At 43.2% G+C, this 139,378-nt stretch overlaps 13 protein-coding genes across 18 annotated transcripts; 7 read left to right on the forward strand and 6 right to left on the reverse strand.

The window, feature by feature from the left end:
* Window positions 1-561: 561 nt before the first annotated feature.
* myct1a (myc target 1a) lies at window positions 562-2,419 on the forward strand. The gene is made up of 2 exons (XM_041861119.2): window positions 562-729; window positions 1,750-2,419. Exons 1-2 carry the CDS (start codon window positions 675-677, stop codon window positions 2,298-2,300), a joined length of 606 nt encoding a protein of 201 aa, XP_041717053.1. The 5' UTR covers window positions 562-674; the 3' UTR covers window positions 2,301-2,419.
* Window positions 2,420-4,128: 1,709 nt separating this feature from the next.
* On the forward strand, window positions 4,129-12,606 carry serac1 (serine active site containing 1). The gene is made up of 17 exons (XM_041860357.2): window positions 4,129-4,233; window positions 4,982-5,082; window positions 5,248-5,284; window positions 5,431-5,573; window positions 6,270-6,359; window positions 7,166-7,297; window positions 7,382-7,503; window positions 7,598-7,726; window positions 7,807-7,920; window positions 8,159-8,321; window positions 9,018-9,168; window positions 10,341-10,479; window positions 10,664-10,764; window positions 10,875-10,972; window positions 11,063-11,245; window positions 11,430-11,573; window positions 11,733-12,606. Exons 2-17 carry the CDS (start codon window positions 4,989-4,991, stop codon window positions 11,867-11,869), a joined length of 1,977 nt encoding a protein of 658 aa, XP_041716291.1. The 5' UTR covers window positions 4,129-4,233; window positions 4,982-4,988; the 3' UTR covers window positions 11,870-12,606.
* Window positions 12,607-13,184: 578 nt separating this feature from the next.
* On the forward strand, window positions 13,185-14,459 carry gtf2h5 (general transcription factor IIH, polypeptide 5). 2 transcript variants are annotated; one of them, XM_041861121.2, is made up of 3 exons: window positions 13,185-13,262; window positions 13,641-13,710; window positions 13,888-14,459. In XM_041861121.2, the coding sequence occupies exons 2-3, from the start codon at window positions 13,676-13,678 to the stop codon at window positions 14,066-14,068; spliced, it is 216 nt and encodes a 71-aa protein (XP_041717055.1). In that variant the 5' UTR covers window positions 13,185-13,262; window positions 13,641-13,675; the 3' UTR covers window positions 14,069-14,459. The 2 variants fall into 2 exon arrangements, with proteins under 2 accessions (XP_041717055.1, XP_041717056.1); XM_041861122.2 differs by lacking the exon at window positions 13,185-13,262 and adding an exon at window positions 13,273-13,357.
* A 250-nt stretch (window positions 14,460-14,709) lies between these two features.
* Window positions 14,710-16,317, forward strand: dynlt1b (dynein light chain Tctex-type 1b). Its single transcript, XM_041861120.1, has 5 exons — window positions 14,710-14,820; window positions 14,995-15,036; window positions 15,328-15,451; window positions 15,853-15,930; window positions 16,034-16,317. The coding sequence occupies exons 1-5, from the start codon at window positions 14,794-14,796 to the stop codon at window positions 16,102-16,104; spliced, it is 342 nt and encodes a 113-aa protein (XP_041717054.1). The 5' UTR covers window positions 14,710-14,793; the 3' UTR covers window positions 16,105-16,317.
* Window positions 16,318-16,560: 243 nt separating this feature from the next.
* Window positions 16,561-26,389, reverse strand: tmem181 (transmembrane protein 181). Of its 2 annotated transcripts, none has more exons than XM_041860358.2 (17): window positions 26,080-26,389; window positions 23,440-23,543; window positions 22,862-22,929; window positions 22,334-22,424; window positions 22,113-22,234; window positions 21,809-21,925; window positions 21,574-21,654; window positions 21,382-21,481; window positions 21,059-21,189; window positions 20,860-20,951; window positions 20,710-20,767; window positions 20,450-20,552; window positions 20,266-20,317; window positions 20,069-20,151; window positions 19,647-19,736; window positions 19,486-19,552; window positions 16,561-19,296 (listed from the first exon to the last, which is right to left on the reverse strand). In XM_041860358.2, exons 1-17 carry the CDS (start codon window positions 26,208-26,210, stop codon window positions 19,212-19,214), a joined length of 1,575 nt encoding a protein of 524 aa, XP_041716292.1. In that variant the 5' UTR covers window positions 26,211-26,389; the 3' UTR covers window positions 16,561-19,211. The 2 variants fall into 2 exon arrangements, with proteins under 2 accessions (XP_041716292.1, XP_041716293.1); XM_041860359.2 differs by lacking the exon at window positions 26,080-26,389 and adding an exon at window positions 24,051-24,135.
* Window positions 26,390-27,400: 1,011 nt separating this feature from the next.
* On the reverse strand, window positions 27,401-79,691 carry tulp4a (TUB like protein 4a). The gene is made up of 15 exons (XM_041860360.2): window positions 79,631-79,691; window positions 77,221-78,575; window positions 52,166-52,294; window positions 51,426-51,587; window positions 45,292-45,472; window positions 38,662-38,769; window positions 36,452-36,618; window positions 36,048-36,272; window positions 35,573-35,807; window positions 34,400-34,544; window positions 33,948-34,092; window positions 33,757-33,850; window positions 33,134-33,605; window positions 30,127-32,566; window positions 27,401-29,891 (listed from the first exon to the last, which is right to left on the reverse strand). The coding sequence occupies exons 2-15, from the start codon at window positions 77,470-77,472 to the stop codon at window positions 29,775-29,777; spliced, it is 4,872 nt and encodes a 1,623-aa protein (XP_041716294.2). The 5' UTR covers window positions 77,473-78,575; window positions 79,631-79,691; the 3' UTR covers window positions 27,401-29,774.
* Window positions 79,692-80,921: 1,230 nt separating this feature from the next.
* mrps10 (mitochondrial ribosomal protein S10) lies at window positions 80,922-84,326 on the forward strand. Its single transcript, XM_041860361.1, has 7 exons — window positions 80,922-81,032; window positions 81,286-81,338; window positions 82,002-82,065; window positions 82,361-82,500; window positions 82,730-82,838; window positions 83,091-83,180; window positions 83,771-84,326. The coding sequence occupies exons 1-7, from the start codon at window positions 80,961-80,963 to the stop codon at window positions 83,849-83,851; spliced, it is 609 nt and encodes a 202-aa protein (XP_041716295.1). The 5' UTR covers window positions 80,922-80,960; the 3' UTR covers window positions 83,852-84,326.
* A 6,022-nt stretch (window positions 84,327-90,348) lies between these two features.
* si:ch211-51e12.7 (uncharacterized protein LOC336335 homolog) lies at window positions 90,349-98,711 on the reverse strand. 3 transcript variants are annotated; one of them, XM_041860364.2, is made up of 6 exons: window positions 98,322-98,404; window positions 95,341-95,426; window positions 95,083-95,241; window positions 94,673-94,894; window positions 94,358-94,480; window positions 90,349-90,887 (listed from the first exon to the last, which is right to left on the reverse strand). In XM_041860364.2, the coding sequence occupies exons 1-6, from the start codon at window positions 98,328-98,330 to the stop codon at window positions 90,836-90,838; spliced, it is 651 nt and encodes a 216-aa protein (XP_041716298.1). In that variant the 5' UTR covers window positions 98,331-98,404; the 3' UTR covers window positions 90,349-90,835. The 3 variants fall into 3 exon arrangements, with proteins under 3 accessions (XP_041716298.1, XP_041716297.1, XP_041716296.1); XM_041860363.2 differs by lacking the exons at window positions 90,349-90,887; window positions 98,322-98,404 and adding exons at window positions 92,703-93,888; window positions 98,495-98,711; XM_041860362.2 differs by lacking the exon at window positions 90,349-90,887 and adding an exon at window positions 92,703-93,888.
* Window positions 98,712-99,466: 755 nt separating this feature from the next.
* Window positions 99,467-100,318, reverse strand: msgn1 (mesogenin 1). The gene has a single exon (XM_041861208.1). It carries the CDS (start codon window positions 100,215-100,217, stop codon window positions 99,738-99,740), a length of 480 nt encoding a protein of 159 aa, XP_041717142.1. The 5' UTR covers window positions 100,218-100,318; the 3' UTR covers window positions 99,467-99,737.
* A 1,782-nt stretch (window positions 100,319-102,100) lies between these two features.
* Window positions 102,101-109,108, reverse strand: LOC121548792 (flap endonuclease GEN homolog 1). Its single transcript, XM_041860365.1, has 13 exons — window positions 108,820-109,108; window positions 108,378-108,579; window positions 107,927-108,103; window positions 107,614-107,724; window positions 107,407-107,480; window positions 106,991-107,076; window positions 106,290-106,440; window positions 106,113-106,149; window positions 105,920-106,000; window positions 105,678-105,808; window positions 105,490-105,551; window positions 104,608-104,754; window positions 102,101-103,998 (listed from the first exon to the last, which is right to left on the reverse strand). The coding sequence occupies exons 1-13, from the start codon at window positions 108,978-108,980 to the stop codon at window positions 102,416-102,418; spliced, it is 3,003 nt and encodes a 1,000-aa protein (XP_041716299.1). The 5' UTR covers window positions 108,981-109,108; the 3' UTR covers window positions 102,101-102,415.
* Window positions 109,109-109,211: 103 nt separating this feature from the next.
* si:dkey-119f1.1 (Structural maintenance of chromosomes protein 6-like) lies at window positions 109,212-122,531 on the forward strand. The gene is made up of 27 exons (XM_041860366.1): window positions 109,212-109,404; window positions 109,863-110,001; window positions 112,295-112,412; window positions 112,635-112,740; window positions 113,136-113,272; window positions 113,650-113,711; window positions 113,821-113,901; window positions 114,150-114,251; window positions 114,449-114,568; window positions 114,736-114,834; window positions 114,998-115,144; window positions 115,381-115,469; window positions 115,581-115,745; window positions 116,244-116,422; window positions 116,583-116,784; window positions 116,916-117,030; window positions 117,367-117,527; window positions 117,659-117,794; window positions 117,961-118,041; window positions 118,240-118,410; window positions 118,624-118,761; window positions 118,908-119,053; window positions 119,334-119,459; window positions 119,734-119,839; window positions 120,067-120,219; window positions 121,298-121,395; window positions 122,007-122,531. The coding sequence occupies exons 2-27, from the start codon at window positions 109,876-109,878 to the stop codon at window positions 122,119-122,121; spliced, it is 3,279 nt and encodes a 1,092-aa protein (XP_041716300.1). The 5' UTR covers window positions 109,212-109,404; window positions 109,863-109,875; the 3' UTR covers window positions 122,122-122,531.
* A 34-nt stretch (window positions 122,532-122,565) lies between these two features.
* Window positions 122,566-129,174, reverse strand: LOC121548794 (cytochrome P450 2K6). Of its 2 annotated transcripts, XM_041860368.2 has the most exons (10): window positions 129,092-129,174; window positions 128,194-128,507; window positions 125,538-125,700; window positions 125,084-125,233; window positions 124,739-124,899; window positions 124,333-124,506; window positions 123,984-124,125; window positions 123,556-123,740; window positions 123,211-123,352; window positions 122,566-123,002 (listed from the first exon to the last, which is right to left on the reverse strand). In XM_041860368.2, exons 2-10 carry the CDS (start codon window positions 128,383-128,385, stop codon window positions 122,806-122,808), a joined length of 1,506 nt encoding a protein of 501 aa, XP_041716302.2. In that variant the 5' UTR covers window positions 128,386-128,507; window positions 129,092-129,174; the 3' UTR covers window positions 122,566-122,805. The 2 variants fall into 2 exon arrangements, with proteins under 2 accessions (XP_041716302.2, XP_041716303.2); XM_041860369.2 differs by lacking the exons at window positions 128,194-128,507; window positions 129,092-129,174 and adding an exon at window positions 127,817-127,833.
* Window positions 129,175-129,586: 412 nt separating this feature from the next.
* On the forward strand, window positions 129,587-133,912 carry si:dkey-126g1.9 (uncharacterized protein C1orf115 homolog). Its single transcript, XM_041861123.1, has 2 exons — window positions 129,587-130,064; window positions 133,594-133,912. Exons 1-2 carry the CDS (start codon window positions 129,744-129,746, stop codon window positions 133,729-133,731), a joined length of 459 nt encoding a protein of 152 aa, XP_041717057.1. The 5' UTR covers window positions 129,587-129,743; the 3' UTR covers window positions 133,732-133,912.
* The last annotated feature ends 5,466 nt before the right edge of the window (window positions 133,913-139,378 follow it).

Raw genomic sequence — 139,378 nt, forward strand, 5'->3', positions numbered from 1 at the left:
TTGCTGTGGTGGACTGGAGAAAATGAGAAAAACTACAATGTTTATCATTTCGGGAAAAAACGTAATCTGAGGTGGTAGCTGACTGTCCCATTACAAAAGCGGGGACAGGGAGATTGAGGGGGGGCTGGTTTGGGTCTTGGAGGGGTGAATTTGTTTATTCTCATTAATCAAACGTAAGGAAATGATGGGACAGGAAGTGATTACGGCAGCCCCCCTCCCGCCCCTCCAGGAGGAACTCTGTCCTGGACAGATAAGAGAGACCCGTTGCTAATTTTACGCAGAAAAGCAGGAAATGTGACAGTGAAGTTTTCCGCTTCCACAAACAAGAGAGCCGCCAGCCCGGCTTTGGAGGGAATCCTGTGTAGCTGAGTTCCTCTGGGCTGATCTCTCTCACTCTGAGAGAGAGAGAGAGAGAGAGAGAGAGAGAGAGAGAGAGAGAGAGAGAGAGAGAGAGAGAGAGAGAGAGAGAGAGAGAGAGAGAGAGAGAGAGAGAGAGAGAGAGAGAGAGAGAGAGAGAGAGAGAGAGAGAGAGAGAGGCAAACAGAGAAAGTGAAGGAGAAAGAGTGAAGGAGGGATAGGCAGGAGGAAGAAAGAGAGAGACGTGAGGAAGCCAAGGAGAGCTACTGGATGCATAACATTCTCTCATCTTCTTCTCTGACAGTGCAGAGAAAGTTATGGCCGAAAACAACACCAATCTCTTTCTGGAAATACTTCAGTCATTTGATGTTGGTGAGTTTTTTCAACTCTCTCTCTCTCTCTCTCTCTCTCTCTCACCTCTCTCTTTCTCAGCTGCTCCTCTGCTCCTCTGTTGTGGTTTCTCTGTCGGCACTTCTCTGTTTTCACTGGAATGTATAGGTTTAATGAGGATGAGAGTACTTGAGTTGAATATTTTGTCAGGAAAATAAATAATGCATTCAAAACTGCATCTATCAGACCTTACAGACTAGTATTTAGACGCAAGACAAGGACAGACCCATAAAATCAGCAATATTGCAAAGCTTCCTCTCTGTTAGTATTTTTTCCTCCATCCTCCCAAATGTCATTTCCAGATGACTTCATGTCTGCTTTTCCCTTTTCCAACAGAGGAAAATGAAAAACTATGTAGAGGTAGCAGAGTACATTTACACTTCGTAAGACCTAACTGTATCCAAAGGCAAGTGATTTGTTTTTGCTGGCAGTGGTCCACTGGGATTTGTCCTCTGTTCCTTTCTCTCTTTTCAGAGAGACACATATGGTGACCATAGCATCTCAGGGAGCAAGTCAAAGACAACAAAATGTTGATCCTTATTTTGTGGGAAGGAGATGTAATCAGTTTTGTGTCTCTGGAGGACTTGGTCTCATAAACACCATAGAGGAAAGACTGCGATTATTTGGTTGTGGTGTGCCATTTTGGCAGAGTTCTATTAGTACATCATCAACAGCATTGTTGATATTAGGATAGTGACTTGTTGTGGGCTTGGCAGTACATATCTGGGCTGGGTCCAGATTGAAAACCGTTCCCTCCACAGACTATAAACCACAACACTTTTACTATGAGAGCTTCAGAGTTGTAGTTTTTAGTGTGACAACATATTTATTTTTTTACGAGCATGAAGGTGTCTATTGAATGTCTAATGATGATGCTAGATAATAGTGAGTTTTCAACAGGTCTTTTGAATATAAACCTCTTCTGTGTCCAAAAACTCTTACTCTATGTCTCCCTCAAACCAAGATATAACAAGTGGCCCCTTCCCTCTCTCTCCTTCCCAGTCTCCCTGATCATAGCTTTCTGTGTGTCCATTGCGGTGGGCATCCTATTGGGGGTGCTGGTCTATGTGGTCCTGACCTGGATGTCCCGTCGCAGGGCCGGCTCGGGCAGCATCACCCGCCGGCCACCTCGCCCGTCCCGCATCTCCCCGCGCGCCCGGCCTGGCTTCAACCGCAACAGCAGCTACGACCGGCGGAGCAACAACAGCCTGGTTAGCGCTGCCTTCAGCTTCCAACGCCAGGCATCCTCCCCAGACCAGGCTGACCCTTTGGGTCGCAAACCCAGCTTCAGGGCCTCCACCTTTCACCCACTCCTTCAGTGCAGCCAGATTGCCCGGGAAGCTGAGGAGGGGAGCCAGACCACGTTGCCTCGCACTCCAACCCTGACCACATCATCTGTGGCAGCCCACCAAACCGCAGCCCAGGCTGCTGCCACCCCACCCAGGCCCGAGTTGTTCTGGAGCAGTAGTAGTCTGAGGGGGTTCCATGCCACACAGACCCCACCTCCTGCTTATGAGAGCATTATAAGGGCCTACCAGGAGACCTGCACCTGAGGAGGTGATGGATGTGTCCAGGCTGATAGTGGACTGACTGAGCCCAGGGTTGTCAATGGGTGTTAGAACAATTGGATATGTTTGACTCGAGGGGAAAATAAAGAGCCCTAATGCTAATATATGTGTCTATGTGTGTTTGCTTGTGTGTGTATGTGTGTGTGTGTCACCTGTTTAAGACTGTGTGTTTGTGAGCAAGAAAGAGATGGCCTTGTATCATGTTTATTTTCAGATAAGACAGAGTGTTTGTTGTACATGTGTGGATGTGTGTGTGTGAATGTGTGTGCGAATGTGTGTGTGTATGTGTCTAATGAGATTTATAAGATTGAGAACTCATGTTGATTTCCATCATGAACCAACCCAATCCACCCATGTAACTGGACTGCTTTCTATTTGTGAGCTTGGACATGCAAAATGATATGGATAGACAATGTTTGCATGAAGAAACACAAACCTCTACTATGATCCAATGAGGGTTACTCTCCAAGGGAATCTGCTAAATATGTGTATGTACAGTATGTATGATTGTCATGGATCTGATTTATAAAATGGTCACAGTTTTGGTTGGAATTTACTGGACATTGATCATAACTTAACACAATAAAATGCTGAAAGAAATTGTAAATATTCTGAATATGAAACGTAATATAATCTGTACCAGAGACTTGGAATCACATAATTGTGCCCTTATTTGGTGCCAATGCTGTCCAGTGTCCAGTCTATAGGCTACCCTTTTCTGGTTGGCAAACTGACATATCTCTGACTGACTCCCTCTCACTGTTTCCTGAGGAAGGAATTATTTCACTGGACTGAAATGTAAGAGGTCAGGGCTTTAGGTGCCCAGTTACACAATGGCCAAAGAGACAGTCTACCACAGAAAAAGCATGGTTACATTTCTTCAGCCCCATCCCTCAGCCATTTACTAAAAAAGTGGCGGGGTGCAGGCTTTGTTGATATTTGAATCCCAGATTGCCCATTTAAAGTAAGTGGATATTGAACAGCCTCAGGAGGTTGGTGGCACCTAAATTGCGGAGAACGGGCTCGTAGTAATGACTGGAGCGGAATCAGTGGAATGGTATCAACTCCATTAAACACATGGTTTCCAGGTGTTTGATGCCATTCCATTTGCTCCGTTCCGGCCATTATTATGAGCCATTCTCCCCTCCGCAGCCTCCACTGTGACAGACCAGCAGAATAATATTTAGGCATTTAGGCATAGGGATCAAAATAAACTAAAGTAAGGGTTAAGGTTAGGTTTATGAACTATGTTTACGATATTGTTTCAGTGTGGTTTGGGAAAGGCATAAAAGTTAACATTGGGTTAGTGTACCGCCGTCATTCTGCCAGTGACCTTCTTAGAACAATTGACCACACCCCCAAACAATTATCTTCAAGACATCATCCTCAAAATGCAGGATGAATCCAAAACCACCGCCTAGCCCCTACCAACTCCCTCGGAGGGCCTGACGAAACTCCGAGGGTGACTTCCAGACTGGCGAGGGGATCAATAAACCCATCAATTTCGGGACACACTCATGACTTGAATGATGCAATTCATGTTACACTTTTAAATAATAAAACGAGCATGAAATTCAAATGAATATATCCCCCCTGTTATTTTACTAAATATAAACCTCAGAAACAGTTGAACATTTAATTTGGGAGGTATTTCATATTTTAGATGCGTCAAGTCTCGACATAAGACAAAAACAAATGCACGTGTCATAGAAATAGGAACGCCTCTCCATTATTTTGTTTAATTCGTGTTTAATGAGCATTACGGTAGTTGGAGTTCTGGAGAAAGAAATCTGCTTTGAGGTACTACGGTAGCGCTGTTTTTTATTTTTTCATAACACAGCTGACAAAGGTTGGGGTTGAGAGAGAGGAAGCTCTCTACTAGCCCTTCAAAATACACAAATTAAATCTTCGAAATAAGGTAAATTGGTATAATATCTAGCAAACTACACCCATCACTTCAAGCCTGGTTACAATCTCATGTTTGTTTGTCTGTTACGCTACCCTAGCTAACTTCAGCTGTATAATTAACGTTACATTTGCCCAAGTTTTTTAGCTAGCTAGCTAGCTACTATGTAACGTTAGGTAAGTTACGCGTGACCCAAGTTGATCCGATTGCTCAATCATGTCACAGACTGGATGTTTGTCTACAACAAGTTAATTGGTTTGATCAAAGAACTACCCATCGGCAAAATAAGTGGCTGCTCTTTTTCTGAAATGGGAACATAGCTAGCTAGCCAGGGCCAGGCACCTTGACTTGTCTATAGAGGTAGCTAAGTTAGCTAGCTAACTAGCCAACCGGTAGCTTGCTGGCTAACCTGTCACATCTCTAGCCGCATTTAAAAAAAAAAACATTTTAGTCATTTAGCAGACGCTCTTATCCAGAGAGACTTACAATTAGTGAATGCATACATTTTCATACTGGCCCCCCGTGGGAAACGAGCCCACAACCCTGGCGTTGCAAGCGCCATGCTCTGACAACTGAGCTACAGGGGACGAGGCTATCACATCTCCTCTGAAACTACGAATAAATAACTTCCCCTTTCACATACATTGATGATGCTCTTCAGGGTACTGTAGTGTAGTTTCTCTCTCAGCCATTTGCGGTAATAGTGCTGTAGCTATGTTTGCTGGTTCATTTGATTTCTTTCTTGGGTGAATGTGTGTAGAGAGAGGATGTCTGTGGCTGCACTCCGTATGATACGCTGCAGGAGGCTGAGCAGCACCACTGGCCCTGGTGTGAAGAAGGTGCTGCCGTGGAGGGACATCAGTATGTTCTGGGACTGAGCTGTCCCCCTTCACAAGCCACACTCAATAAGGAAATATGATCACTTATCAAATAGCCGATACACCCACATAATGTGTGATCATCTGGTTTTCTTTAATATCCTTAGCAATTAAAAAATAACATCTTTGTCTTATGTTTTGATTTCAGGGAAAATTGCAAAGGTGACCGGAGCTGTCATATTGGGGTAGGTAAAGATGATAATAACCACTTCACATATACACTCAGACCTACTAAGTTATTTTAGGTTGGGTTCATTGGGTATGGAGACATTCTATCCCCTATCTGCTCTAACTACTGTATATCTTGTCTATGGCTTCATTCCTCTCTCAGGGGTTGTGTGTTTATAACATACGAGGTGGTTTCCTTGAACCAGGCGGTGAGCATCGACATGCAGGCTATTCAGCAGGAAAAGCTAAAGTCCTACATCTACCTGTCAGCCACGCCCTCTAAAGAGCAGGAGAACATTGGCACAGGTAGAGTATGTCATTTACCTCACCTGGGCTTTGTGACAAGGCGCTGTCATGTGCTCTCTGATAACAATAGTTATCAGTACATACATGATATTCCACATAGGGAATGCTGAGACTTGTTGTTATGTGCTTTTTCTTTCCTCTATCTGGTTTACAACCCAAAATTGAGGGGGTTTTGGAACACGTTTGAATGCCCCAATACTTCCTCAAGAGTCTACTCAACAAAAGGCCTACATGTGGTACATGTTGTCACAAAATATATTGGCTGAGTTTTCATTTACGAGGAAGAGTTGTTGATGGGTTTATGCCAGGTCCAGGTGTCCAGTGACGACAGTCTTCCTTCCTCCCTCTGCACTCCCTCCTGGGTACTGTAGCTCAGCCTGTCTGGTCCCTGCTCTCACTTCCACTGGCCAAGGCTGCTGTGAATGAAAACAGACCATCCAGCCAAGACAGATAGGAAACGGTTTAGAGAAGCAGTAAACAGAAGCAAGCAACAACTGTCATTTTAGAACAAGATTTACAGGCTAAGAGCCTATTGTTTGGTCAATTTTACTAGCAAATGTGCAGGTAGGTCAACCAGAGGTCCAGCCTGGAGAAGTTTACAGATATACCTTGGTACATAGTTCATTTGAGGTGTTAAAATACTGTGTTATAACATGTTAATTACTGATTGTAACCAAACCCATGTATCTGTTTCAGGGCTCACATATAAGGCCAGGAGAGAACTTCATAAAGCAGCAAGGAGGTTTCTGGAAATTTCCTCAAGGATTCTTCTGAGGCCTCTGGATGGTGAGAAAGATCCACTGAAAGTAGTTTCCTCATACACTGCACTAAATTCACAACAGCAGTATTGTTTTTGTAGTTTTAATTTTACTAAAGCTACACACAATACTTTAGTTGTTGTACCACATGCATTTAAACTTCCTATTCTGCTAGTACTGGAAAGCAAAAGTCAGTGTTGTGAATAGAAACATTAGTGTTCATCCTCCAAGCACCGGGTAAAGCTCAGTTGGGGTATTTCAGACGCACGGGTGGACGTCAGTAGGTTTGTTATTGAGACAACGTGTTCACCTCAGGAAATACCTGCCCCTCACTTCCTGGGTTTGAATGCAAACTTTAGTGTGTGTCTTCATGCATGTACTTTTGTGTGTATTCTTACACTTGAGTCATCACCAGTCACAGGTGTGGACTGAACCCCCTCCCCTCTCCTTAATGCTTTAGAATGTGCAGACATTATGTAATTCAATTGTACAATGGGGACTGTACTGCAGATTCTGATTGTACATTAAAAACTGTTCTAACATTAACCTTTTCTGACCTTACTGTTTGGCACTTGATAGCTGCCCCGGCTGCCAGGCCGATGATAACAGCAGGTCTGCAGTCTCATTGCTGTAGTACAGTAGTAGAATAAGGATTGATGGAATTAGGTGGTAGATTGTCTTTGTTTGTACTGTAGATTATATTAGACCCTTGGTCATTTAGATGTAGTTCTTAAATGTATTTCAAATTAAATATATTATTTAAGAACATGCTCGTAAAAATATCCATATTTCCATCATAAAAGTGTAAATTGTAACTGTTTTTGTGAATGCCAGAGCACCTGAGTCGTATGGATGCGGACCCTCATGAGGTGGCGCTGTGGGTCCTGTTGAAGAGGGCTTGTTCAGCCAATAGGACCACCAGACTGTCAGCTGTACAGGAGCTGGCCCAGAACCACCACTGGCAAGGTGAGACATCACCACTTTCAACCTGTAAACATGTGAAATGTGTGCGAATGATAGTGATTGGTCCGTTTCCCCTGTCCATCACAGACTACCAGTACCAGACAGCAGCCCAGGCCATAGACCAGAGGACGGCATTGGGTCTGGCCCGCACCTCTCAGGTGGACCAACGCTTCTTCCTGTCTCCGCCTGTTCTGCCTGGGGTGGAAGATGTAGGTATCTCTCACTGATGGGGATTCAAATGATTGTGTATAAAGGTGCTGTGTGTGTTTTAATGTGAGTGTGTTTGTTTGGCCCTCTCCTTAGGGGTTGTCTGTAGAGGATGGTCTGAGGCAGCTGCTGGCGTCTCTCCCCCAGTCTGAGGTGGACCAGTGTGTCCAGTACTTCACCTCACTGGCCCTGAGGGAGAGTACCCAGTCCCTGGCCGCACAGAGGGTAAGAGATGCTCACACACATATACATACATACATACATACTCACGATTTTAGGTAGATAACTGGATCTCTCTGTTTTAGGGGGGTCTGTGGTGTTTTGGGGGGAATGGATTGCCCTATGCCCAAAGCCTCACTTCTGTCCCTACTGAGAAAGTTGAGTCCTTCTGTCTGCAGGCCCTAGTGCAGCACTCCAAGGTTCTGTAACATTTTGCTTCAACCACTTGTAACTCAAGCAGACATTTTGTCAAGGGACTTTTGCTAAACATTGTTAGCCTTTATTGTCAAGTTGCATGAACATATTTTTCATCAATACCTTGTAACTCACCATAACAGAACCTCAAGGTTCTCATATAATAGGATACAGTCGTTGACACTATCAGGGGATATTAAGAGCGTATAAATGCATTCTAACAACTGTATGTCTGTCCTCTAGGTCCAGAGTCACTGCGACCACATCGTGGCCAACGGGGGCCTGCATCTCCTTCAGAGGGTCTACCAGCTCCGCAGAGACTCCCCGAAGATCCAGAGGAACATTGTACGCATCATCGGCAACCTGGCTCTCAACGATAGTGTGCACCCGGCCATAGTTCAATCAGGTGGGTGCTAGCTCTCCCCTCAGTGTGTCAGGTGGATGCTAGCTCTCCCCTCAGTGTGTCAGGTGGGTGCTAGCTCTCCGCTCAGTGTGTCAGGTGGGTGCTAGCTCTCCCCTCAGTGTGTCAGGTAGGTGCTAGCTCTGCTCAGTGTGTCAGGTGGGTGCTAGCTCTCCCCTCAGTGTGTCAGGTAGGTGCTAGCTCTGCTCAGTGTGTCAGGTGGGTGCTAGCTCTCCGCTCAGTGTGTCAGGTGGGTGCTAGCTCTCCGCTCAGTGTGTCAGGTGGCTGCTAGCTCTCCGCTCAGTGTGTCAGATGGGTGCTAGCTCTCCACTCAGTGTGTCAGATGGGTGCTAGCTCTCCACTCAGTGTGTCAGGTAGGGGCTAGCTCTCTGCTCAGTGTGTCAGATGGGTGATAGCTCTCCACTCAGTGTGTCAGGTAGGTGCTAGCTCTCTGCTCAGTGTGTCAGATGGGTGCTAGCTCTCCACTCAGTGTGTCAGGTAGGTGCTAGCTCTCTGCTCAGTGTCTCAGGTGGGTGCTAGCTCTCCACTCAGTGTGTTAGGTAGGTGCTAGCTCTCTGCTCAGTGTGTCAGGTGGGTGCTAGCTCTCCACTCAGTGTGTCAGGGGTACTGGCTATCGGATTATGTTCTGTTACTAGTGCCATTATTATTGGCTATCGGATGTGATGTTCTGTTACCTTGCAGGTTGGGTGTCAGTGCTAGCGGAGATGATGCAGTCTCCACACATCATGCAGGCGTCTCATGCTGCTCGGGCTCTGGCCAACCTGGACAGGGAGACGGTCAAGGAGAAGTACCAGGATGGAGTCTACGTGTTACATCCCCAGTGCCGAACCAGGTACACATTATTCATTGTGACTAACGACGTTTCCATCCACAGTTTTTATGCAAGTAAAGTCATACCGTATAAATAAAAAAGTCACGACAGCTGTGATGGAAACAGGAAGTTTCGGTACAATTTGATAAATGCAGACAGATAATTTGTTTGTTTGACATGGTAGGATCTTTTTGTGTCTGTAAAATGTATTATGCGAGATGGCGGTGGAAACGCCTTTATGCTCAAATATTGATATAATAACCATCATATCGAAGTCACGCGATGATACACTATATAGACAAAAGTATGTGGACTTCCCTTCAAATTAGTGGATTCGGTTATTTCAGCCACACCCGTTGCTAACTGGTGTATAAAATCGAGCACACCGCCATGCAATCTCCATAGACAAACACTGGCAGTAGAATGGCTTTACTGAAGAGCTCAGTGACTTTCAACGTGGCACCGTCATAGGATGCCACCTTTCCAACAAGTCAGTGAGATGTTCGACGAGCAGTGTCCACATACTTTTGGTCATGTAGTGTATGTTGTGTGGTCCTCCCACTACAACTCGGGGAAATGCAGTTTATCAGGCTACAGATGAAATAAGTTATGATGAACTTCACAGGGTGTTGAAAGTGCACTGTGATCCTGATGCTCCTTTCCAATAAATATTGAGGGTCTTATTCTGGTGACATGATGATCGATGCTTGACTGCTGTTCGACAAATAAAAATATTCTCACTCTTATCTATAATAATCTCATCGTGTTGTTTAACCTAACCGCACAGCCTACCCACACTGTATCTGCTAGCTGTTGGCTAGAGCGCACGTGCCAAGACCAGAGTAAGCACATTTGCTATTTAATGCAACCGTTTTTGTGACAAAATTATCGGTAGAGTTGAAAATCCAATGGAAATCACATTAACATTTTATTATTATTCGGTACATGAAAACTTAAGCGAAAAAAGTACATTTTGTGTGCACTACGTCATCACGCACTGATTTTTAGCCGCAAAAAGAAACTCACCACTGGTGAGAAAAAGTGCATATTTTCTTTATGCAGAATTCTAGAGTATTCGCATAAAAATCTGTCGCCAATTGGATAGAAACCTAGCTACTGTCAAATAATAAAATGTCTTTGTACTTCCCATATTCACACAACCACTCCCCTTTTTTTATGCGTTTTGTCTCCAGCCAGCCAATCAAAGCGGATGTTCTCTTTGTCCACGGGCTCCTGGGGGCGGCCTTTAAGACGTGGCGGCAGCAGGACTGTGACCCTACGGAGGAGAAGGCGGCGGGGGCCAGCGAGGACTACACAGAGTGCTGGCCCAAGGTAACACCTGGTAGAGGGTGATTTATTATGTGTCACTGTAGTACTCATGACTTTACCACCAGATGGGAGAATATGTCACCTTTGCTGATGTAGAATGTATGTTTGAGTCATATGAAGCCAAGCCTGCTCACCGACGTCCTCTCCCTCTTTGACTGGTTCTTTCTCTCCCCTCCCCATTGGTCAGTCGTGGTTGGCTGCGGACTGCCCCAACCTGAGGGTTCTATCTGTGGAGTATGACACTCACCTGAGTGACTGGAGAGCCAAGTGTCCTGTTGAAAACCAGAGGTGTGTGTGTCTTCTCTTTCGTCAACTTCCTTAGTGTGACCATATTACTGTATTGTTCAGACATTCCTGGTGACAACTCTACTGATACTGTTGTATGTCTGTGCCCTTAGGATGTCTCTGGCCTATAGGAGTCGAGAGCTGCTGAAGAAGCTAAAGTCAGCAGGAGTAGGAGACAGGCCTGTGGTCTGGGTTTCACATAGCATGGGAGGTAAGCTATCTTTTACTATTTAGCAAAAAATTGACAATGGACAAACACCTGTTAGTTTCGAATTCTCTAACCTCTAACATTTCCTATCAGGTTTGCTGGTGAAGAAGATGCTGTTGGATGCATCGAGAGACCCAGACATGAGAGAACTGATGAAGAACACCAAGGGCGTCATGTTCTACAGTGTGCCCCACCACGGCACCTTTATGGCAGAGTACTCTGTCAACGTCAGATACCTCCTCTTCCCCTCCGTAGAGGTCCGGGAGCTCTGCAGAGGTATGGACAGAAGTCATTTGTGATTATATTGGAGGTCAGGTTAGAAAGACCGATTCTTAACAGTAGTGTTTTAGATAGTAATAGCCTCCCATTGCATTGCATCCATTTGTGTTACAGATAACGAACATACTCCTGTTTACGATGTTATTTGCATCATCGTCTATACGTATTCCCTCATTCCCAGACTCTCCTGCGTTGCGTGACCTGAATGACAACTTCCTGAACATGGCCAAGGACAGGGAGTTCAATGTGCTGAGTTTTGCAGAGACTATGCCCACCACCATCGGCCCCATGATCAAGATACTGGTGGTGCCAATGCAGTCAGCAGGTAGGCTGCTGTCAATTAATACATTCTGTAGAACATATTCACATGTGCCCTATATCTAAAATGTACCTATGAATTCAGGTTTTTCTTTCAATTCAAATTCTTGAACTTTTGAACTTCTTCCATGTGAATTTCCTAACTCTGAGACTACTCCGGTTTCAGATCTGGGCATTGGGGACCTGGTCCAGGTGGATGTGGATCACCTCAACATCTGCAAGCCTGAGAAGAAAGACTCGTTCCTCTACAAGCGCAGCCTAAAGTTCATCCAGGATGCACTGAAGGGCTACACCAGCCACTGACACCATCACTGACACCAGCCACTGACACCAGCCACTGACACCAGCCACTGACATGTCAACAGCTGCTATGATGCTTGAATTGGAAGAGGAAGGGGTACTGCCTCACAGAAACTGCCTCTCTTTGTTGCACATGTAAAGAAACCATAGATTTGATTATAGTGTTTTACAAAAAAAGATATGTTTTATGTACGTATGGAGGATTTTTGAGAACGTATTCATTGGGTTTATTATAGAAAATGGCGCTCCACCTGTTCTCCAGCTAGATCTCACTTAGCACTTAGCAGATGAGTTTTATTTAAATGATTTTTTAAATGATCTCAACCATGTTTACAGGTAGTTTAAAGCTGTAAAAAAGACATTGGATATTGACTTTGCTTCTTCTTCCCCTTTGTCCTTGATCCTGGTCAAGTAGACATTTTAACATTCATACTTACTGTAATTTAACCAAGAGACACTGTACTACCCTGCACTACAACTCATTCATTGATTACACAGTATGAATTCGTGGCTTGAGTGGTGTATTTTGTATTTGTATTTATTATGGATCCCCAATAGCTGCTGCCAAGGCAGCAGCTACTCTTCCTGGGGGCCAGCAAAATTAAGGCAGTTAAAATTTTTTTTTAAACATTACAATGCATTCGCAACAGATTTCACAATATAATAAGTGTGTGCCCTCAGGCCCCTATTCTACTCTACTACCACATATCCACAACACAAAAGCCATGTGTATGTGTGTATAGTGCGTATGTTATCGTGTGTTTGTATGCATGTTTCTGTGCCTATGTTTGTGTTGCTTGGTGTGCTTAAGGTCTACTTATTTTATTTCATTTTAGTTCACCTAAGAGCTGTATGTATATATATTAACAGACTTAAAGCATTGCCTTGTTACTGTATGTACCATACTGTATTATTTCCTCAAGCCTTACCTCAGATACACATGAAATATTTTAAAGACTGGTTGATATATTTATTTTGTTGAACAGGAACCTGACCACGTGATGCTCACTAACTCCATTGTATTGCTAATTAAGGCATTTAACTTTATTTGTCAATGTAACAAGAAGCCATGCTTATGGCTCAGTTACATTTGAACCTTTATTTGACTTGAAATGTAATGTAAACAAATCCTGAGCATTGACAGACATTACCATGTCAAATAAACTAGATGTACAAAATAAAAAGCTATATTGTATTTGCTGTATTGGTCATAAAATGTATGTTAAGCCATTGATGGCAGGTTTTGAACAATTGATTTGAATTATAGCTTTGAACTTTCAGTCCACCTAACCTTTGTACCTCATCGGACACCATACATCCCACAATGCCTTTCGCGCTAAGGCATTTTGTATTTGTTGACAACGCAGCCAGCCAGCCAGCCAGACTTTCAAGCTCTGTAAGTACAGAATAGTACACCGATTAGCTATTTATCGCCACAAAAGGACAATCAGCAGAGAGCTGATCTACTCCAGATTGAATTTTCGCAAGTCGGCAAGTTTTGAGATTGTGAAGGAAGCATGTCAAAGACTGAGCATTTCAAAGTGTAGCAAACTAGGCTAGCTAGCTATTCAACAATGATGCTAATAACGCCTGCTAACGTTACCTAGTCCTCAATTCGCTCCTCCTTGTCTCACTTTAACATGAGTAAATTACCTCTGCAGTGAGAAGCAACAGTTCAGTTAATTACTTTTATAATTTGTCATAGTTCAAGGTACATGCATGTCACATTGTGTTGGTGTTTACGCCTTCATTTTGGTTGCAATCTTTTTTCCAGGTTTTGGAGACTGGTGTTTGGAAGCTAACAGCATCATGGTCAACGTACTAAAGGGTGTTCTTGTCGAATGGTATGCTTGCACAAAGCCTATCATATTTTATGATTATCAAACAGAAATCAATCAAGCTAATCACATGAAACATGCAGAAAATCCGGCTTGTCTGCTTTACTGTACCAGCTATGAGAATCAGATGTTTCAGGATAAAATCACAGGTCTCATCTCTTCTTTCCCCACAATTTGAAACAGTGACCCTGCCATGAAGCAGTTCCTACTGTACCTAGATGAGACGTCTGCCCTGGGAAAGAAGTTTATCATACAGGACCTTGACGAGACCCATGTTTTCATTCTGGCCGAGGTGGTCCACATACTCCAGGAGAGAGTTGGGGAGCTGATGGATCAGAACTCCTTCCCCATCACTCAGAAATAAAGAAGGAAGAAGGTGCTTAAGCAATCGAACAAGTGATGTTCTTTACAAACATTGAACTGTCTGTCTGGGGATTTTTGTTCAGTGAAATATTTGTATTTATAGGTGTGATCCTTTATTCTGCATGCCAGCAGCCCACGTTTCCTCAAGGAATTTATCATTAGTTTTTCATCCAAACTGGTGCAAATATGTTTTGTTAAATGTGTTGTCTTTTGATCATGCTTTAAAATGAGACCGGTGGCTATTAGCCTACACTGCAAACTTGCGAATGACCGATGTTTCAGCCCACTTTAATACACCTGTTTCTATGGTGTATAAATAATTAAATTTCATGTATATTCATAACTTTTAGATGGCTTAAATTACATGTAATAAACTTTTGTATCTGTCTCAATTAGCTTTAAAACGTGTTTTTTTGTTGATACATTTCCTGCACTCTTTTCTTATCCATGATTAGGTTTCTTGGGTTTTTAAGGTAAAGCCAGCCAATTATGTGATATTCATGTTATAATATTGCACAGTAAGCTTTGAAGATGTAATCAGCGAGGATGGAAATATACCCAGTCTCTTTGTTTTTATTTTGAACAGTGAAGAATTATACATTATTTGTACATGCAACAGCCAGTACAGAAACAACGATCATAATCAACCATGCGCATGCGCCGCAAACGCACCCAAACTTGGGCGACAGCTGAGCTAGCTGGATAGCGGTAACCGTCGTTCACATCATGGATGAGTTTCAGACTGGAGAAGAGGTTAGCTAGATGTTTAAAATGGCTAACTAATATATCTAGCTAATTAATGTAACATTTGTTTAAATGTAATGCTATTTGAAGACGCATTCTAGCTATGTTTGCTAGGCAGCTAGCGCCTGTTGTTCCCCAGCTACTATAACTGTTCTGCATCCCTTTGTCTTTTTATCCTGCCAGACTGCCTTTGTCGTTGACGAAGTGAGCACTATCATCAAAGAGGTACTTTTAGCTAAGTGAAAAGTTAGCTAATGGTTGCATTGGTAGGAGACATTCATGTTCAGCAAAGTAGCCTAGCTATTTTCTACCTTGCGACAACTCTCATCTCCTGCTGCCCGTTGCTAAGGACATCATGCAGGGACTAAATTGGTTGCTAGCCAGTGACCAATATGAGAATTACACTAATGTGGTCTGTGACACTGCCGTTTATTCATTGGTATTTTCTCTGGATAGTCAGTAATTTCAGAAACTAAGCCTGTTCCTCTTTTTTTTATGTCTTTACTGTCTTTTCAGTCAGTAGAAGGAGCCATAGGAGGAAATGCCTACCAACATAGCAGAGTGAACCAATGGACCACCAATATAGTGGAGCAGTCCCTGAGTCAACTAAGCAAGCTGGGCAAGCCTTTCAAGTACATTGGTATGTAGCCCTGAATGCAATGAAAGGAAAAGTGTTTGGCTGGGCTATATCAAGCCACATCAGTTGTGGGGGGAGGCACATATAATAATAATAATAATATGCCATTTAGCAGACGCTTTTATCCAAAGCTACTTACAGTCATGCGTGCATACATTTTTTTGTGTATGGGTGGTCCCGGGGATCGAACCCACTACCTTGGCGTTACAAGCGCCGTGCTCTACCAGCTGAGCTACAGAGGAGCACAATTGAATTGTTACTTTATTTCCTTCACTAAAATATACCATCACCACTTTCATTGATGGATCATCCTATACAATGATCATACTTACAAATCCAGCTCAATGTGGAATGTGTATTATTGCTGAAAGGGTCGTTTCACAGTTGTTTCTCTTTCTCCACAGTGACCTGTGTTATCATGCAGAAGAACGGGGCAGGTCTACAGACAGCCAGCTCGTGCTTCTGGGATAACACCACTGATGGTGAGAATCTCTCTCACAGACACACAATCTCTACAACCAGATTATATGAGATAGTCTAGAGATGGAGATTCTGTCATTGATCCCGCCTAACCTTCTCTTCCAGGAAGCTGTACAGTGAGGTGGGAGAATAAATCCATGTACTGCATCGTCAGTGTCTTCGGCCTGGCCATCTGAAACTACTGCCTGCACTCAATTACACTACATTAATGAAAGTTCGTGTTTTTCCATTCCGTCCAAACTGATTGTTGGCATAAAGTCCACCATACCAAAGTATTTCTACTGCTTCTAAAGACTGTGTTGTGCATCTTGTTTATGTTTTACAAGGACCAATTTGTCATGTGTTATGATTTGTTAGTGATGTTTGAATAAATTATTTCATGTTTTCAATTGTTGCTTGTTTGCCAGCTTCCAATATAAGCCCCAATTATAATTAATTCTACCACCACAACACCTATAGGCCAGTGAAATGCTGAGTAAAGAGATCACCCCAGAGACACATTGTCTTATCGTCAGATAGCGTGACAACTCCATCTGCACTGATCGGCTGAGGACTGTCGTGTAGGAATGACGCCACCTGTCGGAAGACAATGCCCAGCGACATGCATGTTTTATAAATTAAGTTAATTAATATTTGCCGTATACACAAATGCTTTATTTACATGTGATAAAGTATTTACAGAGTGCTGCTCAGTCATTAAACATAGGGATGCTTTTCTAATTTAGTCAAAAGAAAGTCACTGCCATAAAGAAAACCACAGCTCTTACTCAAACCTCAAAATAACCACCACAATCATCTCCCTATAAGCCACAAGTATATATTATTATTCAAAGATGCGCCATCACAAACACAAAAATATTTTTACAAGATTTAAGACTGCAGTCAAGGTTTTGGAGGAAACCCCTGACCCTGGTACAAAGTGAAAACAAGGCACCATCTTTATTAGAATAAATGTTTAGAGGATCAGGGGATCAGTGGTAATTATTTCCTTCAACACAAAACAGTTCATTCGTTTGGTTCAGAGAGAAAATGACAAATGGTTAGTGTTGATGATGAAAACTAACTTGCCTCCTAGAACCTGTATCCATAAAATCATCCATTGAGTATAGAATAACAAAATAAAGAGGTACAAAGTAATAATCCAGAATGTTATTATTTGGTTCATATGTATGGATGATGAAATGTACATATAGCCAAAGTACCTTTGTGAAGTAAACAAAACAAAAAAAAGCTTTTCTATGAAAGGCAAGCTAGGATGAAAGATGGAAGGGCCATGATATGACAAACATGCTAAATGCTACTTGAGTGTTCCTTTAACATACAGGTGTCAAACTCATTCCAGTGAGGGCTGAGTGGCTGCGGGTTTTCGCTCCTCCCTTGTACTTAATTGATGTATTAAAGGTCACTAATTAGTAAGGAACTACCCACACATGGTTGTCTAGGTCTTAATTGCAAGGAAAAACCAAAAACCTGCAGACCCTAGGCCTTCCATGGAATGAGTTTGACACCCCTGCCTTAATATTTCACAATACACATTTCAAATTATAAAGCATTAGAAGTGTTCGAATGAACTTAAACGATATGAAGATTCCTGAAGTCTAGACTATTGCTTCGGGAATGTGAAAACTGAAGAAAACGTACATTCTACATAGCTATTAAACAATAACAATAGTGCCGTAATTTTTTGGCAAAAATACATTAAATTCGGACACCAGGAGTACAAGGAATGCTTCACTTAAGAATGGATTGGCAAAGGAGTGGGTCAACCGTTAGCTACACCTACTCAACTTAAGGTTCTCCCTGCTGGTTATTATAACGCATGGTGGTAGTCAGGTAAATATTCAGAAAACTTCACTTCTATGGGTATTAGATTGATGGATATGCATGCTTCTACTCTGGATGTTAACAGAGTATACGACAAGCATACAACAGTAAATTGTTGCTGTATACTGGTTTTACAACCATTTGAGATAAAGGTCTTGGATGAAAACAGTGTCAGCATGGTATGTTTTCTGAATAACTCCCCCTCAATAAACCCAGAATATCAGAGAGCTTAGTAGGAATGGCTAAAAACAACACATTTCAAGCACAAAAAGAGACAGTAGTGGTTTAACTCTAGATACATTGTGATTTTTCTGTATAAATAATAAATCCCATGATCAATAGTCACGCTTTCCTTTTACTTCAAAGTTAATCTATATATCCAGGAATTAAGAAATGCGGCTCATGATAACCAAACGATACTACAGTGTACAGAACAGAATGTTTGTTTTTATGTGGCTAGTTAACAACTAAAATGCTACAAAACATTTTCTGACCATACCTACACGCCTTCCTTTCTTTGGATTTCCATTCAGAATACACAATTTTTCAGTTAAAAAATATATTTATGTACTAGGGCTGGCACAATTACCGTATAACCGACGGTTATGGATGAAAACCGTCAAGACGGGACGGCCGGGCATTTGAGTCCGTTTCTGTGGTAACATGTACTCTTAACGTGATTAAACTTGTTGCTCCTTGCTGAAATAAGAAACTAGCAAACAAGTCTTCGGTTCCCTAAGCAACTCCCCCCACAATGCAGCAGAATAATAATTAATTATATTTCTATGGCAGCACATGCAGTCAGGAGCGAAGGAGGAGAAAATGTGTGTTAAAAAAACGATTATTACGGAGACCGCAGTCATTTGGCTGGCCAATTACCATCATTCAAAATTCCATGACCTTCACAACCCTAACATTTACAGTATATTACCATTTGCATTATTTATGCAAACGTTCCTTATTTACAAATGGTGGTTCGTTCGTTGTATGTGCTGTCCAATGAGGGGATTCGATTAGGCTAGCCCGGGCAGGCGTAATTTGCACCGGGTGAAAAGTGATTGCAATCGTTTTGTGATCGGGGTGCCTCCCGGGCATGAGCCGTGTGCCCCGTTCTGGCTGACAGCAAAGTCGGCTCAAAACAAAAGTGACATAGTTTAAGCACATGGAGAAATGAGTAAGACTCTGTTTTCACATGTAAAAGCGATTGATTTTGATTTTTAAAAAGCTTTATCTGCCTTCCCAATGAAAACGAGTAAAAAAAAAAAAAAAAAAAGAGAAAGAGATGCATCATGCTGCCTGTCTTATTGTTCGATTTGAGAAGGGTGCGCCTCCCTCATAGTCTTCGCCCGGTCACGTGACGGGCCATTGCCTGATGCAACCAGGGCCAGTTTAATAGAACCCCCTCAAGGATTCGATCAGGACAACAGGGGAGTGAGTGACGCACCAATCAGGAATGAGATCAGTCGCTGTCACTCTCATTCTGGTACTTCGCTGTTGCTTTGATGGCACGGCCATTTTGCAAAGGCATCTCCTCGTAATCGCTCCTTCATAGAAAAGAAAGACAAATATCTATTAGTCTGAGCAGAAACACATTTAGACATTCAAAGCAGGCATATGCAGAATCCAATATCTAGAATTGAATTGATCTCAAGACAGTGACTCCTACATCTTTGAAGTAGAATGATGTATAACATAAAGGTAATGAGAGACAGTGAATTAACATGATTACTTACCCGTATATAACTTCATCATCGGAGTCATTGAGCATGGAGAATGCAGGATTATCCTTCAACTGGGAGTCTAATACACAAGATAATGAGATTGGTTACTTATTGCCGTTTCAGTCTCATCTTTCAATTCTCATTGCATGTTTTTTTCCTCAATAATCACTTACCATAAATGGCGTCTTTTGAGGGGGAATACACAAATGCTAATGTGTACAAGTAAAAGTTGAGTAAGCCATAGAAAGATAAAAATTCAGCTGGTAAGTCTGGAGTTAAGGATCACATCTAAGTAAACTAGTTAACATCATATCTAACGCATGCAAAGCTCGTCAAGATGACAATGTTTTGAACCCTATGCTACTGACCACAGAATTCACAATAGAAGAGAAGACATTAGATGGCAGGTAGCCTAGCGATTACGAGCGTTGGGCCAGTAACCTAAAGGTTGCTGGTTCGAACCCCAAAGCTGACTAAGTGAAAAATCTGTCCATATGCCCTTGAGCAAGGCACTTAACCCTGATTGCTCCTGTAAGTCGCTCTGGATAAGAGCATCTGCTAAATGACAAAAAAAGACATTGACAAGAAAGGATATAGTTCTGGTAATGGGTTGACAACTCAGCCACAAAGTTGTCTTGCAAAGCCTTGGCACCGAACCTCAGATAGAGTATGGCCATGCTAGAGAGAAAGGATGGGATAAGACAATATTATTATGTTTGATCCATCCAGTTTAGATACCATGACCAGGCTCAATGGAAGTCAACCCAAGGCAACAGGTGACAGTGACCGTACCTTATTACCAGGACCACGAACGTCAGCGCAGTCAGAAACTTCAGCCGGAGATCTGATGACCAAGATGAGACCACAGATCAATATAAAGAATATTAGGAAAAGCTAAATGAGAGTGAATGTATCAAAGGCAAAGGGAACCCATAACTCTATTGGCATTAAAATATGACAACTGCATCATTGTTACCGGTATAGGGCATGTTCTTGAGCTCAGAACAAGCTCTGACGATGAGGAAGATGAGATACAGGATGTACAGGGTCACCACCACCAGGAAGAAGATCTTCATGCCCTGGAAGTACAACAATAACTTTTATCAACATGATGGACGTTGCACTACCTCCACCGTTAATGTCCCAAATTCTACCAGGTTGAAAAAAATAATGGATGTGTGCTTTTGGAATTTTACATAAAAATAATCTCACAGAAGGTAAATGTGTTCCACTCACCTGGAAGTTAGCAATGTCCACTTTGTACTGGTAGGTGGGGTCCTGTAGTTCATTGACCCTGTGGATGTAAAGGAAATTAGAGCTCATCACATCCTTTTCCAAACAGAGTCTGTTATACAGTGTTAGTTTGACAGAGTTCTTCAGACTTACGTTTGCCATATCCCCAAGGTAACTGCTGAGAGCCACAGGAGGCCGACGATGACCAGCTTAGGAAGATAGAACGTCAGACACTTCCTCTCTCCCTGAGACAGGAACCAGAACAATCTGGGATTAGACAATGGACACCAGACTGGTTTTGGGTTCCAATACTAAAATATAGAGTTTGGTTAAAGATGAATGTGAGACCCACCTGGACCCGGATGCCGTGGTAAACACAGAGCCAGAAGAGCAGCAGGGAACACAGGAAGAGGGCCTGGAAGAACGCATCCAGAGTCCTCGGAAACCAGCTGTTAACCAGGAATGACAGCGGGAAAAATGGATCTGAAACAAGAACCCCAACCATCAAAACAGATAAAAAACCTCAAAGACCTAAAGACTGTAGTGTATATGGGTTTTAACATCAAGGTTAGGCCTTCATATGGGTACATTCAAACATATTACAGTTTAAATATCAAGGCCTGGTGCACAGTGGAAGGCACAAAGGAAAGAGTGGTAAACAACTCAGTGACTCACCGTTATACAGCAGTAGTAGAGGCAGCAGGATGGACATCCACTTCTGCTCAATGCCCCAGTCTCTCATGGAGAACTTCCTCAGAGAGTGAGCAAACATGCACTGCAATACACAACAGCAAAGACTAACATACAAAGACAAACATACACTGCAGAAACACAATAAATATGGATTAAATTGCATAGATCTCTTACCGTCACCATGAAGGTCAAAACCACAAAGACAAAACGGAACCAGATCTCCACTTGAGAGAACGAGGGATTATACATCTTCCACTGTGAGAGTGAAAGAGAGCGAGAGTGTGAAAGAGAGAGAGGGGAGAGAAACGTGTCATTGAACTGCAGTTCAAAGCCAATATGTGTCAGTAGGAAGAGATGCATCTTCAGAAACAGCCAGCTGACAGTTTAAACAGGTTTTCCAGCTTCTCACCATGAAGTTGACCTTGACTTCGTAGGTGATGTTCTCCAGGCCTTTGAAGCTGACATTGATCTGGTACTGTGTGTAATTCAGATAGCCCAGGTGCACCACGATAATCTCATCACACTTCTGCAGGAGGAAACAGTGGGACAGACACCTTGTTGGAATACGGATCTATATCACATAGCTTTCTAAATGTTCAGTTCATTGACCAATTGGTTGGTTGATAACTGATTGATGACTGACTCGTCAATTGGCTGACAAACTGGTTAACTGATTGATTAATGGACAGACTGATGTATTGATTGCCACTCACAGCACCACAGTGCAGCGTGCGTGATTTCTGGTGCACGTTGCTGCGGATGTGCATGACGCTGGCATCCTGCATAACTCCCTTCAGCTCCACATTGATCTCAAAGTGCTGCTGGAAGTCCACCACTGAACAGAGACAAAGACAAAAAAACGTAATAAGACTTTCATATGTCGTATGGATCTTTAAAGTAAAACGACCATAATTTCTAAGGGAGTAGATCTCACCAGTGCTGTGTTCCACTTGCATCATACAGGTGAGCCATAGCTGTTGGTTATAGGTGGAGAGGGGCGGGGACTGCAGGATGAAGGGACCAGTCTGAAACCATATTAGATCCATATCAGAACCATACTGGCCCCCCGTGTAGCTCAGTTGGTAGAGCATGGCGTTTGCAACGCCAGGGTTGTGGGTTCGATTCCCACTGGGTCCAGCATGAAAAAATGTATGCACTCACTAACTAAGTCGCTCTGGATAAGAGAGTCTGCTAAATGACTAAAATGTAAAATGTAATACTCAGAACATCACAATGTCAAAGAGTGTACATCAAGGTGTGTCCAGGACTCGTGGGAGCTAAGTGTTGATTTTGGACTGTGCACTCTTTCTCCCATTTACTACCCCAGTCTCACAAATGTGTAAGCATCAGGGTGGTGCAGGTTTGTGCACTCATAAAAGCCATTTCTGACATAAAGCAAACAGTTCAAGCACATTCCCTGTGATCCTGGCAAGACATGTATTTATACCTTTGCTTGTCTTACCTTTATGGATTGATTTTTGGCCAGCAGTTCATCTCCACTGTATTTAGTCTCCGCAAGGATTTTAGGACCTGCAGAAGAATGAACGAGGTAAGCAAAAGGATTCTGCAACATCATTCTCCAGGCCTTCAGGACCAGGTCAGGACCAGACCAAGTTCCTGCACAAATAGTAATTCCTGCACAAACAGGCTAGTCACGCCTATAGGCAAAACTAAGTCCTTAGTCTTCTCGACTAGATCCCTTTCCTACAGCAAATCCATCATTGTGCAGACACAGCATTTACTACATTCTTTTCACTTTAGGGAAATGGTGTAATATTACCAATAAGGATCTTTCTAGTAAGGCTTTGAGAGAGAGAGAGAGCGAAGAGGGTGGACTTATCAGGATTTCCTTGCAGATAAAACTTCAGCCATTAGACGCCAGTCATCATCACCCTCTGATTATGTTGGCTGGCTGCTGCATTCCTCATTCACCCTAGCTAGCCTTTCTGGCTCACTGTTTCCTAGTAGTAATATAGACTTGGGCCAACTGCGGATATACTAAGAGTGTGCACATTGATAGACTATATGAAAACTACATACCTGCTATACCAATGAAGACGGTGAGGCCAAAACAGATCAAGAACACCACAAAGACCAAAACAAAGTGTCTTTTGGAGAGTGTGTATAGCCGCATGGGGGCTAGCCTGAAATTGAGAGAGAATACCATGTTACAATCAGTTTCCTGCAAACACAATCTCAGAGTCCTATCTATGGGATGAACATTTCTTGATTTGAAGACCATTGCTCAAGACATTTTAAGAAACTGTCATAATAAGATGCTAACATAATGCAACTCAGTAATTTAGGCTAGTTTAGGTAGCGTGAGAGGCTTATTATTTGGCCCGTTATAAGTTACACAACATCAGCTTTTGGTAACGTTAGATAAGAAATTAGTCACATTAGATATGTGTTAATATATTGCTTAGTAACACACACCGGTACCAGAATGTAAGACAGACGAAAAAACACCTGCCAACAAAAATACGGTGGCGTGCAAACTAGTTAGTTAACGTGTAAAGTAGGTGTATCTGTCGGTGGAACCCGTTGCAAGCAGACGACTGGCACAAACTAACGTTTCGAGATTAAAATGTACGATATGAAGGAGAAACAATAAAACTAAATTGTAGATAGTCTTAAACATGTGAACTTACACATCCATTTCGGTAGATTCTCACTCTAGAATCGAGATAAAATCAAAATGTCCAGGTAAAATCCACATCCGTATACATCAGTCTGTATGCGACAACCGGAATGCTACGTCACCACTGGATGTCGCGGGACTGAAGTCACGTGGGGACAGGGGAGTAGGAGGAGCATTTTATTGTAGCTCAGTGAGAGGGAGTGGGTTTGGTTGTTGCAAGCGCATCTGTCAGATTTTCATCCCCATTTCAACTCTAATGAAAAACGTGATTTCAATTGTGCCTGTATACAACAAGACCCATCATGCATTCAAACCAACGATGTATATAAATCCTGGATTGCTGATGCTATGTTTTGGCCATTGAGAGCTTTGAAGCCATGGCCAGCCATATTGGCACTCCCCAGTAGAAGCAGTCCTCCATAGGAATGAATGGAATTCTACAGTATTTCAATAAAATGTTTCAAGGACAAAATTACCTGTATTTAAAAATGACAGAAACATTAGTAATGTCAAAAAAGTATACTTTAAGGAAAATGTTTTTATATATTTTGTCTTTTTTTTTATGTATAATTTAAAAATATACATGAAGGTGTCTGTAATATAATACATGTGGCAAAAACGAATGTAGACATTAATAAATGCATTTCTATAACGTCCTCAATCTTTTTTACAATGGTGGGGGAGTGCCAAGATGGAGGCACAGTGGCTTCAACACAGCGCACTCTATTAGTGATCTAGTGTATATATAAATAATGTATCCAAATTGACTGTGCTAATCTGCAGAGATGAAATATGATGATTGCACCCTGTATGGTAGCAGAGATACTTTTCAGGAGATGGGAAACTCCATTAAAATCGTATTAACACCGTGTACGTTGCCCACGCGTCGCAATGGGCCGCGCGGTGCATTCTGGGCTGTTTTGGACAAGGATAGCTCTCCTTCAAGGAGTGAATGAGAGTCAATTGGGCGCTAGCTCAAAAACCCAACATTAGCATGAATTTCGTGAAGAAGTACAATATTACAAATCTTTTCTGAGATGTAAGATAACTAACATTTTCTCTGTAATATCGTATAGCTTTGGAATCGTGACATTACGTACTTTCGAGGAAAATAGTCAGGTTTCTCGACTCATACCCTGACTTTGAGAAGGGATTGCGTGACGATTATTTTAGCAACCGCGTGACACACCATGACAACGTGAACGCGATTGGTCGACAGTCTGCTGGGTGGGGCGTTAAACAGTCCTCCGTTCATAGCCCAATGGGATTCCTATCTCCTCCTTTCTCTAATATCTCTGTTGGTAGGCTATTTTGCCAAACCTCTGATTTGGGTTGTAATCCTTACTCAAAACAGTTGCAAAACGTTCTGTTTTGCAATGAAAACTAGCGTTTCTATTGGAAAGATTAATGTAGGTCCCGCCCTGTTTGCTGAATTTGTCCAATAGAAACGCTAGTTTTCGTTCCATTTTGCAACTGTTTGGAGTAATGATTACACCCCAACACTTGTTGCCTTCACTCAGTGGCCTCTGCCTATAGCATATAGGCTTCTGCCATAATGACCTGAAAATGATTAAGGTAATTTATTAAGAATGTTTTAGTTTTATTGTATTCTCAGCAGAAATAACACAGCATTTTTGAGACGAAGAAGGTAGCCTATAGGAACACATTCTATTTGACTTAAGATCCTATAAAACCGAAAGATAAATGAAAAGCTTATCTAAACCTGCAAAACACGGAACTGTCCAAAGAAAACCAGTGGATGCTTTATAGCGCACCTAAACCACAATGCGCCATGTTGAGGGTGGTGCATGGCTGCAGCTGTATATTCTGTACAGAAGGCTACATCCATATTGTAAATACACATTGACAAACGTTATTAATCGTATCATTCTTTTAATACCTACATGAAAATCATAAATGCACTCAATAGGCCTAATGTATGCTCACAAATGCTTGTTCATTGTAGAGTAATGATTTAATTAACACAAAGATCCAGCAATTGGATAATTTAATATTGGTGTAGTGACCTTATAATTTACCTGTAAAAACGATCGTCGCGGTAAGGTGTCAGGTCTTCCTTTAGTTCGTTATAGGCCTCCTGTATCTTCTTACAGAAATATTTCAGTTCGCTGTACAGTGGGTTTTCGAAGGCAGAGTAGTCGGTGTCCATCGTGCCGGTGTCCGAGGGTCTGAAAATGGCGATGGGAAATAATCCGCAGCCTTTACAAAACAACGCCGGTGTCTCTCTTTTGTGTTCCCTCTGTTAATTGAAACTGCAGGCAAAGCTTTTTTGTTTGTGCAGGTCTAAAGAAAAAACACAAAAAAAGAGGGGGCGGAAGCGCACATACACACACAAATACAACGGTGAGAATCACGGTGAGAATCACGTGACATAATTCAGCACCTTGGATAGAGGCAAGCGACAGTGATTGAAGATCTGCACGGATACCAGGTTTACTACATTCAGAGGAAACAATTATTTTTACAATTTTAGCTTTATAACACATAGTAAAGTTGATCATTGTTAAATAGAATTCGTAGGCTTATAGAAGAAACCTGTGCAAGGATATAAAGACGTCGTACATTTTTCATTATGAAACACTTAGGGTTCCCACAGGGTTCCAAGGCACTCCGAAGTGCTTGAACGATAAAATATCTGACTAGACACAACTTTTTTTCTGAAACAATTACATTTTATTCAAAAGATGCGTGACATATACAATTGTAAAATAATTAACATGGCATGCCTTACTACCGTTCACTATAAACATTCAGTCACCAAATCACTCAGATTTTTTCAAGTTTTTTTCTCATATATGTCTACAACTACATGTACAAAGCACATTTCTGATCAAACACAAAGCCAAATCCTACAATGTCTACTACAGGTTCACCAAATTAATTAATTGAGAATCCTAAACCAGTGTCCACGGGAGATTTGATCATGTTTTCAGTGGCTTACCCAAATGTTCATGTCGTGGACTGATGTGTGAGTTGTATTGAGATAATACGCAATCAAAATTGACCAGTCAGTCAACAACATGAACATGTAGATTTATATTGCATGGTGAGAATAAAATAAAAATAAACGCTTAACGGAGTGAAAAAGGTTTAGCTTTCTCGAGGGGGAGAATTGGTGGAAATACACACACTGAAGAAGTTAACATAGATAACACTTATGGGATCGGTTGACCTCACAATTGAACACAGACATACTTGACAGATACTTCCTTAATGACTACTACCAACTACACTCAAGGACAGGGCACTTATTCAGATCTTCTCCCATCCAATGCAAACTTCACAGAACAGACTGAAAAGTTGCCTCTGCCCAGCTTGCCCCCCTCCCCCTCCCCCTCCCCCTCCCCTCCCATGATCTGACAAATAGGCTACACCAGTAACAAACCCCTTTCAACAGAAAGAAATATTCAGCAAAGTCAACAAGTTATGTACAGCCTTCAGCTTAATAAAAACAATCTCAAATAAAATGTACAGACCAGCAAAAAGAAATTTAATTTCATAGTTTCCCCACACTACTAGTGTGAAAGTGAAGGGTTGTCAAACAGTGTTGGTGAGGGGAGAACCTTTCTTTAGAAAATATTGCACAACAAAATTGTCTGTTAACACAAAATGAACATTGATGGATATTTTTAAGTAATGCTATTTTCTTTAAATCAAGTCTATCTTAATCCCACCCCAACCAACAACTATCACATACAGCTCAGAGGAAGAAAGAAAAATCTAATCAAATCTAATAATCTCATTGCTGTCAAGACCATGATGTGTGTGTGGATCTGCTTTGGAGTGATCGCTCTCTCTGTCACACACATGTGCACACACGTGATCTAGGCCCCTTTGTATTAATCTTCCAAATGTAGTAATTCCATCTTTTGGCACGCACGTTTTGAAGTGATCCTAACCATCCATCAATTAGATATTTTTCCAATGATACGTTTGAAAATGAGTAGTGTGGATGATGTTAACAGGTATCTTACCACACTTAAGTCCGCAAACACTTGAAGTGTCTATCTGCTTTTGCTCCAGCATCCTTCCCCTGCAGACTGTTCACAGGTCAGAGACCCCAAGCCTGGCTGTCTAAAAAAAACTAGTCCGCTTAAAAGATTGCAGGTTCAGCTTGCCAAGTTCTAACAAGTTAAGATAGCTTTCTCCTTAATTGAGGTTGACTTCAAAGACTGAAAGAATAGAAACATGTCAGGTTCCTCAGTGATTGTAGTGTATTTCTATAGCTATCCTCCATAATGTTGAACCTACACAGTTGGCTACGATGAAAACAGCTGTTCGTCCAACTCCACCAGATCATTTTACAATATTTATGACTGATATGTGGCAAATATTTACAAGACTTAAAAATAATAATAATAATAATTATGAAATGGCATAGGTGAAATATACAAAAATATTTCCTGTACCTTGCTTACTTGTTTAGTGTGGGCTTAAGGGTAGGACACGCCTACATGCTGACGCTCACTTCACAGAAGTGACAGCAGGTGACAAATCACTTCATGTCAGGGAAACAAAAGTCAGAGTTCAGATTGGTGAACTCTTACCTCTAGGATCTTTGTTTGCGTCCCCATCAACATGTCACCATGATAAAAATGGGAGATACAGGATAACGGTCACAACTATTCTGTAAAACCGTTTTAAAACACACCGATTTTGTAGTGTACAGAACAGTATTTCAATTAAGTCTCTGTCTCTCCCAAATAAAGCAGACATCTTGAAATACATGTAAACAAGGTACTAAGATTGTATAATAAGAACATGAATACAAAGAACAATTACAATGTTAAAATTCATATCTGAATACTGTATGACCTATTCGTAACAAGAGGAAAAACAAATGCAGAGATACATTAAACCATATGAGTTACATCATCTTTTCTTCCTTCAAATTCCAAGGACTGCCGTTCAGCTTACATCTTTTTTCCCCCTTACCTCTCCAAAGTTCATGACAACAGGGAAATCAGACAACTTGCGCATTTGCGTGTGCTAGTGCTCCAACAATACAATGCATTTATTGAAACCTCAAATCCAGCCAAGATAGATTTGGATTGTAACAAAACACATGGCAGATAACTAAAAAATAACATTTCAAAAGCCAAGAACATTTTTATCTTCAGGTGTAAAAACCTAAAAGCCAAAGCAGTGTTATTAAGTGATGATAACGGTTTCACTTAAGTTTCATACAGCAACGGATTTCAGTGCCCAGTAGTACCTGTACGCTCTGGAAAGAAAAAAACGACATCTTCAATCTTCCAGATAGTTTTTTCAAGTATTACTGCTGCTCCTTTTTAAAACTGCAGAGAGAACGACTCATCTCTCATAACCATACCGACAGAAAACCCAAACCATTTTAAGGTTGTGAGATAAGTCTTTCCACTAGCTAGCTTCCATTAGCTAAAGCAGCATTTATTTGCATGACGACTACAGAAAGCTGAGCTCTTGGGCCATGTAAGCAGTACAGGGGACCGCTGACAGTGCCAAGGCAGACTATGGCCCTGCTCCAATGCCTGCAGCCCATGCTTATTGCACCCTCTGGTGGCCACATTGGGCAGTGCAGCACCACAGTGTCTCGTTTTCTCGCTTGCGATGCGATTTGCAAACAGAGTTGATTTCAGTCTCTTCTCCAATATTAAAGTAACTTCAAATTAAATAATCTTCCAGCAGATGGTCCGATCCACGCTAGGATTCAGTGTAAGTGGAGGGTGGGACCTCATTTGAGGCGTTGAGTGACATTAGCTAGAGCCACTGCGAAGGCTTGAACAGCAGAGAACGGGTACTGGAAGTCCAGGATGTAGGCGTTGCCGTCAATCCTGCCAAACTGCATCACCTGGTCACAAATGCAAACAAACACACAGTTAGAGAAAATAGACAGGAAGCTAACAAACACAACATTTCAGATTGTCATGAGTCTCTGAGCTATTTCCCTATTGAATGCTGAATTATATTTATATTTGTTCCATTTCATATTCTTACAAGCGAATGGATTCACTCTTCTACATTCCTACACTATCTATACCAAACTTCCCATCTATGTGTGAAAACTACATCTGAAGCCACCTCACCTGTCTCCCCTCCAGTTCGATCTGGAAGTTCTTGGCCGACTCCTGTGTGACACGTCCCCCAAAGTCCAGCTGGTAGACCTGAGTGGCCTCATTCCACAGTGGCTGCTTGTTGGCCATGACATAGACAAAGCCCTGGCTTCCCAGCCCGCGGTCCTCCTTCTCGTTGGCCTTGCGGCACTTGATCTCCTCCAGCTCGCTGGCCACCCGCAGGCTCCTCTTGCTCTTCCAGCCCTTCTTGCCGCTCTGGCACTGGTTGAGCAGCTCGTCCCCACTGATGAAGAGCTCAGGTTCACTCTCTGAGCTGTCCTGGAACTCACTGTTTGTGGGAGCCTTGCTCAGCTTCTTAGCCTTTAGCTGCTGCTCCTTCTGGCCTTTGGGCTTCTTCTTGTCCCTGCCGCTCAGCCGCGGGCTGGAGATCAGAGAGTTGAAGTCGCCCAGGGCCCGACCCTCCTTCTTGGACTTGCCTCCCTCGGCGATGGCCGGTGCATTGGCCTCCTCAACCCTGCCATCGGCCCGCTTGCGGTTCTTCTTGCCGAACTTGTCAGCGCTGCTGGGCACGGGGCTCTCGTTGAGGGAGAGGACCTCCTGGAAGCCCTCTCCGGCCTCCATGGCCATGGCCTCTGGGGAGCCACCGTGACCCTGCAGCTGCATCTCTGCTGGGGGAGGGGGAGGTGGTGGGGGAGGAGGGGGAGAGAGGACTGACTTGTCCACCATCATCTGAGAGAGCTTGGCGGGCATGGGGGGCAGCGTCCCCGAAGGGCTGGGCATGGGGGGGCAGGGATTGTAGGTGCCCCAGGGAGTGTGTAGGGCAATGGGGGGGATGGGGAGCCCGGCACAGGAGCTACCCCCCGGGTACATTGGAGGGAGGGGGCAGCAGGCCAGGTTAGACAGGTTGGCTGGATAGCCAGGTGGAAGGACCAGGGTGGCATCCTGCTGGGAGAAGGGGACCGGGGCCACCACCTCCTTAGGGGAGCAAAGCCGGGGAGAGCCTGGCATGGGCTGCTGCTGGGGCCCACTGTAGGTTGTGCCAGGAGCGTACTGGAGGGAGATCTGGTAACCTGCAGCTGCAGCGGCGGCCTGGAAAGAGGCAGCACTGGGGCTGGTGGGGGACTTGGGGGAGAGGACGAAAGGCAGCCGGGAGAGGTCGAGGTGCTGGGCCGGGCTGAGGATGAGCGGGGGTGGTTTGTGGGTGCCGGGGGGGGCAGCAGAGCTCAGAGTACCAGTCCGTTCCTGGGGCACCCACACCTCCTCAGTGGCGGCTGGGTCCCACTGGTACGGCGGAGGCCTCTTGACTGTCAGTCCAGACACATCTGCACCCCCTAGCGCCAGATGCCTCAATGACTGACTCAGTGCTTCATCCTCTGTGAAGGCAGAGTTCACATAGTCAGCCCTGTCTCTGTTCCCACCTCCTCCTCCATTCCCAGAGCCATCCAGGCTCAGCAGGTTGTAGGAGGAATGAGAGGCTAAGGGAGAGGCGCTGTTGGAGTGGACGATCACCGTGCTGTGAGGAGCTCCATTCCCCAGAGGGAAATCCTGTCTAATGATTGTACCTCCTGCGATTCCATTCGCAGTTCCACTGGGAGCACTGCTGGCTGCACTGCTAAGCGAACTGCTGTTACTACTGCACTGACTGCAGGTGTACAGGGCTGTGGGCACCCTCTGCTGGTAGGAAGCTGCCAGTGCAGCGTTTTGGGATTTGGCTTTGGGGGGCAGGGTCCTCTGAGGGTCCAGCATCTGGGAGACTTTGAGAGCGGCCTCTCGGCTGTTCCGTCTGAGTGTGGCGTGGATCAGACTGCTGTCCAGCCTCTGTCCGGGGCTCCTCCCCCCTGTGGTGTTCTGATTGGCTGTGTCGGGGTAGGGGGGCGGATCTCCGCTGGGTATGGAATAGCGGGGAACGGTGAGCCTGTTGAGGGTTGCTGAGGCGTAGGGCAGTTGGATCTTCTTCCCGTCCGATGAGGAAGAGGAGGAAGAAGAGGAGGTAACCCGGAGGGTGGCTGAGCTTCCCGGGACCTGGAGCGTGTAGATGTTCTGGTTGCAGACGAGCCGCGTTCGAGGCCGGCACACCTCTTCCACGTTACCCCTGCTGTCGAATGTAGTTATCCGCTCGTAGCCTAGCGGCGTTGGGTACTGTGCCGCCTGCTGGCCAGGAGGATACAGGGAGAACTCACCCTTCTTCAGGCACAGGTCCACTGGCGGCGGGGTGCCGTTACTGCCCCCAGCCTGTCCAGAGGCTGCAGCTGCAGCAGCAGCCACCGTCCCGGGGTAGGGGGGTGGGGGGTTCATCTTGCTGAGCTCCAGAGGGGCACTGAACACCACCGTGTCCCCCTCAGCCAGCTGGGGGGCAGAGCGGGTGGGTTTGATCTTCAGCAGGTGCTCATTTTCTACACTGACCCTTCTCTCAGCCACCAGCCCCCCTGCAGGGTGGGGGATCTGGATCTGGAGCGCGCCCTGTTGGAGCTGGTGCACCGTTGCACCTGACACCTGAGAGGGGACAGGGATCTGGAGCTGATGCTGCATCTGATGGTGTTGTTGCTGTTGTATCTGCTGCTGTTGCTGCATCTGATGGTGCTGCTGATGCTGTTGCTGTTGTTGTTGCTGTTGCATATGCTGCTGTATCTGTTGCTGCTGTAACTGCTGCTGGAGCTGTTGTTGGTGCTGGAGCTGTTGTTGGTGTTGTTGTTGGATCTGCTGCTGCTGTTGCTGCATGTGCTGGATCTGCTGTTGAATGTGTTGCTGCTGCTGGTGGATCTGCTGCTGCTGCATCTGTTGGTGTTGCAGCATCTGCTGCTGCTGGATCTGCTGTTGATGTTGCTGTGCCAGTTGCTGTTGGTGATGTTGCTGCGCTAGTCGTTGTTGCTGTTGTTGTAGCTGTTGATGGTGGTGCTGTAGCTGTTGTTGTTGTTGATGCTGAATTTGTTGTTGCTGATGATGTTGCTGCTGTGGTTGTTGTTGATGGCTTTGTGGATGGCTTTGTTGTTGTTGTTGTTGGTGGTGGTGATGAGAGGAAGGAGGCCCAACCAGAAGCCGGCTCATCTCCAGCCCTCCAAAGATGACCTGTCCAGGACTTGAGTACCTGCTGGGAACCGTGTACTGGGCGGTCAGGATGGTGTCCTGGCCCTGGTCAGACGACCCCCCCGCCCCTGCAGCAGCCACGGAGGAGATGGCCGTGGGATTGGATAGGACGTCCAGCTGGACGTTCTGATTGGCTAGGAGGGACTGGACCAGGCCGATGCTCTGGGTGGGGGACATAGCCTGGGCAGGGCTGTGGATGGGGGCAATGGGGATGTTGACGGTGCAGGGAGGGTTGTCGTCGGCCACGCCGGAGGCCCCGGTGACGGGCAGGTCATCCTCGTCCTCACTGAAAACGTTGGGGCTGAACACGGGCAGGTTGATGTAGTCCATGGAGATCTTACGCACCTCCGGCAGGTAGATGGTCATCTGTCTGGGCTGCAGGTGGAGCAGACTCGTCTTGTAGATCACTGAGAGAGAGAGAGAGAGAGAAGTGGGGGTAAAAGGGGGAAAATAGGAGACAAAAGAAAGAGGGGAGAAGGAATACGGTTATTACATAAATTGGAACCATAGTTAAAAAGGTATTTTAATTTCCCTCAGAAGTAACTGATTGGTAGTTACCTGCACCAAGATTGGTTGGCAAGAAGGTGGCAAGTCCCACAATCTTAAACTTTGTTCCCCAAATGTTGGATGTGACCTGAGCAAGGTAGTTATGCTGCAAAAGACAAAAACCACAAACAAATCAGTACTTCTTCAAATCCCTCAAATGTATGATGATAGGACAGAAAGGAAATCAGAATGAGGTCCATTACCTGTGTGATGTCATCTAAGGGGAACTCTCTGCGGGTGAGACTTGGGGATCCAATGGACGGCTTCCGGATGGGTAACCGTGGCGACCGCGAGATCTCCTGCGTAGCGCGGGACAGTTTGGGGGACTTCCTGGGGTCAATATTGATCCTGTTGGTAAAGGGACAGACTAAGTCTCTACAGAGAAGGTAGCACATGAAATAGAAAGGTTTAGGCATGCAGTGAAACAAATGAAACAAAACAGTGCATAATATTCAAGCAGCATTAGTAGACAAAAATGTGGCAGCTTAGTCAGTACTTTGTAGGTCCAAACAAAACATTTGGGTTTCATTGTGAACTCCAAATAATAGAATCGTCCCAAAATAGTAAGTACAACAATTAATCTAAATCAAAACACATGCTTGTTATTCATTAATAATAGTTTTATACTGAGTGCAGTATAAAGGCTGTTTATTACCTGGTAAGTTTGGGAGACTTGCTGCCTCTGGATATCTTTGGGGATTTCTTGCCGACCCAGTCGTCACTCAGCTCTATATCACTGGAGTCTGAACAGTTACAGCTGTCTATCATCGACGAGATCAGACTGTTCCCATACACCTCATCTAGAAGGAGAGAGGGAAACAGGGGATGGGAGAAAGAAAGATGAGGGTAATACAATGAAGGTGGTGTGATGGGGAAATGATGGGTGTCTGTCTACTACTCTATCAATAATATCGTCAGGGTGATCATTCATTAAGTGTCACTGACTCATGGGGCACTACAGTATATCTCTGCATATGGGGATATAAGTCAAACTGACATTGATCAACAGTGATATGTATCCATCCTAACCACTGTGACTTTACCAACCTTTATTTATTTTATCACAACACATACATATCCCCAGTGTTAACAGCAGGGGGCACACTTCCTTCACCTCTTCTAAGTCATGCAATGAACGAACTGACGTTAAATCATATCCAATTTCAGACGCACACACTCACTAACACTAACTTTTCAACTTATTTAGTCCCCCAAACTATCGTTTCCAAAAAACTTTTCTCATTCATATGGGGCCCCTGAACCGCGACTGCTCCAGTTTAGGTCAAGATAATTTACTTTATCTGCATTTAAGTGTGAATGGGCTGCATACATTTCATGGCTGGATTCATTTATCACAGGAGAGGGCAGTGGAGAGGGAGGGGAGGGAGGTGATTTATGGTAGATCCCAGAGGCCATTAAGCAGTTAACATGGGCCCAGTCTGCTCTGTACTGTGGCTGGCTGGCTGTGTGACTATTAACACTGAGAACACTCACTCTCTCAATGCCAACCAACACTGTCTGGAACTTCTTCACCACAAGTTAGTCCTACATGTTATATGAATGGAAAAGTACCAGAGGAGCAGGGAAGGAGGCTCTGGCTGGGCAGCAGACTTTGACAAATAATATTTTAGTAACTAACAGTTATTAACAAGAAGAAGAGTAAAAAGCAGTCATACAAGATGCTGAACCAGCTCCCAAAGCAACAGAATCTTCTAGAAGGCCTTGTTAGAACAGTCATAAGGGAGCAGGATTTCAATGTGACATTTTCAAAACAAGCACCATCAACACTTTCAAACCACCTCACACAGCATCTCCAGTATAACCTCACCTGCTTTGCCGTCCGTCTTGGGGTCCATGATCACGAACTCGGGACGGAGCTTGCTGATGCGTCGGCCCTTGAGGATGGGCACCAAGCCCCCCAGGTATTCCAGGTAGAGGGTGTAACAGGGCCCGCCCACCTCAGGGTTGTCCTCCGTACGCTTCATGGTGCAGTGCAAACGCTCGTTCCCCGCCGTCGGGTAACTCACAAAGTCACGCATATTGTTGGGGTCCGGAATGGGGGGCTAGAGGTGGAGAGAGGATGATGAGCATTCTGGCACAAAGCGGCGACTCCTGGTGCTGACTCAAGTCAAGTAGCAATTTTATCCCTTGTTCAACTCTTTTTCAACCCCCTATCTTACCCTGGAAACTGAATGTCAGTTTGTATAACCAGAACCCTCAACCTCCCCTTTCCATAGAGTAGCACATCCTCACCCTCCCAGACATACATCCATACGGTATGTGACATCCCCTAACCCCTGTACCTTGATGGTGGGTGCGAAGGCTGTGGTGACGTAAGAGCAGAGACGAGAGGGCATGGTGAGCTTTGCCACGTCCTTCTCCTCCCGGAGCGCCCCGGCGATGCCCTGCTGGCACAGCAGCTGCAGGCTGGCCACCCGGTGCTCCACCCGCACCACGTAGAGTACCGCGCCGCACGCCAAGAACAGACGAGAGTCCCGGTGACCCCAGCACAGCGTGGTGATGGGACGCTGGAGAGAACGGGGATGGTGATTATTCTATGGAACTTATAGCATATGATGTGACTTCTCAATAGTATGTTTACCAATGTAAGGTGTTGTGTGTGTATGTGTGTGTGTGTGGTACTGAAGATGTGTTGTGGATGCTGGAGTGTGTCTAAGTGTGTGTGTGTGTGTGTGTGTGTTATTACCTGTGCAGGCGTGTCCAGTGTGTAGATGTGCTCTCCGCAGACGTTGTAGAACTTGACGATGGCGTTTCTGGTGGGAGGTAGACAGGAGGAGTCGGAGGGCAGGACAGCTCTCTCCATCCCAGCCACGGCCAGGAGATCACCCTGAGAACACCACTGGACCACTACATCTACCACACACCGAGAAGAGGAGAGAGGGTGAGCATACATACACAGTTTACACACACGCGCACAAACCACTTACCCTTAAGAACACCACTGACCAATGTGTGTGATATAGGTCTAGACAGCAGAAGAGAGTGGGAATCAGGGTTTTTTCGGATCGTCTAAATCCAAACAGTGCCAAAAAATAAAATAATAACGGGATGGAAAAACACTTTCCGTGTAACTTAACCAAAACAACTAAAACCAGATATAAAGTATGTAGAAAAAATAATGGAGCTATATCTTATTTTATTATATCATCTTTGAGAACTAACAATCACCAAAATAAAAATGTGTAAGTCGCTCTGGATAAGAGCGTCTGCTAAATGACGTAAATGTAAATGTAAAAGTCAGGGAGAATTTCGCAATATAGATTTTGTTATCATGTTTGAGCAAAAGAACACAGCATTAGCCATGGCAAAATGCATAGAATTGCAGGAAATTTGCTTTAAAAAGGCAAAAATGTCTCTACACCGCCAAGATGGGGGCCTCAAATTCTAAAGAATTCAGCCCCTCCGACGGGCCGACCGTGCCCCCGCCACGCCCACCACCTAAGCCCATTTTTGATCCAGAAAAAACCCTGGGAATACACAGACCGTCCCCCCATCCCCAAAAGGAGTGAGAGAGAGGACTAAACACACAAATACAAACCAAAGCTATTATAGTAAGCTAAAACTAATCATGAAAAAACGATTTAGTCAACTGAAATAAAATAATTAAAGATGCACTACGCAGAAATCGCTCCACCATTTCCTGGTTGCTAAAATTGTAATAATTCGCCTAATTTCAGTTTATGTGACAAAACAAGCAAGTATAGTGTAGAGAATCATTGTAACATCTAAAACTCAGTGAAATATATTTTCCATAAGCAAAAATATTGTATTTTCAGCTGTTTGAAGCTTGTGTACAAAACCGAAAGTAAAAGATGCAAAAATGAAACTTAAGAACGGGAAGCATAGAAATAACGCTTTCAATGACTTGCTTTCAATGAGAATGACAGATCTATAACGCACATTTCTATGTGAATTTGGTCAAATATTGCCGCTTTAACAAACCAGTTTGAAAAACTACAACTTTAATGAAGCTATCTTTGACTCCAAAACAATAAATACCATCATGAATTACGTTCAGTTGTAGTTTCCTTTCTAAACTTTGGGCAAAAATCAAGTGTGGTTTTCAAGCTTTTGGACGGTTTTCAAGCTACTGAATCTGGCGGGTAAATGCTGCCAGGATATGGCCATGTTTCAAATAGGCCTAGTTTGTGCATGATTCTTCTTACATGTCCTACTGAGGTGAAAAGGCATTGGATTGGTATAAACATGAGCAAGTTTCCTTCCACCATATTTTTTGTACCAGTCTCAGCGCAGTCACATTGAGATTGACTTTATAATTTAAAGGGCCCGCCACTGTTTCGGTAAAAAGCTGAGGGATGGGGCTGGAGAAATGTAGCCACTTAAAATTCATAGACAGAGCTATGGATGCAAGGACTGACCATCCATGATCAAAATGATAGTTTTAACCATGTTTTGAGGAGTTAGTGTTTACGTTTACTTTGTTTACAAACATTGGAGTAAAACAAGCTTATATTTTGGGTTCTGATGGGGAACAACAGTTGAAACTACGCTCATGAGGCATTTATAAGTTATAGTCTTCAATGGATGTAGCAACTGCTGACTGCCCCTTTAAACCTAACCTATGACCTGACCCATCATCACCTTATGTATTGCTGCCCCCCAGATATCCCCCCCGAAAATACTATATAAACTATACAACACAAATAGCTCATAGCCTGGCCCACGCATGCTTTCTCTCCCTAACACGAAATCTGAAACGTAATAATATAAAAACGAAATATAAATACTTTTAACCAACTGAAACTAAATACAAACTAGCAAATCAGGTCTGAAAACTAAGTGAAACTAAACTGAAAAAAATCTAAAAACTAATAGAAATAAAAACAAATAAATATTTTTTAAAAACTATAATAACCTTGATACAAACACACATACCCTTGAGGCCAGTGCGGATGAGAGTGGGAGAGAGGTCATCATAGTTGTTCATCAGGCTGATGTCTCCAGAGGTGAAGCTGACCGTCAGCAGAGGCTTCAAACGTTGCACTGCGGAGACAAAGACCCCAACAAGACCAGGTCAGAGAGAGAGATATACCACAACACAACCACAGAAACAAAGAGACCGAAACACAACCAGATAAAGACAGAGAGGGAGGTCAACAGAGCGATACAAAACCAGGTCAACCATGATCCTATTCTGATTCTATTTCAGAGAGACTGACATTCCGACAACGAGAAATTGCTCTTTCTTATATTTTCAGGGATTCAGACCATATGCAAGCATTCCCTGTATTATACGTTGATAACGTCTTAGCAACCACGTCAGAGGATGGGGTGATCAATATGCATTTCCAGTGGGCCATAAAATAGATTGAGAGTGAGGGACACCGTGTGTGTGTGTGTGTGTGTGTAATGGGGGAGGGGTAGTGGGACACAAGGACATTTCTGCATCTTTGGCAGCTGCTCCTAGTGATTAATCTTGGGGTAGTAATCTCTACTGTGTCCTATTCAGAAGCACAAAGACACCCATGCATCTCACCTTACTACCATCCGTCCACTCTCTCAGGGCTATAAATAACAGGCCTTCATAAAAACACAGCCACCGCTGCTTTGTACACCATGTAAATCTGGGGAGCCTCAAAGGGACTAGGGACGACTATCATGACCGTTCTGTATTAGTCCATGGTTTTATGTGAACATACGATCAGTGATGAAGGGCGAGGAGCTTTACCTAAACATGAGGAACTGATCACGTCACGTTGTCAGGAAAAAATGTCAAGGTTACATCCTACTCTTTGCATTGTGCTACGCTATGAAACTGACCTGGGCTGGATTTCCCAAAAGCATCATAGCACTAAAATCATCTTAATTCCATGAAACTAAGTGCTACGATGCTTCTGGGAAACCCAGTCCTGTCCTGTATTAAACAGTGTGTGATGTACTGGTTGTATTGTTTAGTTCTAAGCAACACTCCAGTGTCATGGTGTAGCAAATATCATGTCAAAGTAATCTTGGCAGTCAGACAGCAGCAGCAGAAGGCCTGGCATCTTCAACCAGCGTCTTGAGAGTCGTCCGCTAGCCTGCCCTTCCCGCCAGCCTGCTATGCCCGCAGATCATTTCTCAGCGCCAATCAATTACCAGCGACTTTTTTAATTAGTGAATTAGAGCATAATTACCGTTCCAGCTAAGGCAAGCACTTTTTAACTTTACTACACACCGACCGACCAGACTGTAAACACATCAAGGGGAGGCTGGCCCAGGCCCAGCCATCGATACAACCATAGCAACCAAAGAGATGCAATTAAGAAGAAAAAAAAATTGTGCACATAAAATGGAGGCCGTTATGTGAGCTGCTAATCATGCACATCACTCCCCAATGGGGCTGAGAGGTGTTCCACCAAAGAAATGCTTAGCAAACCAAAGACCAGGGGAGATGCAGCAAACAGACAGGTTTGTGTAACACAAGGGTATCTCTAACAAAGCCCTATTAAAGCAGTTACATCACATATCGGCCCCTTGGTTAAACTGGTAACCTTGTAGCTGTACAGTACTGCTTTCAGGTCATTGGAGGGATGAGGGGAGTTGGTGTAGACAAGAGACATAGAATTAGGGTAAAATGATGATTCAAATTGAAGCAATGTTTCCTCTGGAAAAGGTCACGGGGCTCCCGGATAATTTTTATGTAGAAGGACTTAGAAGCTCAGTTCTGGTGACTTTTAAAAAGGATATTCTACTCCAAATGAATGAAAATAAAATTATGCTGACACCATTTAAAATGATAATTTCCACCTCCAGAAATGAGCCCAATAACATAAACCACATTTCCATCCAACCCTTTAATGCGGATGAATAAACTGACGCATGAAAAAAGTCACGACCGGGCTGATGGAAACAGGAAATGCCGGTACAATTTTATAAATGCCGACAGACAATTTGTTTGTTCGACGTGGTGGGATCTTTTTGTCACGCAATGATTTGTTTGTGTGCAGTTTATTAGGCTACATATGAAATAAGTTATGATGAACTTCACAGGGTAGTAAATGTGCAAAGTGATGAGCTTGATGTGCCTTTCCAATAAATATCCAGGGTCTTATTCTGGGGACATGATGATCGATGCTTGCCTGCCGTTTGACAAATACAAATAATATCGCACTTATCCATAATAATCTCATAATGTAGGTAGCCTACCCGCACTGTATCTGCTAGCTGTTGGCTAGAGTGCATGTGCCAAGACCAGAGTGGGCACATTTGCTATATAAAGCAACAGCTTTTGTGACAAAAGTTATTTTTATGTGCACTACGTCATCACGCACAGCCATTTATCTGCAAAAAGTATGTTTGATGGAAACACATCCCTTGTGGGAAAATGCACATATTGTTTAAGCAGATTATCAAATATTTGCATCAAAATTTGTCGCATATTGGATGGAAACCTAGCTATATTGGTTACATTTTAAAATTATTTTAACATATTGGACCATGCATATAGCATACAGTGGGGAGAACAAGTATTTGATACACTGCCGATTTTGCAGGTTTTCCTACTTACAAAGCATGTAGAGGTCTGTAATTTTTATCATAGGTACACTTCAACTATGAGAGACGGAATCTAAAACAAAAATCCAGAAAATCACATTGTATGATTTTAAAGTAATTAATTTGCATTTTATTGCATGACATAAGTATTTGATACATCAGAAAAGCAGAACTTAATATTTGGTACAGAAACCTTTGTTTGCAGTTACAGAGATCATACGTTTCCTGTAGGTCTTGACCAGGTTTGCACACACTGCAGCAGGGATTTTGGCCCACTCCTCCATACAGACCTTCTTCAGATCCTTCAGGTTTCGGGGCTGTCGCTGGGCATTACGGACTTTCAGCTCCCTCCAAAGATTTCCTATTGGGTTCAGATCTGGAGACTGGCTAGGCCACTCCAGGACCTTGAGATGCTTCTTACGGAGCCACTCCTTAGTTGCCCTGGCTGTGTGTTTCGGGTCGTTGTCATGCTGGAAGACCCAGCCACGACCCATCTTCAATGCTCTTACTGAGGGAAGGAGGTTGTTGGCCAAGATCTCGCGATACATGGCCCCATCCATCCTCCCCTCAATACGGTGCAGTCGTCCTGTCCCCTTTGCAGAAAAGCATCCCCAAAGACTGATGTTTCCACCTCCATGCTTCACGGTTGGGATGGTGTTCTTGGGGTTGTACTCATCCTTCTTCTTCCTCCAAACACGCAGCCACGACCCATCTTCAATGCTCTTACTGAGGGAAGGAGGTTGTTAGCCAAGATCTCGCGATACATGGCCCCATCCATCCTCCCCTCAATACGGTGCAGTCGTCCTGTCCCCTTTGCAGAAAAGCATCCCCAAAGACTGATGTTTCCACCTCCATGCTTCACGGTTGGGATGGTGTTCTTGGTTGTACTCATCCTTCTTCTTCCTCCAAACACGGCGAATGGAGTTTAGACCAAAAAGCTCTATTTTTGTCTCATCAGACCACATGACCTTCTCCCATTCCTCCTCTGGATCATCCAGATGGTCATTGACAAACTTCAGACGGGCCTGGACATGCGCTGGCTTGAGCAGGGGGACCTTGCGTGTGCTGCAGGATTTTAATCCATGACGGCGTAGTGTGTTTCTAATGGTTTTCTTTGAGACTGTGGTCCCAGCTCTCTTCAGGTCATTGACTAGGTCCTGCCGTGTAGTTCTGGGCTGATCCCTCACCTTCCTCATGATCATTGATGCCCCACGAGGTGAGTTCTTGCATGGAGCCCCAGACCAAGGGTGATTGACCATCATCTTGAACTTCTTCCATTTTCTAATAATTGCGCCAACAGTTGTTGCCTTCTCACCAAGCTGCTTGCCTATTGTCCTGTAGCCCATCCCAGCCTTGTGCAGGTCTACAATTTTATCCCTGATGTCCTTACACAGCTCTCTGGTCTTGGCCATTGTGGAGAGGTTGGAGTCTGTTTGATTGAGTGTGTGGACAGGTGTCTTTTATACATGTAATGAGTTCAAACAGGTGCAGTTAATACAGGTAATGAGTGGAGAACAGGAGGGCTTCATAAAGAAAAACTAACAGGTCTGTGAGAGCCGGAATTCTTACTGGTTGGTAGGTGATCAAATACTTATGTCATGCAATAAAATGCAAATTAATTACTTAAAAATCATACAATGTGATTTTCTGGATTTTTGTTTTAGATTCCGTCTCTCATAGTTGAAGTGTACCTATGATAAAAATTACAGACCTCTACATGCTTTGTAAGTAGGAAAACCTGCAAAATTGGCAGTGTATCAAATACTTGTTCTCCCCACTGTATGTATGGTCCATACTATCAGGTATGCTATTAGCAATAAACATGATCACCTGTAGCCCAACTGATGCAGCATAGTGGCTATAAATAAATAGGCTGAAGCATGGGGTTGTCTATTTTTGCATTTACCCTATTGGGCAAATCATTAGCTAGATCCTAAACGTTATATTTTAACTGGTTAGCATCCTATTGATGAATTTAATGTCCCAAAAAACACAGGGTAACATGCCCCATGCCAGTACTTCTCACAGAAACCACTTTCATGTCACAATTTCTTCCCACAACACTTTCCCTGGTTGCCGCTACTCTTGCTCAACAAAAAAATATAATCTGTTATGTCACAATTTAAGTCACTCAAAAAAAAAGATTTTTAGGTAGGGTGGCATTTTACCCCAAGTTACCCTACAATTGACCCGTGTTACATTTAGCCCCACTCTCCCCTATGCACTCACAACTATTTGCAGAGCAGTAATGTGCTTAACCATGCTGCTGCTAAAAACACCGGGTTTAAAATGGTGCAGTTCGCACATATTTAGGAGTTGATTCATAAATAAAGTAGGAATGGAAAGATCTCCCTCTTTTTAACAAAGACCATTAAAACGGCTGTTTTCCCCCCCGATTGCAAGAATTGTTGTGCATTGACTGCTTGTCAGAATGCATGTTTCCCTCCTTATGGCACTCGTAACGTGAATGAGCCTCAAGAGGAATATTTATCTCGCATATAACGCGCAACAAACCGACTAGGTAAACAGAAACTATTCTACTCTGGGGTAGTCTGATTTTTCTATTGATTACTCATTTTGTTTGCAGACGAAAAGTAAATGTGGACTGTTCAAGTATCTTCATAGTGCGCCTCGGCAGAAATATTATTTAATGTTGCATATTTTTTTTCACGTGGCGACAATGATTTTGCCGTGGCGCAGCGCCACATATAAATGACGGCAGCGAAAACTCTGAATTGAAGGTAACATTTAATTCTGTGTGACCTGAAAGCCATATGGTGGGGGTTATGTGTTTTGGAACTTCACTCAGAATTCCATTAGCTTTTGATAGGGCTGCACTGAGCCACCATTTTCCGTTGGCACGTGTACTGCAAAAACATTACATTTGGAACCATATTATCCATGAATCAGTTTCCATGACAAAGGCCCAGGCTGGCGGTCACTAGGGTGACGCACAACCAGGGGACCGGTGAGGTGTGACTTTGACTGTGACAGCTATACGCCACCGCCCCCAAAACCAAGTCAGCTATTAGGACTTCCTGTGACAAAATCAGCCCAATGTCACACACGTCCTCCCCACGTCCACTGTGTCCTCTACTCTCCTCTCCATGCTCCTTATTTTGCTCTATCCCTCCCTCCGCTCCTTCACACTCGTTTGTTTTTAGGGGCCCTTTGAGTCCCTGTCCCCTACTCCCCCACAGTCTGGGAGTGGATTGCTTTAATAGACTGAGTTCAGTGCAGTCCAATGATCACCTTCCCATTTCCGACCGTTAATTAGTTGGCCCACGGGGAGTTACAGAGCAGTATGCATGTGAAGTGAGCATCACAAATGACATGCATGTGATCAAATAATTACAAAGGTAAATTCTTGAAACTATGAAGCATTAGGGATCCAATGTCAAACTTTTCATACACGTTTCCTAAAATTTGATGTTTCGGTTGTATTGCATCAGGGTCACTTCTCTCAACCATACCCCGTTTTACCTTTCTTAAAACAAAACAGTGCATAGCAGGTCACTGGAGGAGAGATGTGAGGTAAAAATGTGAGAAAGAGAGGAGGAGGAAGAATTAGGGGAGAACAGATGGCCACACATCTGCTTTCATCTGCACAGAGGGAGGTACCGCAGGAGGGACAGGGCAGCTGGACCGAACGCTTCCCTGTAATTCTGCTCCCAACAGGCATCGTGTCTCATCATCAAACCTAAACCTATTACAGATTAAAATTGTATTCTATGACGGATTAAACTCTCATGCTGTGTACTAGTATTTCTGTCCTGCTAGATTATAAGTAAAGCATAACCCTGATGAGGGGACAGGAAGACAACAGATTGAGAGTAGAGTGCCTGCTGTGACCCCAGGCTGCCTGTTACTGTAGCTTGCAGGGGGGCATAAACAGAAGATTCTGAGGGGAAGGGATCTGTACCTTTCAGGTTTGGGAAGGGGGGTGGACTGTACCTGTAAAGGTGTGTGGGTTAGGGCCTAAGGGGTGTAAACTGGGGCGTAGATTGGGTAAGGATTGTAAGAGTAGTGTACCTTGTGGTGGTGTGTAGTCGTCTGAGTCGGTGTCGCTCTCGCTGCTGTCCTCCACCAGGAAGCTGGGGTAGTTCCATGACATGCTGACAATGCCGTCTGACTCGTGCAGCAGGATGTGGGCCAGCATGCGCCCGTGGCAGTCCATCACAATCACCTGGCCATCCGCAGTACCAAACAACACCTGCATGGGGAGAGACATGACAACACAGTTACACACAACCAGGGAGGGACACCAACGGTTAAGTCATCTTGGTCCTAGAATCTAGAATAGAATACAACCTTTATTGTCCATACGTTACAGCGAACAATGGAAATGTGTCTAGGTCCTACAATCTAGAGTCTAGGATATTTGTGCAGCGCTAGAGAGAGATGATCAGCTAGAGAGACAGAAACACAAACTCGCCAACAAACTAAACTGAGCTGACATCGTGTCAGAGCACAGACAAAAATGTCCTACAAAAAAAGCACCTCATAGTAAGACAGATAATGTAGATAAGCAGTGAGTCTGACTATGAGCTGGGCGATATGGACAAAAATCCATGTCGTAATAAATTGCCTGAATAGATGCGATAACGATAATTATAAACTGGGTGGTTCGAGCCCTGAATGCTGATTGTCTGACAGCTGTGGTATCAGACCGTATACCACGGGTATGACAAAACATACATTTTTACTGCTCTAATTACGTTGGTAACCAGTTTATAATAGCTACTACTAGTTTGATGGTTATAGCCATCAATTGTACCATTAACAATCACCCATATTCGCAAACTTATTTCATTTCAAACTTTCTCTAGTATAGGGTACTTATCGTAATGAACGATATCAGCAAAATGCCTGCGATAAGTGATCCGTATGGTCGGTGTTGATAATTTTCCATTTATCATCCCAGCTCTAGTCTGACTGTCACTCAGTACAAACCACGGTACTAACACAGCCTCTAGCCTTTCTGCTCGGAACCAAAATACTGGGGCTGTGGAAAAACACTTTTATGTCTTCCTTCCATCATGATCACAGAAATTGTTAGAACCTGGAGTTTTTCCTGGTCAGGTATGGTCACATTATCAGGAAAAACTCCTGACCCTAGTCAGCGACCACTTGCACTTTCATTTTAATGTTCATAAAGAAGCTGAGTCAAGGACTGAAATGTATGTAGCGTTACTGTATAATATATAACAAATAACAGTACAATACATATTAATAACAAATAATCGAGTATAGCATGTACATAATTAGAGTTATATAGCATAAAATAGACTATTGACACAGAGCAAAACAAGAATATTAACTTAAACACTGCCCCCCCCCCATCAAACCAATGGGTCAGGTGGGTATTACACAATGAGTGGAGCAAAACAGCTTCTGTGCACCATCAGGTGAGTAGTAGAGTATTGGAACTAGTTACCTGCTGGTCGTCAGGTGAGTAGTGGAACTAGTTACCTGCGGGTCGTCAGGTGAGTAGTAGAACTAGTTACCTGCTGGTCGTCAGGTGAGTAGTGGAACTAGTTACCTGCTGGTCGTCAGGTGAGTAGTAGAACTAGTTACCTGCTGGTCATCAGCTGAGTAGTAGAGTAGTATAACTAGTTACTTGCTGGTCGTCAGGTGAGTAGTATAACTAGTTACCTGCTGGTCGTCAGGTGAGTAGTAGAGTATTAGAACTAGTCACCTGCTGGTCGTCAGCTGAGTAGTAGGGTAGTAGAACTAATTACCTGCTGGTCGTCAGGTGAGTATTAGAACTAGTTACCTGCTGGTCGTCAGGTGAGTAGTAGAGTAGTAGAACTAGTTCCCTGCTGGTCGTCAGGTGTGTAGTAGAGTATTAGAACTAGTCACCTGCTGGTCGTCAGGTGAGTAGTAGAGTAGTAGAACTAGTTTCCTGCTGGTCGTCAGGTGAGTAGTAGAGTATTAGAACTAGTTACCTGCTGGTCGTCAGGTGAGTAGTAGAGTATTAGAACTAGTTATCTGCTGGTCGTCAGGTGAGTAGTAGAGTATTAGAACTAGTTACCTGCTGGTCGTCAGCTGAGTAGTAGGGTAGTAGAACTAATTACCTGCTGGTCGTCAGGTGAGTAGTAGAACTAGTTACCTGCTGGTCGTCAGGTGTGTAGTAGAGTATTAGAACTAGTTATCTGCTGGTCGTCAGGTGAGTAGTAGAGTATTAGAACTAGTCACCTGCTGGTCGTCAGGTGAGTTGTAGAGTATTAGAACTAGTTACCTGCTAGTCGTCAGGTGAGTAGTAGAGTATTATAACTAGTCACCTGCTAGTCGTCAGGTGAGTAGTAGAGTATTAGAACTAGTCACCTGCTGGTCGTCAGGTGAGTAGTAGGGTAGTATAACTAATTACCTGCTGGTCGTTAGGTGAGAAGTAGAACTAATTACCTGCTGGTCGTCAGGTGTGTAGTAGAACTAGTTACCTGCTGTCATCAGGTGAGTAGTAGAGTAGTAGAACTAGTTACCTGCTGGTCGTCAGGTGTGTAGTAGAACTAGTTACCTGCTGGTCGTCAGCTGAGTAGTAGGGTAGTAGAACGAATTACCTGCTGGTCGTCAGGTGAGTAGAACTAATTACCTGCTGGTCGTCAGGTGAGTAGTAGAGTATTAGAACTAGTTACCTGCTTGTCATCAGCTGAGTAGTAGGGTAGTAGAACTAGTTACCTGCAGGTCGTCAGGTGAGTAGTAGAACTAATTACCTGCTGGTCGTCAGGTGAGTAGTGGAACTAGTTACCTGCTGGTCGTCAGGTGAGTAGTAAAGTATTATAACTAGTCACCTGCTGGTCGTTAGGTGAGTAGTATAACTAGTTACCTGCTGGTCGTCAGGTGAGTAGTAAAGTATTATAACTAGTCACCTGCTGGTCGTTAGGTGAGTAGTAGAGTATTAGAACTAGTCACCTGCTGGTCGTCAGGTGAGTAGTAGGGTAGTAGAACTAATTACCTGCTGGTCGTTAGGTGAGAAGTAGAACTAATTACCTGCTGGTCGTCAGGTGAGTAGTAAAGTATTATAACTAGTCACCTGCTGGTCGTTAGGTGAGTAGTATAACTAGTTACCTGCTGGTCGTCAGGTGAGTAGTAAAGTATTATAACTAGTCACCTGCTGGTCGTTAGGTGAGTAGTAGAGTATTAGAACCAGTCACCTGCTGGTCGTCAGGTGAGTAGTAGAGTATTAGAACTAGTCACCTGGTGGTCGTCAGGTGAGTAGTAGAACTAGTCACCTGCTGGTCATCAGGTGAGTATTAGAGTATTAGAACTAGTCACCTGCTGGTCGTCAGGTGAGTAGTAGAACTAGTTACCTGCTGGTCGTCAGGTGAGTAGTAGAACTAGTTACCTGCTAGTCGTCAGGTGAGTAGTAGAGTATTATAACTAGTCACCTGCTGGTCGTCAGGTGAGTAGTAGAGTATTAGAACTAGTCACCTGCTGGTCGTCAGGTGAGTAGTAGAACTAGTCACCTGCTGGTCATCAGGTGAGTATTAGAGTATTATAACTAGTCACCTGCTGGTCGTCAGGTGAGTAGTAGAACTAGTTACCTGCTAGTCATCAGGTGAGTAGTAGAGTATTAGAACTAGTCACCTGCTGGTCATCAGGTGAGTAGTAGAGTATTATAACTAGTTACCTGCTGGTCGTCAGCTGAGTAGTAGGGTAGTAGAACTAATTACCTGCTGGTCGTCAGGTGAGTAGTAGAACTAGTTACCTGCTGGTCGTCAGATGTGTAGTAGAGTATTAGAACTAGTTACCTGCTGGTCGTCAGGTGTGTAGTAGAACTAGTTACCTGCTGTCATCAGGTGAGTAGTAGAGTATTAGAACTAGTTACCTGCTGGTCGTCAGCTGAGTAGTAGGGTAGTAGAACTAATCAACTGCTGGCCGTCAGGTGAGTAGTAGAACTAATTACCTGCTGGTCGTCAGGTGAGTAGTAAGAGTATTAGAACTAGTCACCTGCTGGTCATCAGGTGAGTAGTAGAGTATTAGAACTAGTTACCTGCTGGTCGTCAGCTGAGTAGTAGGGTAGTATATCTAATTACCTGCCGGTCGTCAGGTGAGTAGTAGAACTAATTACCTGCTGGTCGTCAGGTGAGTAGTATAACTAGTTACCTGCTGTCATCAGGTGAGTAGTAGAGTATTAGAAGTAGTTACCTGCTAGTCGTCAGGTGTGTAGTAGAACTAGTTATCTGCTGTCATCAGGTGAGTAGTAGAGTATTAGAACTAGTTACCTGCTAGTCGTCAGGTGTGTAGTAGAACTAGTTATCTGCTGTCATCAGGTGAGTAGTAGAGTATTAGAACTAGTCACCTGCTGGTCGTCAGGTGAGTAGTATAGTATTAGAACTAGTTACCTGCTGGTCGTCAGGTGAGTAGTAGAGTATTAGAACTAGTTACCTGCTGGTCATCAGCTGAGTAGTAGGGTAGTAGAACTAATTACCTGCTGGTCGTCAGGTGAGTAGTAGAACTAATTACCTGCTGGTCGTCCGGTGAGTAGTATAACTAGTTACCTGCTGTCATCAGGTGAGTAGTAGTGTATTAGAACTAGTCACCTGCTGGTCGACAGGTGAGTAGTAGAGTATTAGAACTAGTTACCTGTTGGTCGTCAGGTGAGTAGTAGAGTATTAGAACTAGTTACCTGCTGGTCATCAGCTGAGTAGTAGGGTAGTAGAACTAATTACCTGCTGGTCGTCAGGTGAGTAGTAGAACTAATTACCTGCTGGTCGTCAGGTGAGTAGTATAACTAGTTACCTGCTGTCATCAGGTGAGTAGTAGAGTATTAGAACTAGTCACCTGCTGGTCGTCAGGTGAGTAGTAGAACTAGTTACCTGCTGGTCGTCAGGTGAGTAGTACAACTAGTTACCTGCTAGTCGTCAGGTGAGTAGTAGAGTATTATAACTAGTCACCTGCTGGTCGTCAAGTGAGTAGTAGAGTATTAGAACTAGTCACCTGCTGGTCGTCAGGTGAGTAGTAGAGTATTAGAACTAGTTACCTGCTAGTCGTCAGGTGAGTAGTAGAGTATTAGAACTAGTTACCTGCTGGTCGTCAGCTGAGTAGTAGAACTAATTACCTGCTGGTCGTCAGGTGAGTAGTAGAACTAGTTACCTGCTAGTCGTCAGGTGAGTAGTAGATTATTATAACTAGTCACCTGCTGGTCGTCAAGTGAGTAGTAGAGTATTAGAACTAGTCACCTGCTGGTCGTCAGGTGAGTAGTAGAGTATTAGAACTAGTTACCTGCTAGTCGTCAGGTGAGTAGTAGAGTATTAGAACTAGTTACCTGCTGGTCGTCAGCTGAGTAGTAGGGTAGTAGAACTAATTACCTGCTGGTCGTCAGGTGAGTAGTAGAACTAGTTACCTGCTAGTCGTCAGGTGAGTAGTAGATTATTATAACTAGTCACCTGCTGGTCGTCAGGTGAGTAGTAGAACTAGTTACCTGCTGGTCGTCAGGTGAGTAGTACAACTAGTTACCTGCTAGTCGTCAGGTGAGTAGTAGAGTATTAGAACTAGTCACCTGCTGGTCGTCAGGTGAGTAGTAGAGTATTATAACTAGTCACCTGCTGGTCGTCAGGTGAGTAGTAGAGTATTAGAACTAGTCACCTGCTGGTCGTCAGGTGAGTAGTAGAGTATTAGAACTAGTCACCTGCTGGTCGTCAGGTGAGTAGTAGAGTATTATAACTAGTTACCTGCTGGTCGTCAGGTGAGTAGTAGAGTATTAGAACTAGTTACCTGCTGGTCATCAGCTGAGTAGTAGGGTAGTAGAACTAATTACCTGCTAGTCGTCAGGTGAGTAGTATAACTAGTTACCTGCTGGTCGTCAGGTGTGTAGTAGGGTAGTAGATCTAGTTACCTGCTGGTCGTCAGGTGTGTAGTAGAACTAGTTACCTGCTGGTCGTCAGGTGAGTAGTAGAGTATTAGAACTAGTTACCTGCTGGTCCTCAGGTGAGTAGTAGAGTATTAGAACTAGTTACCTGCTGGTTGTTAGGTGAGTAGTAGAGTATTAGAACTAGTTACCTGCTGGTCGTCAGCTGAGTAGTAGGGTAGTATAACTAATTACCTGATAGTCGTCAGGTGAGTAGTAGACCTAGTTACCTGCTGGTCGTCAGGTGTGTAGTAGAGTAGTAGAACTAGTTACCTGCTGGTCGTCAGGTGTGTAGTAGAGTAGTAGAACTAGTTACCTGCTGGTCATCGGGGGTCCAGATACCACAGGTGATCTGGCTCTCCAGGTTGATCTCTGATGACCAGTGTCTCTGGCCGCTGACCGAGCCCACCAGGACAAAGCCATCACGGTAAGAGATGAGAGCCTGGGTACCGTCATGAGACCAGGTGAAGTCACTCACCTACAGGAGAAGGTTGGGGGGGGTTGCAGAGAGGACAGGTCAGATATTGTACTCAATGGAGAATTTCCAATGAACATGCTTTATAGCACAGAGCTGCATCTGAAATAGGACCCTATTCCCTATATCAGTGTTTCCCCAATGGCAGGTAGCCTAGTGGTTAAGAGCGTTGGGCCAGTAACCGAAAGGTCGCTGGTTCAAATCCCCAAGTCGACTAGTTGAAACATCTGTTGATGTGCCCTTGAGCAAGGCACTTCACCCCAATTGCTCCTGTAAGTTGCTCTGGATAAGATCATCTGCTAAATTACTAAAATATAAGCACACATTTTGTTGTAGGCCCAGACAAGCACACCCGATTCAACTTGTCAACTAATCATCAAGCCCTTAATGAGTAGAATCTGGTGAGCTTGTCCAGGGCTACAACAAAAATGTGTTCTGTTGGGGGTACTGGAGGACTGGAGATGGGAAACACTGCCCTATATAGTGCACTACCAATGGCCCGTATTTGAGAATAGGGTACCATTTCAGACCAGGACTAGGCTTATTCTGTGTCCAGGTTACTGGCCCATAGTGTCTCCCACCTGAGCCCCGCGGTCATTAACCAGCTCCACAGACCAGCGGCCCTCGTACTGGATCCACACAAAGATCCCTCCATCTGTGTCACAGGTGGCCAGCTTCTGAAAGGGCTCGTTCCATCGCACCAGCACCACCTAGACACACACACACACACACACACACACACACAACAGGAGAACTCAGAATTAAATGAGCACCATTTCGCCAGTGAGACACATTTAGACACTGGAATAAAATAAATCAGAAAGTGAGTTAGTCTAATTTCACCAGTGACGTAAAACAAGTCCTAATATCCTGAGTGTCTTAGATAATGAGTTTCTATCAATTCCCACTTCCTTTCATCATGCTGAGCCACTCAGAAGCAGAGCAAGGCAGAACAACTTCAGTGTCTGTCTTCCTTCAAACGGTTCAACAAGCTAACTCTCAAGTGCTACTCCATACTCATAACTGAGCACTCTAAGAGAGGTAGACCTTTTGCTCCCCACCTGCCCCCATCCAGAACTTCACTCAATCTGAAGAGAGGGCTGGGGGGGGGGGTGATGATGATGATGGAGTGGGGCCTGATTAGCTACTTTGGCTGAAGCGCTCACAAAAAGGGGGAAGAGTGTGAGGGAGAGAGAAAGACAGAGAGGAGGGTGAAAAAGAAGAAGGGAGAAAGAGAGAGATGGAGCGAGTATGAGAGCGTTAGTAGACATGAGTAGGAATGGTACAGCTTGATGACCACAGAATCAAAATGGATGCTCCCACTGGCAGCAGTGACTCACAGATATATGGGCTTTTGCACTGACCCAGAGGACACCGAATAGACGGAGCCGTACGGCTGTGTACCTGCGTCACGGCTCTGACCTTTAGGTAGTAACTCACACCTGAGGAGGGGAGGGGGAGTGAACGTGTGACCGATGGTGAGGACAACTAGGTTACTCACCGTCTGCTTTTGTCTTATTCTAATCCCTCTCTCTTTCTCTCCCTCTAGTCGGTTTCTCTTCATCTGCCTCCCCATCACCCACTTTCTGCCATCCTCCTCCTCTCTCTCCATGCTTCTTTCCCTACCTCCCTTTTCACTCCATCCACCTCCCATTCTCACTCCCTCTGTCTGGTCTTGTGTAGCGTGACTGCCTATTCCCAGAGGTATAATCCCAGGCTTGGTACACCTCTCCACAGACCCCAAAGCACGTGGAAAACACACACGCGTACAAACAGGCTTACACTGACTGCACGCCCATCAGATCAGCTCCCCTGTGGGCTGAGACCTAGATTAGCCCGCTAGGCTCTCTCTCGCCATCGCTCTATGCACTCCTATATAGCACTGGAACCACTTTCACTAGAACACACATTGTGTGAGCATAGTACATTTTAGATTTTAGTCATTTAGCAGACGCTCTTATCCAGAGCGACTTACAGTTAGTGAGTGCATACATTTTCATACTGTCCCCCTGTGGGAATCGAACCCACAACCCTGGTGTTGCAAGCGCCATGCTCTACCAACTGCGCTACACGGGGCCCTACAGTCACAGGTCAGAGTTGAAAACATCACCTGTTCTGGGGTTACGACATCGGCTCAGATACAACCGAGAGACAAGATAGGCAGAATTATAAGACAGATCTACACAATGTGCAGATCAAGTCCCTGTCCAAGCAAATGCACTGCACTCAGTTCAAAAGGCTGAAGAAAAAAGCATGTATTCACCCATCATCAGCCCTCCCTAACACAGTATTGTTAGTATAGATTTGTCCATACGACAACTCATCATCTCCACCTCCAGCTGTATCCAGCCCTCTTTGCCCTGTCCACAAAAGGTGAGCATCTAAACACCCATCCCTCTCCAGCCTCTCCTCACAGTCTAAAGCCTGAGTAATAAGGTGTCCACTATGCTAGATTTACAGTGCTCTCCCACCCACTCACTCTGGCATAAATCCTCCTGCAGTACTACAGGCCTGTCCCCAGTCCACACCCACAGGGGAGCCACAGCACAATGAGACCAGGCCTGCTGCTCTAGGGTTGGAGATAGAACTGTAGGTCCCTATAATGATAGGTCTCTGTATGGCAGGCCATTCACACACAGCTGAAAGGGCCCCTATCCATCATCATGCTACGAAGTCACCAGGTGATGTGGGGGCCTCAGAGCAGGCAAAGAAAGCTCATAGGTTTTCACTGTGATGATGACGCTTTGTAGAGGCATGACCAGACTACACAGACAAGGGATGGAAAAATAAATAACAATAACCAGACTGTGTTTTTGAAAACGCAGGTTTGTAAAGGCTAGTCCAACCATTTTATTTTGGGCTATAGCCTGCTGCCACTGCACTGTCTGCAACCTCACTGGAGCGAAATGTATTTGTCGGCCTGCATTATACAATCTGTTACAGCAGTAGTCAGGGGCACAGGCCTGCATTATACAATCTGTTACAGCAGTAGTCAGGGGCACAGGCCTGCATTATACAATCTGTTACAGCAGTAGTCAGGAGCACAGGCCTGCATTATACAATCTGTTACAGCAGTAGTCAGGAGCACAGGCCTGCATTATACAATCTGTTACAGCAGTAGTCAGGAGCACAGGCCTGCATTATACAATCTGTTACAGCAGTAGTCAGGAGCAGAGGCCTGCATTATACAATCTGTTACAGCAGTAGTCAGGGGCACAGGCCTGCATTATACAATCTGTTACAGCAGTAGTCAGGGGCACAGGTCTGCATTATACAATCTGTACCCCTTGATTAGATGGGGAGGAAATACAACATACACACACACTAGGTTAGAGTGTGTGTGTGTGTGTTTTTAGCCCTGTGGGGGGGGATTAATGTGAGCTGGTCAGGCGGCCCAGGGGGGACAGCTGAGTGCCTGGACCACACCGTGACACAGCGATTTAGGGGATCAGACGTCACATGGAGACAGACAGGATTAGACTGGGAAGCTACAAAACGTACAGGGCCCAGGGAAACAGCGCGCTAAAACAGGACAGCCCCAGATACAGGCTAAACCAGCATAGTAGCCTAACCTTAACCTGTCCGGGGCCGAGACAAGGATTCTAATTTAAAGGGCTGGAACGGGGATAGTATACCAACGTACAGCCACATAATGAATATTTCTACTAGGATATATACAGTGAGCTCCAAAAGTATTGGGACAGTGACACATTTTTTGTTGTTTTAGCGCTGTACTCCAGCACTTTGGATTTGAAATTATACAATGACTGATGTTAAGGTGCAGACTGTCGGCTATAAGTTTGAGGGTATTTTCATCCATATCGGGTGCAAGATGGCGCCGGAGGAGATGGCTGCCGTTTTACGGCCCCCTAACCAATTGTGCTATTATGTGTGTTTTTTCGCGTTATTTGTAATTTATTCTGTACATAATGTTTCTGCCACCGTATCTTATGACCAAAAAGAGCTTCTGGATATCAGGACAGCGATTACACACCTTGTATTGGACGAAGATGTTTTATTCACTGAGTCGGACGCAAAGGATATTCTACAGACACCCGATAAGGCCCAAATCCCCGTCATTCGCATGAGAAAGAGATATCGTGGACGTAGGTCGGGGAGCCTTGTAAGGATCCGACGGCGAGCGAGTAATCTGCCTCTTCCATCAGTCCTATTAGCCAACATACAATCATTGGAAAACAAAATGGACGACCTAAGATCAAGGATAACCTACCAACGGGACATTAAAAACTGTAATATCTTATGTTTCACAGAATCGTGGCTGAACGACGACATGGATAATGGCGACATACAGCTCGCGGGATATACGCTACATCGGCAGGATAGAACGGCTGACTCCGGTAAGACAAGGGGTGCCGGTCTGTGTATATTTGTAAACAACAGCTGGTGCACGAAATCTAATACTAAGGAAGTCTCAAGGTTTTGCTCGCCTGAGGTAGAGTATCTCATGATAAGCTGTAGACCACACTATTTACCAAGAGAGTTCTCTTCTATATTTTTTGTAGCTGTCTATTTACCACCACAAACCGATGCTGGCACTAAGATTGCACTCAATGAGCTGTATAAGGCCATAAGCAAACAGGAAAACGCTCATCCAGAGGCAGCGTTCCTAGTGGCCGGGGACTATAATGCAGGAAAACTTAAATCCGTTCTACCTCATTTCTACCAGCATGTTAAATGTGCAACCAGAGGAAAAAAAACTCTAGACCACCTTTATGCCACACACATAGACGCGTACAAAGCTCTCCCTTGCCCTCCATTTGGCAAATCTGACCATAATTATATCCTCCTGATTCCTGCTTATAAGCAAAAACTAAAGCAGGAAGCACCAGTGACTCTGTAAATAAGGAAGTGATCAGATGACGCAGATGCTAAGCTACAGGACTGTTTTGCTAGCACAGACTAGAATATGTTCCAGGATTCTTCCAATGGCATTGAGGAGTACACCACATCAGTCACTGGCTTCATCAATAAGTGCATCGATGACGTCGTCCCCACAGTGACCGTACGTACCCCAACCAGAAGCCATGGATTACAGGCAACATCCGCACTAAACTAAAGGGTAAAGCTGCCGCTTTCAAGGAGCGGGACTCTAACCTGGACGCTTATAAGAAATCCCGCCATGCCCTCCGACAAACCATCAAACAGGCAAAGAGTCAATACAGGACTAAGATTGAATCGTACTACACCGGCTCCGACGCTCGTCGGATGTAGCAGGGCTTGCAAACTATTACAGACTACAAAGGGAAGCACAGCCGCGAGCTGCCCAGTGACACAAGCCTACCAGCTAAATTACTTCTATGCTCGCTTCGAGGCAAGCAACACTGAAGCATGCATGAGAGCATCAGCTGTTCCGGATGACTATGTGATCACGCTCTCCGTAGCCGATGTGAGTAAGACTTTTAAGCAGGTCAACATTCACAAGGCCGCAGGGCCAGACGGATTACCAGGACGTGTACTCCGAGCATGGGCTGACCAACTGGCAAGTGTCTTCACTGACATTTTCAACATGTCCCTGACTGAGTCTGTAATACCAACATGTTTCAAGCAGACCACCATAGTCCCTGTGCCCAAGAACACTAAGATAACCTGACTAAATTACTACTGACCCGTAGCACTCACGTCTGTAGCGCTTTGAAAGGCTGGTCATGGCTCACATCAACACCATTATCCCAGAAATCCTAGACCCACTCCAATTTGCATACCGCCCCAACAGATCTACAGATGGTGCAATCTATATTGCACTCCACACTGCCCTTTCCCACCTGGACAAGAGGAACACCTACGTGAGAATGCTATTCATTGACTACAGCTCAGCGTTCAACACCATAGTGCCCTCAAAGCTCATCACTAAGCTAAGAACCCTGGGACTAAACACCTCCCTCAGCAACTAGATCCTGGACTTCCTGACGGGCTGCCCCCAGGTGGTAAGGGTAGGTAACAACACATTGCCACGCTGATCCTCAGGGGTGCGTGCTCAGTTCCCTCCTACACTCCCTGTTCACCCATGACTGCATTGCCAGGCATGACTCCAACACCATCATTAAGTTTGCCGACGACACAACAGTGGTAGGCATAATCACCGACAACGATGAGACAGTCTATAGGGAGGAGGTCAGAGACCTGGCCGTGTGGTGCCAGGATAACAACCTCTCCCTCAATGTGATCAAGACAAAGGAGATGATTGTGGACTACAACGGAAAAAAAGGACTGAGCACGCCCCCATTCTCATCGACAGGGCTGTAGTGGAACAGGTTGAGAGCTTCAAGTTCCTTGGTGTCCACATCACCAACAAACTATCATCCAGGACCTCTATACCAGGCGGTGTCAGAGGAAGGCCCTAAAAATTGTCAAAGACTCCAGCCACCCTAGTCATAGACTGTTCTCTCTGCTACCGCACAGCAAGCGGTACCGGAGAGCCAAGTCTAGGTCCAAAAGGCTTCTTAACAGCTTCTACCCCACAAGCCATAAGACTCCTGAACAGCTAATCATGGCTACCCAGACTATTTGCACTGATTTGACTTGAACCGTTTCTAAATTACAGCACTTTTTGTACATAAGCCCCCCCTTTTAAGGGAACAAAAGTAATGGGTCAAGTTCACATATGTGTATTAAAGTAGTCAAAAATGTAGTATAAATATCCTACCCCCCCAAAAATGCTAACCTCCCCTGTTATTGTAATGGTGAGAGGTTAGGATGTCTTGGGGGTATGATATTTGTTCATCTATACATTTCTCACTCATTATTCACGATTCATTCAGGATTATCCGTAATCATGGTAGCATTCACATTAATGTAGAAGTGATTAGAAACATGATATTCTTATTTACTTTTGACTATTTTAACACACACAAGTGAATTTGTCCCAATACATTTGGTCCCCTAAAATGGGAGGACTATATACAAAAAGTGCTGTAATTTGTAAACGGTTCACCCGATATGGATGAATATACCCTCAAATTAAAAGGTGACAGTCTTCACTTTAACCTCATAGAAACAGTATAATTTCAAGTGCTGGAGTACAGAGCCAAAACAACAACATAAATGTCACTGTCCCAATACTTTTGGTGCGCACTGTAGCTAACATACAATAGGCCTGTTCACAAAATATATACACATAAAATCAAAAACACTTTCTCTGCCTCTCCCACTAATAACGCCATTCAGGTAACAGAGAGACGCCAAGTTCAAATCCCCTTAACACTGCTATCCTGACAACTGCAGGCCATTGACCACTTTTGCCTGGAAAGTTAGCAGCAGCAGCTGACAATTTGCAGGCTGGCAGTGAGTGTCATTGTGACCCTGGCCCCTGAATGGCCCCTGCCTGTGACTCGGGGACCCAGCAGGGACCCAGGGAGGACCCGGCCAGCCTCACTGAGGTGGCAAATCAAATTAAGGGACAGCTGTACCATGCATTGCCCGAGCAGCCCAGTCAGCAGAAGGGGAGAGGACACCATAGAACGGGCATCCCCATTCAAGTTGCCAGGGTTAGAGGTTCCAAACCGTCCTATTCATTCTATTTCTATGACTGGTACAACCAGTAGAGGAGAGGAGTGAGGACACAAAGGTCTGCTGGATCCAAGGTCCTCAAGGTGGAGGGGAGTGTTCTTTATACAGAGAAATGGAGATGAGGGCAGGTTCTGCTGATGTGCAAAGGGGGGGTGCAACTCAATATTAGGAAGATGTATGTCATTGCCCTTAGGAGCTGATCTAATATCAGTATAACATTTTTTTTTTAGATAATTACAATCAGCACCTATCTAGACAATATTTAGGCCTACACACAGCAATGAGACTGTGTGTAGACAAAGACAAACCATGCTAAAATCGGTGGTTGTCCAATAACCTGTAACTCATTGACAGAAGAGCGTTCTCCTCAGTGACCCTCTCTGTGATGGGAACTCTAAGGACAGACCGCCTGAATCAGCCAGCTCACTATAAAAGTAGAGATACAGCCTGAATCAGCCAGCTCACTATAAAGGTAATGTCTTACAGAGTACAGACAGAGCAGACATGTAGAGAGAGAGAGAGGGGACACACTCCTCCTTTCCCCCTACTCCAGCTCTCTTCTGTCTCAGTGTCTGACGTGACATTAAATCAGAACCGGAACTCAATTAGAGAAAAACGCTGCGCTAGGACCAACGCAGAGGGCGGGGTGGGGGGGGATGTGATTTGCGGCCGGACACCAGGGCAGCAGGACAGGACCTTCAGGGTAGGTATGGAGATATTTTATGGGAAGACGGAGCGTTGAGTAGGGGCTTTATTAAATATCGATATCTGATAATATGACACAGATGACTGGTCCTAATGGAAGGTTAGGATGAGTAGAGGAGTAGCCACTCGCAGACTAGTAGGATTTGCCTGGTTTTACCATGGAGTTGGCAGTGTTTCCGCTATCACTGCATAGGTGGGGGCAAGACCCCCTTCAAAACACACATATCCCTGCACCTGAGAGAGGAGGCGAGTGGGAGTTACATAACAACGTCCTCTCCAAGGATAGATTAGCAGCTAAAGCTGTCACTAAGCACGTTGGCCTGTGACACCAACACAGCACATGCCACTGAGGACAGGGTCACACGTTCACTCTATTCCTTCCTGAAGGGGCTCTGGAGGGAAGAAAAGAGAGGTAGAGGCATGTAGGGTTGGGCGATGACAACTTTTGTCCTATCGTGATTATGTACCCATAAAACATTGTGATATACGATGATTTCGCCCCCATAAGAATTACAACAGTAATGAACAAATACTGGGCTACAGTTGGGCTATAGCACAAAATCGAATGCAACTGGAATAATCATGACGAAATATATTGTTGTTGAGGCTAAGTACTCCTTTCTGGTGGAGGAGCAGAACAGGTTTGTGTGTGTGTGTGTGTGTGTGTGGGATGCGCACATGATGGAGCAGTGTCTGTCTGATGAGGTTGGGCCGTCTTACCGTAGTGAGCTAGGTTATAGGACTACATCATTGGCTTGATAGAAACTGCTGTGACTGAGAACAGCCTATGCTTAGGCTTATTTTTAAAAGCCACAACAACTTTAGGACAACGCCTTCATAGGCTACAATATTTGGGAAATAAGCTACTGTTCATAACTTCAACTTGTCTTAAAGCTTGTATGATAAGGCCAGTAGGAGGAATGAGGATGGGTTATTGGCCATTTGGTTTTCAACCTCGCATGGAGGGATTTTCCCAGCCAGCATGGATAATTTATTTCTCAATAAGCTTAAATATGTCATAAAAAAAATGCTATATGTTTTTGATATTGTTTGATCGGTCTCATTTGTATTGCTCTGGCTACTTAAGGTTTTAGACTATTCAAATTACTTTGAGATGGAACTCCGTTATATTCCTTGTTTGATCCGGAGAAAGCTATACATAAAACGATGACGCGTAGCCTTCAGTCATATTCGTAGCCTATCAAATGAAGAGGGAAGGGAATACAGGCTACATAAAAACAAATACTTACAAGGTTTATGCTATAGCCTAATGCCCATCCGACAGAGAAAGAGAAACAATGTTTTCTGACTGGACATTTTGCGGTGCTTTGGTGGAATTCTCCACTCTGTCTGGCCTACATTCCTCTCCTGCGTTCTGTAGGCTATATAAAACAGATTTATTGAAAAAGGCTACAGCAAATAGGAATAGGCTAATTACTCAGAATGTCACTTGTGTGCTGCCAAGTTCAAATAGGCTAAACCATCGTCTGTCACCATCATCTGTAACATCATGTCGTCACCATCGACAACTGCTGTCTATCATCGTCGATAGACGATGCTATCGTAATATCGCCCAACCTTAGAGGGATGTAGAAAAGAGAGGAGAGTGGTGGTCAAAAGACATGAGGAGGGGAGAGCTGCCGGAAAGAGGGCAGAGGGAGGAGGAAGACAGGTTATGGGAGGAAAGAGAAGGTGGGGGCAGTAAGCAGGAGAGAGGGGCGTCAGAGGAACAATAATGGGGTGCTAGAGGGAAGTCAGAGAGAGAGAAGAGAAGCATGAAAGGAAAGAGGATAGGCAGAGCTACTGAGACATAAACCGCCCTGAAGTCTGAAAAGTAGCCAAGCCTATGCCCGCAATAGGAAATGGTATGACTGTGTGCAGAAATAGACCTTGCATTAAGGCAGAGAATTGCCAGGGACCTCACGATATGATATTATCATGATACTTACAGTGAGGGAAAAAAGTATTTGATGCCCTGCTGATTTTGTACGTTTGCCCACTGACAAAGACATGATCAGTCTATAATTTTAATGGTAGGTTTATTTGAACAGTGAGAGACAGAATAACAACAACAAAATCCAGAAAAACGCATGTCAAAAATGTTATTAATTGATTTGCATTTTAATGAGGGAAATAAGTATTTGACCCCTCTGCAAAACATGACTTAGTACTTGGTGGCAAAACCCTTGTTGGCAATCACAGAGGTCAGACGTTTCTTGTAGTTGGCCACCAGGTTTGCACACATCTCAGGAGGGATTTTGTCCCACTCCTCTTTGCAGATCTTCTCCAAGTCATTAAGGTTTCGAGGCTGACGTTTGGCAACTCGAACCTTCAGCTCTCTCCACAGATTTTCTATGGGATTAAGGTCTGGAGACTGGCTAGGCCACTCCAGGACCTTAATGTGCTTCTTCTTGAGCCACTCCTTTGTTGCCTTGGCCGTGTGTTTTGGGTCATTGTCATGCTGGAATACCCATCCACGACCCATTTTCAATGCCCTGGCTGAGGGAAGGAGGTTCTCACCCAAGATTTGACGGTACATGGCCCCGTCCATCGTCCCTTTGATGCGGTGAAGTTGTCCTGTCCGCTTAGCAGAAAAACACCCCCAAAGCATAATGTTTCCACCTCCATGTTTGACGGTGGGGATGGTGTTCTTGGGGTCATAGGCAGCATTCCTCCTCCTCCAAACACGGCGAGTTGAGCTGATGCCAAAGAGCTCGATTTTGGTCTCATCTGACCACAACACTTTCACCCAGTTCTCCTCTGAATCATTCAGATGTTCATTGGCAAACTTCAGATGGCCCTGTATATGTGCTTTCTTGAGCAGGGGGACCTTGCGGGCACTGCAGGATTTCAATCCTTCACGGCGTAGTGTGTTACCAATTGTTTTATTGGTTACCATGGTCCCAGCTGCCTTGAGATCATTGACAAGATCCTCCCGTGTAGTTCTGGGCTGATTCCTCACCGTTCTCATGATCATTGCAACTCCACGAGGTGAGATCTTGCATGGAGCCCCAGGCCGAGGGAGATTGACAGTTATTTTGTGTTTCTTCCATTTGCAAATAATCGCACCAACTGTTGTCACCTTCTCACCAAGCTGCTTGGCGATGGTCTTGTAGCCCATTCCAGCCTTGTGTAGGTCTACAATCTTGTCCCTGACATCCTTGGAGAGCTCTTTGGTCTTGGCCATGGTGAGAGTTTGGAATCTGATTGATTGATTGCTTCTGTGGACAGGTGTCTTTTATACAGGTAACAAGCTGAGATTAGGAGCACTCCCTTTAAGAGTGTGCTCCTAATCTCAGCTCGTTACCTGTATAAAAGACACCTGGGAGCCAGAAATCTTTCTGATTGAGAGGGGGTCAAATACTTATTTCCCCTCATTAAAATGCAAATCAATTTATAACATTTTTGACATGGGTTTTTCTGGATTTTTTTGTTGTTATTCTGTCTCTCACTGTTCAAATAAACCTACCATTAAAATTATAGACTGATCATTTCTTTGTCAGTGGGCAAACGTACAAAATCAGCAGGGGATCAAATACTTTTTCCCCCTCACTGTAGGTGCCAAACCGATACGTATTGTGATTCGATACTGTGATTTTATTGCGATTTGATGTTCCAAACATATTGCTCACTATTCACAGAGTGTACAAAACATTCGGAACACCTTCCTAATATTGAGTTGCACCACCTTTTGCTCTTAGAACAGCCTCAATTCGTCGGGGCATGGACTCTACAAGGTGTCGAAAGCGTTCCACAGGGATGATGTCCCATGTTGATTCCAATGCTTCCCACAGTTGGCTGGATGTCCTTTGGGTGGTGGACCATTCTTGATACACACGGGAAACTGTTGAGTGTGGAAAAACCCAGCAGCGTTGCAGTTCTTGACACTCCGGTGTGCCTGGCACCTACTACCATACCCTGTTCAAAGGCACTTCAATATTTTGTCTTGCCCATTCACCCTCAATGTCACACATACACAATCCATGTCTCAATTGTCTCAAGGCTTAAAAATCCTTCTTTAACCTGTCTCCTCCCCTTCATCTACACTGATTGAAGTGGATTTATCAAGTGACATCAATAAGGGATCAGACTGACCAACTGGAAGCTATGTCATGGAAAAAGCAGCAGAAATAAAAGTGCTGAAAACATGTTGGCTAACTATTTAAAAAGAAGATGGAGAACAAGCTATAGGATGAGAAATACCGTAGTTTTGACACAGGTACAGCCGATTAGTGCCAGCTAACGTTACCTATATACACTACCGTTCAAAAGTTTGGGGTCACTTAGAAATGTCCTTGTTTTTGAAAGAAAAGCAAATTTTTTGTCCATTAAAATAACATCAAATTGATCAGAAATACAGTCTAGACATTGTTAATGTTGTAAATGGCTATTGTAGCTGGAAATGGCTGATTTTTTATGGAATATCTACATAGGCGTACAGAGGCCCATTATCAGCAACCATCAGTCCTGTGTTCCAATGGCACGTTGTGTTTGCTAATCCAAGTTTATAATTTTAAAAGGCTAATTGCTCATTAGAAAACCCTTTTGCAATTATGTTAGCACAGCTGAAAACTGTTGTGCTGATTAAAGAAGCAATAAAACTGGCCTTCTTGAGACTAGTTGAGTATCTGGAGCATCAGCAATTGTGGGTTCGATTACAGGCTCAAAATGGCCAGAAACAAATAACTTTCTTCTGAAACTCGTCAGTCTATTCTTGTTCTGAGAAATGAAAGCTATATGTGAGAAATTGCCAAATAACGGCTGATAATGGGCCTCTGTACGCCTATGTAGATATTCCATTAAAAATCAGCCGTTTCCAGCTACAATAGCGATTTACAACATTAACAATGTCTACACTGTATTTCTGAACAATTTGATGTTATTTTAACGGACAAAAAAAATGTTTTATTTCAAAAACAAGGACATTTCTAAGTGACCCCAAACTTTTGAACGGTAATGTATATAAACACTTTTTATTGTTATTTTTTTTAAATACATCGGAGTCAAATATCGATATAATATCATCCAAAAATAATATTGCGATATGTATATAGATTCCCCACCCCATCACTACCTTGCATCCATTAGGACCCGTTAAAACTGTATGAACTAGACCCATCTAGTGTATCATACCATAGTAAAGGCTAAAGAAGAAAGGGCAAAGGCACTGAGAGAGAGCTGTTCTGAGGTTATTCTGGTTGCGAATATAAACATATTCTGTTACAAATATTATTCTGTAGACAGTTTTTGCCATGACCTCAGATCTGTAAACTAAGACCAGTTTGTGCAGTGAAGAGGCTGGTAAACAGGTAGCAGAGGTAGCAGTGTCCCCAGGGTCATGTCAGTCTCTCTGTAGAATGCTCGGTCTGTCTGAAACCTGCAATCACACTACTTAACACTGGGCTTTGGGAAGGCATGGTGAAAAACAGGTGGGACTCCAGACTGAACCCATGGGAAAGACTGGGAGGTGTGTGTGAGTGTGTGTCTGCTCATTGTCTACTGCTGCAGAGGGGCTTGAGAAGGTGTGTCACTCTTCAAATACCACAAAATTAATACACACCTTTCAGCCTGGTGAGCCTCCATAAACCTTCCTTTCAGAGTCTGCAGTGACGGTCCACAAAGGAATTTTTTATAATTTCTTATTTTTAGCCCCAAAAGTAAAACGGGCCCCTTGAGATTGGCACTGTTAATGTTCCTAATTCAGATCAAACACAAAACACGCACTCACAGAAAATAGAACAAAAAGCCAAGGCTGTGTTGTCATCAGTAGGGCTGATAGGACTCCCATTGGGATTATAAACCTACTGCTGCATTGGAATTAGATTGACAGTCATAACATCTATGTTTTACATTTTCACATTAAATTACAGACACTCCCACTATAAAAGGGTATGCTTCTTTTGAACTGTGTTTTAAAATTAGTCTAAAAAAAGACAGAGTCGGCGCTAATAATAAGCTTTGTTTTACGGTCTTGTCTATTTGGACTAATCTGGGCTTTTTGTTTTGGTTAAAAATGGATTTGCAGCGAAGATGGTGGTGTTAGGACAGATTAGATGGATCCACCTTACTGCATTTATAACACACACACATCCCATGATGACACTCAACATTATTCAATGAGGTGGACATGGAACATCCCAAAATCAAGTTGACGTGAGAGGACTGAGGAGCTAGCATACACATGATGAGACAGCCAGAGAACGCGTTGGGCCTGGTAGAAATAAAGCAAAATAAGGTTTACGACCAGAAATTAACAGATATCCACATTATCTATCCCTGTCCACCTCCCTGTGTGTCTGTTTTATGTCTCTCTTCAGCTATCATTATCTTGGTTTCTCCCTCTCTCACAGAAACAGGTAGGCTGCCCTGCACAGACTTCTTCTTCCATCTCTCTCGTTCCCTCTCTTTGAAGTGACAGAGCCTGTGCTCAAGCCACAACTGATGCAATCTCCAGAGCAAGTGTCTCATACATGGATCATGATGCTTTTTCTCTGGCCTGCAAACAGACTCTCTTCCCCTTTCTCGCTCTCGGCCCCTCCCTCCTTTAACACCTACTCTTATAACCTCTCATAATTATCTCCCACTCAGTGGCCCTCTATCCCCCTCTCCACTCCCATCTCTACTTCTCTCCGCCCCCCTAGCTTATGGCCCTGCTGAGGGTAAATAAACAACAAAAGTTAATCAGGGAGGTGAGGTGAAAAAATATTTGATGACTTTGCCATTTCCTCGACATGTCTTCTTCAGACACTCATATTCTTAAACCTAACAATAGGTGTGTTGGTGGGGCCACAGAGCTCAGTCTCCTGCAGCCTCTCCTCTCCTGCCATCTTAAAGAGATTATCCGGTACATTTGCATACTTTTCAGCCAGTAGTTCTGAAAGTAGCACTAACTCACGAGCCAAAGGTGCGCCCCGAAAAGTGTATCACTTCACCTGTATCACTTCTGCCTGTGCTTAGCTATATTCTGTTTATTTTTATCATAAAAAACGTATGTCTTATCATGTGTATGTGCCTGTGTGTGTCTCTTCACAGTCCCCGCTGTTACATAAGGTGTATTTTTATCTGTTTTTTAAAATCTGATTCTATTGCTTGCATCAGTTACCTGATGTGGAATAGAGTTCCATGTAGCAATGCCTCTATGTAGTACTGTGCGCCTCCCATTGTCTGTTCTTGACTTGGGGATTGTGAAGAGACCTTTGGTGGCATGTCTTGTGGGGTATGCATGTGTGTCCGAGCTGTGTGCTAGTAGTTTAAAAACAGACACCTCAGTACATTCAGCATGTCAACACTTCTTACAAAAAAAGAAGTCAATCTCTCCTCCACTTTGAGCCATGAGAGACATACATGCATATTATTAATGTTAGCTCTCCATGTACATTTAAGGGCCAGCCTTACTGCCCTGTTCTGAGCCAATTGTAATCTTCCGAGGTCCCTCTTTGTGTCACCTGACCACACGACTGAACAGTAGTTCAGGTGCGACAAAACTAGGGCCTGTAGGACCTGCCTTGTAGATAGTGTTGTTAAAAAGGCAGAGCTGCGCTTTATTATGGACCGACTTCTCGCCATCTTAGCTATTGTTGTATCAACATGTTTTGACCATGACAGTTTACAATCCAGGGTTACTCCAAGCAGTTTAGTCACCTCAACTTGCTCAATTTCCACATTATGTATTACAAGATTCAGTTGAGGTTTAGTGAATGATTTATCCCAAATACAATGCTCTTCATTTTTTGAAATATTTAGGACTAATTTATTCCTTGCCACCCATTTTGAAACTAACTGCAGCTCTTTGTTAAGTGTTGCAGTGATTTCACTCTCTGTAGTAGCTGACGTGTATAGTGTTGAGTCATCCGCATACATAGCCATACTGCTTTACTCAAAGCCAGTGGCATGTCACTAGTATTCCTGATTCTACCTGGATTATGTTGGAGAGGCTTCCATTAAAGAACGCCCTCTGTGATATGGCATATAGAAGCAAACCGGATGGACATCATGAAAATGATCGGAGAGCTTGAGGGTAGAGGATGTTCAGCAGTAAAAACAAACAAAATTGAATTATTGTAAAATTGACTGTGTCCATAAAATGTATATAGTATGTATAAGCTGGAAGTAGAGGCCTAAGCCTTGTTGTTCACTAGTTTACTCCAATTAGGGAAGGGGTGGTGGGGTTGGAAAGTAATAAAGGGAAATATATATTTTTAAAGGATATGTATATATGTATGTATATGTATTTATACGTAAATTAGGTATGTACAGTTGAAGTCGGAAGTTTACATACAAATACATTTAAACTCAGTTTTTCACAATTCCTGACATTTAATCCTAGTAAAAATGCCATGTCTTAGGTCAGTTAGGACAACCACTTTGTTTTAAGAATGTGAAATGTCAGAATAATAGCAGAGAGAATTATTTATTTCAGCTTTTATTTCTTTCATCACATTCCCAGTGTATCAGAAGTTTACATACACTCAATTAGTATTTGGTAGCATTGCCTTTAAATTGTTTAACTTGGGTCAAACGTTTCGGGTAGCCTTACACAGGCTTCCCACAATAAGTTGGGTGAATTTTGGCCCATTCCTATTGACAGAGATGGTGTAACTGAGTCAGGTTTGTAGGCCTCCTTGCTCGCACACACTTTTTCAGTTCTGCCCACACATTTTCTATAGGATTGAGGTCAGGGCTTTGTGATGGCCACTCCAATACCTTGACTTTGTTGTCCTTAAGCCATTTTGCCACAACTATGGAAGTATGCTTGGGGTCATTGTCCATTTGGAAGACCCATTTGCAACCAAGCTTTAACTTCCTGACTGATGTCTTGAGATGTTGCTTCAATAAATCTACATAATCTTCCTTCCTCATGATGCCATCTATTTTGTGAAGTGCACCAGTCCCTCCTGCAGCAGAGCACCCCCACAGCATGATGCTGCCACCCCCGTGCTTCATGGTTGGGATGGTGTTCTTCGGCTTGCAAACCCCCTCCCCCTTTTTCCTCCAAACATAACGATGGTCATTATGGCCAAACAGTTCTATTTTTGTTTAATCAGATCAGAGGACATTTCTTCAAAAAGTACGATCTTTGTCCTCATGTGCTGTTGCAAACCGTAGTTTGGAGCAGTGGCTTCTTCCTTACTGAGCGGCCATTCACGTTATGTCGATATAGGACTCGTTTTACTGTGGATATAGATACTTTTGTACCCGTTTCCTCCAGCATCTCCACAAGGTCCTTTGCTGTTGTTCTGGGATTGATTTGCACTTTTTGCACCAAAATACGTTCATCTCTAGGAGACAGAACGCGTCTCCTTCCTGAGCGGTATGACGGCTGCGTGGTCCCATGGTGTTTATACTTGCGTACTATTGTTTGTACAGATTAACGTGGTACCTTCAGGCATTTGGAAATTGCTCCCAAGGATGAACCAGACTTGTGGAGGTCTACCATTTTTTTCTGAGGTCTTGGCTGATTTATTTAGATTTTCCCATGATGTCAAGCAAAGAGGCACTGAGTTTGAAGCTTGGCCTTGAAATACATCCACAGGTACACCTCCAATTGACTCAAATTATGTCAATTAGCCTATCAGAAGCTTCTAAAGCCATGACATCATTTTCTGGAATTTTCCAAGCTGTTGAAAGGCACAGTCAACTTAGTGTATGTAAACTTCTGACCCACTGGAATTGTGATACAGTGAATTATAAGTGAAATAAATCTGTCTGTAAACAATTGTTGGAATTATTACTTGTGTCATGCACAAAGTAGATGTCCTAACCGATTTGCCAAAACTATAGTTTGTTAACAAGAAATTTGTGGAGTGGTTGAAAAACGAGTTTCAACGACTCCAACCAAAGTGTTTGTAAACTTCCGACTTCAACTGTATATACAGTGAGGGAAAAAAGTATTTGATCCCCTGCTGATGTTGTACGTTTGCCCACTGACAAAGACATGATCAGTCTATAATTTTAATGGTAGGTTTATTTGAACAGTGAGAGACAGAATAACAACAAAAAAATCCAGAAAGACGCATGTCAAAAATGTTATAAATTGATTTGCATTTTAATGAGGGAAATAAGTATTTGACCCCTCTGCAAAACATGACTTAGTACTTGGTGGCAAAACCCTTGTTGGCAATCACAGAGGTCAGACGTTTCTTGTAGTTGGCCACCAGGTTTGCACACATCTCAGGAGGGATTTTGTCCCACTCCTCTTTGCAGATCTTCTCCAAGTCATTAAGGTTGAGCCTGACGTTTGGCAACTCGAACCTTCAGCTCCCTCCACAGATTTTCTATGGGATTAAGGTCTGGAGACTGGCTAGGCCACTCCAGGACCTTAATGTGCTTCTTCTTGAGCCACTCCTTTGTTGCCTTGGCCGTGTGTTTTGGGTCATTGTCATGCTGGAATACCCATCCACGACCCATTTTCAATGCCCTGGCTGAGGGAAGGAGGTTCTCACCCGAGATTTGACGGTACATGGCGCCGTCTATCGTCCCAAAGCATAATGTTTCCACCTCCATGTTTGATGGTGGGGATGGTGTTCTTGGGGTCATAGGCAGCATTCCTCCTCCTCCAAACACGGCGAGTTGAGTTGATGCCAAAGCACTCCATTTTGGTCTCATCTGACCACAACACTTTCACCCAGTTCTCCTCTGAATCATTCAGATGTTCATTGGCAAACTTCAGACGGCCCTGTATATGTGCTTTCTTGAGCAGGGGGACCTTGCGGGTGCTGCAGGATTTCAGTCCTTCACGGCGTAGTGTGTTACCAATTGTTTTATTGGTGACTATGGTCCCAGCTGCCTTGAGATCATTGACAAGATCCTCCCGTGTAGTTCTGGGCTGATTATTTTGTGTTTCTTCCATTTGCAAATAATCGCACCAACTGTTGTCACCTTCTCACCAAGCTGCTTGGCGATAGTCTTGTAGCCCATTCCAGCCTTGTGTAGGTCTACAATCTTGTCCCTGACATCCTTGGAGAGCTCTTTGGTCTTGGCCATGGTGGAGAGTTTGGAATCTGATTGATTGATTGCTTCTGTGGACAGGTGTCTTTTATACAGGTAACAAGCTGAGATTAGGAGCACTCCCTTTAAGAGTGTGCTCCTAATCTCAGCTCGTTACCTGTATAAAAGACCTGGGAGCCAGAAATCTTTCTGATTGAGAGGGGGTCAAATACTTATTTCCCTCATTAAAATGCAAATCAATTTATAACATTTTTGACATGGGTTTTTCTGGATTTTGTTGTTGTTATTCTGTCTCTCACTGTTCAAATAAACCTGCCATTAAAATTATAGACTGATCATTTCTTTGTCAGTGGGCAAACGTACAAAATCAGCAGGGGATCAAATACTTTTTCCCCCTCACTGTGTATATATATATTTGCGAGAAGAAAAAAAAACATATGGGATTGGAAGTGATGCAGACAATTACATTGATGAAGGTACAATCTATCCCCAATTTATTTTTTTATTTTTTTAAACATTAAAACAAAAATTATAACAGAACACCCTCTGTGTTCTGTTAGACAGGTAACTCTTTATCCACAATATAGCAGTGGGTGTAAAGCCATAACACATCCGTATTTTATGATCGACTATGTGAAAAGCAACACTGAAGTCTAACAAAACAGCTCCCACAATCTTTTTATCATACATTTCTCTCAGCCAATCATCAGTCATTTGTGTAAGTGCTGTGCTTGTTGAATGTCCTTCCCTATAAGCGTGCTGAACGTCTGTTGTCATTTAGTTTACAGTAAAATAGCATTGTATCTGGTCAAACACCATTTTTTTCAAAAGTTTACTAAGGTTTGGTAACATGCTGATTGGTCGGCTATTTGAGCCAGTAATTTATATTTGTTTCATAGTGTAGTAGTTTCTTATTTTTATTCAGTTTAGCCACATGATTTCTCAATTTGCAGTATGTTTGCCAATCGGTTGTGCAGCCAGACTTGTTTGCCATTCCTTTTGCCTCATCCCTCTCAATCATACAATTTTTCATTTCCTTATCAATCCACAGGGATTTAACCGTTTTTACAGTCATTTTCTTAATGGATGCATGCTTATTAGTAACTGGAATAAGCAACTTCCTAAATGTGTCAAGTGCAGTGTCTAGTTGCTCCTCATTACATACCACAGACCAACAAATATTCTTTACATCAACAACATAGGAATCACTACAAAACCTATTGTGTGACCTCTTATAATCTATATTAGGCCTATTCTTTGGACCTTTGGTTTTCCTAGATATGGCTACTATATTGTGATCACTACAGCCGATGGATTTGGATACTGCTTTAAAGCACATTTCCGCAGTATTAGTAAAGATGTGATCAATACATGTTGATGATTTCATTCCTGTGCTGTTTGTATCTGCCCTGGTAGGTTAACTGATAACCTGAACCAGGTTGCAGGCACTAGTTACAGTGTTGGATTTGCCCCAAAGATAACGCTTTGTATTCAGGACATAATGTTCATTTCTTTGCCACATTTATTGCAGTTTTACTTTAGTGCCTTATTGCAAACAGGATGCATGTTTTAGAATTGTTTTATTCTGTACAGGCTTCCTTCTTTTTACTCTGTCAATTAGGTTAGTATTGTGGAGTAACTACAATGTTTTTGATCCATCCTCAGTTTTTGCCTATCACAGCCAATCAACTCTTTAACTGTTTTAAAGTCACCATTGGCCTCAAGGTGAAATCCCTGAGCGGTTTCCTTCCTCTCTGGCAACTGAGTTAGGAAGGACGCCTGTGTCATGCTGTAACACAACAAAATGTGTAAAACGTCAATGGGTGTGAATACTTTCTGAAGGCACTGTATGTGCAGATATGTGCACCACGTCATTGCTTTCTCTCTCTGCTGTGTCCACTGAGCCGTTGGACCCACCCTGCAACCTCATTGGATAACGCTGAGCAGGCCTCTTGCTAGCGGTCACTCAAATGTGAGGGGCTGAAGCTTATTGGCTAGAACTCAAATTGCTAGGGGGCTGGCCCACATAGGGGGAAATGTAGGGAATATGGCGCAGCACAGCTTCAAGAAAAGTCGCTTTCAAACTAGGGATTTCATGGCTAATTGAGGCAAGACAGTAATTCTGCTCATAGTTTATGCATGTATGAACTACACATTGACACATCCAGTCCAAAGCGGGAGGTTTAAAACACACTTTCTTAGTCGTCAAAGTACCGGAATATGTCTTTAAAAGCCTTTATCGTCATTCCCTGCGACCCACTTCTGTCCAGGATCCAAACAACTCATCCATTCAAACGTGCTTCTCCATTCAGATCGCAGAAAACACTGAAGGACTAAACTAACCATAACCTTCGCTGCTCTGGTGATTATGACCAATCTAATCTTGTCTGTTGCAGTTATTGACCTTGGCTGTTCTGTTTGAACTCACATTAGATTTTGGCCTGTTCTATTCTGTGAGGTGTCCTATTTTACATGAAGGTACATCATCACCCATGCTGACGTTAAAGTACAGCGGCACGAATGCCGTTCCCATCACTGCTGATAAAGTGGATTTTCCTGTTCAGTCTAGCAGCCAGTCACATAAATATAGAGTGAAGACCCTGGTCGGTTGGTCATGGGAGTGGGTTCTCTCCTCTCCACTACTCACCAGAGTAAGCACATTCGTCATAACCTGATAGGATTCATTAGGCAACCTCATTTCCACACTGTCAGAGACACCGAATTATGCGCCCGGCTACCAAATTATGGATTTTACATTTCCCAAAGCGTATGCTTATTTATTGCTTTATATCAAATATGGGCTGGGGAAGGACATTATCCACTTCATTACTAGGGAAAGTGTGAAAGGGGGAACTGTTGTTTCGGATGAACATGTACTTGAATTAATGTGTCTGGAAGTGGGTAAAGTGAGAATCAACCAAAATCCCTTAAAAACGCACACCTATTGTCATATCGCACTTTGCAAACCTATTTCATCAACCTCATCAAAACCATTGTGTCAGTTTAGGTAATTGGAGCTAGAGGTCTGCATTCCCACTGGTCCCGGCAGACATCACTGCAGCGCGGTCAACATTTTTCATGCTGCGGACGGTCAGACAACTTTGGGATTCAAATATTTTTCTGTCGCCACAGATTAGATTACACCGGATAGGTGCAGTGAAATGTTTTGTTTTACAGGATCAGCCATAGTAGTACGACGCCGCTGGAGCAAATTAGGGTTAAGTGCCTTGCTCAAGGGCACAGACAGATTTTTCACCTTGTCAGCACGGGTATGGCCCAATGGCTACCTGCCGCCCTATGATATGACTAGGCTACAGTTCACTACAGTGTCCGGAAATAAATATTGATAATGGAAAGAAGTGGAGGGCAACCAACGTGAGTAGAGGTGCAACCCCAAAATGTTAGAATTTTTGGCAACTTTTCAATAAATATTGATAACCCATTAATTTGTCTCTGCCTGCAAATCTTCCAGCTCCTAAAGGGTAGGCTATGCAAAACGTAAGAGAAAGTACAAGTGTCTGCTCTCATCATTCTTGCTGCTTCAAGTTCAGTAGCCATACCTCTACTAGTCGGGCGTGCGAGATCTGGTGAGTGGGTGGTCTCTATTAAATAGAGTGGGCTATATGCATGGACAGAGAAGCACAGTGCAGTATTCTTCTAAGGAAATTAACTTCCTAAATATGATTAATCTATTGTTTAGTAGAGCCGGGACCATTCCAGTAATCGCAATACTCGTTAGTATCGCGGCAAGGAAACAACACACAAAGCGGATTTAACTTCTTCAGGAAAGCAGCCCTGATGTTGGAAACAAATATCACTACGTTGTCATCCAGAGTCACATTTATTTATTTTCCAAGATATGGCACACAATATTTTATAGGGCTGGGAATTGCCAGGGATCTCACGATACGATATCATCACGACACTTAGGTGCCGATACGATATGTATTGCGTTTCTCACGATTCTATATGTATTGCGATGAAAATACTGTGATTTTATTGAGATTCCAAGTTCCAAACATATTGCTCACCAAATGTCTGCTGCAGAGGGAAAAGAGAGAACCATGAGAAAAACAAGTTTTGATCAAAACATATTGGCTCACTATTTTAAAAGAAGTTGGACAACAAGCTATGCAGGTACAGCCAACTAGTGCAAAAATAATATTGCGATGTCAAAACGATACAATATTTCGTCAAACATAATATTCCGATATGTAACTGTATCGATTCCCCCCATTTTTTATATTTTACATATAGCAAGTTTCTAAAGGATCAAACTGCTTCGTGTTTTCATTTTTGCCATGGAGAAAATATTGCGATACTGGTATCGTCCCAGCTCTAGGTCTACTACATTGTCTGGAAATAAATATTGATCACCCATATTTGTCTCTGCCTGCAAATCGTACCGCTCCTAGTAGCCGATACAGTAACATGCTATACATGACGTCAAAGCTCAGGGACTCTGCTTCACAGCTCTATGTGGGTTTTGACTGACAGCCGTTCTGAACTACAGCAACGCATGCGACAAGAATTTGCCCCATCCCTCCCGCTAATTGGGCAACGTGTGCAAATGTTTTGCTGCCTGAGTGAGGGAAATGCTCTAAATTATGAGGACTCTATGTATTTTGAAAGATGAGACATTGAGGATTATAATAAATACCGCTTTGATGTCACTGTACAAGCAAGCCAAACACCCGTGAGTCCAAATGTGTACTTCACATTTCCATATCATAAAACTCATGTAATATACAGTGTCAACGTTTATGATCACTATGTTTGATGTACAGTAACAAGATGACATGGCGTTATACCCTGGGTTTTCCTGAACAGAATGAGCCTGTTTGTTGTATTGTGAACAAAATTTGCCACGGACCACGCATCTGAATGCACTCATGACTCCATTCTGTGCGCACAAAAATTACAATCTGCTTCTTTGAATTGCTTTGTGAAAGCCTAACACTAAGATCGTATTTTATAATTTAGCTAGTCATGTTAACAATAGAACAAGATTTCAAATGATGCCCACCTGACCCAGATTATAATTTATAATGGACCGTTTTTGGATTGCTTAAACAACAACAGTAATTGTGTAAAGGTGGGGATACAGGGCTTTGTTCCAAACAAAACAACTACAATTGTGCTTGCATTAGTTCCTCAACGGCACAGCTAGGAGAGCTCAAAAAAGCATTTTATAGTTAAAGACTCTTCTTTGAGTCATAAAAGTGCATTGAAATTACTTAGGAATTGTGCACACTTTGGAGAGGTGTGTGGCCACTTGGAAACACCAGTTAGACCGCTCACTCATTTTTTTGTCATATGTTGCACCTACCCCAAATTTTCCAAGAATATTCTTATGTTACTGAATGTATCCAGAGTATTATCAGATTTCGTTATCAACAAATGTAGTGAAAAGTACGATAAATGTAAAATGCACATAAAATCAACAGTGTAATGTTTGGATTCAGTTGTGTCAGGTGAACTGTTGTGTCCTCACCTTTAGTCTAACTGTTCCCTTTTATTGCTACCATGGTTATGCATTTCATATTTCTTCTGCAAGAAACATTTCAATTTAGCCATATCCATATAGGCCAATTCCCACAGTGTAAGGGTTAAGGTAGGCTATATTATGCAAAACATAGCTCAAGACAAAGTGCAAGTGTCTCTTCTCGCTTCAACTCTGGCTGTCTTTCAAACTACATCTAGTCTATTGGCTGATATAGCCCAGTAATACCGATAGCCTATATTCTAATATAAATGGGCCACGTGAGAATCTCTGGTAATTTTACCTATTTCTTGGGTTAATTCTGCGCATTGTGATATTGCTTATAGGGCGCAAAATTGCTGGGACCATAGCTGCCGAGCGAGCTGCATCACATATGGCTAAAATAAAATTTGCGGGACTGTGGTCGGGTTCGGGACTAGTTGTTGCGGGAGTGGGTGGGAGTCGGACAAAAAGCCAGCGGGAGCGGGTGGGTGCAGTATGAAAAGCTGCAGGAGCAGGCGGGAGCGGGATGAAGCAGACCTCTGCTTGGAGCTACAGTATGTCTGCAAGTGGCCGTGGGCACACAGTGGAGTGGACAACACTTCTGTCACTGTAGGGTTCCGCTCTAGTCAGCTGCCTTGTGGAATACTGACACAGCAGCTTGGTCCATCTGAACCACAGTAACCAACAGCCAATCTCCTCTCTCTTACACAGGGAACACAGTAAGACCAGCTCACTGACTAACACTGTTCAATACTGTATATGATGGTAAATTAATTGGTAATACAATGTTACTTTCCCCAAATTTCAACATTTGAATGATATGAAACAGACAAACTGTCTAATGTATTATTAGATGTTAGAAATCATGAAAAGCAAGATACAAATATTCTAAATACTTATGACATTTAGGATTCTACACTAACATTACTTAAATGTGCACATTTATAATCACAACATAAACACATCTATTACCTCACTATTGTGTCCTCTCAGGTTGAAGTTGATCCTCTGTGGGGTAGTCCGATCCCTTCTGCAGTGGCTGGATGTGAACGTTACCCCGACAACCCCTCTCCCATTCCCTGTGGCAAGCCAGCCCTCCTCATAGTAGCGCCGCCGGCACACTGGCTTCTCCTTCTCGCTCTTGGGTACCCGGCCCTTCCATGACAGGCAGAGGATGTTGGAGTCGCTGCACAGGACGGGGCCATGCTCCACTGCGGCGAACATGCCTGCCGACCGCAACTCGTTCCACAATGAGGTAAAAGAATCCGGTAGGTCGCGCCTTTTGGAGAGGGTGGTGGTCCAGCTATGAGCGCTTCCACTCCGCTGCAGGCAAACTCGTGTCGGCGCCGTGGAACAGACGCTGCATAGTATTTGACGTTTTGGTAGTTTTATCTAGGTGTCCCCGTACGTTTTTAGGAAAATAGTCTGATCAGTTGTTGATCACCAAATTATCTAAATAACATGGTTGGCCAGTGGTGATTTCGTAGAAGATTGCATAAACGTTCAAAGGCACACATTCAGGTCATTTCGATTTGATAAATCAGTAAGTCCTGTCAATGTGATACTGAATCCATGAGTATTGACCACGGAGGTGAAAGATTAAAGTATTGGCCTATACATTGCGTTCTACCAAATGTTATACATGCACACATTTTTTTTACTTAACATGAAGTTACTTTTATAACTACAGTAGATCCGATCCCGGGATAAGAAAATCTATTTTCCTTTTTGTTTGCAGTCGTAGGCTACAGTGCTGGAACAAGTTGGCAACTCAAAGCCAACTAAACTAACAACTTAACAAAGCTCCTCCAACAACTTTGAACCATGCAATACGTTTTTAAAAAACATTCATTCTTGGAGCCTTGATTAGCTCCGTTAGAAATAAGAAATAAATGTGTTGAGTGCATGTCAAAAGGCAAGTGTCCGAGCACTAAAAAACCTCCTAAAATGCAGGCATCAAATCTCAATTCCTAACCACCCACTGCTTCAATCTGGACCATCCGATTATTCTGAATATGGTCCAATTCGGTGAGGCATCACTGCTTAACTGAACACCTGTCCTCCATGCGATGTCTGAAACGGGACTCCTCACACCAGGGCTGTAATCATTAGTCCAAAACTACTAAAACAAGAGTTTCTATTGGACAAATGCAGGTAAGTCTCTCCCCGTTACGTTTGAGTCCGTTTAAGAAACGTTTTGCAAAAGACTCTGTGTAATGAATAAACCCCAGCTGTCAACCCCAACCCGTGGGAGTGCTGCTTCTCCCAGCAATGTCATGTCACCCAGCTTGCCTTCCAATCTATGTCGGGGATCCTGTCAAGGAGTGCTGTGAAAACGGGAGAAAAATAAACATTTTATATAGGGTGATCAAGGTGAAGATCAAGGAGAACTGATACCCCTGAGAAAATACAGCAGCAATAAATATGCCAGCCAGGATGCGCCGTTTGAGTTCACATTGTTGAGACTCAGAGATAGAAATCTGAGAGAGAAATCACAGCGAGAGAGAATGCGTGGGCGAATGGCCATAAAGACCACGACGCAAAAGAACGGACAATAAAATACTACAAATATTGTTAGGCTGTGATGTGTGAGGCAAATGATGGGGGGCACAACATTGGAGCCTTCCATTGTCAAACGTATTCGCCATCCCGATCGGTTTATACAAATCATTGATTCAGACCATGTTCAGATATTGATACAGCAGCTAGTTAACTAGCTCAGTGCCATAATTATCCACAACATAGCTATTTGATTTCCAATAACAGCATACCCCTATAAACCCCTGCTAGCTAACGTTAGTTTCCAGAATCAAGTTGGTTTAGCGCCATAAACTGGGGATATTTCTTTATATGCAAGTATTTGAACCTCGGTGTTTTGGCTGCACAGCCCAATCACTGACGTTAGCTAACGTTAGCGAATAGCGGGCTAAATAACAGTGACCATAAAATAATATCCATCCATTCAGCCAAATATTGGCATCATTTGTATTAGCAATTTAGCAGCTTATTCACTACATAGCTAAAGGGGGTAACTATTAACTAAATTATTAATTACCTAGTTAACTAGTAAGCCACAGACAGAAATACCGGCATTGTCCCATTTTATCTGGACATTTCACAAATCACAAAACGTTAGCTAACCAACCACTGGCATCGGCATCTTCACTGTAAATTGGTTGGCTAGCTAGTTAGCTTATGTTAGCTAGTCAGTAGCCCGATAGCAAAATAGCTAGCTAGCCGTTTTGTTTTCGAAAGACTAGTTTGTGTGGCTAATTACAATAACAGCAAGGGAGTAGGTATCGTTGTCAGTATGCTAAAATCATGTGAGACCTAACGTCAATATCGCTGGATAAATATCAACGGACAATGAGAAACCGCTTACCACTCGTCTCCCTTGTCTTGTCTTGTGTTGTTGCTGAATGTACAGGGTAGGGCCTGTGCTGGGGCGCGTTCAGCAGGACGCAACGTTTTGGAACGTTCGGATAGAAATAGGCTATGTAGAACAAACAGGCCTCTGACAGGTAGAGGCACATAAAATTAGAAAGAATTAGACAGAATGTCCATTAACCTTCTTATGACGGGATAAAGTTATTTTGGTCAGGGAGTTGGTCAACCATGGTTGGCCAGTGCTGTGATAAGATAGTCTAAAATAATGCATTTGAAGAATGTCTCTGCACTGTATGTTTGTTAGCTAGCTAGCCAGCCAGTTTTAGAGGAATCATTCCATTAATTTGTATAATTTACTGCCAATATGCTAACATTCCATTCAAAAAATGCAGTCAATCCACAACCATACACTGGCTGAAATCAGTTGATGATAGGATTTAGACAAGATTTAAATGCAACAAGTACTGATATTGTATCATATAATAGCACTCACAGCTTTCCAAGAAAACAAAAATGTAGACATTAATGGTCCGTTTACATATTTTAGAGGCTATCTATACAGAACATTGATATACAACTTGTATAAACTGTATTTATAATTATATTACAATATTTTAGGTTGACAATTAATCTATGACACAATTTCTGATATATCAGATGCCTTACTTTTTTTCTTCCAGCATAAGTGAAATCAGGATTATGCCTCTACTACCGTTCGTTCCAATTAGACTGGTTTGGATTTCTCCCTGACCAATATGGCTGCCATTTTCAGTCCATTCTGGAACTTTGAAAGTTCATGACATAGACCCTCTAGCAAAGTAACATGATCTCTATGTAGAGGAATCGCATCAGCTCTATTCATGGCATTTCTATCGGCAACGTTTGACAACGTTTGACAACTGAACGTGGCCCGGGTTACTGTATCACGTGACAGACATGATTTGGTCCGCTACATCTCTTTTTCTGTAGATAAAAACAGCTAATATACGGAGACACGAAGATCTTCAATCTACATTTTCTGAATTGCTTGAATATATGCAACAACATTCGACAAAATTACTTTTTATTGGCAGACCATAGCTTATTGTTATCTGAATATGTTATAGCATGTGGCATGACTTAGTAAAATAATATTTTCTTTGCAAAATAGCACAAATGTAGGTTCTGGAAGAAATTAGATGGCTAAATGTACCTATAACTTAAAAACGAAAAAACAACAAGGACGATTAAACCTGTTATTACTCCTATACCGATGGGGCAGCATTTCACCGTTGCTTGGTTAGTCTGTCACTGAAGAAGATAACTGTCACGCCCTCACAAACATCATGGCGGCCCCCATGGTAGTCGGTCGAAATATTCGCACCTTCGCAAGGATATTCGTAGGAGTCTCACAATCGGTACAGTATTTACTATTCTTAATATTAAGTATATTTGCGTTCTCGTTATTAATGGGTTATCCACATGTATTATCTAATACACGAAGCTTCTCGCACAGATTCTGCCTGTGCGTGTGAACTTAGTTAGCCATTCAGCTCTGCTCTCTAGGGCGTTACTAACAACCTGGACCAGAGCTAGCCCATAGTTAGCTATCTTGATCATGTTTTGTTAATTCAAAGTTTTAGCTAATAACAATTTGACCCGTTTTTACAGCGACCAATAGGATTGAACGCTTGCAGATATCATGGGAGATCTACATTATTTCGGTATGTACCTAGCTAACTAACTAGCGGACTAAACTGAACTCCATGATACATTTTAGAAGTATTGACAATTCTTTGCTGAAATCCATACTTTTTCAATAAACGTTAATCAAATGCAACCACCAACTGCTCGTTTCTATTTCTCGAAGGTGGCAACTCCGCGCGAATGCGAAATTTGATTGGTCGACACACCGTCTGCGATTTGATTGGTCAATTAGTATTTGGAGACCTACCCTACGTAATCGGAGATGTGCACATTCGCGCTGACTTGCTTGCCATCTTCGAGAAACAGAAACGAGCAAATAGTCGGTGGTTGTAATTGATTTACGTTTATTGAAAAATTAGGGATTTCAGCAAACAGAAAGGCACGCAACTACAGAGACAAACATAGGTAATAGGTAAGCGTTTCATTATTTACATTTTCGGGAAGTATTGACTTTGGTTGGGCGAATCGATGTAGTCGGAACTGAATTCCACAAAGTCTGGTCTCTACTGAACTCCGATGGCGGAGTTCATCAGAAACTTTCTTCACCATGGAGTTGAGTTTAGTCAGCTACTAGCTATAGTCTTCAAGTGTAAAATCCATATAGTGAACGTTTGCTACTTGTCAATCATGTAGCTAACTAATCCAACTCCAGTTTCACCTTCTCCATTCTCCTACAACAGCCCTCTCCAGTTGACTGCAGCCTGCCTCCACACTGGAACCTTCTCTTCCTCTCTTCCCTCATCTGTGAGTCATCCTGTTTTGTTTTCGACACTCCCAGCACAATGGCAATAGCCTTGATGCCCCCAGCACTCGTGTGCCAATAGCCTTGACGGCGTTTCTCTGTGTGGTTTCGGCTCAACTCCTTCAACACCCTGTCTACATCACCTTGATGCACTGTTAGTCTATAACTAGGACCCTGAGTTTTAATTGTCAGATCACATGGCCAACAAAAAGTCAGTACCCTACATAGAGCATGGATGACAGACACTATTCTGCTGAACTTTATCTAGTAAATGACACATTTCTCTTTTCCTTCCAGGTGATTGTCACAGAGGAGCCAGACACGCTGTACCAGAAGGTGTCTGTGCTGGTTAAGGGCCATGACAAAGCAGTCCTGGACAGCTATGAGTTCTTCGCCATCCTGGCTGCCAAAGAGCTGGGAGTCACTCTGGGCAAAGTGTGAGTTGACAGAGAGAGGTGTTACACTGTCACATCAGTTGTATTATGTTCCCATCTCTGTTGAGTTGTCCTTTGACTAAATGAGATACTAAATTAGCACAGAGCATAACTTTTATATTTAGGTAGCAGTGCCAATCTGCTTTGATGATAATGCTCAATATTTTTGTTTTCTTACTGTGGGAACAATACTTGTTCAAAAGGCTGTCTGTTTATTTTCCTTTTGCACTAGATTTGAGCCTCCAAAGAACATTGAGCGGCTGACACTTCTGAAATCTGTCCACATCTTCAAGAAACACAGGGTCCAGTACGAAATGAGGACGCACTACCGCTGCATAGAGGTGAGGCCAACAGTTTTCTTCCACCCTTAAGTTCCTACAAATGCCTCTGCCCTAATCTTTTTCAGAACTAGAACATTCCATTGGGGATTGTTTCCACTCCTATTGATTCTGTTAGAACTCCTGAAGAGTCAATAGATTTATAGGGTTTTGGGTTTATTTCAAGATGAGATGGGTGGCTATAGGGAAGGTTCAATGGACTGATACAGGGGGTCGGTGTTATGTTTACATCTTCTTTTCATCTCTCTCCCTTAGCTCTCTCGTGTGACTGGATCCACTGCACAGGTGTACCTGGAATACATACAGAGGAATCTGCCTGAGGGTGTGGCCATGGAGGTGACCAAGGTAAGATTGAGAAGATGTTACAGGTTCTAGATAGGTTTCCTTTTTTAAAATGTATTTTACATTTGTGTCCCCTTTTTTTTCATACCAAATACAAACGCACACAAACAATGACTACATCTCTTCTGCCCAGACACACATGCTCACACCCCATCCCTAGTGCCTGCATTATTGTTTGCCACATGGCCTTCACCCATGCTATTTCATTATTTTGATAATAAATCATTAGATGTTTCCATTGTGTTAATGATGGCGGATTGATTGATTTCCACGTTTTTAAATAAATGTTTTTTCAAGATGAGTCTTCCAGCCCATTGGGTATCTCACTACACCCCCATATGCCATGTCTTGAAATATGCAGGGTCCGGATAGGTTCCATTGTACAGCCAGGTCAACCACAATGTCAACCGTCCACAATCTTCATTTTTTTTTTATGCATTGGTATGCCGTCTTATGTCAACAGGAATAAGATCAGTCATATGCCTTAATCTGTTTTGGGTATAATAAAGGATTTAGCATTCTTATACACACACTCATATTTGAAAGTACACCGACTCCACTTCTGGTTGTAATATTTCTGTCTATCTCTTTAGACCTCCATGGAGAAGGTTCCAGAGCATATCCTGGAACCTATGTGGAACGACCCGCCCACAGAAGAGAAGCCCAGCCAATAAGAGCAGAGTCACATACATAAGCTGCTTACCTGCTGGCTGTTCCCAGCACCCAATCAAGAAGACAGAACCTCCAGCCCTGAGAGACTGGTCCAGAGAATATGCTTGTTGACAAGGGTCAGCCAGAGCAAGGCGCTGCGTAGATGATCTGATCAACTTCTGAACAAATAGGTATTAATTTAACTGATCCTTATCATTGAATCATTGGCAAGCGAACTGTGCGGCCCCTAGCTCAGGCCAACCCTCATGAACAAGCAGTGACTCAGTATCTGTGGATCAGGACATCCTCCACAAAATCAAGAACTGAAACAGACTATTTCAGTCCAGAGAGATGGTCAGTAGTCATCTGCTCTCTGAGTTCAGCTTATGCTGCTCATTTTAGTTGGCTTTCTTTTTCTTGTAATGTCCACATTTCTGTACTCCAACAGACTACAGGATATGTGTTATGTATGTTTTGTTATTAAACTATTAATTATCATAAGTCTTTATCGTTCTTTGTTTCTAGGGCTTTGTTTTATGATATGTTTTCTGTTTTCATGTGCAAGTCAGTCAGATTCATAACTGTTGTTTTCACAACATAAATTAAGATATTTTGAGAGTTATTTGCCAGATAAAGAGGGATTATGTTGGATGTAACATATGCACCATAGCAGACTGATGTTCTTGATGGGTATTGATTTGGTTTGCATTGTGTGAATCTGTAAGCAGTATAGAAGGCCAACACAGGACATTCATTGAGATGTTTATTGAAGGACAGCAATACACAACTCAAAAGGCAAAACTGGAAATGATTGCACTGAATTAGATTACATTTTTTTTACATACTCATCACAATGTCTACTGGCTACTGACAGTGCGAATTTCAGATCCTTTCCTTATTCTGACCAAATGAAAGGCCAGTGCTTCTTCATGTTATATAAGCAGTTGTCCAAGTAAAATTCCCTTCAATTAATCAACATGGTCACTTCCTCTGGCTGCTCTACATTAAAACCTCTGATCCGGCCCCTCCCCTTCTCTCCCCCTGGATCCAGATGAGTCATACGTATGATGACAACGCTCAGCCATTAATCATATTAAGCCCCGTGTGAGTCATCTCATCCTTGGGTGGAGATGAGTGAGGAAGCTTTGATCGCTTTAAAATCTTTGCTGCAGTTGACTCAGGCAATGTTAAAAGGTCATTTCTGCTATCCTTATATGTCAAATATGTATATTTCGGTGCAGTATTGATAATTTGTATTGACAAGTAGGCTATGGACTGGTGGTAAACTATTAAAGGCCCAGTGCAGTCAAAATTCAGTTTTTCTTGTGTTTTGTATCATATTGTACAACAGCTGATGAAACTAACACTGTAAAAGTGTGAAAAAATGTGATCAGTGTTATTTCCTGATAGTTGCTGGTCAAATACAAACTACACAGGACCTTCTGATCAGCAGGTTTGCGTGGGTGGGAGTTTTGGCTTTCCATGGTGATATCACCATGCAGTAAATTGGTTAATGTTGCACTATGCAGAAATCACTCCGCCATTTCCTGGTTTCTGAAACTCTAATATGCCGAACAAAAATATAAACGCAACATTCAACTATTTAAAAGATTTTACTGAGTTACTGTTCATATAAGGAAGTCAATCAATTTAACTAAATTCATTAGGCCCTAATCTATGGATTTCATGACTGGGAATACAGAAATGCATCTGTTGGTCACAGATACCTTTAAAAGAAAGTAGGGGCGTGGATCAGAAAACCAGTCAGACCATTTGCCTCATGCAGCGCAACACATCTCCTTCGCATAGAGTTGATCAGGGTGTTGATTGTGGCCTGTGAAATGTTTTCCCACTCCTCTTCAAAGGCTGTGCGAAGTTGCTGGATATTGGCGGGAACTGGAACGCTCTGTCGATCCAGAGCATCCCAAACATGCTCAATGGGTGACATGTCTGGTGAGTATGCAGGCCATGGAAGAACTGGGACATTTTCAGCTTCCAGGAATTAATTATCTAAAATGATGTTGGAGGTGGCTTATGATAGAGAAATTAACATTACATTCTCTGGCAACAGCAACAGCTCTGTTTTGCTAGCACAGACTGGAAAATGTTCCGGGATTCTTCCGATGGCATTGAGTACACCACATCAGTCACTGGCTTCATCAATAAATGCATCGATGACGTCGTCCCCACAGTGACTGTACGTACATACCCCAACCAGAAACCATGGATTACAGGCAACATCCGCACTGAGCTAAAGGGAAGAGCTGCCACTTTCAAGGAGCGGGACTCTAACCCGGATCTTATAAGAAGTCCCGCTATGCCCTCCGACGAACCATCAAACAGGCAAAGCATCCATACAGGACTAAGATCGAATCGTACTACACCGGCTCCGACGCTTGTCAGATGTAGCAGAGCTTGCAAACTATTACAGACTACAAAGGGATGCACAGCCGCGAGCTGCCCAGTGACACAAGCCTCCCAGACGAGCTAAATTACTTCCATGCTCGCTTAAAGGCAAGTAACACTGAAACATGCAAGAGAGCATCAGTTGTTCCGGACGACTGTGTGATCACGCTGTCCATAGCCGATGTGAGTAAGACCTTTAAACAGGTCAACATTCACAAGGCCGCAGGGCCAGACGGATTACCAGGACGTGTACTCTGAGCATGTCTTCACTGACATTTTCAATCTCTCCCTGTCTGAGTCTGTAATACCAACATGTTTCAAGCAGACCACCATAGTCCCTGTGCCCAAGAACACTAAGGTAACCTGCCTAAATGACTACCGACCCGTAGCACTCACGTCTGTAGCCATGAAGTGCTTTGAAAGGCTGGTCTTGGCTCACATTAACACCATTATCCCAGAAACCCTAGACCCACTCCAATTTGCATACCGCCCAGATGAAGCAATCTCTATTGCGCTCCACACTGCCCTTTCACACCTGGACAAAAGGAACACATATGTGAGAATGCTATTCATTGACAACAGCTCAGCGTTCAACACCATAGTGCCCTCAAAGCTCATCACTAAGCTAAGGACCCTGGGACTAAACACCTCCCTCTGCAACTGGATCCTGGACTTCCTGAGGGAACGCCCCCAGGTGGTAAGGGTAGGGAATAACATATCCGCCACGTTGATCCTCAACACGGGGGCCCCTCAGGGGTGCATGCTCAGTCCCCTCCTGTACTGCCTGTTCACTCATGACTGCATGGCCAGGCACGACTCCAACACCATCATTAAGTTTTCCGATGACACAACAGTGGTAGGCCTGATCACCGACAATGATGAGACAGCCTATAGGGAGGAGGTCAGAGACAACAACCTCTCCCTCAATGTGATCAAGACAAAGGAGATGATTGTGGACTACAGGAAAAAGAAGAGGACTGAGCACGCCCCCATTCTCATCAATGGGGCTGTAATGGAGCAGGTTGAGAGCTTCAAGTCCCCCCCTTACACTGCTACTACTCTCTGTTTATCATCACTTTAATAACTCTACCTACATGTACAGTGGGGGGGAAAAGTATTTAGTCAGCCACCAATTGTGCAAGTTCTCCCACTTAAAAAGATGAGAGAGGCCTGTAATTTTCATCATAGGTACACGTCAACTATGACAGACAAATTGAGAAAATAAAATCCAGAAAATCACATTTTTAATGAATTTATTTGTAAATTATGGTGGAAAATAAGTATTTGGTCACCTACAAACAAGCAAGATTTCTGGCTCTCACAGACCTGTAACTTCTTCTTTAAGAGGCTCCTCTGTCCTCCACTCGTTAACTGTATTAATGGCACCTGTTTGAACTTGTTATCAGTATAAAAGACACCTGTCCACAACCTCAAACAGTCACACTCCAAACTCCACTATGGCCAAGACCAAAGAGCTGTCAAAGGACACCAGAAACAAAATTGTAGACCTGCACCAGGCTGGGAAGACTGAATCTGCAATAGGTAAGCAGCTTGGTTTGAAGAAATCAACTGTGGGAGCAATTATTAGGAAATGGAAGACATACAAGACCACTAATAATCTCCCCTCGATCTGGGGCTCCACGCAAGATCTCACCCCGTGGGTCAAAATGATCACAAGAACGGTGAGCAAAAATCCCAGAACCACACGGGGGGACCTAGTGAATGACCTGCAGAGAGCTGGGACCAAAGTAACAAAGCCTACCATCAGTAACACACTACGCCGCCAGGGACTCAAATCCTGCAGTGCCAGACGTGTCCCCCTGCTTAAGCCAGTACATGTCCAGGCCCGTCTGAAGTTTGCTAGAGTGCATTTGGATGATCCAGAAGAGGATTGGGAGAATGTCATATGGTCAGATGAAACCAAAATAGAACTTTTTGGTAAAAACTCAACTCGTCGTGTTTGGAGGACAAAGAATGCTGAGTTGCATCCAAAGAACACCATACCTACTGTGAAGCATGGGGGTGGAAACATCATGCCTTTGGGGCTGTTTTTCTGCAAAGGGACCAGGACGACTGATCCGTGTAAAGGAAAAGAATGAATGGGGCCATGTATCGTGAGATTTTGAGTGAAAACCTCCTTCCATCAGCAAGGGCATTGAAGATGAAACGTGGCTGGGTCTTTCAGCATGACAATGATCCCAAACACACCGCCCGGGCAACGAAGGAGTGGCTTCGTAAGAAGCATTTCAAGGTCCTGGAGTGGCCTAGCCAGTCTCCAGATCTCAACCCCATAGAAAATCTTTGGAGGGAGTTGAAAGTCTGTGTTGCCCAGCGACAGCCCCAAAACATCACTGCTCTAGAGGAGATCTGCATGGAGGAATGGGCCAAAATACCAGCAACAGTGTGTGAAAACCTTGTGAGACTTACAGAAAACGTTTGACCTGTGTCATTGCCAACAAAGGGTATATAACAAAGTATATAACAAAGTATTGAGAAACTTTTGTTATTGACCAAATACTTATTTTCCACCATAATTTGCAAATAAATTCATAAAAAATCCTACAATGTGATTTTCTGGATTTATTTTTCTCATTTTGTCTGTCATAGTTGACGTGTACCTATGATGAAAATTACAGGCCTCTCTCATCTTTTTAAGTGGGAGAACTTGCACAATTGGTGGCTGACTAAATACTTTTTTCCCCCACTGTACATATTACCTCAATTACCTCGACTAACCGGTACCCCCTCACATTGACTCGGTACCGGTACCCCCTGTATATAGCCTCGCTATTGTTATTTTACTGCTGCTCTTTAATTATTTGTTACTTTTATTTCTTATTTTATATTTTTATTTAATGTATTTTTTGTATTTTTTTAGTATTCTTTCTTAAAACTGCATTGTTGGTTAAGGGCTTGTAAGTAAGCATTTCACTGTAAGGTCTACATCTGTTGTATTCGGTGCATGTGACAAATACAATTTGATTTGATTTGGTGGACATTCCTTCAGTCAGCATGCCAATTGCATGCTCCCTCATAATTTGAGACATCTGTGGCATTGTGTTGTGTGACAAAACTGCACATTTTAGAGAGTCATTTAATTGTCCCCAGCACAAGGTGCACCTGTGTAATGATCCTGCTGTTTAATCATCTTCTTGATATGCCACACGGGTCAGGTGGATGGATTACCTTCGCTAAGGAGAAATGCTCACTAATAGGGATGTAAACAAATTTGTACATAACAATAAATAAGCTTTTTGTGTGTATGGAACATTTCTGGAATCTTTTATTTCAGTTCATGAAACATGGGACCAACACTTTACATGTTGCATTTATATTTTTGTTCAGTGTAGTTCGCCTAATTTCAGTTTATGTGACAAAATAAGATAGTACAATGATTCTTTACACTATACTATCTAAACTGCTGTGAATATACTTTCCAAAACCAAAAATATTGTTTCAGCTGTTTGAAGCTGGTGTACAAAACCAAAATGTAAGAACAGAGGGCATAGAAATAGTTCACATAGAACAGCTATACCGCTTCTTTGACTTGCTTTCAAGTAGAATGATAGATCTATAACTCACATTTCTATGTCAATTTGGTCGTCGCCCAAAAAGTTACATATTGCCACTTGACCAATAACAAAGAGAGTTCCAAACCTCTGCCAATAACGACTAGTTTTAAGTTTTCCCCTCTCCACCCAGACATTCCTAGCAAAATTCTTCCTTGAGAAAAGTTTTTGCTAAAAAGCTATTTTTGCCCATTTGAATGGGAATCTATTACAGTAAGGTACTTAATTGTTAACGAGAAATGATTTAATATTCATATAAAAACGGCTGATTTGGGCCTTTAAATCATCTATTGATGATTGGGCGGATTAGTTGATGCTGAACCGCAGGGCACCGGGCAAAGGCCAGTCACGTCATCGAGCGAACGCGGGGAGGGAGGAGCGCCATTCTCAAACCGAACAGTAATATGTGCCGCTCCGTAATTTTGTCGACAAGGCAGCATGGTGCATCGTACAGAAACATACATATTTTCCATAAAATAAATGTTTGAATTGTCTAACTACCTTCATTGGGAAGGCAGATAATTATTTTTTATCCAAAGCAATCACTTTTGCATGGGAAAACACAGAATCCTACTAATTACTACACGTGCTTAATTACGTCACTTTTGTTTTGAGCGGACTTCGCCGTGGACTTTGAACAGGCCCCTGGCTCACGCCCGGGAGGCAGCCCGGTTCCAAATCCAATACAATGTACTTTCAGCCGATGCAAAACACGCCTACACGAGCGCGATTAATCGAACCCCCTCATTGACTGAACGTATCAATCAACAATTAACAAAACCCAGACCTAAACTCTGTAATTTACATATGGTAATCATTATTACCATAATTATCATATTGATAAATATATATACTTTGCTTATGGCTCCTTGTGTGCTTTTGTATCCTTTATGTACATATATGTTTGGATGTAAGATTTACCATAGTGTTGTACCTAAAAGGCCATTCATTACTGTATTAATTTACAAAATAAATCTAAAGACAACACAAACAATAGGCATGTTCTCCCTTTTCCTTTCTGCCTCACCTGCTTCAACCGAATGTAGATTGACCACGGCTTCCAGACTTTCTCTCCATTTCCTTCCTGTAAAAGAGAATCTCCAAGATTCAAAGGGAGGGAGGGGAGGGATTTGGACACAAGAGGAGTCTCAATTTAGGGTGGGGGGGTTAGGAAGGGGGGGTGGGTTGATTCTTGGGGTCTGCTGCCTTCAGAAGCACTAAACCCCCCTTCTGGAGACAACAACAGTCAGTCTGTCATCATCACTGTTAGAAGCAGAGGGGACTCCAAAGGAAGACTGGGAGAGAGGGCAGCAGAGAAGCACTGGTTCATAGGAAGAGGACAGAGATGGACAGAGGGGGAAAGGTGCAACACCTGCCTACTGTTTTTTTCTGAAGCACAGTGTGTGTGTGTCACAGGAGGTTGGTGGCACCTTAATTGGGGAGGATGGGCTCGTGGTAATGGCTGGAGCGGAATTAGTGGAATGGTATCAAATACATCAAACACATGGAAACCATGTGTTTGATGCCATTCCATTTGCTCTGTTCCAGCCATTATTATGAGCCGTTCTCCCCTCAGCAGCCTGCAAGGCCCTGCTGTGTGTCTAAATGACTCATTGAGTATGCACTTTTTCTGCTTTTCAAAAGTAATGCCATATGCTTGTTTTGACAGCAGTATGTACTGTTCATTAATAATACATGTCTGTCCATATGATTGCATATATTCATTACCTTTCTCTAACTGGCTGCATTACCTCCGCATTGAATCTAGACATTGTATCATGTAAAAACTACAAAGCCAGAATAAATCCATAACAACTGGATTATTCACTTTATTTGTAATACCTCTGTGTTTATCATCTTTAATGACTCGAAGGGTGGCACCAAACTGTAGCCAGTAAAATAACAGTGTAACAATATGCTGATAATAAACTGTGCTTGATCTCATTTGAGTTTCAAGTCTACTGTATGTATGAGGAGGTCGGTGTTGCACCTTTACATGCAACTGCAACAGACTGGGGTAGATTTGAACTAATGACAATCAAGAGAGAACACATATTTTATGTAAAAAATGTTTATCAAAGATATAGAACAGTGGGATGTGCTTGTGTCACTCAATCCCTTGTCCTCCTCTGGGATCTATGGTAGCGACTACAGCATGTTCTACATTGTGAATTTGGCAGATTACAACTCCTATGCGGGATAATGTCCTCCTTTTAAACAGACTACCATTGGAATTCTGTCTGGGAGTTTTTATTGAGACGGAGGAAACATTTCAGTGCGGTACATTTCTAGAGTGGCGTGTCCGTTGGTCAAACCTCACCTGGTCGGGTTTGTTGGCTCATTCAGAGAGTTCCATGTGTCAAAGGCATATCTACTGCATATAGTGCTCTTCAGAATAACATTACTGCATAGTTGCACTGCTTTCTCAAGTCATTTATGGTGTGCATTATTGTAGCATTCAGCCCTCAGCATGACTATAAAATATTTTTATTTCTGTGTGATCATTTCCAAACTCTTCTGACCCATTTCACTTTTACAGTTAAGACTTTCCCATAAGGGTTCTTGGTCCTCCAACTTCATCTTAGAAAATATGACAATGTGACCTAACATTCATGTCAAGGTATGCATCAGTGTTGCATAATATATGTGTATGTGTGCAGCAAAAATATAAATAGCATTAAAACTGATTCAAGAAAATTCATTCATAATGTGTTGTTTGTGTTTCAGTGATAACTCAGCAATTGTCTGAGTGGTATCATTATCATAACAACAGCAGTGTAGCCACTGTGTATCTTTATAGTATAATAACATTGTTGTCCATTCTCTTTATTCAATTACAGTCATGTTGTGTCAAGTTGACTCTCAGACTTCGACTTTAAAAAAACAATAAAAAGAACAGTTCAGTTAAGTTTTACTTTTATTTTTTTCCTTCAAGACTACGTCATAGTTGTTTACTGTTTTCCAAAAGTACATCCACAAATCCACAAAGTTATGTCAGTTACAGTAAGAATAACGTATGATAACACTTCAAAACTTAACACACTGAATAGTAAGTATCTTAGACTAAACTGAAGCAATTACTTGTTTCGTAATTTGCTTTCAAATATACTGTAAATGCTGCTAGTATATATACTAAATATTTATTATATTATTAAATATAGTATCAATTTATGTTCTTTAGTCATTCCACAATATAGATTGCTGAACACAAACATGAATTGTTCCAAATAGCAATATTCATTAACTTAAAATAGCTGCACATTAATCATATAAAAATGTAACGTAAAAGAATCATGAATACTTGACATGTAAAATATTGTATTTTCACTTAAGAATGTGTACGTGAGTCTAAACAGCTTTTGCTGTAGTTGTGTACTGCTTGGTGAAGTTGTAATACAAAAGTATATCCATGTAACAAAAGGGAAAGTTAGGGAGGTCCAAGGTGTAAGAAACTAGTGCTAGTAACTGGTGCTTGAGGGCTGTTGCACATTGCTTTCTTTCTTTCTATCTCTCCTTCTTTTCTTTCTCACTCATACACAATGTGTAATTTCTCTCTTTATTAGGGTCAGATATTTTTTAAGGTTCACAGAGTGACCACCACAAGACCACATGACATTAAGGGATTTGAATATCAACACTTATCATCCCTTTGGGACTTTTTATTCTCTCAATACTATACAACTTTGACCTAATACCAAGAGCACATTTATTCTAATAACAAAAGTTACAATGAAAGTGAGAATGCCTTTTTATACTGTTAAGGTCTGAGGCATTTAAGTGTCCACTTGCTGATTCACATCTTCTCCTCCGGTATACGATATCAATATCCAGACATTTGGCTACAGGGTGTTCCATAAGGATGTTTAAAAGGGGGTCTTCTTTTTATGACACATATTAAGGTGCTCTTAGCTCAGTTTAGCCACCCCAGCCCAGTAGGCTCCCTTCTAAAGACTGTAAAGCTCTCTGTTACTGTATTATTTTAGGGCAGGCTGCGTTAAAACCGTCGGCCACCAGGGGGCCCTGGCCACCTCTGGCCTCTGCCAGGTGGGGGGTGATGAGGAGGAGAAGCTGGTCCATTGTGGTAGCTGTGTAAAAGGATAAAATCACACATTGGATTCTCGTGCTCTGCCACCAGGGTGTACACTCTGATAGCAGTGTGTACCCCCTCTCATCTCTTCCACTGCACTGGAGGGTCTCCCCCTTTCAGCTACTCACTGTGTTGATCACAAATCTCTTTCATGCACTATTTAAAACTGTGGGTCCAAAACCTTGAGCAGGGTTTAAGATTTATGAGGATTTATTCATGTTTTCTTAACCTTTTTTTTCCATTGTCATTCACCATTTGATACTATTTGATTAACCGTACCATTGCTAAGCGCGAAGAAGAGGCATTAAATGTGATTCACATCAATTGAGAAAAATAGGTTGGGAAATTAGAGGGCATAGGGAAGAAAGAGGAGACAAGCTGTATGTGTCATAACAGAGCTGTAGAGAAGGAGGGAGGGAGGGAGGAATGGAGTGAGTGGTTGATGTACATGTTAACAAACATCTTACCCTCTGGGGCCCCTGGGGTGGAAGTGGCGTGGAGGTCCGGGGGGCATGCCTCTTCCTCTGGGGTATGGGGGGTGCCCTCTAAAGCCAGGGTGGCCCAGGGGGGGAGGCGGAGGGGGGCCGTGTCTATGGTAGGAAGGGTACAGTGATTTCAAGAGCAAGTTAAAAACACCAACTAACACCAAGGACATTATATGATTTGATTTATGATCGTTTATCAATGATGGACTGATGAACACTCTTGATGACATCCATGATATTGTGGATGACAAGATATCTACTGAGTGACTCGTATGTGGCTATACTGGTAGGCTTTACCTGTGCATTGGTGGGTAGGGGCCTCTCAGGTGCATGGGTGGGGGTGGAGGAGGACCCATGCCCATAGGTCCGCCTCTCCCCATAGGACTGCCCCTTCCCATAGGCCCTCCCCTCCCTATCGGACAACCCCTCCCCATCGGACCGCCCCTCCCCATCAGAGCGCCCCTTCCTCCTCTCCTGCCCCTCATGTCTGGGTACGGCCGCATCCTCCCCATCCCTCTCCTGCAGGCATATAGAGGCATCATGGGAGAATGAGTCATTTGGTGTGAGTCAGACGCATTGTAGAAAAACAATAGAAATGTGAAAATGAATTCCAGAAATAGCATGTGAATACCTGTCATTCATTCAGCTCCCTGGCTTTGACACAACACTGATACCATCCCATGCATACAGAAGCATCAGTTCCTTACCTCATGGGTCCAAACCCATTCATGTCCCCACCCCGTCCTCTATCCCCCCTGCCTCGTCCGGGTGGGCCAAATCCTTTCATCATCAGGCCCCGCCCACCACGCATGCCTCCTCGGCCAATCCGGAACCCCTGGCCACGCCCTTTGAACCCACCACGACCCCTGTAGAGAGGAAGAAAGGGACATACTGTAGTGTTACATTCTACAGGGTAATGATGACTGACCAATAGCAGCCTGAGAAGATCTAGTCACATGACTGACCTGGATTTGTTTTCTGATATGGGCTCCTCAGATGCATCTCGGGAAGTTTCTGTGTTGTCCGTCACCTGCTCTGTATCTGCGTCCATCTACAAGGAAAGAAAGACATCATATGTAGTGGATTACGAAGCAATGATTACCACAGTCATCTTAAACAATGCTTCAAAGGGCTTTAAGACTGTCATAACATTGACATGATAGTTTTCATAACAGAACAGATGATGTTAACTTATGAGCATAGTCACGACATGGCTAGCAGTACAGTATATCTAGGTTTGCATAAAGTGTAACATTTCAACCTGAGCTGGAAGCTTAGCCTTGAGCTGAGCCTATGACCCCTCCTCACATTGGAAGTAATACACAGATGCCCCATACATTCATGGGTATGTCATACATTATACAACCTATAGTCATTTTGATATTGTGTGTAAATCGCTCGTACACCAACGCTTTGGGGACGTCATCCCCTTTAAGCTGTGATGTAATCTACCATCTGTTCAGAGTGACAGCCTTTTAACACATTCAAATTAGGGTACAAGTCGATAGGTCACACAGGCTTCTACACAATAGAGACCCTACAGGAGTCTCACACATTCCTAATGAAACTATTGTAGCTGAAGGGGTTATTACAACACTCTTGTTGGGAGGAATAGAATTTCTAAAGGTTGGCAATAGAAAATACATGCTTGCTTAATACATACCTCTTCATCATCTTAAAAAAAGTATTACCACAAAAATTACTACAATGGACATTTTACTGTATGGCACTAAACTGTATTTTTGTTGGGTTTTTAATTTGACAGAACATGTGTTGGAATATTAAATATTTGAAGCGACACACAGACCACAACAACATCCTGATTAATTATGTAAATTAACATTTGAATCAGCCAAATAACCATATAAAAGAGGCAAAAAACACTGCGTGAAAGATAATTGCATATTTCTGTCACATTTGAGAGTTATAACTAACAGATTTCAGTGAAATAAGTAATCACGATGCCACTGGAGGAAGAAAAAAGGCCAAACTGATATTTTTCTGTACTAAAACTAAATAAATAAGTGAAAATATCAATTAAGCGTTGCCTACAACTACAAGGTAATCAAGCATGATGTGGACAAATGTCAGCTTCTCTCTTAGATCTGAAGACTGGCTACTGGCTGATTAGCAACAGTACACAGTACAGCACAAGAGCATTCTGAGTAACTTCTGACATCATGAGTTACCATGATCCATGTTCAGTATAGCAGAGAAACTCCCAATACTAAGCCTTTGATTCAAGGTTATTAGATATCTAGATATCCATACTAAGGCCTGTGTTTATGGACATAGTGGGAGTACAGAGCTTCAAAGATCCCTGCTCCAGTCGCAATCCCTTTCAGTCAATGGTTGAACCTAAACCTGGACATTCGTAGAGAGAGTGCCAGTTTATGGCTGGGCAGAGTTGTGCATATTTTTTTTTATTTTACCTTTATTTAACTAGGCAAGTCAGTTAAGAACAAATTCTTATTTACAATGACGGCCTACACCGGCCAAACCCGGATGACGCTGGGCCAATTGTGCACCGCCCTATGGGACTCCCAATCACGGCCGGTTGTGATACAGCCTGGAATCGAACCAGGGGGTCTGTAGTGACGCCTCAAGCACTGAGATACAGTGCCTTAGACCGCTGCGCCACTCGGGAGCATGCACAAACGAACACAGAGAGAGTGAATCCTAAGCCAATGAGAGCTTTAGGAGTTAGGCACGGTGGCTGCATGGAGTGAAGCTGGGGCCAAAACTGGGGTCGTGAGAGATTATTTATAGTGCAAAGGCCTGGGCATATTGTAAAATGTAGCACCTGCACCATTGCAAGGCTGGAGTAGGGGAAAGGCTGGAGTAGGGGAAAGGCAGGAGTGGGGGATGGGGTAGGCTATGGGGCAGAAGACAGGGGCACACACACACAAACACACACACACACACACACCACAACACAGCTGATAGACATTTCACACGCCTGGAGTTCCAGAACAGCCTGCACCAACATACAGTGAAGAGTCTCACTACTGCATTGTGTGGTGACATTTTAGAATCTGCCTCAAGGAACCAGACCAAGGCAAGATGAAAGATATGGGGGGGTCTGCCTGTCTTTCTGTCCAGAGGCTTGTGATATACTGTGGCAATTGTGGGAGATATAAAGCTGGTAATCATGGAGTTTCTGATTTATTTGTGTGGAAATTCATCCCGATATCTCATAAATTCTTCATTAATCTGTTCATCTATCTTGCAAACACAAACGATATCCAGCTATCAAAATTACAGTTGAGTTATCATCAGTGATTCAGCACCATCTCATTTGGAGAGTGCCCAGCTTAAATTGCATATATATATATATATATATATATATATATATATATATATATATATATATATATAATAAGTAATATTAAGGTACTATAAGAACTTTGGATATCAATTTAACTTCAGGTTATGGACACCTAGGGAAACAACATTTGTCAAAGGCAACTCCTTCAATTCACTACTAGCAGTTCAATGATTATAATTCATTAACCTGCCACGGGTCAATAAACATGCTGTTATTTCCAACAATAGCCTACATAACTGATTGTCATTGTTTACATGCAATAGCTGACATATCCTAGGAGGCTATGTCCAGACAAACGTCATGGAAATATACTAAACATAGCTGCAGCTGATTACAAATGCCATTACCTACACCCACAACCATCAAGACTGTGACCATGAGAATCTAATATTAATGGAAGGTTTATGTTTTATTTTAGCTTCCTACTGAAAAATGTGTATAGCCTTTATTTATTTATTTTAAATAGTGCACAATGTTCCTTCTGCACGACTTCACAAAATCAATAGGCACAGTACCATCATCTGTGGAAAGCGCACATCACTTGGTGCTTTGGTGAGGTAATAAACAGGGAAAAATATGTTCCACTTATCAAGAAAAGCTGATTAAAAAGTAGGATACCTTTCTCATGTCTATAATCCTTCATTCGATAAGGTTGTCTGAATCACACTTATAACGAAACAGATAGGTGCAGTGGTTGTTCAAATCTGGATAGAAACATCAGATAAATACGGAGGTCTGGAATGAATAAATAGAATGATGTTGCTGTAAAATATGCAGAAGCAATGGCTTACCTCACTGGTAGTGAAGAATATTGAGGTCCAGAAATACAACTAAATAGAGATACTTACTCTAAATAAAATGAAAATATAAAAAGGTTTGCGAAAATAAATATGTTAAAAAATATTATATTCTATACCCTGTGCTTATATCTAGCTTTGAAATGGCGGCATCAGCCGAACGGATTACATCCAAGGCTCAGATTTTTCGTGAAGGATACGTTGTAGTGAGAGTTACGCCCACAGGAAATAGAGTCGCTCTCTGATAGGCTAAAACCGCTGTTCTTGTAATACCCGCTTTAGAATTTGCACCTTCTTATTGGTAGAGGAAACATTTATATTTCGAACAAATGTTTGGTGAAATGTTTGCCATGCAATTGTGAACATTTATTGATGAACTCAATTCGTCGGTGCACAGACTCAGGACCATTCTTGATACACAAGGGAAACTGTTGAACATTAAAAACCCAGCAGCGTTGCAGTTCTTGACACAAAACGGTGCGCCTGGCACCTACTACCATACCCTGTTCAAAGACACTTACATTTTGTGTCTTGCCCATTCACCCTCTGAATGGCAAACATACACAATCCATGTCTCAATTGTCTCAAGGCTTAAAAAGCCTTATTTAACCTGTCTCCCCGCCTTCATCTACAATGACTGAAGTGGATCAAGTGACATCAATAAGGGATCATAGCTTTCAACTGGATTCACCTGGTCCGTTAATGTCATGGAAAGAGCAGGTGTTCTTAATGTTTGGTATACTCAGTGTATGTCATGCAGACCTATGCTTTGCCTGTGTCATATGATGAAAACATCGCAAATAAAGAGGACAATATTGGCATAATACTAACCTCAAATATATGTTTGAATCCTCTCCATACTATTTGAATATGATGGGCATCACAGAGTTAAAAGAACATAACATTAATCTGGCCCCAAATGTACATTTTGTTTATAATGTTTGTTTAATTCATGTCAATAATGTAAAACAATAATAGCCTATTCACATAAAAGAAAATTACATGGTCAAGTCAAGTCCCCACAGAATAACAATTATTTACATCAGATCAGGGGCAGAACAATTCTAAATACAATATGAGAAATTAAGTTATCATCCACAATAGCACCAGTATCAAAATTAACAAAACAAAAATAGTTTTCCAAACAAAAAAAGTTTGCCAATAGCCTACACCGAATACCAAATAGTTTGGCCTCGTTACGCATCATGTAAAACGTGGCCAGCTTTTACGCACATCATTATGCGTGGTTGAGGATGTCCGAAAGTTCATTTATATACTCAATGGTGTATTTGAGAGTTTGAATTTTGGTCAGAGGTTGTCCCCTTTTACTGTAATCTGGAGGCAGGTAGTCGCGGAGCTGGTGCAAAGCTTCTGCTAGGCTCCTCATTCGCATCTTCTCCCTCTCGCTCGCCTTCATGCGTCTCTTGGTCGACATCTTTGGTTTGGTTTGTTTCAGCGTTGCGCACGGAGTCGGGCTGTGTCCTGGTAAGCCATAGGATACATTTCCGAAGCTCTGATGCCCAGTTGAGCTTGAGGACATCTCGGGCGAAGAGCACATCGAATCGAATGATGATTCTGGTGAGGTGGACTCAAGAGAATCATGCCCGTTCCCAAAAGCCCTTTCCTGCGTCTTCCAATCCCATTCAGAGAGCATTTTCGAGGTAACAACTTCAATGTCACAATCCATGTTAGCAATATCCTCAGACACGTTATCCATACTGTGACCTCGATGATAGGCTATCCAGGCAGCTCCGTGGAGAGCAAATTCTGAAAAGCGGTTTGGGAAACCGTTTTATATGGACACAGCCCTCCGTGGTTTATGAGTCCCCAGTTGAAGCGAAAGTTCAAAGAAAACTCAAGTGACAAAATGTGACCTTCCCGAAGGACGTCGTTCGTTGTCACCGAGGTGCCAATAAGGCGAAATAGACGGATAATGTGTAACAGAATGAAAAATAATTCGATTTTCTTTTGTGGGAAATGGCTCTTTAGATGGGCACGACAACAATTATCAGTTTGATGTGACCTCTCTAATGAAGGAATGAAAGGAGATCGTTACATCTGGGCTTTTCACACGTCATTGCCAGAATGGGAAACGTGTGTCTAGGCGTACTCCAAAGTCTAGAAGGTAACAGACGTATACTTTTTTTTATACTGAACAAAAATATAAAGGCAACATGTCAAGTGTTGGTCCCATGTTTCATGAGCTGAAATAAAAGATCCCAGAAGCGTATTTATCTCAAATGTTGTGCACAAATTTGTTTACATCCCTGTTAGTGAAGATTTCTCCTTTGCCAAGATAATCCATCCACCTGACAGGTGTGGCATATCAAGAAGCTGATTAAACAGAATGATCATTACAAAGATGCACCTTGTGCTGGGGACAATAAAAGGCCACTCTAAAATGTGCAGTTTGGTCACACAACACAATACCACGTTTCAAGTTTTGAGGGAGCGTGCAATTGGCATGCTGACTGCAGGAATGTACACCAGAGCTGATGCCAGAGAATTTAATGTTAATTTCTCTACCATAAGCCGCCTCCAGCTTTGTTTTAGTGAATTTGGCAGTACCTCCAACCGCCCTCACAACCACAGACCACTGTAATCACGCCAGCCCACGACATCTGGCTTCTTCACCTGCTGGATCATTTACATTTGAGACTAGCCACCCAGACAGCTGATAAAATTGAGGATTATTTCTGTCTGTATAATAGAGCCCTTTTCTGTGTTAAAACTCATTCTGATTGGCTGGGCCTGGCTCCCAAGTGGGTGGGCCTATGCCCTCCCAGGCCCACCCATGGCTGCGCTCCTGCCCAGTCATGTGAAATTATTAATTCATTTCAATTGACTGATTTCCTTATATGAACTGTAACTCAGTAAAATCGTTGTGAAATTATTTCATGTTGCGTTTACATTTTTGTTCAGTATATAACGGTGCTGATTGTGTGTCTGTGTGAGGTAGACAGTGACAGATAGAAAGTGAGACCTGAGAGAAATATCATTTTTACGCAATTTGAAGCTAAATCTGCAGAGAATAACTAAGTAAATGTTTAGAAAGTATTTATTTTTGTCCATTAGGAGGGAGTATTATCAACAAATTAGCCTATAAAGTCCTGCTGTCTGAAGTCGATGGATGCAAATACGCACGAGCAAGGAGGATGCAGCTGTCATCGGGGCCCCGTAAGACACACTAACCTGGCAGCTCTTTCATGTCTGAATAGGTGTGTAACGGCTCACTAATGATCAAGGGGGAGCAACACGGGCCAGGTCATAAAACCGCGCTCTACTGCTGGTGGGTCACTGATGGGCGAGAACCTTTGCGCCCCTCTGCCTGCTATAGGAAGCAACACGTCTGGAAGTTTATGTGGGTATTAGGACGGCGTTGCTACTTTCATTCGCTTACAAAAGCTCGACTTTTGCGCAAACGAAGGCATAAAAGTTAGTGTTGTACCTTTATTTGGTCAATTATTGTCTCTTCCATTTGGAGAGCCTTGTTGTTCAAACTCTGTTTTACATTTTGCGCATTTGTATCAGTAGCTTAGTAGTCCAATCATTACATGTGAGCTGTGGGATATTCGAAATAAATACAGAAAAACATTGAGAAACGTTGACAAGTATAGGGTTTTATTTAAAAAACAAAACAACATTATCACAGAACATCCAAGAGCATTCATACATGCCCTCTCCCTAACTTCATGAGTAAAATAGTTTTTCTTCATCTCCTACTGTAAGACCATTAAAGATTTAGTGTATTGTGTACATAGAAGACAAAAGGAAAAGCCTATATCAAAGGTTAAAAATACACTTTATAAACAAACTAAATAAAATGTTGATAGAATACTATTATTATTATTTGACAGAATAATATTAGGAAATCGTTTTTTTTTCTTCTGTCCTAACATTGGTATATCACATCACTCATTTCAGGAACTTCAGCCTCACCCTCTCTGCCAATGGCAGTGGGCTCTTGCTGCAAATCACTGAGTCATCGCCATCAGACACAGTCACTGGGGAAACGGGACTTGGAATGAACACAATGTCATCATCAACTCTAATTGGTGGAACATCCTGGCACTTCCCCAAAGTAGACACGGAGCTGCCTAGTATCGGTTGTTCACCCATACTGTCAGACGCAGCTCTAGGCCTGAGGGGCTGTGCTGTCACTGTGTCCCAGACTGCCTTTGTAGTGGTGGTGGGTTTCAGTGAGTAGTCTGTGAGGTATTGGCACCTGGGCCTGCTTTTGGGTTTGACTTTGGCCCTGATCTGCACTCCTCCCCGACACTGGTTCTCTGTGTCGCTGTCCTCGCTCGATGAACACATACTGGCGCACACGCTCTTCTTGGTTTCCTGATGTGACTTCATGTTCCTGTCATCCCGACCAGGCTGTGTGTCGCCAGGTTCAGAGTGGCTCCTTTGCAGCAGAGCGGAAGAAGAGGATATGGCCTTCTTTACAAATCTGTACTTCTGTGGAGGCTTTGGTTCACCGGCACCATGTTGTCTAGCCCTTTGTGTTTGTGTTGCTGTGACTGGGCCTGTTTGTGTTGCTGTGACTAGGCCTGTTTGTGTTGCTGTGACTAGGCCTGTTTGTGTTGCTGTGACTGGGCTTGTTTGTGTTGAGGTGACTGGGCCTGTTTGTGTTGAGTTCACTGAGCTAGGTTTTGAGCTGTGATGAGCAGGTTGAGGCTTACGGGCCAATGCAATGCTCTGGCCCTTATCAACAAGTGTGGCTTTCGTACCACACACCAGCGGCTGTTCTGATGGCTTAGAGTCATTGCTGCTTTTAATGGGTATCAGTGCCATTGGCTTAGGGCCGCTGTTGTTAGAATCAATGAAATCCAGGGGTGCTGACTGGGAGTTTACGTGTATGGTGGTGACATCATCATTGTCCACCATGTTCACAGACTTGCGGGTGTTTCTCATTAGGACCCTGTCCCTCAGCGAACACTCTATATAACACGGCCCTGGTACGGCCTCCGCTGCTCTGAGATCAGTAGAGGGGCCCTGTTTCGTGATCCTTTCTTTGACACCATCATCTGTGGTTTGGACTGACTTGGGGTCAGTGGCAGTGCGAGCGCTAGCAGCCTGCGGGGGCGGGGAGGACGTGAATGACTGAGACTCCCAGTCGATGTCACTCAGGTGAAGAGCATCCATCACCATGGAAACGGACGGAGAGGAGGCCGCTGCTTCTGGAATCTTCCCAGAGGAAGTGAAAGACGGAGATGACATCACTTTCTGTATCTGAGCTCCAAGACGTACTTCTAAGCGGGGATGGTCTTTACCAGGATCCAGACCCTTTTTTGGGGACTCTGACTCTGGACCCTCCAGGACCAACACTGAGTTGTTACTTGGTGTAATGGTTGTAATGGTCGGTGCTGCTGCCGTGGCAGAGGGTTGTTGGGTGTTGTTGTCAGCAGTGGAACTGTGCAACGACATTTTGTCCAGGAGGTCAGAAACATCACAGGGATCCGAAGGCTTGTCTTTCTTACTCCTCGGTTTCTTCTCTGAAAACGAAAGACAGAAAATATAAGAGACAAAATGGCAGATACAAAATCCACCATAACAGTTTGTCTCTTCAAGTCCAAGTACCCTTGGTTGGCGCTACCCAGTCTACTGTGGGTACCCCTGCTCTACAGCACTGAGCTACAGGGGGAGCCAGCCCCAACCTGTCTAACGTGACAGCAGCTCCTGTGTGACAGACACCTCTGGTGTATCAAAGCCTTGATGTGAGGGAGCGGAGATGCCAAACCCTGTATGTCCAGGTGTCAGAGGGCCTATAAGAGAGAGACTGAAAAACATCGCAAAGCTCCAGGTGCCTTTGATCCGCACCCTGTCTGAGCTAAGTAGTGAGCAGTCGTTGAGCCTGTTAAGTTTAGGGGCGTCCCGTTTCTCCCCAAGGACAAATTGAATACGGTTTTAAAAAACTCTGTATCATTTTACGTCAATAAAGTATATCAATATGTTATTGTCAGTCAATATCGTATCAGAATGTCAATCATTCTAAATGAATTAACATTCATTGTATTTTCATATCAATAACTTAAGGTCATTTAATCTTAATTAAATGTAAGCATAATACATTATGTTCTCCAGCCATAATATGTTGACCTTACTCTTGGTCTTGTTCTCAGCCTCAGCCTTCTCCCTGAGGTACAGCTCCACCACGTGTGGGTAGGCCAGGCGGAACAGAGCCTCTTCCTCCACCGTCCTCACCTCGTCCTGGCTGTCCCCAGGGTGGTCCTCAGGAAACACATAGTGATCTGCAGGGAGGATATCATGGACGAAACTACAAAATTACTAAAAACAAAGTAGCAATTTTTTACAGGCGGAAACTATGATATGAAACAATTCAAACAATACAATTGTATCCAGTCTTTTGTGTAATATGTGTGTCGTCTGCTGAATCACCATACAGATGCAAACCACGCCCCCCTCAAAATAATAATACAGATTTGGGGATGGTATTTCAGTAGTTAGCTCAGGCCCAGTGAGGACTGAAATATCAGATGAGGTTGCTAGTGGGGGGGTATGACAGTTTTCGGGACTTTGATATGACAGTTTTCCCAGCCCGGGAGGAAGCCATTTTAGCACCTGATGGTGTTGTGGCTGTTCTGTCACCTCTGCCCCCCTCTGAACCCCACCTCACAACAAGTCACTAACAGACAACACGGAGACAGGCAGAGAAGCCCCGGTTTATAGAGACTCTGCATAGGTCAAAACAGACTGTCACCCCAATCGTTATTGAGGCAACTCTGATGTCATAACAGGAATACAGTACATCAAACCGGTACATGGTAATAAGAGTTTTGGAAAACTGTGATTTCAGTTGGCTTGGAGAGTACAATACAAAAAACTATCATAGAACAATAACAATGGGGGCAATGCTGATAATATAAAGAGAAGGAACGTCTGCAATGATCCCTCATTCATAAGCATAATGGTTTTTGAAAATGGAAGGCTTCATAGGAAGCACTGTTTCATTTGATCAAACTGACCTGGCTTACTCCAGATGATTTCAAAGCTGGCGATTGCATTCCTCACTCTTGGCTTCCATATACTGTTAACAGGGAGGATTTTAAAATACAATTTAATATGTAATATTAAAAATATCTATAGCCTACAAGCGAGTAACTTCCATATTTTACACTCAGAGAAGTCCATTGGAGTGTGAATGGGACCGTACCGTAGTGGTTTTATCTGTGACGACGTCGCTCTTCCATGTTTTCTGTTCATCAGCTCAGTGTACGTCATCAGGACCAGAACCTTTTCACTGGTATAGTGCTTAGGCCACTCCATCTTATCATACGCAAAGTTCTGGATCACAGACAAAAAAAATATTACAAGTTATTTGACTAACAGACAAATTAGGTAATACATTATTTATTAATTGCATCTGTTAAAAAATATTCATTTTTGAATGAATACCTGCGTTAATAGCATGTTCGGTGTCCTCCATTTGAAATTGTGGACAGGCTTGTCTTTGTCTACCAGAAATTCATTTATGATCTGAAATACAAAATGTCCATACAGGAAATGACATCCTTATCTTGGCTTGTATCCTTTACACATGATATTACACAGATTCAGTAACTTAAGATAATAACTGTATTTACTTTACCTCTGTAAAAGGGAACTTATCACTTGCCAGTGTTTTCCTGAAAACAAATCAACACCATATATGTAAAGGAACAAGACATGTTTGTTCCCCCTTTCAATTAAATTACATAAGCAATATTGTAATCAATAAATGTGTATATTATAGGAATGAGTGAATTTGGTGCAAACAGGGCCTCACTTCCTGATGTTGGCTTCTGTTGAAGAGGCCTGTCGTGTCTGCTCACAGCGGTGCCAGTCACAGGGACACTCGTAGTCATAGTCTTGAGGCTCACAGAAGTGCTTGCTGTCACACAACACACAGCCACTGCGCTCGTGGGTCTTGGCTGACCCTGAGAGAGAAGGAGAAAGAGATAGAGATAAAAGAGTATGATGAGAAAGAGAATGAAGAGAGAGTGATAGAGAATAACATAATGAAGTGGTAGCAGTTTGTTAGTTATGAGATGGTTAGGAACAGAAAAAGGAGTGACAGACAAAATCAGAGAGGTCAATTCATCAGAGAGGTCAATTCATCAGAGAGGTCAATTCATCAGAGAGGTCAATTCATCAGAGAGGTCAATTCAGGGTGACTGGACTGATCGGCTACAGCCCCAATAATCATAGCAGATAGCTTTGAACCACCATACAGAGACATTTAATACTGATCTCGACTAAGTACACTAACTTTACTTAGGAGCTACAATGCTGAAGACGTATTAGCAAACTAAAGCGTCTCACATGTAGATGCCTTCATCATCACAGTATTTTAAATGGTCTTGATCCACCACATGCGAGTCACCTCATCCTGGGAAACCCCTCCCCTCCCCACCCACCCTCCTGATTTACACTTCTTATCAGGACGAGGGGCTGAAGTGAGTTTGACGGAGGGCCTAAGTAACTCACCAGGATGGCGACACAGATTGCAGTGAGGGACCTTCTTTAGGATCCACTCTGGCACACCCACACCCTCCTCCCTCCACTGGCTGAACCTGTCATGGGAGAGGAGAGGGTATAGGATAGGCATAGACTATTATATCATATACATGTTTGCATAAGACCTCATCATCACCATTCAGTATTGTCGCCTCATAAAACATTTGATCTCAAATCCAAAATGCTGGAGTATAAAGCCAAAATAAAAGTTTTAGCATTACTGTCCAAATAAATAAATACATAGGGGAGTGTACATGTTTACATAAGACCTAGTTAAAACTACTGGATTACAGACTGTTTATGTTTCTCTATTAGTCTCTCCTCTTTTTAATCAGTGTGCTGGAGGGTGAAACAAAAAGGAATGTCTTATACTTTTAGTTTCTTACCTTTGTAGAAGTGTTTGTCCTTTTAATGTCTGTATGAGTTTTAGAGCTTGCTCTTTCCCAACTCCTGGTATACCCTTGTGGTAAGAAAACAAAACATGTCATATTAACAAAAACAAAACAGTAATATTGTATATTCTACAGTTGGTGTAAGTGTGTTTTACCCCCTTAGAAGCTGATCTAGTCATTAGTAGTCCCCCTCTCCTATACCTTAGGAATGTAATCACAGCCCAGAAGGATGGCCAGACCCACAAGTGTCTCCCTGGCTAGCTGCAGCTCTGTTTGCACCCTAGAAGTCCTGTAACAATCCACCTGTGGATCCTACAACAGCGGGAATGATACAGCAGGGATTATTTTCTTGAGCATTCAGACAACAGAAACCTACAAGTACAGCATTTAGAGATTGGATGCATCCACTAGAGGTTCATTAACTAAATCATAAGTTTTAATTCTTCTCTCTTCAATGTCACACCCCTTACAAATGAAATGTAACATACCTAATTTAAATACACAAACGCATTACCTTGGTGTTCATGTTGAAGTTTCTGTAGACGGTCTGCGCTCCGTAGAGAAAAGCATCTCCATCGTTGGTGATGCAGCCGTCCACCAGGCCCTGGGCATCCAGGAAGGCACACATGGCCTCTGCCTCCCCTGCCGCTGTCACCCAGGGGACACCCAGACAGTCCAGCATCTCTGCACACTGGAGGGAAGAGAGAGATGGGTAGTGGGTACACACAGATCATTTTTAAAAACACATGTGCATAATACTGACTTATGCCTCTATACGCATGTTGTATGCATACGCAGCTACTCACACAGCCACTCTGAAAGACACAGACAGACAGACAGACAGACAGACAGACACACACACACACACACACACACAGACACACACACACACAGACACACACACACACACACAGCTTTAAATCAATCAATGAGGGTGATGAATGCCACAACTTCCGTCCACCCACCTCTCTCAGCACAGCATTGAAGTGCCCCCTGTTGTTGGTCTTTGTAGTTGTTTTTTTAGGGGCTGACTTTTTTAACCCCCTGAATCTCATGTCTGTCCTGTTGCTCATGGTCTCTGCTTTGAGTTTAGGGGCCTCTCCCTCCATGACAAAAACGAGCTTTACCCCCATCAGTGTGAGAGAGGATACTCTGAAAAACAGATTCCTGAAAGAGAGAAATAATAAAATCCATAATTCTCATTCCAGGGAGTTGTTGTTCCTCTGCATAAAAGGGATTTCATTTTGAAACAGCAGACCAATAGTAAGTCGCCCGATTGATTAATCATGCAAATGATTAATCAGGTACATAATGTGGAATCGGATCAGGGTTTAATGCCTATGTCTCAATGTCAGAGTTTAAATTGTTTTTCAAACTTTTGCATTTGTGAATCTCTGCGCATATTACCGGAGGTGAGGTTTGGTGACTTTCCCCATCATTGCTTGGACGTGCTGGGCCTCGACGACCCACAGGCTAAGGTCCACGGCCAGGGTCTTTCCCGTGAGGCTGTACAACGGCACCGCCTCCCGAACCGGCCCCAGAATGGACCACAGGTCGTGCACACCCATCGCGAAAATCGTTGTTTACCTTGTTATAAAAAAATAAAAAGATCAATGTGAAGTATTTCACACCAAAGGTACTTTGGTGATAACTTTTTGCAGGTTTGTTTTTGAATTCAGCAGCACTTCCTGCAAAAACAAACACGCTTCCGAATCCAACTCACTTACTTCCGGTCATAGTGTCAGCGAATGAACGCGCGAGACGACATTGACTGCGCAGCACGCTGCTGTCCATTTTTTTGACGTTGCGCGCGGAATCCAGTGAACAGCTGAGTGGGTAGCAATACTTTACATCGTAGCTGTATGTCTTTCGACATCTAGCTACCTCCAAAATTCGCCAATAAGCATTGCATAGCTAGCGACCGAAGTCACTTTTGTGGATATGTTTATTTAAAAACCTTGCCTGCTAATTTACCGACAGAGGTCTTCACAGGTAAGAATTGATTTGTTAGCTAAGGTTAGCTAGTTAACTTTACCGCGTTGCTAGCTGGCTTGCTAATGCATAGAGAATGATAGAGGCATGTAGTGGCCAAAAGGCTATTTTTGCATTGGGGCAGCGCCTCTACCGTGTTAGTGTTGTCAACCGGGTGGGACTTCCAACTTCATTGGCTGACCCCTCCTGGTGACATGTCCAATCTAGTTCATCAGGAGGGTTCAGCCAATAATGAAGAATAAAATTACCTATTTTAAATTGAGATGGTCTCAATGGCGCTGCCAATGCTGTCACATACGCTATTATGGCGCAGATACAAAGATGAGTCCTCAATCTATCTCTATGTGCTAATGTTAGTAATTAGCTAACTAGAGGTTAGTTAAGTGTAGCTAACGTTAGCTAGCAGTTAACTGTTATATTTCCAGTTATGGTTTTCTATGATCGGTGTTGTTATACAGGGTGTCCAAGAAGATGTCTAAGAGGAAGAACAACTCAATTGGAGAGAGCCCTCACAAGAGAGTCAGACCCACAGAGGTTTATGATGAAGATGATGAAGTGGGTCCCAGCCAACCCCCTGTGCTATCAGGATCACATACGGTATCTAAGTTAGCTATTGTACACTTCATTTATGTGAGACCGTTATAAATAAGAGTAGAGACTGCAGTTGTCACTGTCAGTGTTGACAGTCTAAGGTTGGGTGCCTGGGCGCTAGCCAGATTGTTATACCTTCATACAGGGTCGTTCCTGTACCATACCGTGCAGTGCACACAAGGGGCGCTATTTCGAAACGTAAAAACACCTTAACAAATTTAGGCAGCAGGGATCTTGATCCAGGAGGGGCTTGATTGTCTCGGCTGTAACCAAGAAACGTCATCTTGCAAGCTAGCAAGTTAGCAAACTAAATGCATAGCTGCAGCCCTGAGCTGGAGATCATTTATTTGGCACATCTTAGTTCATTTATTTGGCACATCTTAGTTCATTTATAGTTAGTTATAAGCAGGGGCGTAGCGCGCATCCCTGCCCTTGTTTTAGGGCACCCCCAACCAAAATGATATGGTATACTGCCCAAGCCTAGTTGTCATTCTTGTTGTGATTGAAATATGTCAGTCAAATTGAGCCTATTTCATTCTCAATTTGCCTGACATATTTCAGTCACAACAGCAGGAGTGACAACACTGACAGTGTCTGCAGAATCTGCTATTACAGTGGGGGAAAAAAGTATTTAGTCAGCCACCAATTGTGCAAGTTCTCCCACTTAAAAAGATGAGAGGCCTGTAATTTTCATCATAGGTACACGTCAACTATGACAGACAAAATGAGAAATAAAATTCCAGAAAATCACATAGTAGGATTTTTAATGAATTTATTTGCAAATTATGGTGGAAAATAAGTATTTGGTCAATAACAAAAGTTTCTCAATACTTTGTTATATACCCTTTGTTGGCAATGACACAGGTCAAACGTTTTCTGTAAGTCTTCACAAGGTTTTCACACACTGTTGCTGGTATTTTGGCCCATTCCTCCATGCAGATCTCCTCTAGAGCAGTGATGTTTTGGGGCTGTCGCTGGGCAACACGGACTTTCAACTCCCTCCAAAGATTTTCTATGGGGTTGAGATCTGGAGACTGGCTAGGCCACTCCAGGACCTTGAAATGCTTCTTACGAAGCCACTCCTTCGTTGCCCGGGCGGTGTGTTTGGGAACATTGTCATGCTGAAAGACCCAGCCACGTTTCATCTTCAATGCCCTTGCTGATGGAAGGAGGTTTTCACTCAAAATCTCACGATACATGGCCCCATTCATTCTTTCCTTTACACGGATCAGTCGTCCTGGTCCCTTTGCAGAAAAACAGCCCCAAAGCATGATGTTTCCACCCCCATGCTTCACAGTAGGTATGGTGCAACTCGGCATTCTTTGTCCTCCAAACACGACAAGTTGAGTTTTTACCAAAAAGTTATATTTTGGTTTCATCTGACCATATGGCATTCTCCCAATCCTCTTCTGGATCATCCAAATGCACTCTAGCAAACTTCAGACAGGCCTGGACATGTACTGGCTTAAGCAGGGGGACACGTCTGTCACTGCAGGATTTGAGTCCCTGGTGGCGTAGTGTGTTACTGATGGTAGGCTTTGTTACTTTGGTCCCAGCTCCCTGCAGGTCATTCACTAGGTCCCCCCGTGTGGTTCTGGGATTTTTGCTCACCGTTCTTGTGATCATTTTGACCCCATGGGGTGAGAACTTGCGTGGAGCCCCAGATCGAGGGAGATTATCAGTGGTCTTGTATGTCTTCCATTTCCTAATAATTGCTCCCACAGTTGATTTCTTCAAACCAAGCTGCTTACCTATTGCAGATTCAGTCTTCCCAGCCTGGTGCAGGTCTACAATTTTGTTTCTGGTGTCCTTTGACAGCTCTTTGGTCTTGGCCATAGTGGAGTTTGGAGTGTGACTGTTTGAGGTTGTGGACAGGTGTCTTTTATACTGATAACAAGTTCAAACAGGTGCCATTAATACAGGTAATGAGTGGAGGACAGAGGAGCCTCTTAAAGAAGAAGTTACAGGTCTGTGAGAGCCAGAAATCTTGCTTGTTTGTAGGTGACCAAATACTTATTTTCCACCATCATTTGCAAATAAATTCATTAAAAATCCTACAATGTGATTTTCTGGATTTTTTTTCCTCAATTTGTCTGTCATAGTTGACTTGTACCTATGATGAAAATTACAGGCCTCTCTCATCTTTTTAAGTGGGAGAACTTGCACAATTGGTGGCTGACTAAATACTTTTTTCCCCACTGTATATATTTTATTAAAAAGGAAATAATCAATGACCTGATGTGCCTCCATATTAAAACATTAGGATTTACTGTAACGTCTTAGCTTTGTTTTGTTGCAGACTGTTGGAGAGGTGGGCATAGTGGAGAGCATCTCCCTGAAGAACTTTATGTGCCACTCTCTGCTGGGTCCATTTGCGTTTGGGTCCAATGTCAACTTTGTCGTCGGCAACAATGGAAGTGAGTTCCACCACTTCATCCGGACTTTATTTTTATTTTTTTATCTCAAGATGGTATAATTGTCGACTGATTATAGATAGAGATTATTACGCGATGGTATAGTGTCTCCACTTGTTACTCTATCGCATGTTTCTTTCAGTTTTTCAGTATTGATCCAATGATGATGCTCGAAGATTTCAGTGCCGTGGTTCTGTGTCTGATATTGTGTTTCTAAACGGACAGGTGGAAAAAGTGCTGTCCTCACAGCTCTAATGGTGGGCCTGGGAGGGAAAGCTACAACCACAAACAGAGGGTCCTCCCTGAAGGGATTTGTGAAAGAAGGAGAGAGGTACTTGTGTTCCCTGTATTTACTCACTCCCTTGTCTTTGGGGACATTATTTCTGCCTTGAAAGACTGGTTCCAGATGTCTGTTGGAAGCACGGTCACTTACTGTTTACCTCAGGCAGTAAACCGTTGTAAATGGAGATTAGTGTTAACATGCATCTGGCATCCTTGCAAGAGTAACTGTTATTTCCCTTAGGAATTTCCATACAGTAAAACGTGTCCAAAGAGATTCAGGAGTTTGTGACAAACCGTAAATGTCAGTGGCTACACACTTCCCACTCACTACTGTGTTAACTGCCACCTGCCCCATTTTGACAATGCATACAAAAGTGCCAGGTTTATCCTACTGTCATATTTGAGTCATAATGCAACCCTGTTTGTGGCCCTCTGCTCTCCCAGTTCGGCTGACGTCTCCATAACACTGCGTAACAAGGGCAGGGATGCCTACAAGCCAGAAGTGTTCGGCCAGGCCATCATAGTAGACCTCAAGATAACCCGCGAGGGCATGAGGACCTACAAGCTCAAGAGCAAAGCTGGTAATGAATGTAATAAGAATGTGTGGATTAACCTTCTGTAAATGGGCCTTTCACTCAAACAGGCCCATGGACCTGAGATATGTGCCTGACACTTTAGTGCAAAACCCCATTTACATTTTAGTCATTTAGAAGACGCTCTTATCCAGAGCGACATACAGTTAGTGAGTGCATACATTTTTCATACTGGCCCCCCGTGGGAATCGAACCCACAACCCTGGCGTTGCAAGCGCCATGCTCTACCAACTGAGCTACAGTAGGCCTTTTAAAATCAATCTACATAGTTCATTCTGGATCTTAACATTAGGCTATATTTCAAAAAGTGTTCCACTCAGCAATAGATGCAGTATGAGCACATAAGAATGTACTTTGTCTTGCAGGTCATCTTGTGTCTGCGAAGAAGGATGAACTTTTGGCCATTCTGGATCACTTTAACATCCAGGTACTACAAGTTCTGTTGATCACCTGCAAGACTGTATGAAAAGATTGGAAACACTGTTGCTGTTATAAATAAGTATTGATTTATTTTGTATAATCATTATTTTCCCAAGGTGGACAACCCTGTATCTATGCTAACTCAAGAGATGAGCAAGCACTTTCTGCACTCCAAAGGAGAAGGGGATAAGTACAGAGTCAGTTTGATATACTTGAATCTTTTCATTTATGAAATTCTGTATTTGTGGAGGGCATGGTGTAAATTAAGGAAATGGCATGCATCTTGCCAGCATGTGTTGCAGGTATTATATCTCTGCTACGTCTTATTGTCAGTCTGTGGTTTTCACTGTCAAATAGCATGAGGGTGAAAGAGCTCAATGTAGGCCTACCTTTTAGGACTGCTCTTACCTTGTTAGTGACTAAGTGTTCTGTTTTTCTCCCTCAGTTCTTTATGAAAGCCACACAGCTTGAGCAGATGAAAGAGGATTACACCCACATCATAACAACTAAAAATGTCACCCTAGACACTGTGGAGAAACACGAGGAGGTACGGATCCACTTGGCTTATGTGTGGTGTGTTATGAAATCACCCATCTGAATGCTTTCATCCAAACCAGCCCTGCAGCATGTAGTCCCATAGTGTTCCCCCTTTTTACAAAGGAAGTCTTGTCCATGAACAACCGAGAGATCTTAATGGAGTTGTTATAAAGTAGCACTTTTGAAGTTTTAATCATTATGTTTCAGTGTCTGGAGGGGCTAAAGAGGAAGTACCTGGAGAAAGAGGACCGGGTCAAAAGCCTGACCTCGCTGGACGACATGCACAGTAAACTGGAGGAGCTGAAGAATCAGATGGCTTGGGCTCTGGTGAGGGGCAGCAGCATACCTTAAAAATATGAATCTAAAAATGGATTTATTTTATTTGTTTATTTATCAAGGGTCATGCACAACAGATATATTGCAGCAGATTTAGCAACCCAGCTAAATACATATTCAATCTGATGTAAAATCCCTTTCGCTCTGTCCTGCGCCAGGTGTCTGAGATGGAGAAAGAGGTGAAGCCCATGAGAGAGAAGCTCCAATCAGAGGAGAGGTCCACCGTCAAATACGACCAGAAAGTAGACGAGTGGAAGGTAACTAACATCACCCTCTTATTTTTACAGCCATAAGCATTTGGTGTGTGGGTTTCCTTCACATTATTGAAAAATGCAGCCATTACTTAATTAACTTCAGTGACTATTTCCCCTTGTTTGTCATTGCTGATGATTGTTCTTTATGACCTCACTTCCTGTCCAGACCAAGGTGGTGGAGGCGGAGAAGAAGTACAAGGGTATCCGGGAGCAGCTGGAGGCCATCACTGTGAGGGTGCAGCAGCTGGAGCCACAGAGTGCCGAGCTGAAGAACGAGGCTCAGAGCAGAAGCAAGGCCTTCAACACAGCCCAGGTGAGAGAACAGTGATGAGTGTTACAATACCCCAGAGTCTTCTAAATAACAGGGGTTTAGCAAGTAACCGATACAAGGCTTAACATCATTAACCATAACATCTCCATAATCATAACTGCAGCACAATGAAAAACTACAGCTTCCAGCTCAGAGCTCAACACTAACTATATGTGAGAGCTCGATAACGAGGAGCTCTTTTCTAGTTCGCTAGTTGTTGATTCGTGTCTCTCTTACAGGCCAGTGTACACAGATTCAAGACCAACCTGAGAGACCTGGAGAAGGACAAGGATCAGCTCTCCAGGAGAATTAATGAGCTCAAGTTGAGGTAGCGCCTCTTTTTCAGTTTCAAAATACAACTTGTATTGCCATGGGAGAAGTGATTTTATGTTGCCACGGTCACAAACTGGATTTCTTTCCCTTATTCTCCTCCCCACAGTATCAGCCAGACGTCGGGTGCGGAGACCCAGGTGCGTGTTGAGCGCATGGAGAAGCTGCAGACAGACCTGGACACTCTGAACTTCCAGGACTCCACCCTAGGTCAGCAGATGGAACAGTTCCAGCAGGCTGTGTCCCGGGCCAAGGACGAGCTGGAAAAGATGACGTAGGCACTGGGCAATCCACTTATATACAGGCCTGTAACTCTGAGACTTGGCTGTACAACGTACAAACACACACACACCGTAGTGACGTCATAGGAGTCTGGAGCTATGCCACAGGGTTCACAGGGCTTATGAAATACTCTCAGGGTGTAGTCTTATGTAAACGTTACGTGGCAGCCATATCAGAAGTAGGAATATTGTTTTGTTTATTTATATATATATAAGTGATAGGGTGAGGTGTTGCCAGCGATGAAACAGACATTAGATGATAAGGCTGAGGTTGTGTGTTTTAAAATATAACCATATCTACTCCTCAACCATATCAACTGGACATCAAACAACTATGTTTTAAAGGAGAGTGCCATGAAGCCATAAAAAACAGTGAAATATAATTTTAAAAAACAACAGGAAATTGTTGCTGAACAGGAGCAGAAAGAAGGCAGGAGCCCTAACCCGGAACCGGAGCCCTAACCCTGTGTGTGTTTATCTCTGTTTCTCAGGCGAGAGGAGGAGGACCTGAAGAGGTCTATGGACGTCATCAGGAGGAAGTTGCAGACCATGGAGGGCAGTCGCTCCGACCGCCTGCGCCGCTTCGGGGAAAAGATGCCCGCACTGCTCGCTGCCATCGAGGACGCCCACAGGAAGGGCCAGTTCAGGAAGAAACCAGTGGGTCCGCTGGGTAAGACCTCTGTGTGCGTGTGTATTTCCGTGCGAGTGAAAATACTATTATCTTACCCTTCATTCTCCTTTCTGGATGTCATGCTTATTTGTGTAACCTTGTCATTGGTTAAAATTAAGCTCTTTCCAAAGTCCTCTCTCTCCTGGTGTGCCCCATGCAGGGTACTGTATCCGTCTGAAGGACCATGAGCAGGCCCTGGCCGTGGAGAAATGTCTGGGGAGCCTGATGCTGGCCTTCACCTGTGACAACCACGAGGACGAGAGGCTGCTGCAGGGCCTCATGAGAGGGTACTGCCAGGGGGATAGGAGACCCCAGATCATCACCTGCCAGTTCTTCAACAGGGTCCATGACACTAGTAGGCGGTATGGATGTTAGCTACCTACCACACCCGGCTTCAGGCTAGCTGGGCTTATGTACAGGCTTATTTGTACCGCTCTAAGGGTTCATTTTGTTCTCTGTAACTAACATGTTTTCTGTTGTGTGTGTGTGTCAGGGCTGTGAAACACCCTGACTACCCGTCAGTCCTACAGTCTCTGGAGATCGAGGACCCAGTGGTTGCCAACTGCCTCATCGACCAGAGAGGCATAGAGAGTATTCTACTCATCAAGGTAGGACCATGGAGTCTACTGCCACCATAGTTAGAGTTCACTCAAATGTCATAATGTCACCTTGGATTGGCCAGTAGTGACTGCAACTACGATTCTTGACTTTGTTTTCAGTGTCGCCCTCTTTAAGGGATAGTTTACTCTTTTAAAGTTTGAGCCGATAATAAGCTACAACTTTGAATACTTGAACTATCCCCATGCAACAACTGAATTGCATGCCAAAAACAACATGAATGAACTTCAAGCCACTTCCTTTTAGAAAACAGTAGCCTTTAGGACGGAAGGGAGAAAGGTTCAATTTCTGTGGTTCTAACCCCTTTGTCTGTAACTACCATGTAGAGTCCTGCAGAGGCCCGCAGAGTGATGCAGGGCAGGCAGCCCCCTAGAAACTGCTACCAGGCCTTCACCAAGGAGGGAGACCAGTGCTACAACAACCGCTACTACTCCAACGACCAGAGGAGGTGCGACTACCTTAGCAGAGACGTAGAGGAGGAGATCAGGTAATGTGTGTGTGTGGGTGACATCCATTTGTTTTGAAAAGGTTTCTGCTGCTCTGTTTTTCTGACTCAATTTAGTGCTTTACCTTTCTCCCTCTACCCCTTCTCTCAATATCTCCATGTATCTCTCTCAGGCAGTTGCAGGAGGAGATGCGGAACAAGGCGGCCCTCTTGGATCGCTTCAGCCAGCAGAAGCAGAGGGTGGAGGAGGACATCAGGAACAACAACGGTCTCCTAAAGAGGGCCTATGACGACAGGAAGAGAGCCAAGGTAACACCAACGCACATCTTGCTCAAGCTGGCCTTTGTGACAAACCAGCATCTCTCTCCTGAGCCGTACCATGGATCCAACTAGAAATCCTTTAGGAGAGCACAATGATTCACCTCTGATTAGACTAGATGTGGAGTTACTAGGTGACAAGTCTCCTCTCCTCCAGGATAAGTTCAGGAGGCTGCAGCAGGAGATCAGTGACCTGCAGAACGTGGAGGAACCCCAGTCTGAGGACCTCAAGCCTCTGGTGGGCACACACCTCTAGACACACGGACCATATTTTAACATTTAGTTTGAGCTAATGTCATTCATGAACATCTCCTTCCCTTTCTCTCTCTCGCTCCCTTGTTCTCTCTATTTCACATTCCAACTGATATGATACACACATGTACTCACATTCCACGACACACACCATGCTCCTCCTGTCACACTCTCTGGCCTTCAGGAGGAGGAGCTGGAGGAGATCAACAATAAGATCTCAGCAGCGCGTGCGGAGAGCAAGGAGGCCCTGGGAAAGATGGCCCAGCTGAAGGCTTCCTGGGAGGAGGTGGAGCAGAGGTACCGCCAGCACAAAGAGTCCATCAGCACCGTGGCCGAGGAGGCCGAACCCATCAAGGTCAGTCACATCAAGATGAACTTCAATTTCTATTAACACAGAGGGAAGTTTGGTGTGCAAACGAGGAATGAACCAGGAGAGTGAAAAGGACGTAAAATGCTGATAATCCATGTCTTCATTTTGTTGCACACAATCAATCACACAAAGATTAAACGGATAAAAGGTAAAGCCAATAGATGGCGATAAATCTCTCCTTCCCCCTTGTTTTCTCAGGAGGAGCTGAGTAAGAGCGACCAGGATGTGGAGAAGAGCAAGCACCATAAGAAACATTACGAGGACAAACGCAAGGTCCACATCAACACCATCCGGGACCTCAAGGCCAGCCTGGAGCTCAAGGAGCAGGAGCTTACGGTACGTCTGGGAGGAGGTGCTACATATGGATACTAACAGTACACTGACTAGTTATATCAGGGCCATCTTCTGTGTATGTTTTCTCTTACTGCCTGTTTTCCCTGCTTAATGTGTGTGTTCCTTGTCTTAACCCTCCTGTGTCTCAGGCTTCTGTAGTGAAGGCCACAGAGCTCTGTCCAGAGCGGTCCGAGGTGCGTCGGACGGCCAGGAGTCTGGACAGCGAGATCAGCCGTCTGAAGCTGAAGATCAGCACCCAGCAGGACCAGCAGGGAGACCGCGAAGAGGTCATCAGGTAACCTCCGCCACCCCTGACCTCTGACCCTTCACCCCACACAAACGTTTAAGGGATGTTCCACTCAAAATACGACCTGATTTTATTCCACTTGCCTGAGCTGTAGTTGATTCCCTAAGTGTTCTTGGATATATATTTTGGTTACTTCGGTGTTGTTATATATTATGTTTTGTCAGTATTTCCATATAATAGGGCTGTCCATATAAAAATGACTACTGGGTAATCTGTTTAAGGGCAGAAGGTAAACGTTGCTTGCTTTCCCCCCTTTTCTCCCATCCAGGCAATACCAAGAGGCCCTGGAGAACTACAGTAAAATTAACCAGCAGGTGAAGTGCCTCAAGCGCTTCATCCAGGTCCTGTGTAAGATCATGGACGACAGACACAGAGTCTACACAGAGCTGAGGAGGTAGCTGGATCCACCATTCACTTCCTGTCTGTCCAATAGAATATCAGCTCTGTTATTTGACACCACTCACTGTCTCATAAGAGATCACAGAACAACTGGATGGTACTGCTAGCATCAACATCTGTTATAGAGCTATGCACAATAGCTATTGAAAGACTGAAAGGAGGCCATCTCGATCTATCGATGTGGTGTTAGATTTAGCGGAAAAGCAAAGCTGTTGCGCTATGGATTTGTTGTTAAATTGTTTTCCTTCCACCTATGTATCTCTTTTTAGGTTTCTCTCAGTGCGCTGCAAGATGTACTTTGACTCCATGCTGTCACAGAGAGGCTACATAGGGAAGATGATGTTCGAGCACAAGAACGAAACCCTGTCCATCTCAGTAAGAATACACTACAGTTTTAAAGCATAGAAATACCTTTTCTCATGTACCCTTGTTGAATGCAAAAGCAGTTAAAGGTTATAAAAAAACTGTATGCCTAATAATCAAGTTACCCTCACATTCCCACCCCCCTTTCCCATTTGTCAATGTCTTTCTTTTACTCCTCTCTTTCTGCATCCTTCTTTGTCTCTACCCATCTTCTCCCTCATCCTCCCTCCCTCGCTCAGGTCCAGCCAGGTGTGGGGGATAAGGCTGCTCTGAGTGACATGCGCTCTCTGTCTGGAGGAGAGCGCTCGTTCTCCACTGTCTGTTTCGTTCTCTCTCTCTGGGCTATCGCGGAGGCCCCCTTCCGCGCCCTCGACGAGTTTGACGTCTACATGGTAATAATGTCACATTGAATGGATGGATGAATGATTTACTTTTATTTAACCATTTAAAAATGCATATTAAAGGGATACTTTGGGATTTATGCAATTAAGTCTTATTTCCTACTGTTATGTTCTGATCAAACAGAGTAAAAACCAAAACGGACGAGTAGGAAAAGCTCAAACCAAGTTAATTCAACCCACTGAGTGCTTCATCTTCAAAACACAAGTCACACAAGCATATATTTATACCTGTCGACTAGGAGTCACCTCCTTGTATGTTGAAGATAAACAATTCATCCATGTTACTGGGCAGGAACGGAGGCTGTTCGTCTTACTGGTATTGCCCTGCCTAAGTCTATCCTTCAAAAGCATGGAAGTGTGTGTGAGATGATCTTTGGGGTGGGGACCCTCTGGCCCCCCTCCCAGAGGTTTCTTCTCTCTTAAACTGTTGACCTTGAGTTGAGTTCCACATGCCTCCTTGTCCTAGTTCTACAGCAGCTGGCATGCATTATCAGGAACTGAGGCTAGACTGTTGCTCTTTACCTTTTTTCTTAGAAATATTAATATTCAGCAACAACATCTTTGAACAGATAGAAACATTCTGCCCTTCCCTTTGTCTCACTCAGTAACTTTCCATACACAAAGTTCCTTTTCACCCTTTATTGACCCCAAACATATACATGTTAAGTAATTAATATGTTCTAATATAGTGACAGGAATAATTATATTTCAAGATAGAATCCAACACTACTTACCCAAAGTCAGACGAACTGATGGATACCATTTTTATGTTTCTGCGTGCAGTTTGAAGGAAGTTGAAGGTAGCATATCGTTAGCATAAAAATGGTATCCATGAGTTTGCCTGACTTTGGGTAAGTAGGAAAAAAGTTTTACCGGTAGTTGCCTAAATACATTCAAATATTAACTTACTTTTAATCTAAGCTCATGTGTCTTCTGTAGCCTACACTGTGAGGACTGCTAAGATTGATACATTGTTCTTCATGTTTTTGCTCAATTATTTCAGTCAATCGTTCTGTTCAGTTCTGTTGGCACACTGTCTGTCAATAAATGTAACTGTTTTTCTTTTTAGGACATGGTGAACCGAAGGATTTCCATGGACATGATGTTGAAGATCGCTTCTAGCCAACGTTACCGGCAGTTCATATTCCTCACCCCACAGAGCATGAGGTATTGTAGCCTCCAATGACCCTCCTGTGTACTAACATTAAGCAACTCTGTTCTATTTTATAAACTCGGCGGATTGAGCCCTGAATGCTGATTGGCTGACAGCCGTGGTATAGCAGACCGTATACCACGGGTATGACTAAACATTTGTTTTTACTGCTCTAATTATGTTGGTAACTAGTTTATAATAGCAATAAGGCACCTCTGGGGTTTGTGGAAATGGCTAATATACCACGGCTAAGGGCTATATCCGGGCACTCCGTGTTGCGTCGTGCATAAGAACAGCCCGTAGCAGTGGTATATAGGCCATATACCCCCCCCCCGGGCCTTATTGCTTAATTATATCATGGCTTTGCCTAATTATCTCTCATTTGGCCCCGTGTAGCTCAGTTGGTAGAGCATGGCGCTTGCAACGCCAGGGTTGTGGGTTCGATTCCCACGGGGGGGCAGTATGAAAAAAATGTATGCACTCACTAACTGTAAGTCGCTCTGGATAAGAGCGTCTGCAAAATGATGTAAATCAAGTAAATCAAGTAAATCAATTTGCATATTCAGTGTATCAAAAATAGTGTACTTTAAAATAAATGTCTTCATTGTGTTTGTCTTCCCTATAGCTCTCTCCCAGTCAACAACCTGATCCGGATCCTGCGGCTGAAAGACCCGGACCGTGGCCAGTCTGCTCTTCCCTTTGGACAGAGGAACGAGGAAGAGGAGGAGGAGGAGGAGTAAGGAAGAGGTCAACCTGAGACTGTTTAACAAAGTCTTCACTAAATGATATTCTGTGTTTCACATTTGTTCTAAGTTAATATAGTGTTTTGTTATTGTTAAAATTCTAGACATAAAAATAATGACCTAGTTTGCATTTATTGATGCTGCTATTGCTTAAGTTAAAGTGTTGCAATGTTCTACAAAACACTACTTCTGTAAATGCTATTTTATTTTTTAACTTTGTACTGACTTATTTTTGTTGTGAGGAATAGCACATGTTGATACACTTTGTATGGCAAGACAGACATTAGACTTTTAATTTACTTTTCCAGTGACTAACAGAAGCGCAACCTGTTATATTTGTGTTTGCTAAATTGTTTCAGTCGGTCATTCTGTTTCTACAGTCAATAATAAAACAAATATATACTTCTGTTAGGTTTCGAAATGATCTTGTCATTGTCTTGATAAGTTTGATACATTTATATCCATTGCTTGACTATAATTGTCAGTACAGTTACAAAATCAGTTTTGTACAGTTATATTTTTAACTGTTAGTCCTGAGCATTTTAGATTCAAGGCAGATGAGGTGTCCTACTGATTACTGACATCTCAAAGTGATAACTGCCCTTTACAATGGAAAATCAGAATTTGACAGGACAAGTGAAATACAAGGCTGTTGGGGGAGGGGAAGGGGGTGGTAATTCCCTAGGTGTCATGGCAACGAGGCAGGGCCCGTACTTTGATGGGGGGGGGGGCGAGGCCCAGGCCCCCGCAGGTGGAGAGGTCCACGTCGTCAGCAGTCATCCCGATGGGGGGATGGAAGGAAAAACGCTGCATGAGGGAGGTGTAGAAGAGGAAGAGCTCCATGCGGGCCAGAGTCTCGCCTACACACACTCTACGGCCTGGGAAGAGAGATGGGTGGAGGAATTGGAGGATGAGTGAGTAAAAACTCACTTTTGCTTGTGACAATTCTACTAGTAGTACACAATGCAATCCTAAGCTATTGGCATGGACACTATTGAATTACTACAACTGGTGAACATAAGGATGGTGTCTGTTAAGACAATGATTAGTCGTACGTTCACAGCCTGGCTCGGTGTGTCCTGTTACCTGCGGAGAAGGGCATGAAGGCCTCCCTCTTGACAAACTTCTCGTCGACGGTGAGAAAGTGGTGAGGGTAAAAGTCGTCTGGCTTCTCCCAGTGAGCCTTATCGCGGTGCACTGACCTAAGCAGTGGGATAATGTAGGTCCCCTACACACACACACACACACACACACACACACACACACACAATTTGAATGTGCCATTGTCATGGAAGGCTGTTTGGTGCCATATTGGGGACAGGTAGTATCTTTAGCTTTGCCACAACTGTATTGCTTAACTGTCTGGTTATTTTTGATTCACTAAAGGTGCAAGTTAGTTAGTGTCTCCTAGTTAGTTATGAGTGGGCCTGCCTTAGGTATGAAGAAGCCATTGAGGCTGACGTCGGCTGTGGTCTCGTGGGGCAGGTCCATGGGCAGGATGTCAGCAAACCTCTGGGTCTCATGGATCACAGCGTCGGTGAAGGGCATCATCTGCCTGTGCTGGATCCTTAGCGTAGAACCACCAATCACCTTGTCTATCTCCTCATGGACCTTACCTGAGAGGACATAGGAAGTAGACCGAGTATAAGGAAGACTTGTGAGATTTCACCTCTTTCTGCATTTTTATGCACATTCTCTATTTGAAACATCTGTTGTTAGTCAATTCCAGTTTGTACGTTTGTTTCATATTACACTTTTATGCCGTGGAATGAGGTGGTAGCTTTGTGGTAGCCTATTACTTTTAACTTATATTTCACATTGATCCAAAATGGCTAGCGACATGACGTGGTTTCACTCACTCTGTATATCAGGATACTTGATCATGATGACTAAGGCCCAGGCCAGGGTGCTGGAGGTGGTGTCCGTCCCAGCCACAAACATGTTGGTGACGGAACACAGGAGGTTCCACTCATGGAAGTGGGAAGAGGGATTATCCTTTTCCTAATGGATATATTTTAGACAAGTTGAGGACAGGCATTAGGTATAGGACAAAACATGGGACCATTAGGAAGTGAGTGATACTGTATGGTGGGAGCGGTAATTTCAAATCAATTTTAGGCAAATCTGTAGCACATCTCTATCCCCCTCAAAGCCAAAAAGGCATTTTGATCCATAGTTGGTGTGACTGACATTGACCCCTGGGCTCACCTCCTGCTGCTTGTTGAGGAAGGCGTCAATGTAGCTACGGGAGTCATTCTCGTCCAGGATCTGTCTGTGCTGGATGAAACTCTTCCTGAAAAAGGCCTTCAGGTTGTCCTGGTACGCCAGCACTCTGTGGTGAGGCCCTGGCAGCGGGTGGATCACCGGGTACATGTTGTACAGCTGGAGAATCAAGCATGGGGGTTCCATGTTTATATGTGAGAAATTCACTTTACAGTTTTTTACTTGTCAACTCACTCTGTCAATGTTACAATGACAATGTGTATCCAGCATTTTAATACCTCTACGGAAGGGAACGGTGATCAGAGGTAAATTAAATATAGATTTAGGTTATTAATTTTTTTTTAGAAATATCCCAAACAAATATCCCAAATACAGTCATGTAGTATCATACCTGAATGAACGGCCCACTGGCCAGCCTGAAGCTTTCGTAGTTCATTTCCAAGAGCTTTATAAAGATGGGGTCATCATACTCCATCCTGTGGCCCATGATCAGAGAGACGATGATGTTGGACGCTGCTGCGTTCAGGGGAATGGTGGTCTGGAAGCCGTCACCTGGCTCAGTCACAATAGTTTCATAAAAACACATTAATTAATGTCAATAAAATCAAAGTTAATTCATTCAATGATCTGCTGAAGAGTTTTTAAAAAATCATGTTCTATGTGTAGCATTTTGTATGGCTGTTGAATAATCTATGTATTTGTAGGTGTTTTATCATCAGATCCAATATGGCCTCACCGTTATGAGCTGCAAAGCTTTTTACAAGGTTTTCTGACTCTTCAATGATTTTCTCCTCGATGTTCCTCTTTCCCATTCCCAAATCCCTGAGCACCGTCAGAGTGAACCTCCGGATGGTCCTCCAGGAGTCCCCATGGCCGAATATGATTCCTGTTTTGACGGAGAGGATACATTGTCAGAATATCACAGATTCTCTGCTATTATAAGGAATAAAGTATTCCTTTGCTTATTTATGTGGACCTGTAGGTTTGCTGTGGGATGGATTTTACCCCGCAATTATCCCCTTAAAATGCCATGCCACTGCATTAAGATAAAAAATATTGCCTGTGACTGTAAACTGCCATTTTGAACACTGAACGGTTGACATAAAAACATGCTTGGGCCTAGAATCAAGACGGATAATGTGGTTCTTGATCTATTAAAGATATTTTGGTCAGTCAGGGTTGGCCTGTACCGTTTCCTCTGGTGATCTGTTTGAATAGTGGGATGTCTGGCCGCTCTGCAAATTGATCAGCCTGAGTGACCAAGGCCTCCTTCACCATCTCATAGCCACACAGCACCACCATCTTACGCAAGCCCATCTGAATACTGAACACTGGGCCAAACTTGTCCTTCATCTGGGGAGAAGAGGGGGGGTTAAGTGAGAGGGAACATGGGAATGAGATATATAATAATTGTTTCTTTTTTGTCCTACTTTCATTGTTAAAGTGTAACAAACTCATCTTCGAGGCATGCAAGCAACAACAATATGTTCCAACAAGCACCAGTTACATGGAGATTTTGTACATCCTTAGAGACAAACTAACAGTTAGTAAGCTGCTGCATTCGGGATTGCCTAAACAGGAATTTAGTGAGGGGAGTAGTGGAGAGTAAATAAAGTGGTGGATAGATATGAAGTGGTCAAGAACTCTGAGAGTTCAAGCAAAGCACCTGGGCTAAATTGTTCCGATAAAGAAGCAGAAAAAGCATAGCTGGGTTCCAGATCAGTTTGTGCTGTATAGCCAACACCTACAGTGGGGAAAAAAAGTTTTTAGTCAGCCACCAATTGTGCAAGTTCTCCCACTTAAAAAGATGAGAGAGGCCTGTAATTTTCATCATAGGTACACGTCAACTATGACAGACAAAATGAGATTTTTTTTCTCCAGAAAATCACATTGTAGGATTTTTTATGAATTTATTTGCAAATTATGGTGGAAAATAAGTATTTGGTCAATAACAAAAGTTTCTCAATACTTTGTTATATACCCTTTGTTGGCAATGACACAGGTCAAACGTTTTCTGTAAGTCTTCACAAGGTTTTCACACACTGTTGCTGGTATTTTGGCCCATTCCTCCATGCAGATCTCCTCTAGAGCTGTGATGTTTTGGGGCTGTCGCTGGGCAACACGGACTTTCAACTCCCTCCAAAGATTTTCTATGGGATTGAGATCTGGAGACTGGCTAGGCCACTCCAGGACCTTGAAATGCTTCTTACGAAGCCACTCCTTCGTTGCCCGGGCGGTGTGTTTGGGATCATTGTCATGCTGAAAGACCCAGCCACGTTTCATCTTCAATGCCCTTGCTGATGGAAGGAGGTTTTCACTCAAAATCTCACGATACATGGCCCCATTCATTCTTTCCTTTACACGGATCAGTCGTCCTGGTCCCTTTGCAGAAAAACAGCCCCAAAGCATGATGTTTCCACCCCCATGCTTCACAGTAGGTATGGTGTTCTTTGGATGCAACTCAGCATTCTTTGTCCTCCAAACACGACGAGTTGAGTTTTTACCAAAAAGTTCTATTTTGGTTTCATCTGACCATATGACATTCTCCCAATCCTCTTCTGGATCATCCAAATGCACTCTAGCAAACTTCAGACGGGCCTGGACATGTACTGGCTTAAGCAGGGGGACACGTCTGGCACTGCAGGATTTGAGTCCCTGGCGGCGTAGTGTGTTACTGATGGTAGGCTTTGTTACTTTGGTCCCAGCTCTCTGCAGGTCATTCACTAGGTCCCCCGTGTGGTTCTGGGATTTTTGCTCACCGTTCTTGTGTTCATTTTGACCCCCACGGGTGAGATCTTGCGTGGAGCCCCAGATCGAGGGAGATTATCAGTGGTCTTGTATGTCTTCCATTTCCTAATAATTGCTCCCACAGTTGATTTCTTCAAACCAAGCTGCTTACCTATTGCAGATTCAGTCTTCCCAGCCTGGTGCAGGTCTACAATTTTGTTTCTCGTGTCCTTTGACAGCTCTTTGGTCTTGGCCATAGTGGAGTTTGGAGTGTGACTGTTTGAGGTTGTGGACAGGTGTCTTTGATACTGATAACAAGTTCAAACAGGTGCCATTAATACAGGTAACAAGTGGAGGACAGAGGAGCCTCTTAAAGAAGAAGTTACAGGTCTGTGAGAGGCAGAAATCTTGCTTGTTTGTAGGTGACCAAATACTTATTTTCCACCATAATTTGCAAATAAATTCATAATAAATCCTACAATGTGATTTTCTGGAGAAAAAAATTCTCAATTTGTCTGTCATAGTTGACGTGTACCTATGATGAAAATTACAGGCCTCTCTCATCTTTTTAAGTGGGAGAACTTGCACAATTGGTGGCTGACTAAATACTTTTCCCCCCACTGTATACTATAGCCGTTGTCATGTCAAACAGGGTGAACAGAGGCAATAATATAGGTTTTTTTTCCAGAGGGGTTCTTACCTCCATCTAGGTCTGGTAGGGTCTTTATAGAGGGGTTCTTACCTCCATCAAGGTCTGGTAGGGTCTTTATAGAGGGGTTCTTACCTCCATCAAGGTCTGGTAGGGTCTTTATAGAGGGGTTCTTACCTCCATCTAGGTCTGATAGGGTCTTTATAGAGGGGTTCTTACCTCCATCAAGGTCTGGTAGGGTCTTTATAGAGGGGTTCTTACCTCCATCAAGGTCTGGTAGGGTCTTTATAGAGGGGTTCTTACCTCCATCATGGTTGACAGGGTCTTTATAGAGGGGTTCTTACCTCCATCTAGGTCTGATAGGGTCTTTATAGAGGGGTTCTTACCTCCATCAAGGTCTGATAGGGTCTTTATAGAGGGATTCTTACCTCCATCAAGGTCTGGCAGGGTCTTTATAGAGGGGTTCTTACCTCCATCAAGGTCTGGTAGGGTCTCTTCAGGTCCAGGTTGAAGATGTTCCCCACCAGCGGTAGACCTCTGGGGCCTGGAGGAAAGTTCTTAGGGTTTTTGTTTTGATTAATGATGAAAAGGAGGATGATTAAATTCAGCGTAATAAACAGAACGGACGTGCCACTTAGTGAAAATAAGTCCAGAACAGACATATTTTGTTTTGAATCGTTTTTTTCGGACTAAATTTAAAATGTCTGTGAAATAAATATTGTTAGAGGCCTTGGGTCATAGTCATTCAGGAATGCTACTGTATCCGTCGTTCTTTTGAAAGCTCCTGCAAAAACATAAAGAAGAGACTGCATTAAAATACTGGCCAGGGTAAAAGTTTCTCTCTATGGACAGTATTTGGAAGTAAGTCATGATCGATTGAGCCCTTGAAGTCCCTCTCATGTAGAATAAGGACTGCTTTTTAGGAATTTACACAGCGCATAAAATACAAACTTTGAGAATCTTTATTTAAAGTTATGATGTTTGTGTTTATATTAATTGTGTGTTACAGATCAAATCCAGAAAAGATTTATTTTTGCCACATCTGTAAATGAAAATAGGCATAATACCCACATCTGATACTGCTGTAGAAAAATATATAATAATGTAAGCACTGATTTATTTTGTTTATGAGCTCTCACTGTTAATGTGGACTTGATTACTTGCATAAATCGTTCACGTAATTCTCTTGAACTGACTATTGGTACATTCATAAAAAAAAAAACACCCTCCATGAAAGAACTACACTACTTTTATTTGTCTGACATGTTCTTTCCCATGTTAATTCTGCAATAGAAAACATCGATCATATCTTTTTTTTAAACTACAAGGCCTAATAATTAAAGCAATCTGCAATAATAAATATCCTACCTGAATGAAATGAGTATTGATGTGGCCTCTGCGCTGTCCTTGCTCCTGAGGCTTGAGTTCACTTTTTCTAGAGATGACGCCAGCTCTCGATGTCCAGCCCACTGTGTAGTCACGTGGGTTACGCGTCAACCAGGCTTTAATAAAATCTAGATCATTGCTTTAACACTGGGGTCATATTTCTACAACATTTCACCTCTTGTCATTAAAACGCAAACTGACTGTGGATCAGTGTCTAGAAATGCACCTGAACCTACTTCTACAAGCGCCCGATAGAGGGCGGCATTGCGTTGTAGCAGGGCAGGCAGGGACCTCAGAGGCCCATTTCCTTCATTATGGGCCCGTTATATTCATGTCTCATTTCACTATGGCTATGGGTACTGCTTTTTAACACAATTTAGGCCTATATTGCAGATAAATCTGCGGTTCTGTTGCAATGAATTAGCAGGCTAAAGACAAATAATCTGTGTGTGCAACACAACTTCCCGCACAAACCAGTCTGACTACATCTTTAAGGGCAGCGTGCCAGCAGTCCAATGGAATGCACGCCCATTCAAGCACATAACTTCTGTTGACAACATTGCAGCAAGTGGCAGATTTAATTCTACCACGACTGCAACAAAGAACAACGCCAACTACCACCTGAGAGACAACAATGAAGCCCAAATCTCTCGTATTGAGGTTATTTGATCATACTGAGTCCTTAGGTGAGAGGCAAGCGGAGAGAGTATCTAGGTATCACCGGCAGGTAGACTGTTCGGACCGGTCGGACCGTCATGAGACCACTGCACCAAATGATACCCCCAGACCCCAGGTAGAGGATGGGGGGAGAAAGAAAGAGAAGTGCGCCAGTGAGATCCATTTCGCCTTTTTACCGGAGAGGTACGAGCCCCTAGTCGAAGAGGATGAAGGAAGGCAAAGAGCGAAAGAAGAAAAGAAAAACAAGAAGAAACAAAAATACAAGAAAGTCAAGAAGGTAGTATTTGTGAAAAACGTTACTGCTGCATCTATCTTTCTGTGCTGTTATGTTTATAAAGAATAAGCCTTGTTTTCCCCCCTTTCAATGATTAACTTGAACCACCGTTTTTTTCAATGCTTATTAATTATTAACTAACCATTATGATGCACTTAACCTTTGAAAGTCAAATGTATTCAGTTTTGTTATAATTACACTGTTATAACAACCTTCAGTTGTTCATAATCATAACATGTTTCTATTGTCAATAGAAAAAAGACAATAAAATCAATGTTACATTTTCAGATACTTTCAACTCGAGAATTCCCTGCACTGTATCCCTTAATTTCCCACACAGTATGTAATAGTTGCAGATAATATGGGTAAGTTCAAGGCAATATCATAATCAATCTCATTATCGTGATACAAAAAAATGTAAAAAATACAATTATCACGATAAGGCATCAATCCATCAAACTTGCATCAAATTACCTGATATTCATCATATGACTGAATGATGTAAAATCAATAATAAGAATCACAAACCATAGAACTGAAAGATCATTGTGAAATAGGACTACAATATAGAGGCTTTTCATGAAAGAAATCGGTATTATGAACCAATCTATTGTGATTGACTTTTCTCAGATTGCTGGGTTTTCTAATCAGCACCTCACATTAACACTTTGTTTCTTACTGTTTGATTTCAACACTGATTGTGTTACTGTTAAACCACCTGTATTGTGTTAAAATGTGACACAATATGAAGTACAAGTTGAATGATGTAATAAATATATCAACAGTGACTGATTGTATCTTCCTATCTTGCCACAATCCATTTGCTTGGCTTCTCTCCAGATTTAGATTGTTTTAAGACCTCTCCCTGTGTTTGTCTGTTCCACTGTCCTAGATACAGTGTGTTTGGGGTCAAAGGGGAATATCTAAACCATAACATAAAACATAAAAGACAGTCATGGTGCAGTTCTTTGAAAAAAAAAGGTATCAAGGCAGAAGTCTAATCTTTCCTGTCAAGAAACTCAAGTAAAACAACTTAGATCATAGCACTCTTGTCCACTATCTTTAGAAATGAAGAATATAGCTCTTAAAACCATTTCCATATGAATAGTGTTTGCGGTTTCACTGTTGTTGTTGTGGCTGTAGTAGGTTCTAAATCAAATCAAATCAAGCTTTATTTATACAGCACATTTCAGACATGGAATGCAACGCAATGTGCTTTACAGGAAAAATAAAACAAAAAAACTATGAAAATAAAAGCTGAAATATTTACTACACAACAAACATAAGATAAAAAACAAAAGAATGACACAAACTGAACAACTAAAAAGCACCCTGAGGAAAAGCAAAGCTAAAAAGATGTGTTTAAGTTCTCTTTTAAATATGTCCACAGTTTCAGCCCCCCTCAGGTTCTCTAGCAGGTTATTCCAGAGGCTGGGGGCATAATAACTAAAGGCTGTCTCTCCATGCCTCTTAGTCCTAGGCTTTGGGATAGTTAAAAGGCCAGTGTCACAGGACCTGAGGGACCTACTGGGTACAGAACTTAAAAGCATGTCTGACATGTATTGGGGTGCACAATCATGGATTGATTAAAAAACCAATAGAAGAATCTTAAAATGTATTCTAAAACTCACAGGCAGCCAGTGCAGAGACCTTAAAACCGGTGTAATATGTGCTCTCCATCTGGTCTTGGTCAGTACCCGTGCTGCAGCATTCTGTATGTTTTGCAGTTGACCAATGGCTTTCTTGTTAAGACCAGACAGGAGAACATTACAATAGTCAAGCCTGTATTAGCCTGAGAGAGAAACGGCCGCACCTTGGCAATGTTCCTAAGGTGGTAAAAAGCTAATTTGGCCACATTCTTAATGTGTGATTCGAAATTTAGTTCAGAATCTAAAATAACACCTAGGTTTTTTACCTGTGTTTTATCTTTATTGCCTGTGAATTAAAATGTGTGGCAGCATAGTCTCTCCAAGGTGAGCAGGTCAACACTCTCGTGGGGTTGTCTATCTTGCAATATCTATCCCATGGGCTTGGTGGCCCAACTGTCCGGGGGGCTCAGACATTCACTGGTCAATTACGAAGCCCAGACTAAGCCTCATTGATTTACTAAATCTGATCCAGCTAGATCCCTAAAGCTTCATGGTAGTTTCCCCGCTCAAGCCTCTGTGATGTGTCACTATAGGATAAGCATTAGAGATTGGCAACGAATGTTGCGGCAAACGCCGCCAAAGAGTCATTGAACCCTCATCCACCTCACCTGGTTCTGAATGGATTCTCTGTCATTGTGGTGAGGGATTATCAACTTCATTTGGAAGGGTCATGGATATGGGTAGCCTGTTGGCTATTAATAATAATAACATACCCCATGCAAAGTACAGTAATAATAACCAAATGTAGGGCTGACTAAATGCCATCAGTTGGAAGGACCATAACAAACCCCATACAAAGCACAGAAATAACTAAATGGAGGGTTATTATGGTGCAGTAAGTGACAATAATAACCGTACATTTGGTTATTCCTGTACTTTGTTTGGGGTTTGTTATGGTCCTTCCAACTGATTGATGGCATTTAGTCACATGTCATTTCTTCCTTATCTGTCTTGGCTTTGTTTAGAAAGTTCTTATTTTACAACCCACTCACATGCTGTGGTGTGTGTTGTGTATAAAGATATTATAACTGTTATATTGATTGCTGTCAAGCTTCCTTATTTACTGTATATATATATGTATGGACACTACCTGTAAAAATGTCTATGAATAGCCATAAAGATAAAGTAAGTTATGGTTTTATTGACTGGGCTTTAAATCATGTTGGATCTAGGTAGTAAAATGTGAGGAGGCCTGAGTGTAAGACACCTTCTTGGAAACAAGTAACCCATAAAAGTGTGATTGTCTTCTATAAATACCAAGATAATCGAATCATGTTAAAAATCACATTGCTGCTACATGCCTCCATGAATTCACTGTAAACATAACCATCTAATATCAATGCTACAGTCTCTCCCTCAGTTGCTACTGTCCGCAGGTGACAGGGGTGTTTGGAAGTTTTATTTGCGGCCTTGATAGTGATACATTTTAAGACTACAGGTTGGGAAACGTTTTGGTATTTTTGAACATCCCCTGATGCAGCCAGTTCAGACACAGGCCAGCCCTTTCCTGAACACTAAACATGGAACCCTATTGTTCAACACAGGGATCACTGCTTATTTTAGTTAGACGAGTAAAAAGGACGCAGTGATTTCCCTCTGCTGTGCTGGGCAACCATTGTCTGAGTATGGAGAAGATTGGTTCTACCTATTTCGGTCTGAGGATGTGTTTAAAAATGTAATCCCTTATTCTTGACCTAGTTCTGTCCTCAAGATCTGTTGATGAGTTGTAAAATCATCCTCACACTTACAGCAGCCTACTGAATGTTCCATCTGCAGATAGGATGAGTCATTTAATGATGATTAGGTTTGTATTGCTGATGATGGTTGTTAATTGATAATCAGTTTATTGACTTTGCTCTCTGTGTGTGTCCTCTGTCTTTCAGAATGTCGGCAAGGCCCTTCGCTACAGCTGGAAGTGTTTGATGCTTGGTCTTCACAGTATGGCAGCAGGCTATTCCACCCCACTCACTGCCGCTGCTACCCTCGTCCCAGAGTTCCATGCGGGCAGGGACAGGGGCTGAGAGGACCAATCACATTGATCTGTAATCCTTCTTAATGTTCACTGACTCTAACGCTGTGGCCCCAAGGGCCTCAACATAAACCAGCACTGAAAACCCTCAATTGAGAGATATCTCTACATTATGAAATTATAGAATTTAAATATCCTGTTGTAGAATACTGATAAAAATACTTTGATTCTTATTGCAAGGTTTTGCATGTATATAAGATGTCATAAATTGTATATATTTTTTATAGTTACTTAATAGGAACTTTGTAGGAAGCACATTGATGCATTTGTAATTACATTTATGTGACAGAAGGTTGATATGATTAGGAAATATATCTACACTACCATCAAAAGTTTGGACACACCTACTCATTCAAGGGTTTTTCTTTATTTTTACTATTTTTTACATTGTAGAATAACAGTGAAGACATCAAAATTATGAAATAACACATGGAATCATGTAGTAACCAAATAAGTGTTAAACAAATCAAAATAGCCCTATTTGGTAAAATACCAAGTCCATATTATGGCAAGAACAGCTCAAATAAGCAAAGAGAAACGACAGTCCATCATTACTTTAAGACATGAAGGTCAGTCAATACGGAAAATGTCAAGAACTTTGAACGTTTCTTCAAGTGCAGTCGCAAAAACCATCAAGTGCTATGATGAAACTGGCTCTCATGAGGACCACCACAGGAATGGAAGACCCAGAGTTACCTCTGCTGCAGAGGAAAAATTCATTAGAGTTACCAGCCTCAGAAATTGCAGCCCAAATAAATGCTTCACAGAGTTCAAGTAACAGACACCTCAACATCAACTGTTCAGAGGAGACTACGTGAATCAGGCCTCCATGGTCGAATTGCTGCAAAGAAACCACTACTAAAGGACACCAATAATAAGAAGAGACCTGCTTGGGCCAAGAAACACAAGCAATGGACTTTAGACCAGTGGAAATGTGTCCTTTGGTCTGGAGTCCAAATTTGAGATTTTTGATTCAAACCGCCGTGTCTTTGTGCATGAATACTTCCCACCGTAAAGCATGGAGAAGGAGGTGTTATGGTGTGGAGGTGCTTTGCTGGTGACTCTGTCTGTGATTTATTTCACTTAACTTAACCAGCATGGCTACCACAGCATTCTGCAGCGATACGCCATCCCATCTGGTTCGGGCTTAATGGGACTTCATTTGTAACAGGACAATGACCCAACACACCTCCAGGCTGTGTAAGGGCTATTTTACCAAGAAGGAGAGTGATGGAGTGCTGCATCAGATGACCTGGCCTCCACAATCCCCCGACCTCAACCCAATTGAGATGGTTTGGGATGAGTCGGACGGCAGAGTGAAGGAAAAGCAGCCAACAAGTGCTAAGCATGTGTGGGAATTCCTTCAAGACTGTTGGAAAAGCATTACAGGTGAAGCTGGTTGAGAGAATGCCAAGAGTGTGCAAAGCTGTCATCAAGGCAAAGGGTGGCTGTTTGAAGAATCTCAAATATAAAATATATTTTGATTTGTTTAACACTTTTTTGGTTACTACATGGTTTTGATGTCTTCACTATTATTCTACAATGTAGAAAATAGTAAAAATAAAGAAAAACCCTTGAATGAGTAGGTGTGTCCAAACCTTTGACTGGTACAGTATGTCAGACGTTTTATACTTTTATAATGACTTTTCAGTCAACATTGAAATTAATGGGATATTTTGTATATTTGTAAACTCTTTAATTACATAATTTCACAGTTACTTACTCCACAATTATGAATTATTTTCTCAAATATACGTTGTGCCTTTTTCAACTCAAAGAATTTCTGTAACATGCAACCATCACCTTGTGTAAAGCCTGTTAAAGAGAAAAGGACAATTGTGCGGCACAAACAGAATATGTGTTTGCTCTATGGCGTCAGATTAAGTGAATCAGGACCGGACAGGAGCTTGTTAACAAAGGGATTTAGATAGAGACAGGAAAGACTTAGCGGGGTCGGGGTGGAGAGGGGAACCAAAACAGGAAAGGAAACTGAATCAAGGCTTGAGGGCCTCTTCCTGCACATTGGGGACGGTCGGTCTTTTGTCCCAGCCAGCCAACGGAAGCAGGGGCATGGCACAACCCCAGTGGATTTACAGCAGAATAATATATTTTCAGAATATCTTCTAAATGTAATATGATAGAAAGAAAAATGTATGTGTTTGGTATGATAAAGAAAGCTGACAGGGAGAAGTTAACAGTGAGTACAGTATATCTTCATGTTAGTGATATGCTACCAAAGAATACACACTGCATTTCTCTGTCTATATCTGTCTTTGAAAGTCTGTTTCTATGTGAATAAATACAATTTAAACTTATGTTTGAGGCTGCTATATGCTATATTATAGCTATACTGTACAGTATGTCTGTGTTTTTTGCAGTATGTAAATTGTAAAACTTATAATGAATACCCATTGGTGGAATACCTGGTGGTCTTTCAACAAGGTTAGCTGGAGACTGAAACACAGACGAACCAGGAGGTGCGATGACGCGAAAGCGCAAGAATGGTGCTGTTAAGATCAGAGATGAATCTCCTGAGTTTACACCAAGTAATACGACTTAAAGGTCTTCATGCTCTCTTGAGAACCTTGATGATCACGAAATGGAGTCAGACGGCAGTGGTGAGTACTCTGAGGTTGAGTCAGTCCAGGATGAAGCGGGCCTACCTGCGGGGACAGGTTTATTGGATACGTCCACTGTTTTCCCTGAGAATCCTACCAGAGAGGATTTTGGACCGGTAGGAGTGAGATTTTTTAAAAGAGTGGATTCCTGCTTTTTGGCTTACCCATACATTGTGTCAGGCTGGGTAAAGGACAAACTGGGAATGGTTACATCTGTGAAAGTTTGGAGAAGTGGAATTGTTTCGATTTTTTGTGTATACGCCTCCCAGAGGAAGTGGGCGCTTCGAGTCACGCGGCTTGGGGCTCAACCTGTGGTGTGCTTTGCTCTCCGGAGCAGGGCGCCGCTAAAAAGGGGTGATCAGTGGGGTAGCGTTGAATGTAGAGGTGGATCAAATGAAAATGAATATTCCTAGTGTTTGTGACGCCCACCGCTTGGTGAGACATAGACCTGGTGGCAATTTCTAAACTGAGAATACCCTGTCTAGTTGAGCTTTGACACATAAGTTCTTCCTGATAAGGTCAGGTTAGGTTATATTTGCTATTCTGTGAGGGCCTATGTTCCGAACCCGCTTCGGTGCTTTAGGTGCCAAGGATGCAGACATGTTGCAGCACTGTGTAGAAGGGAGATCCCACGATGTAAGACATTTGCAAGAGGGCAAAGTCAGAGGGAGTGTACAATTGGGATAGAGAAAGCACTGTGTGTCAACTGAAAGGCACATGCACTTGGGGATACGAAGTGCCCTGTGAGAAAGAGACAGGTCGAGTGGGGCAGAAAGTTTCCTATGCTGAGGCAGTGGAGAGAGTAGAGGATAGCCCAAGGGTGAGTGAGGCGACTGGGAGCCCCCCAGTGAGTAGGCCTGAAGAGAGAGAGACAGAGAGGATGAGTTTTAGTAAGGTTGGATTTCTCGCATTTATAGTCATGGTGATCAACTACACTGCACTGATGGAGCGGAAATCACAGAAGATAGATGTGGTAGTTGCAGCAGCAGATAAATATTGGTGTGTGAGAGAATTTAGTGCAGAAGATCTACAGCAGTTTTGAGAGAAGGGGTTACATCCTCCCAGGCCAACGGCCTGGTGTAGGATCGTTTAGGGTGGGATGTGTAGGTGAGTTTTTGGGGATAGTGTATAGGTGCAGGGTTAGATGGTGGTGCGATTTAAGTTTTTCCCATTCCCCGTTTCCCTTAATTTGTTTTGTTTTGTCACAATGTGGAATGCACATTCCGCACTGAGAAAGGCAGCAATACAACAAAAAGTGTCTAGTCTACTGGAAATTCACACGAAGAAGAAGAAGAAGAAGGAATACCTGGTGACGGACATACCGTTTGCTTAGACATCACTTCCTGTGAATGGCGGACAAGGAAAAAAGGAAGAAAGTAGAACATATTATGAATAAATATGGAGTGGGGGATTGCAAAAGCCTTCTGGAAGATCTGGTGAAGATCTGGAGAAGATGGTGGATAAGGAAAAAATAAGAAAAGTGGAATATGTTTTGATGGAATATGGAATGGAGGATCGCATAGAACTTTTGGAAGAGCTAGAGAAGGAAACGGAATGTGACGACTGAGTGTGAATTCATTGTGGTGGCAGGTGCAGTGATGACCGCTGAGAAGGAGCTGAGTGTAGAGGGAAGCGGTGTGGTGAGGAGGGTTGGCGTCAAGTGAAAAAAGAGGGATACGTGATCTAGTAGCTCAGAGATGGAACATGACGAGAGTTTGGATGTAGTACCTGCGGAGAGGACCGCCGAGTTCGGGCCTCATCTCCAGGATGAAAAGGATGTTTCTGGTCCAGTGGGAGTGAGGTTTGTGGAGAGAATGGATCCTTGCATTTTGGCAGATCCATATGTGATGTCAGGTTGGGGACTGTTGAGTTGGTGAGAGTAACTTGGAGTGGATAAGTGATGATTTATTGTGTTTCTTCAGTCCAGAGGGAGAGGGCGCTCCGCATCACGCGATTAGGGACAATAAATGTGACTTGCTTTGCTCTCCGGAGCAGGGCGTTGTTGAAAGGAGTGATAACGGTGGTGACATTAAGTGTTGAGGAGGATCAGTGGAAATGGAAGATTCCCAATGTCTGTGATTTATGCCATTTGGTGCGACGCAGATCCGGTGGAGAGCGTGGGGAAACGGAGAAGACATTGTCTGTCCTGCTGAGTTTTGATGTAGAGTCTTTGCCCGACAAGGTGAAGTTAGGAAGTGTAAGTTATCCCATGAGAGCTTTTGTTCCGAAAATACTACGGTGTTTTAGGTGTCAAGTTTATGGGCATGTTGCAGCAGTGTGTAGGAGGGAGATTCCTAGATGTGAGAAGTGTGCAGGAGGGCATGAGACAAAGTAATGTGTAGTATTGGTGGAGAAAGTTGTGTTAGCTGTGGGGGTGCCCATGGGGTTGGAGATCGGAGGTGTCCAATGAAAGAAAGGCAGGTTGAGGTTGCCATGGTTAGAGTAGTACAGAAAGTGTTGTATGCCGAAGCAGTGAAGAGAGTGGTAGAGGAAGATGGGTACAGGGTGAGGGATACTGCGAGGATTCCTGTGGATATGCAGAGACCAAACGAGAGTGATGGGAAGAATATGTGCTTCAATAAGGTGGGCTTTTTAGCATTCATAGCCATGGTTGTCAATTGTACTGCAGAAATGGATCGGAAGTCACAGAAAATAGAGGTTGTGGTGGCTGCGGCAGAGAAGTACTGCAGAACAGTTGCAGGGGGTGTTGAGTGGTAGTGTTCTGTCCCCTCAGACCATTGGTCTGGAGTAGGATTAGATAGGATTAAATAGTGGAATGTTTTTTTTTTAGAGAGGGGTAATAGTTGTCAGGGAAATTTTCATTTTTCCAAATTTGTATTACCATATCAAAAATGTAATGTAGGTAGGTCGTGAATGGCCTCACACACCAGTAAAGTGGGTGGCGGTGTATGCACCTAAAAGTTGGATGCGATGTTCTTCTTCAGTGGGGTTTATCGGCGGTTGGCATCCAATGTTATGGTGCATTACCGCCACCTACTGTACTGGAGTGTGGGCCAGAGA

The sequence above is a fragment of the Coregonus clupeaformis genome, chromosome 33 (assembly GCF_020615455.1).
Source record: "Coregonus clupeaformis isolate EN_2021a chromosome 33, ASM2061545v1, whole genome shotgun sequence".
In the NCBI taxonomy this organism is placed as follows: Eukaryota; Metazoa; Chordata; class Actinopteri; order Salmoniformes; family Salmonidae; genus Coregonus; species Coregonus clupeaformis.

What these genes read in the sequence shown, in the direction of transcription:
- tulp4a (XM_041860360.2), bottom strand. Translation starts at nt 77,472, where the DNA reads ATGTTCGCCGCAGTGGAGCATGGCCCCGTCCTGTGCAGCGACTCCAAC. An exon ending in CACTGGACACGCCTGCACAG is followed by an intron (nt 36,273 to 36,451) that starts GTAATAACACAC and finishes CGTTCTCTCCAG; the next exon opens with CGTCCCATCACCACGCTGTG. An exon ending in GCCAACCAATCTTGGTGCAG is followed by an intron (nt 33,606 to 33,756) that starts GTAACTACCAAT and finishes TCTCTCTCTCAG; the next exon opens with TGATCTACAAGACGAGTCTG.
- dynlt1b (XM_041861120.1), top strand. Translation starts at nt 14,794, where the DNA reads ATGGATGAGTTTCAGACTGGAGAAGAG. An exon ending in TGAGCACTATCATCAAAGAG is followed by an intron (nt 15,037 to 15,327) that starts GTACTTTTAGCT and finishes CTGTCTTTTCAG; the next exon opens with TCAGTAGAAGGAGCCATAGG. An exon ending in CAAGCCTTTCAAGTACATTG is followed by an intron (nt 15,452 to 15,852) that starts GTATGTAGCCCT and finishes CTTTCTCCACAG; the next exon opens with TGACCTGTGTTATCATGCAG.
- LOC121548794 (XM_041860368.2), bottom strand. Translation starts at nt 128,385, where the DNA reads ATGTCTGTTCTGGACTTATTTTCACTAAGTGGCACGTCCGTTCTGTTT. An exon ending in CAAGTATCCTGATATACAGA is followed by an intron (nt 123,741 to 123,983) that starts GTGAGTGAAACC and finishes ATGTCCTCTCAG; the next exon opens with GTAAGGTCCATGAGGAGATA. An exon ending in CTTCATGCCCTTCTCCGCAG is followed by an intron (nt 123,003 to 123,210) that starts GTAACAGGACAC and finishes CTCTCTTCCCAG; the next exon opens with GCCGTAGAGTGTGTGTAGGC.
- si:dkey-126g1.9 (XM_041861123.1), top strand. Translation starts at nt 129,744, where the DNA reads ATGAAGCCCAAATCTCTCGTATTGAGGTTATTTGATCATACTGAGTCC. An exon ending in AATACAAGAAAGTCAAGAAG is followed by an intron (nt 130,065 to 133,593) that starts GTAGTATTTGTG and finishes TCTGTCTTTCAG; the next exon opens with AATGTCGGCAAGGCCCTTCG.
- tmem181 (XM_041860358.2), bottom strand. Translation starts at nt 26,210, where the DNA reads ATGGACACCGACTACTCTGCCTTCGAAAACCCACTGTACAGCGAACTG. An exon ending in AAGTCAAGGTCAACTTCATG is followed by an intron (nt 21,655 to 21,808) that starts GTGAGAAGCTGG and finishes TCACTCTCACAG; the next exon opens with TGGAAGATGTATAATCCCTC. An exon ending in GATGATGAAGTTATATACGG is followed by an intron (nt 19,297 to 19,485) that starts GTAAGTAATCAT and finishes TTTTCTATGAAG; the next exon opens with GAGCGATTACGAGGAGATGC.
- mrps10 (XM_041860361.1), top strand. Translation starts at nt 80,961, where the DNA reads ATGGCGGCCCCCATGGTAGTCGGTCGAAATATTCGCACCTTCGCAAGG. An exon ending in GGGAGATCTACATTATTTCG is followed by an intron (nt 81,339 to 82,001) that starts GTATGTACCTAG and finishes CTCCTACAACAG; the next exon opens with CCCTCTCCAGTTGACTGCAG. An exon ending in CGCACTACCGCTGCATAGAG is followed by an intron (nt 82,839 to 83,090) that starts GTGAGGCCAACA and finishes TCTCTCCCTTAG; the next exon opens with CTCTCTCGTGTGACTGGATC.
- si:ch211-51e12.7 (XM_041860362.2), bottom strand. An exon ending in ATATCAGAAAACAAATCCAG is followed by an intron (nt 95,242 to 95,340) that starts GTCAGTCATGTG and finishes TCCTCTCTACAG; the next exon opens with GGGTCGTGGTGGGTTCAAAG. An exon ending in CCCTACCCACCAATGCACAG is followed by an intron (nt 94,481 to 94,672) that starts GTAAAGCCTACC and finishes TTCCTACCATAG; the next exon opens with ACACGGCCCCCCTCCGCCTC.
- myct1a (XM_041861119.2), top strand. Translation starts at nt 675, where the DNA reads ATGGCCGAAAACAACACCAATCTCTTTCTGGAAATACTTCAGTCATTT. An exon ending in ACTTCAGTCATTTGATGTTG is followed by an intron (nt 730 to 1,749) that starts GTGAGTTTTTTC and finishes TCTCCTTCCCAG; the next exon opens with TCTCCCTGATCATAGCTTTC.
- serac1 (XM_041860357.2), top strand. Translation starts at nt 4,989, where the DNA reads ATGTCTGTGGCTGCACTCCGTATGATACGCTGCAGGAGGCTGAGCAGC. An exon ending in GCTGCCGTGGAGGGACATCA is followed by an intron (nt 5,083 to 5,247) that starts GTATGTTCTGGG and finishes TTTTGATTTCAG; the next exon opens with GGAAAATTGCAAAGGTGACC. An exon ending in CCCGGCCATAGTTCAATCAG is followed by an intron (nt 8,322 to 9,017) that starts GTGGGTGCTAGC and finishes GTTACCTTGCAG; the next exon opens with GTTGGGTGTCAGTGCTAGCG.
- gtf2h5 (XM_041861121.2), top strand. Translation starts at nt 13,676, where the DNA reads ATGGTCAACGTACTAAAGGGTGTTCTTGTCGAATG. An exon ending in AAGGGTGTTCTTGTCGAATG is followed by an intron (nt 13,711 to 13,887) that starts GTATGCTTGCAC and finishes AATTTGAAACAG; the next exon opens with TGACCCTGCCATGAAGCAGT.
- msgn1 (XM_041861208.1), bottom strand. Translation starts at nt 100,217, where the DNA reads ATGGATAACGTGTCTGAGGATATTGCTAACATGGATTGTGACATTGAA.
- si:dkey-119f1.1 (XM_041860366.1), top strand. Translation starts at nt 109,876, where the DNA reads ATGTCTAAGAGGAAGAACAACTCAATTGGAGAGAGCCCTCACAAGAGA. An exon ending in ATCAGATGGCTTGGGCTCTG is followed by an intron (nt 114,569 to 114,735) that starts GTGAGGGGCAGC and finishes GTCCTGCGCCAG; the next exon opens with GTGTCTGAGATGGAGAAAGA. An exon ending in AGGCCTTCAACACAGCCCAG is followed by an intron (nt 115,145 to 115,380) that starts GTGAGAGAACAG and finishes TCTCTCTTACAG; the next exon opens with GCCAGTGTACACAGATTCAA.
- LOC121548792 (XM_041860365.1), bottom strand. Translation starts at nt 108,980, where the DNA reads ATGGGTGTGCACGACCTGTGGTCCATTCTGGGGCCGGTTCGGGAGGCG. An exon ending in GTCACCAAACCTCACCTCCG is followed by an intron (nt 108,580 to 108,819) that starts GTAATATGCGCA and finishes TCTCTCTTTCAG; the next exon opens with GAATCTGTTTTTCAGAGTAT. An exon ending in AATCATCTGGAGTAAGCCAG is followed by an intron (nt 104,755 to 105,489) that starts GTCAGTTTGATC and finishes TCCTCCCTGCAG; the next exon opens with ATCACTATGTGTTTCCTGAG.